The 144,179-nt window shown below is 40.8% G+C and overlaps 1 protein-coding gene across 13 annotated transcripts; it reads right to left on the bottom strand.

Annotated features, from left to right (window-relative positions):
• Positions 1–82,415: 82,415 nt before the first annotated feature.
• Positions 82,416–133,091, bottom strand: POSTN (periostin). Of its 13 annotated transcripts, XM_054015242.1 has the most exons (25): positions 132,909–133,091; positions 131,348–131,446; positions 124,294–124,358; positions 122,771–122,928; positions 121,881–122,045; positions 120,393–120,539; positions 116,997–117,138; positions 112,600–112,812; positions 112,217–112,351; positions 110,923–111,071; positions 110,192–110,328; positions 108,986–109,116; positions 105,449–105,579; positions 105,163–105,265; positions 104,271–104,338; positions 102,484–102,529; positions 101,346–101,417; positions 96,548–96,610; positions 95,027–95,104; positions 91,886–91,975; positions 90,947–91,027; positions 90,238–90,318; positions 87,642–87,728; positions 84,636–84,677; positions 82,416–83,668 (listed from the first exon to the last, which is right to left on the bottom strand). In XM_054015242.1, the coding sequence occupies exons 1-25, from the start codon at positions 133,028–133,030 to the stop codon at positions 83,631–83,633; spliced, it is 2,643 nt and encodes an 880-aa protein (XP_053871217.1). In that variant the 5' UTR covers positions 133,031–133,091; the 3' UTR covers positions 82,416–83,630. The 13 variants fall into 13 exon arrangements, with proteins under 13 accessions (XP_053871217.1, XP_053871220.1, XP_053871221.1 ...); XM_054015245.1 differs by lacking the exon at positions 87,642–87,728; XM_054015246.1 differs by lacking the exon at positions 91,886–91,975.
• Positions 133,092–144,179: the final 11,088 nt, after the last annotated feature.

Here is a 144,179-nt window from a genome sequence, read left to right as displayed (position 1 = left end):
TACAGTGTAGTAAAGTGTCTACAAATAAAAGTGCAGTTAAAATATCCATTGAATTTGAAAAATAGGCAAGCAAAAACAATAGGTAATTCTCAATATGTTTTCCGAATTAGATCCATTCTTTTGAAAGTGTAAAAACATAAAATTACCTGTTTATAAATGATGACAATTTTCTTATTACTAACCAAAACACATTCCACCAGGATGAAAAACTGATACTAATTGCTTATTTACAATTATTTTAATTTGCCCAAGGTAAGGACTTGCTTATTTATTGATTTGCCAGGATTTTTATCATAAGAAGCTTTTTTGTTGAAACTTGGCACACGAGGAAAAAATTATTCAAATAAGGTTTTGGCTAGTTTTGATATATGGGCCAAATTTTCAGCTTGTAGTCCACAGCCAGCTGTATTTTTACTTTTAGCCCCCAGTCCTGGAAACACTTATGCACATGCTTAACTTTATGCATGCAAATTGTCACACTGAAGACAATGGAATGACTTATGTACATAAAGGTAAGTAAGTTTGTGCTTGCAGGTTCACAGCATTTAGCCCCAGTTATAAAAACTTATACAGATGCCTAATTTGAAGTAGACCTATGATACACACACGAAAATCAGGCCTTACATGAGTGATGAGAGAAAAGAATTTAAATAAGTGTTTCTTTTGCATCTGTACAATTCCTAAAATTAGTATTCCAAGCCAGCTTCACTTTGAAAACTGAAATTTGGCAAATTATTTTTTTATAACAGTAGGTTTATTGATTTATTGGTGTTAAAACAATAGTTAATAGGCAGAGATACTGTGGGTAAAATAAAAATCATTGCATTGTATTCTATGAATTTCAATATTTTCTTAAGGGCTTTTCATTCAGCATTGATAGCATTTGACAGGGGATGTATTCACAGTTTCCACTGCTGCCTTTAAGCTTGCAGCAAGTTTAATAAGTCTTATATGGAAATCAGAGATGTGGCATTGCATAAATTACAATAAATTGTGTCTTTTCAAATTAGAATTTATTATTATAGTTTTCATTTTGCACTCCTTGTAGTTAATAGATCCCCATCTGTATTCTGTAGGGCCCAGTGGCTCTCCTTCCATAGAGTTGCCAGGCAGCAAACACCTCCACACTGCCACCTGTCAGCAGCTGTGAGATGCTTGTGCTCCATTACCTGCTGTGGACACAGACCACAAGAAATCCCACTTTGATGGGGTCCAACACGTAGCAGCCTCATTGCTCCTGATTGGCTCCTCAACCTATATAAATCCAAAGGGACTTTTCAGAAAGCTTCTAGACAACAGTGTGCAGCTCTTTTGTAGCTGCCTTGACTATTCATGCTCTTTGGTCTTGAATGTCTGACGGAGACCTTGTCTTGATTTGGACCTCATTTCCTGACCTGGACCCTAAAACCTGACTTGATTTCTGATTCTTGGTATTGATCCTGGCCTGGAACTTGATTATGAACTTCTCTGCTAATCTTGGCTTCAAGTTTGATCCTACTCTGACCCTTGGTCCCCACTGCCCTTGCCAGCATCCTGACAGTCACTGAAATGTCAACTAATTAATTTTAAGACATATTTATTGAACTTTATCTTAAGAAATGACTGATCCAAAGAATTTAAAATGAATTAAAACAAATGTATTGCAAAGGAATATTAGAATTAGAATATTCTGGGAGTTTCATTGTATTCTAGCCATTTGGATAAACAAGAAGAGCCATTATTTTTGTTGTTGTGTATACATGGGATGGCTGCCTTCTTGGCTGACATTCTAGGGACTGAACCTAGGACCTCCAGAGCTAAAAGCATGATCTAAGTAATAAAGGCTCTTGAGCTGCAGGCTGTAACAATTCATATTCTCTGTGGATTGGCATAGAGGGGAACCTTGAAAATGCATTCACCACTCACATACTCAAAATAGAATTTAAGGTAAAGCTGTACTAATTGTGCAGCTTTCAGTTTAGCAGAGAATGCAAAACAATAATTAAATATGACTATCTCCTTGATCCCAAGAACTATGATGGTGTGAAAATATTTAACATTATTACTAGCAAGGTAACATATAATTAAAACACATCTTAAATCAAATTCTGTCAGCTCTTAACCTCTTACCCCCATAACTGGTATTTTCCAACATTTAATGTGCGGAATATGTGGCTGCCATTGCCAAGAGTTTAATGTGTACTATCACTTAATAAAAATAGTTCTGAAATAAAATCTTTAGTAACATCACAAAGAGTTGTATCATGGCATTAGTGCAGTCTTTGTCCATTAATATCGGACTGCTGCTTTCTTCAGGATTGAGTTTTATGTACATTGGTGTATTTCCAGTTGTTAAGAACTTTCATACGTGGTAATTGAACTTTAGGGAACACACTGCATTACTCTTGTACTTGGGCAGTTGAACAGAAAGCCTTATCAAGAGTCATGAGATTGTGGATTTAATAAAGTATTTTCAATTATATATCTGGAAATATTCCATGCTGGTGATGTTTTTGCCATACTGACAATACGTAGGCTGTCTACTGCAGTTGCTCTCAACCTTTCCAGACTACTGTACCCCATTCAGGAGCCTGATTTGTCTTGCATACCCCCAAGTTACACCTCACTTAAAAACTATTTGCTTACAAAATCAGACATAAAAATACTAATGTATTTTGTACAAGCATACTATTACTGAAAAATTGCTTACTTTCTCATTTTTACCATATAATTATAAAATAAATCAATTAGAATATAAATATTGTACTTACATTTCAGTGTATAGCATATAGAGCAGTATAAACAAGTCAGTGTATGAAATTTTAGCTTGTACTGACTTCACTAGTGCTTTTTATGTAGCCTGTTGTAAAACTAGGCAAATATCTAGATGAGTTGATCTACCCCCTGGAAGACTCCTGCATACCACCAGGGGTACATGTACCCCTGGTTGAGAACCATTGGTCTAGGGAACAAATGGTTTAGAAAGAAAATCTTATCACAATACTTCATTTTCCATTTAATTGAACATTTCAGTCTTATGTAATGACAAGCAGATTACAGACTGAACTTCACACAAATTACTACTCTAATTAAATATTTGTATCCAAAGTGTAACTGCGTATGCCATCTAAACTGCCTACATCGAGACATTTGAAGTCTGTTAGGTTTCAAGAAAGGAAATCTTGCAGAATGATGTATTCTCACCGGCATATAACAAAGAGAGGAAATGTGCAAGATGACAAGAGAATCCTAAGGGACATAATAATTAAGGCACAAGTAAGATAATTCAACTGGAAAAAATACAAGACAGAAGAAACAGCCAAAAAGCATCAAAAGGGAAAGTTCAAATATCTCATGTTAAAAAACATGTACTGCTAATAGAAGAGGGAAGGAATGACCAAACTAAAATACAGTGACCCATTTAAAGCTGGCAGACAAGAGAGATGATAAATATACTAAAATTTGAACATGTGTAGAATTGGTGGAAATTTAAAGTTACAGTTGGTCAAAGCCTTTTTTCTTTTTCTTTTTTTAAACATATTTTGACAAAAAATGGCTTTTTGACAAAATAGAACAATTTAGAGGGGGGGAATTTTTCATTTTTAATTGAAAATGTAATGAAACAAAACAATTTTCTACCATTAAAAAAGTGATTTTGTTTTTCCTTTCTCTCACTTTTTTAGTGACCCCTTCTCCCCACTTTTCCAGTGGAAAAAGGTTGAAACAAATAAATAAAATTACTGGATTTTTCACACTTTCATTTTTTCACGTTTTTTCCCAATGGAAAAGGGGGAAAATATAAAAAGTGAGAGCAGATGTTACTTTCTTTACTTTTTTTAACTTATTTTAACTGTTTCACATTTTCTTCCACTGAGAAGGGAAAGTTTGACTAAATATACTGGGAGGGGGACGGGAGAGAAGAATAATTTTGCTTGGATTACCATGTCAAGGAATATGTGAGCATTGCAACGTGAGACTGGAAAAGTAGAGGTGAGCGGCTAATAGCATTTGCATTTATATTTACCGGCCTTTTTGGCAGATGGGTAGGTATGACAGATGGGTAGGTAGAACTGGTCGGAATATTTCTGGCAAAACGTATTTTCACTGAGATGAATCAGTTTCAATGGAAATTTCATCCAGAAGGTTTCTAGGGCTCTCTGGTCACTGCAGCCCAGAGACAGAGAGAAAGAGACCAGAACTGAGAATCTGACCTTTCAGAGCACAAAATGGCTATTTCATAAAAATGTTTAAAAAATTTTGGGGTTTGTTCCAATGCAGAATGAAAACAAATTTTTGAAACCTCAAATCTTCCATTCAGTTCTACACAGAGGTACTTAAGGCCCCAGTCCTGTAAACACTTAAATATGTGCTTAACTTTACTAATGTATACAGTCCCATTTGGAATTTCTACAGGCAAATGGGATTATTCACTTAAGCACATGTGTAAGTGTTTGAAGGACTGGAGCCTAAGGGCTGTAAGCACATGCTTAAGTTCTTTGCTAAATTGTGACCTGAGAGCCGGAAGTGTATTGAACATAAAGGATGAAATTAAAGTAAATAAAGCCAGGATTTCACCTAATGAAATACAAGTGTGATTCAAATGGCTCTAAAAGATGTTAGAGAGAAATATTATAGTTTTTGTTATGTTCACAGGCCTTTATAGGTTATTGGATTCCCCTGCAGTAGTTGTCAGTAAAATGCCAACATGTATGAGTAGTTCTGAGATACCACTGTTCTGTGAAGAGGGAAAACCGTGGTATCCTGACTTTTCAATGGAAACCATGTTAAATAATATAAAACAATAGCCACACTTATCTGTCATCCAAAGTGTGCTAGGGGCTGTAACAATTCAGAGAGCTAGAGCCTCAGTCCTGCTCCAGTTTTGAGTTGCTCTGGTAGTTTAGCCACCTTAACTGGCTGTCTCAGGATTCCACTGGCCTGGAGCCATTCCTGTCTGGCATCCAACTGGCATTCTCCGGCTCCTGGGCCATCATCCTCAGACCCTGCTGTGGGGGTACGTTGGAGGCATTGCAAGGGAAGAGGCATCTGGCCAGTGGTCCAAGGAGCCCTTCCTCGGACTGAAACAGTTTGATAAAGGAGCAGTTTGAAGCTGGACGGGAAGGTGGCTGTGTGAAAAATCCTTCATTTCATTCAGTCCACAGAATGAAAATGTTGAAGAAGCGTGACTGTGGCATACCAACACACCCATCATTTCCCTGGAGGTTTTTCTTTGAAAATTAAAAGGAACCAAGCAAATTCCGTTTTAAAGGATGTTATGCTTGAAAAGTCTGCTTTGAAGGAATGGATCCAGCAATTCCAGTAAGCTTACCATTAACTCTTTCCATTCTGCCTAGGTATTGCATCACAGACAGACACAGATAGTGGCCTGCAAGCCATTCATTAATTAAGAGATCCCAGCTATGGATTTATGAACGCACAAGGGATCAAATTCACCCGAAATGTGTCTTGCTTAACTGGTCATTTAAAGTGCAGTATATAGATTGTGAACTTTGGCTCCTTTTAAAGTTACTGCATTGCACATTACTCTCTTTTGTTGTAGCTTGACTTTTGTTTCACATGTTCAAATATTTTAGTCAGATGGGATACACACAAATGCTGTGCATGAAACCAAAGTCTGATTTGTTAAAATCAACAAATTCAAAACCACTGGCCTGCTTATGCCAAACATAAAACTTAATGAGCTTGCTTTGTTCTGCCGCCATAAAGCCTACATGCAAAGAAAACAGGTCAACAATTTTAAACCAATGTACCTTTTCCAGTGGCCAAAGAAAGCTAAATTATCCACAATCCTATTAGCTAATCCAACTGTGACTTATAGCTGTGGGAGCCACCAGTGACGTGAATTAGGGATCGGTTGAACCTCATGGAAATCAAGTTTTTTTTTACAGCAGCTCACAAGCTTCTTTTGAGAACTTTATTTCTCCCTGCAGCCAAAATCAACTACACAGCTGCAGCTAAGGGATTAGGCATTTATCGTAACAAGAATATTGAGTTATAATAGGAAATATTAAAAAAATAATCAAGCATTTGGGAAGGGATAGAAACCCTTATGCTTCAGGGCATAGGTCAAACTTTAATGGTTGGGAGTTAGGAGGAAAGTTTTCCCTGCAAAGTTATCCCATAACTGCCTACTTCAGAGTTTCTTGCAACTTCTCTGAAGCAGCTTTTACTTGCCACTACTGGTGACACGATACTGGCTTAGATACCAGTCTAATTCTATGCGTTGAATTCACGTTACTGACTAACTTGGCCCGTTCCCCACTGCCAAGCATAATTCCTTAATAAGAGATGTGATGTAATTTTTGTTTTGTTATTTATTCCTGGGTTCCTAAGAGCTCCATTCATAGTCCAGGACGCTGCTTTGCTAGGCACTGTACAAACACAGAACAAAATGGTGGTTCCTGCCCCAGGTTAAGTATAACCTTACAATTTAAATATAAGACAACAGGTGGAAACAGACAGGTGAGGGAATACAAGGAAACAATGAGACAATATTGCTCAGCATGGTGGGTTGTGGTCCTCATCATACCAGCAGCCTAATCATTGTCAAGTGTTTTGTAGGCATCCCACAATAGGAAAGCTTTAAGGGGTTTGAAAGAGGATAATGAGGTAGCTTTGCTAATGTTTACAGGGGTTCCTCCGAAACAGAATAGGCTACGTAAGATGGGGACACTCCCACTTCTCGTTGACGATATGTCAAGGAGAGATCCACCATCCCTAGCAAAGTGATTTTTGCAGTGCCATCTCTGAATAGTGTGGACTGCGCTGGCCACAAGGGTATGTGGTGTAGTTTATTAGTGAGACTCACGCTCCAGTGTTCACCAACAGCAGTATCTCCTCACCCACTAAATGGCAGGGGCAGATTTTAAAACTCTCCTGGTTCCATGTCACTGAGTTGATCCCCTCAGGGATGGAATCTTCTTCCATCTCCTAGTCATCCATATAGGTGACGGCTGGGGCAGAGTGACACCATCTGGCAAAATGATTAAGTTTTCCACATTTGAGGTATTTTTGTTGCTGGGCTGGACACTTCTGGAGCCCTTGATGGTGACAGGCTCGGCCACAGTTACTTCAGTGAAGACCCAGGTCAGTATCCAGCTCCTGCATCCACCAACAATTGGGGCTGTCCCTTCTGTCACCCACACAGTTACCTGAACCTCTGTCAACACCTGTACCAGAGTGGCTGCAGCTGTGGATGGTGTGAGTGATGTCTCTGAAGAAGAACCTGGAGAGGTCTGGGTCTGGGAAAGGGTCTGAGCTTCTTGGGTTGCAAGTTCAAATTGACAGCCAATCTCCTCTGGCCTGTGAGGTGTCAGAGATTCTGATTCCATCGGGAGGTGCTGCCGCAAGCATGAGGATTGAATCCGCTCCATAAACTGATCCTAAATCATCTCACTGTCTAAGGGTGCAAAATGACATGTAACTGCCAATTCCCAGAGGCTGGACACAAACTGTCAGACCAATTCCCCAGGCAGTTGTACTGGCCGCCGGAACATAAGTGTGAGCATAGCACTGGGTATGGGTAAAAGTGTGCTGCTAGTGCCTCTGCTGCCTCCGGATATGATGTGCTAGTCTCCAGAGTGGAGAAGGTCCAAAAGCATTCGGTACCTCATGTGTGGAGAAGGAGTGTGCGCCGGTGAGCTTCAGGTGTCGCTTCCAGACCAACCGCCATCAAGTACACATCAAATGGTGCAATCCAACTGGTCCACACCAAGGGTGAGTTCCTTGGTAGCAGCAGGAACATGGCAGGCGCAGTCACAGAGGCTGGGAATTGCATAGTATCTGGGGGCCCACTTAGGTCTGACATCCTCATTGTCATTGTGGCATTCTAATAACCTGAAGATCACTCAGGCTTAAATACAAAGAAGAACAAACTTTCATTCTAGGGGTTTTACTGGCACCCCGTCTCTAGTTTCTCCATGACCCATCGGGACTCTGCCTCCTTCCCTTCCGTGCTCCACTTCCTGGTTTCTTAAAGGAGCCATGCCTCATAAGTAGCTGTTCCCGAATACTTCCCTATGCAAATAATCTTTGCAGCATCATTTTGAATGCGTACAAGTAAGGCAAAATTATTGATCAAGGACAGAGAGAAGAGATGTAGTGGCAATTGAGATGATAAGAGCCTGGACAAGAGTTTTAGCTGGCAATGGCTAGTAAAGGTCATATCTTAGAGTGGTTCTTGAGACAGGATCAGCAAGATTTAGACTTAGCCTGGGTGTGAAGAGGTCTGAGTCAAAGATGATGCTCAGGTTATGGAGCTGAGTGACAGACAGGATGGTGGTGTTGTCAATAGAGATTGAGAAATTACATAGTGAGGAAGGTTTAGGGAGGAAGGAAGATGAAGAACTCTGCTTTAGCCATGTGGAACTTGAGCTGACAGATAGACATCCATAAGGAGATGTCAGACAGACAGGCTGAGATGGTAGTTTGGACAGAAGGAGGCAGAAGGTCTGGAGCAGAGAGGTAAATCTGTGAATCACCAGCATAAAGAGGTAGTTGTATTTGTGTTTGCAGATGAGATTACCCAGAGCTAAGGTGTAGAGGGAGAAGAGAATGGGGGGACGATGACAAAGCCAGAGCCCTCTGGAACCCTGACAGAAGTTGGAGAGGGGGATGAGGCGGTTCCTCTGAAGGAAAATGCTGAAAAAGGATTAGGAGCCTTTGAACCCAAAGATCAGCTTGGGCAGTATAGTTGGCAGTTAATAAGCACCCCAAAATGTAGGCTTACCGAGTGGGGTGCTTGATATGTCATATATTTATTGGGCCATACTCTGCCCTTATTTTCACCCAGGCAACCTATTGACATCCGAGGGGTCACATCGGTGTAACAGAGGACAATTTTTATCCCACCATATTGCTTACTTCATCAGAGTTATTCTCCCTCCCTCTGTCTGCTCAGTTATATACAGTCTCTTTATCTTTTCCCCCTCTTTCCTTCTCTATTCACCATTTTCACCTTATTTTTGGTGGATTTGTTCCTCTGTTCACCCTCAATTCCTGCCTGCATGAGGAGCGCTAGCATCATATTTACCACAAACATCAAACCACCACCACTGGTGTTTTCTACCAGGTCAGATTCTTTAGTTGTTCCCTAAAAGAGAAGGTTACTTCCCTGTGGTGCACTTCTCTATTCCTCTGCCTCATATAGCTTTCCCTTGGTGTTCAGAGGTCCATGCTGCAGTGAAGTCAGTTTTGATCTGAGGGCTTGTCTACACTACAAAATTAAGTTGACTTAAGTTAAGTTGACCTACAGTCACCACAGTAATTGAAGCGGTGGTTCACGTCCACACTTGCTCCTTCTGTTGGCGGTGTGCGTCCTCACCAGGAACACTTCCCTTGACTGAAATGGGGCATTGTGGGACACAGACAGCTGGGGCCAGGCAGCCCTGGGGACTCACAGCTGCTCCTCCCCCATAGTGCAGAGGTGGGGGGGCCTCAGCTGACAGTCCAAAACCCCACTGCTGCCTCCCAGTGAGGGATTGTGTGGGGGAGGAGAGTCTCAGCAGTGCCACTGCTTGGGCTCAGGCTCTCCTTCCCCACCCTCAATACCTCACCAGGAGGTGATTGGGTTTGGGCTCGCCTTCCCCCTCCCCATCCTTCACTGGGAGGCAGCAGCAGCCAACATGCAATGTAAATAATTCTGTATCTATATGGACATTGCATTGCCCTCACTATATCAACACAAGCACTACGCCTCTTGTGCAGGTTGAGTTATTCTGTCAATGTAGCGGGGGACTTACTTCAGCCGAAGCAGCATTCTTGTGTAGACACTGACATAATTAGATCAAAGTAATTTGGCGACCTAATTCTGTAGTAGACCAGCCTCAAAAACATGGAGAATAACAACAAATGGAAGAGTAAAAGTGAAAATTTGGTCTACCTCCCAATCAGCTTTCCCATCTGCAGAAGCATCTTTGAGTACAGTGGAAAAAAGAGGCATCCATGGTTTGGCTAAATTCTTGCTGAATCAACTGACGGGGTTGGGAGCCAGATTTCCTATGTTTCCATACTGTGAAAGTTGGAATATCTTTATGTTGAATACAAACCCTTAGAAAGGACTAATGGGACAAAATAGTGAGGCTGGTATAAAAAATGTAAAGTTTTTATCTCTTCTAAACATGGGTTCAAATGTGTCCCTATCTTAATGATCAGAGGGGTAGCCATGTTAGTCTGAATCTGTAAAAAGCAACAGAGGGTCCTGTGGCACCTTTAAGACTAACAGAAGTATTGGGAGCATAAGCTTTCGTGGGTAAGAACCTCACTTCTTCTTGCATCTGAAGAAGTGAGGTTCTTACCCACGAAAGCTTATGCTCCCAATACTTCTGTTAGTCTTAAAGGTGCCACAGGACCCTCTGTTGCTTCCTATCTTAATGGTGACTTGGGAACACAAGTGCATACACACAAAATACTTTATTTAGGATTACTGCAGAATGGGGAGATATGGATCTGCGTTCACATTGCACTCCCTGTCAGTACCTGGACCAAGCTGCGGAAGTTAATGATCCAACCAGCGGACCAAATTTGGTGATGGATCCTGGTCACATGCCACCAGAGGCACATTGCGCATGGGCTAAGAAAAAGACTGCAGAATGGATCCTTGGCAGATTTTCATTAGTCACTCCATCTGTAAGTGATAATTTTACAATGCTTTATGACTTCCAATGTAAATTATAGTATTTACAGAGTCGTAGGGATATAACTCATGAAAAAAACAAGTATGTATTTTGCTCCCACCACTTCTTTGGACTGAGCTGTGATTCAGAAGGGTGTGGGGAGCAGAACCGAATGCAATGTTGAGCTGTGACAGGTATTTCTGTCCAAAAGCACAGCTGGAACATCATGCTTTTCACATGTTTTCTTCAGGTTAAATATTAGTGTAATAATATGCTCTATCCTCTGAAAATCTGAAATGCATTGAAGCAAGGAAATGTCCTTTTTACTATGTCATTGCATGTCAATACAAATGTTTTCTTTTAAAATTAAAGTATTGCATTACAATCCTCAGACATTCCTTCAGTGAAGCGCCCTTCTATGAGTGTTTATTTAGCATAATGAGTCAAAGGCTCATCTTGAGGGGACTAGCCACTTTTACTGCATTGTAGCCAATACTTATTATGCATCCTACACACAATCTTTGTATCTGCTAATAAAAAGCTGAAATATAGAACATTTCTGGCTTTATATTTGGGAGAGCTGAGCTGTCCAGCAAATGTACAGCACACTGGAAAAACCAGTATTAGTTTTCAATGGATAAACAGCAGGCTGTTTCCAAAATTATAGCTTAAGCTAGCAAAATGTTTTTAAGTTTGCAGAGTGGCAACTTGCCGGCAGCCATGCTGAACTCATGCCAAATGCCAGGGTAGTTATAGGCTTTGAAACAAAGACCCCACTGAGCAGACTGCTTCTTTTCCCTTTCCATATTTGCTCTCAGTTTGAACTAACAGGAAGGTGGTCTGAAATTAGCTCTGAGACTTGACAATATGAACACATTTGAGTAATTGTCAGTAGCTTTCATTGTTTACTTAAATGGTGGATTTAACTATTTGTTCCAACAGCTGTAGAAATATACAGCTGGGTTGTCATCTTCTGTGGGGTGGAAAACTTGAGCAGGAATGTTTTGATTAGATGAAGAATATACTGCAATTGAGGATATAACTTAATAATGTTGTTTAAAAACCTCTGCAGCATGACTAATTCCAGCATCAACCTGGAATCAAACTCAGGGACTGGTCCAAACTCTGGAATCACACTCAGGGACTGAAATTACTGGGGATCTATTCATTAATGTCAGCGGCCTTTGAATCAGGCCCTTCATCTTTTTAAGAATGGGCATAAAACTTCTAGGCTACTAGTACTAAATCTTCAGATATATTACTCAGCATGTGCCCACTTTCCTTCTCCTGCATAAGGAACTCCCTCTGTTAGCTAAATATTTGCATATTTCTCAGTTGCTCCTGTATAGTAGGCGAAAGAAGACACAAGAGTTAAAGAGGGGATTCAGAGGGGGAGTTAACCTATAAAAAAATAATGTTCCCACCAGAGCAATGTGGAAAATTTTAAGAGAACATGCCATTTTCATATACAGCAGTGAGTGACATACAATTCCACACGGCTGGCACAATACGTCTCTTAGCAGCTCTCAATGGATGTGAAGAACCTCAGAACTCTAGTACAAAGCTCCATTTTTTTATAGAGTTTGATTTAAGGATACTGCAGATATAAGGGTATTTTGACTCCCAATTTGTTCTGAAAGATATGCTCTAAATAAGCCAGTCACATACATATAGAAAGCTTAAGCCTTTCTATACTCTGCTTATTTTTCATTTCTAATCTTAGTAATGATCAGAACTGTGCAAATAACAGATATTTTTCAGCTCTCTGGAACCCATTGGGTTGTAAGGTATTCTAGGGTGGGGCTCTCTCAAGTTCAAACCACTGCTCTGAATCAGGAAGAGTGAGGACTTTATTTCAGGTCTCCTAAATACCTTGGGAGTACTCTAACCATGTGGCTATCAAGGAGGTTGGAGTAGGGTAGAGGGAAAGTACCTACTCCCATTTTGTGAATGACACCTACATTCCCTTGGGAATCTAGTCAAAAACATTTTTCCCTGAAAGTATTCAGGAAATTTATGTTGAATCTGCAAATAGTTTCAGTCGACCTGAAAGTGCATTTTTTGGTGAATAAACTATTAGATCAATATTTTTTGCCCAGCTCTTATAATGACATCATATGTCTGTCACTGAGGTATAAAATGGAGATCTGTTCATGTTTAATATAGTGGTTTGCAGTGAGCAAATAACACAGTCTAGTCTCTGCAACATGAGGGGATGCTTTGAGCAGAGGGTTGGACTAGATGACCTCCTAAGGTCATCAAGGAGATCATCAACCTTAATCTTCTATGATTCTATGAAATCTCCCTGTCCTAAAAGGCTACAGGGCTTGATCCAGCAAAGTGGTTAAGCACATGAGTGGCCTCATTGAATTCCCTCCTCTTGTATCTTTTTGACATTAACCTCATCCCAGATAGTATCAAGTATTGCTGCCAAAATCTGTCTTGTCTATTGCTTCAACCATGCTGGCCTCCTCTTTGAGTCATTCCACGGGCTGCCACTGTGCTGCACAACAAATTCAAACTTCTTGTACTTGCCTTCAAGGCCCAACATCACTTAGCCCTGGCCTACATCTCAGACCTGGCTTGTTTTCATGCCTCCCACTCACTTTTCTCCGCCAGTGACACCAACCTCCATTCCCCTTTCGTCTTTCTCTTGCAGGAACCCCTCAGGAATCAGGGCCTGCAGCAGAGCTAGTCTCCGGGCAGCCGCATCAGTACAGGTGGCCTGCAGCAGCTGCCTGATTAATCATCCCACCTGCTTGGCTGCAGAGGCCAGCAGGCTGGCTCTTAAGCCAGCAACAGCAGCTAGTTGGCTTTTCAGTGCTCATACCCACCACTCTGCCAGCTCCTGCATTACCTTGGTCCTGCTGCTCCTGCCTTGCACCCAGCCTTGCCTCTGTCCTGCCCCTGACTTGAACCCCCCCACCTTGCCTGATACCCTGCTCACTCCTGTTCCTGACCTCCAGTTTGACTCTGGCTCCTGACTACGGACTCTGGCTTGACGCCCAGCTCTGGTATTCAGTTCCTGCCCTCCAGTTTCACCCTTGCTTTGGGTCCTGACTACGGATCTGACCCCGATCACTAGGTCTCCTGTCCATACTGACCATTAGGCTAAACTGCCCTCATCCGAGTCAGCTGACAACACCTTAGCACCTTCTTCCATGCTGCTCCTTATTCTTGGAATGCAATCCCTAAACCTGTTTGCCCATCTGCTTCTCCTCACTTACGACCTGATCTGATTTCCATTTTAGTCAATGGGAGACTTTCTAGTAACATCAATTAGACCTCAATCCAGCCACTAAATTCCTTCTGACAACTCACTTCTGCCAAGGAGCCTATCAGAAATGAGGGTGGAGGAGAAGTAATTAACAAAACAAAAACAAATGATGTGAAATAAGTAAGGATTAGTGCTGTGGAAAGAGGCTGAAAAATTATTGTGGAACATTTTTTTAAATTTTCTGTGAAAATTTTATCAAAATTTTGATCAGCTCCACTAAACATTATCCTCATTTTATTGGTGGGGAAACTGAGGCATGGACAGTTAGAAGTCTATATTTATTGGAGTTGATCAATTTTTCAAAAATATCAAATTTCAATATTTTTTCACAATTTTTTTTTCTTTTTTGACCTGTTCCAATGGTAGCATAATTTAAACAAATCTAGAAAATAAATATTTTGATCTCCCAATTAACAATATTAGGAACAATACTGATCCTAGTGCTACATAAGCAATTTCATCTCTGAGAATCTAACAAAGTATCTGTTTTAGATTATATAACTTAAAATGAATACTAATGATGTAATTGAAAGTTCATGAACATTTGTACAATTACTTTATTCCCTTCAGGACCTGTGGTTTAAATCTGAGAGTTCATAAAATATTTTATTAGAATAGTTTGCATTTTAAAACTATCATTTTGTTGCCAAAGGTTATTGAGTAGTTCCCAGTGTAATCTCAACGATCCATTCATAGCAGCAAATATGGTGCAGGGCAACACACACTGTTGGGAGACACAGATATATTTAGGGTTGTCTTCAGACAAAGCACCCTGCCTGATAAGCAGGTAGTGTACTGGGAAGTAAGTGCTGGGCTCAGGAAAAGATATTCAATCTCAAACTGCAGTAGTTGATGCAGAGTTGCTTTGTGATTCTTGCTGCTAGAGGAAGCAGAGAGAACCTGCTAGCCCAGTGTTTGGAGTTTTGGGTTAGAAGATCTTCACTTTATTATCGAGGTGGATGGACATTTTCCAATGAAATGATTTTCTTTCTGAAAATGCTGATGCAGTGAAAGCAAAATGTTTGCAGAAGCATGTTGATTTCAATGGATTTCCAGGTAGGATGAAAACAAAACACAAAGAGTTTCAACAATGTTGAAATGTTCCATTTCAAAGATGTCAAAAAGGAAAGTTTCATTTTTTTGCTTTGAACCAACGTCTTGCTTTGAAATTTCTTAGTTTATATTATAATTTTTGAATGCTAAAATTGGAATGAAACATTTTGATTAACCTGAAGTAGTTTGTTTCAGTAGGAAAAAAGTATAGGAAATTTGATTTTTTTTTTTAATTTGTGGAATTTCACACAAAATGAAAAATTTGGTGTGATGGTTCTCAGGACTGTAAACAAATCACCTTGTTTACCCCTCTGCTTCCAGCATGAGGGAATGTTGCCTATGCCTAGCTGGGTGTCAACTCTATACCATCAGCCTTTCAACCACATAAGCACTCTCCTCTGAGCTATGCCACCCCCTTCTTTGCCTTGCAGGTTAACAACAGGTTCACCCCAGTCTGTGAATCATTTCCCTGTGATATCCAGCTCCCGACATTGGCTACTCACAGAAATCCCAGATCCTCTGTCCCCAAAGGAGCAGTGTGCCCCAGTTTAAAATATCCACTTTAAAATATATTTTAACAATGTTTCAGACATGCAACATTGAATAGACCATAATGCCATCTTTATCTCAGCATTGTCAGCTCTGTCTGGATTGTTGGCTTCTGCTGTCATGGGACACCCTGATATGCATTGCATTGATGATGATATTTCCACTACAGGCCTAACCACAGAAGTCTAGAGTGGACCTATAAGAGGCGATATTATATACTGGTAGCCTTTAGGATATAGATAAGATTTTTAAAATATTGACAGACCATGCGACACAATTTTGATGACATTTTTCTGATTGCAACTACACTTTGAAAGCTAATAGACTTCAGAGGGAATTTTGCCATAGTAAGGAACAAAGGCTGCAAGATTTGACTCCAGCAGTTTGGAATCCTGAAAAACAAAAACTAAAGTCATCAGACTTTGAGTAGGAATTTCATACACACTTCCACAATAGATCACGTTATTAAATGGGTTTATACAGAGAATACAGGAAATGTCTGTATCCTTCCACGTGCTTTGTCTGTTTACATGCAGTATCATAGTGTTGTGACATCAAATTATACTAAAAGTAACATCCAAAAATTCAAAATCAGCAGACTTTTAGCTTGCTCTGACAAGCTGCTATCCACCACTTTGCTCTTTTACTGGATGTTTGGATTGTCAGTTAACTACAACGGAATCATTATTGCTTCCCTGGGTCTGTCAGTAAGTGACAGCCCTATTGCTTCAGATTTTTCCAGCTTGCTCCATGATGTTGAGATATGTCTCAGCTTCATAAACATGCTCTGAAGACCACCTCATACCTAATCAAAACATTTTCCATTCCAAAGTCATGCTTTTTAGGTTTTAGCGCTATCGCATGATGAATGCTTGACGGAAAGCATAGATCTAGCTCATGCTAAATAGGATGTGCTCTTTTTAAAAGGCTGAAGGTTGACTATGGCTGTACCTCTATTGGGGTGTTAAAAGAGTGAAAAAGTACAGGGCTTTCTACTCTCCCTAGTGCAATTATACATGAGGCAGCCATAATGCAACTGCTTTTGCTTCCTGAATGCAAAGAAGGTGTGTGGGGCTTCTACATATCTCAAAGGAAGAGAGGGCTGTTTGGACAGGTAAGAGGGTGTCTTGGGACCCTGCTTCCCATACCTACCATCTACTGCCAGTGGAGGGGCACTTAGGAAAATACATGCTATGTGCTTAGAAAAGAAGGTGATAGGAGCCTTAGAAATGCCTTTTCCACAGCAGTAATAGAGCTACTGCTGAACAATTAATTAGCCTCTTAGAGTTGATATGGCTACTTCCACCTTTTCATGTTCTGTATGTATATTTATCTCCTGACTATATGTTCCATTCTATGCATCTGAAGAAGTGGGCTGTAGTCCACGAAAGCTTATGCTCAAATAAATTTGTTAGTCTCTAAGGTGCCACAAGTACTCCTGTTCTTTTTGCGGATACACGTCTGCTACTCTGAAAACTTTCCACAGTGCTGCTGAGGCATTGTGTCTAGAGTTGCCAATCCTCCAGTATTGGCCTGGAGACTCCCAGAATTGGCATTGATCTCCTGGTGGGAAAAAAAAAAATCTCCCGGAATAACTTCAGTCAGAGTTGGCAACCCTAATTGTGCCTTATGCTGGCACAATAGAAATGCAGAAACTTATGCAGATGGTTCACTCATGGGTGACACAAGAAGTTCCCAACCCTTGAAGACTAAATACATTAGCCTGGGAGAGAAAGACAGAATCCAGATCCCAGGGGTGTTGGAACAATTTGTATAGCGGGGGTGCTGAGAGCCATTAAATCAAACTGTAAACTCTGTATATGATGGAAACCACTTCAAGTCAGGGGGTGCTGCTGCACCCCCAGCACACCTAGTTCCAGTATCTATGCCAGATTCCCCAGGTGGAAGCATTACTTCATTTTGAAGATAGTTGGCAGTTACAAAGAAGCGGCAAAAATCTGGTGGTGTTACAATCTCCCAACAGATTTTTTCTTACTACTCAAGTATCAGAGGGGTAGCTGTCTTAGTCTGGATCTGTAAAAAGCGACAGAGTTCTGTGGCACCTTATAGACTAACAGACGTATTGGAGCATAAGCTTTCATGGGTGAATACCCACTTTGTCAGACACATATGGGTATTCACCCACGAAAGCTTATGCTCCAATACGTCTGTTAGTCTATAAGGTGCCACAGGCCTCTTTGTCTCTTTTCTTCTTACTGCGTATTGCACTGGGAACAAATGCCCTGAAAAGCAGTGTTGGGACATGCATGTCTACCAATGCCAAGGAAGTGTAGAATTAATGTACTTTCTGCCATCAGAGGTGGCATATGTTTGGCAAAAATTCAAAAACAACCCATCCAGTAGAGTATGACAGATGCCCTGTTAGTCTGGATGGAGCTGCAGACTGCACAAAACCTGTTTATGTTTTTTCATTTGTTTTAAAGGCAAATCTTTTCCTTCCACTTCCGGTAATGAAAAGGGCAAAAAGAGATAGGTAACACAGATCAGGCAATCCTAAATTTAGTTTGCATTTGTTTCACATTTGGGTTCGTTAACACTACTTACTCAACTATTTAGTAAAAATAAGATAGGAACAATCATGAATCTCCAGTAAAACACAAAAACATCCCCTGACCTTATAAAACACTGTGGTTTTAAAGGAGGAAATATTTACATAATTGTATGCTTCAGGGTCTAATTTCTGCTGTCACTCACACTGATAAAGCCTGGAGTAACTCGTTTGAGATCACTAATTATTCTGAATTTACAGGGGTAGGTGAGAGCAAAATTCAACCCCATGTGTCTATTAAACTGTCAATACAGAGTACTTATCTGACTTTTTGGTGTTAAAATAAATGTACCGATCTGATGAACTGTAACCTAGAAGACCTGGGCTCTACTTCTGGCTCTGGTACTAGCTTGCTGGGTGACCTTGGACAAATCACTTCATATCTCTATGTTTCAGTTTCTCCACCTGTAAAATGGGAATAATGATACTGACCTCCTTTGTAAAGCACTGTGATCTACTGATGAAAAATGCTGAATAATGGCTGGATATTATTTTATTTTAAGCATGTGTATGTTCCATATCTGCTGCCTAGCAGCTGTGGCTACAAAGATAAACCCTCAGAGACACCTGAGTATGGAAGGAAAAACCAAAGATTTTGAGATGCTTGTGAACTGATATTTTAGACATGTTAGGCACAGGCCTTAGTGGATTATTGATCAACTACATACTGTATCATGGCTCTCCATTTTGAGGAAACATTTTTTGTTTGTGAATTTTGTATTTATGAAAGGTTTGGGATTAACATGTGTGAAGACTAAAGGGTTAGGTCTGTAAACTGATACTGTGCAAGAAAATGATAATACATGAATCCCCCTGCACTGCTCCACTATTGTGCCTAAGCCTTGGCTCTCTCACAACCATTCAGTCCCTCACCTGCCCACTGAGATTCCCAATGGCAAATAATGCCAGTTGTGGTGAGAGTGGTGTTTACTATACGTTTCTAATTCAGTGGTTTGTTTTAATGCAAATTGTGTGTAAAAGCACCATCTGCACATCAAATAAACTTTATTAATATCTGAACGTTCCAAGTGATGATGGGCGGATGGAATTTTTAAAAAGCTGATGGTGCCTTTACGCACATTACAATGCAGAATGCTGATCATGTTTAGTAGATTATTCCTCAGGATTATGTGCTTTACAGGAGGTTTGCTTTTTACTTTAGTGAGAACCTCAGGTCTAGAAATGAGCCAAGCCTCTGTGGATTTCTCACATACCTCACTGCAGCTTTACTTTGTTTAACATGCTACAGCGAGGCTGTAACTCACATTGTCAAAATGTGCATATAGTACTCTTGTCAGTAACTAATGAGTTTTTACAAGCTCAGCTTCTGGGCACTGAAAACAGCAAAAAAATAACAAGAGAAACATGCTCATCAGCAAATACTATCACTGGGGGGATGAAGGCCAGGTGGAAAGCATAAATATGAACAATGTTGAACAAGCTGCTTCCCTGCATGAATTGCAGGTGCTGATGGTATATCAGAGAAATGGCTGTAAAGAACCCACTGGCTGATGTTGGCACCTCTGTCTGGATTTTGTATGCTTTCCCAGAAGGGAGATTAATCTGATCGGTTTGCATTCCTTGTTTTTGCTCTTCTATGTACAATTTGTTCGTATGCTTTTAACAATGGCCTGGGAAACTGTTTCATTGTTGTGTGTTTGAAATGTTGGATTTCAGAAAGGTGTAGTAACCAGAACAAATTCCTCTTACATTAGACTTAGCCCTGTAAAATACAGTTTCAAGGTGATGTAGGCAGAGGGTTCCATGCACAGGTGATAGTCTGCAGTATATACTGCAAAATGCACATGTAATCAAATATCATTTCTTGGTTATTCTATATGCATGAGCTTAGTTTCAGCAGGTTCAGTTTCCATGTGTGATTATTCGGAGAATTAGGGCCTCAATCAAAGTCCATTTGAAAGACTCCCATTGATTTCAATGAGTTTTGGATCAGGTTCTTTGGGTTCAGTCCTGAAAAGTGACAAACGCTCTCATTCTAATCCTGTAGACATGCTTAGCTTCTGATGTCCTTAAAGGTGAGTTTCATTTTGAACATTTAAGAAGATTAGTCTCCCTGAAGACAAAGACACTAGTCACATGCTTAAAGTTGAGTTTTACTTTCTTTTGCTTGACGAATTAATGTTCAATAATCAATTTGAGTTCCTTCTGTTACCTTGGTTACTTCACATCAATTCACCTCTCTTCCTCCAGTTCCCCATCAGTTAAGTGGGACAATGATACTTATCTTCATTTGTAAAGTGCTTAGAGGCTGTGATAACTCTTGGGGCACCCAAAACTATCACCCCCACCTCCCATCACCTTGTTATTCCCTTGCCTCAAGCCTGAAAATGTTGTGTGGATATTGATCTCAAAGGCCAAAAGAGTTAAAGGTTTTATTAACACTTTCACTGTCCCACAGTAAACAGTGCTAGGTAGGTTCGGGGTTATTTTAAACAGAGGCCTTGGTTTTACTCAGTTATTTGGCAAACAGGCAAAAGCATTCCATCAAATTAACAGTTTATTGATAAAACACAAGAAATCAAAACAGGCATTTATACTGGAAGATGTGCCTGAGTGATTATGCAAAACAAACTTAGTCAAAACCTTTAAAGCTTATCTTCTTTTGGAAGCAAAATATCAGTATCTTTTTTTTCTTCCAGAATAATCTTTCTTTCATCAAAAATGAAAGAGTGGGATGAGAGATAAACTTGATCTGAACTGAACTGATCTGAACATTTTTTAAAGTCTCTGTTTAAGGAACCCAAAAAAGGAAAAAGTGGGTGTCATAATTATGTCCACCAATTAGGCCTAATTCCCATCACACCAATTTTGCTCTATTAACCTCTGGTTCCATATCTTCTGTTTTTACTAAGTATAATTTCAACAGTCCTGGAATTATATCAGCATGGCTTGTTTGGTTTAGATAAATCCAGATCCTTTGGTTCTTTTGCCCTTGTTACAACAGTTAACATTGTAAACAACTTGACATCTCTTTTATGGTTATTGTAACATCTTATCAACTGTCACATACTTTTTACATTTGAGCTCTGTGATGCGGTGTGCTCCCCACACTAGCCCTGCAAGAGCTGAATTAAGCTAGGTGGGCCCAATCAACTAATTAGGCTGCACACTGGGGGGCTTTAGGGTGCAGGCAGTTAATTAAGGACAGACTCACCTGTGCAGAAACAGGCCGGGCCTATATAAAGCCAGGTTGCTCTAGACTCTGCATCCCCCTGAAGTGGTTTTCCTGGCCCATCCCATCCCGCTTCTGCATAGTAAAGTTTTTCAAAGCTGTATTAAATAAATGTTCAGGTGTAAACTTTTGAAAGAGCAACCATAATGTTCAGAGTTACTAATATTTCAGAGTTACAAACAACCTCCATTCCTGCAGTGTTCATAACTTTGAGGTTCTACTGTAAAAGGAAAGGAGATAAGCTCACTGCAGTTGTGAGTGAATTAATGAAACTTTTTTCTTGTCCATTCAAATCTCAGCCTGAACTAAAATCTGCTCTGTGATGAATGAAAGTCCAAATTCATGGAGGGCACCTTTGGCTCAACTGAGTCTGAATTGTGAGGAAAACCAAGGAGTACGTTAGATGCTTTAAATGAACACAAGCACGTAAACCACACTGATGTATCACATGGGTGTAGCTGTGAAGATCTCTGGGCTGGATATTCAACTGGCACAGTTACATTGATATGGCAGCTGAGCATTGGGCTCACTTATATATTTGCCTAAGGCCACCCTGATCTAGAATCCAGGCCTGCAGAGTTACTAAGTAGCTGACACCTCTAGGCTGTCACTTAACAGCAGCGGTAACCAGCTTGTGCTCCACTTATCATGATCAGCTGTTGGCACAGACCAGGGGAAGTTCTGCCTCAAGGTTTTGACAGACAGCAGCCTCATGGTTTCTGATTGGCTCCCTGCCCTATATAAACCTAAGGGTTGTTCCAGTCCATGTTCAGGCAACAGTGTGGATTGTCTACAGCTGATATAAGTTCTCCTGGAGCTGACTGTGGCTTGAGCTAGACTTTGCCTCCTGATTTGGACTCTGACCATGGGTATTGGCCCTGTCCTGGAACCCAACTATGAATTTCTCTGCTATTCAGGTTTGTCTCTGCTTAGACTCTTGGCCCTGACTGCCCTTGTTGGGGTATTGACAATTAGTAATTGTCAAGAATGGCAAACCAAGGCTTAATAACAATGAAAGTTACAAAGTAATCAAAGGTCTTTTCCACAGGTTATAAGCCTTTCCATTGATTTCAATGGGCTTTGGATCAGACCTCAATGCATCTGTGTGTGATTGCTCAGTAAGGGCATTTGCAGTGTCATACACTTCTACTAAGCTGAGGTCAGAAACAGCCAGGGATTTTTCTAGACCCCCCGCCTCCCTAGGGGGGTGTACAGCCCCACTGAATTTCCCTAACACCCCCCCACCCCCAGTTACATGCAGTGTTGCCAATTTAGTTGTTGGTTGGAAATTTGAATTGAAATTTAAATATTAATACACACTTCAAAAGCATACACAGTATATGAGAAAATACTTGTACGTGAGAAAGCATAATTGGTTTGAAAAGGATGAACAAAGACTAGCTTCCTCATCCAGCTGTTATTTATGACAATGTTGGCACATTCATTTCAGCAATGTTGGCCTACCTTATAATTTAAAATTATGATTTGTAAGAAAAGTCTGAATGAGCTCTCCCCTGACAGCTAGTAATGAGCTAGGGGAGGGAGAAGGCTTTAGGACCAGACTGTATTTACATGAACACACCTACTCTGCCTAGGTATGCAGCAGACAGAGCTGTGCTGCCCAAGTGATCAATTTTAGCTGGTGTTGGGTTCCAAATCACTGAAGTATTAAATGTGAGGGTCATGAAATGTTATCTTTATTGTATGAGTAAAGGGCAGCAGAACTGTACTTAGCCTGACTGAATGAGGGGGGGTTTCCCTCAGTGCTTGATTTGTGCTAGGGCTTGCCAGGGCTAGGCTGGGCAGTTCATAGCCCTGGGACCTCTGGGTTTGTCACATCAGTTATGAAAGTATCAAACTTGCTTCAGCCCCAGCACCTCTTTCATTACAAATTAAGCACTGGTCACCCTCAACTGAACTGCACTCTCTAAGCAGAAGGTTTGGATGCCATATCCTAGTGAAGAGAGAGAGAGGGTGGGGCACAGGTGTTTTGCTTGGTGGTGTGGGCTCTGCCTAAGAGTCAGAGGCACTATTTGACCTGCCCCTCTCCCCTGTTTGGAGGGAGAGCTGATTAGGCTTCATAGAGAGTCTTTTGGTTTAAGTGACCACAAGAGCTCAAATCACTGGTAATCAGGTCTAAGTGCTTAGACCTGCGGCACGACAGCATTTTCTGTGGAAGAGACAGCCCTGCCTGCACTAGCAGTGAGGTTCCTCCACTGAGAGCTGAAATCACTGAGAGCTGGGTGGAACCTTGAGAGATGGACTCACACAGGTCAAAGTGGCAGGTGGCAGCAGAAGGTGACAGTGCAAGGCCACTGGGGTGGAGCAATAGAGTGAACGGTGGCATGGCAAACAACAATGGCCAGAACATTGGGCTATGTTTTAGTGACTTCGCTCCAGAATGCTAGATTTGTGACTGGGAAACTTATATAAATTTCCTAGTCGGCCAAGATTTTTAAAATGCATTATTTGCCAAGGTCATTATATCACATCATCGCTATCTCAAGAGGTCATTAACTTGGGGAGTTTCTGTATTAAACTTTTTGATTATTATAATTTTTTATGTAAAAATGGCCATATTGGGTCAGACAATGGTCCATCTATCCCAGGATCCTGTCTTCTGACAAAGAGTCCTGTGGCACCTTATAGACTAACAGATGTATTGGAGCATAAGCTTTCGTGGGTGAATACCCACTTTGTCAGACGAATATGGTGGGAATTTCCAGAGGCAGGTATAAATATGCAGGCAAGAATCAGTCTAGAGATAATGAGGTTAGTTAAATTAGGGAGGATGAGGCCCTCTTCTAGCAGTTTCTCCACCCTTGGTGTTCACACCTCAACTGCTACCATAGTAGCATTTAACTCCAAAAAGGGAAACTGAGGATTCCTTCAAAAATGAGGAAGCTAGTTCAACAAAAGGAAGTCACAAGACTGAAATGCCTTCAAGCTGCATGAAAACTGCTTTAAATACCATACTAGAGGCTCAGATTTAATGTATACATGAAATAAAAAAATAAGAGGATCGAAAAAGCCTCCATGGATAAAGTAAAGGCAAAAAGACTTCCTTTAAAAATTGGAAGTCAAATTCTGAGGAAAATAAAAAGGATCATAAACTCTGGCAAGTCAAGTGTAAAAGTATAAGTAGGCAGGCAAAAAAAGAATTTGGAGAACAACTAGCATAAGACAAACTAACAGCAACCATTTCTTTGAGTACATCAGAAGCAGGAAATCTGCCAAACAATCAGTGGGTTACTGGATAATCAAAATGCTGAAGGAGCACTCAAAGAAGACCAGGCTGTTGCAAAGAAGCTAAATGAATTCTTTGCATCAGTCTTCACTGAAGAGGCTGTGGGGGAGATCCCTACGCCTGAGCCATTCTTTTTAGGTGACAAATCTAAGTGTCCCAGATTGAGGTGGTTTTGGAAGAAATTGAAAAATTAAACAGTAATAAGTCACCAGATAGTATTCACCCAAGCATTCTGAAGAAACTCCAATATGAAATTGGAGAACTACTAACTGGTATGTAACCATCACTTAAATTGGTCTCTGTACCAGATGACTGGAGGATAGCTAATGTACCACCATTTTTTAAAATAAAAAGGTTCCAGAGGCGATCCTAGTAATTACAGGCCATTAAGCCTAACTTCAGTACAAGGAACATTGGTTGAAACTATAGTAAAGAACAGAATTGTCAGACACATAGGTGAACATGATATGTTGGGAAAGAATCAATATGGTTTCTGTAAAGGAAAATTATTCCTCACCAATCTATTAGAATTATTTGATGGTGTCAACAAACATGTGGAGAAGCATGATTGAGTGTATATAATGTACATGGGCTTCCAGAAAGTCTTGGACAAGATCCCTCACCAAAGGCTCTGTGCAAAGTAAGCAATTGTGGGATAAGAGGGAAGGTCCTATATGGGTCAGTAACTGACTAAAATGATAAGAAACCAAGGGTGGGAACAAATGGTCAGTTTCCATAGTGGAGAGAGGTGAATAGTGGTGTCCCCCAACATATTTTTAGATATCTGGAAAAGGGGCTAAACGATGAGGAGGCAAAGATTTTTGAATCATCATGGATAGTTCTCTGAAAAAAACTGCTCAATGTGTGGGGGCAGGGGAGAAAAGCTAACACAATGTTAGGAACTAGTAAGAAAGGGATAGATAAGAGAAAATATCATAATGCCACTATATAAATCCATAGTGTACACACACACACACACACACACACATATTAAATACTGTGTAAGCTCGGGCCACCTCATCTGAAAAAAAATTATATTAGAATTGGAAAAAGCACAGAGAAGGGAAATAAAAATGATAGGCATATGGACCAGCTTCCATATGAGGAGAGATTAAAAAGACTTACTGCTCGTTTACAAAAGAGATGACTAAAGAGGAATGTGATTGTCTTCACAAAGTTCATGGATTTTATAGACTATGTTATTTACCCCTTCATATAACACAAGAACTGGGGATAACCCGATGAAATTAATAGCTAGCAGGTTTAAAACAAACAAACGAAGTACTTCTTCGCACAACACACAGTCAGTCTGTGGAAGTCATTGCCAGGGGATGTTGTGAAGGCCAAAAGTATAACTGGTTTCAAAAAGAATTAGATAAGATCATGGAGGATAGGTTCATTAATGGCTATTAGCCAAGATGGTCAGGGATGCAACCCCATGTTCTAGGTGTCTCTAAACCTCTGACTGCTAGAAGCTGGGACTGGATGATGGGATGCATTACTCAGTAAATTCCCTGTTCTTTTCATTCCCTCTGAAGCATCTGGCATTGGCCACATCAGAAGACAGGATACAAGAGATAGATGAACCATTGGTCTGACCCAGTATGGTGTGTCTTATGCCATATAAGAACCTATTGCTTTGCATACTGGTTCTAAAGCTTCTATGTAGGGCTGCAGCAGACTATACTGCTCCATTTGGGGTAAAATGAGAGAGTCATAGAAAATCAATTTGAAAGCTTCAGGAATTCACTTTAGGGTAAAACTTACCCCCCCCCCCCCCAAAAAAAAATCATCGCATCTTGTCCTTGTCACATTGATAGAAATAATTAACATCATCCTCAAAGCTGCTTTCATGTGATTACTCACTTAGAGCCAGCTGCTGCAATCCTTATTCAGATACAATTCTCCTTGATTTACAGGATTTGGATCTTGGCAGTACTAGTAGGCTGGGTTTTTAAACACAATGGGACAGAAGTGAGTAGGACATAGTGAAAAAGGATTTTCAGTAGACCGTAGGCCTTCCCATATTTGAGTCTTTTTCTCCTGCTATCCCCAATTCAGCTGCTTGTTTTATAAGCCCAGGAGGCAGGCCTTTGTTCACGTGGACACAACAAAGGAAGAAAATGCTCTTAACCTCTAATGTAATTTTAAAGTATAATGCAATATAAATAGACCCTTAGGTCCCAGACTTTTGAGGTTATGAACACCTCCAGCAGGCACTGAGCAACCTCAATTCTGCCCCAGAAGGGACCCCGACTCAGCAAAGCATTAAATATGTGAACTGCTTTGAGTTGCAGCCAGGATGAGGCCATTGGCAGTGTGATATAATAGGCCTCTGAACTGGAAGTTGGGGGACTTTGACTCTACTACTGACTTACTTTGTGATCTTGGACAGGTCACTTCACTTCTGTTTCTCCCTTTGCCTGTCTTGTCTACTTATATTTGTAAGAACTTTGTGCAATGCCTAGCACACATGGGGCCCTGATCTCGATTGGAGCATCTAGGTGCTTGTGTTGGGGTATGTACCCTGCACAGGTAATGAGAGAGCAATTAGTGCACCTGGTGGCATCTGGTGGATGGGCTAGGCCCAACTGATGATGGAACCCAGCTGGAGGCAGAGCTGGGTGGTAAGCATAAAAAGAGAGGAAGCCCAGGTGAGAAGGAGGCTATTGGGACAGAAAGGAAGAATTCTGTGGGTCTTCTGCAGTTGCTAGAGAGTGGAGGAAAGGCCTAGAGGGAGGCAGAAGTGCAATAAGCCCAGAGATGGGCTGTGTGAAAGGGCCTGAGGGAATGTCAATAGGGGAAATCCAGCAAGGCAGCAAAGAGTCTGAGGGAACAGACTTGCAGAGTCCCTGGACCAGAACCCAGAGGAGAGGGTGGGCATAGGTTCCCCTACCAGGCTACTGGAGAAGGGCTGAGTTTGGAACTGAGACTCCAGGAGAAATCCCTGGGAGATGTTGCTCTACACAACAGCATGAGGCCAACTTTGCAGAACCTGAGAAGGGTGAAGGGTCTGTGTAGGGGTGAGCCTGGGTAGAGCAAAGAATTATGCTTATTTGATTTTAGCTTTTTGAGCTCTGTTTACCTCTGAAGGGGTGGAACTAAACGTGATTTGGCTGGAGGGCAACGTCACATGAAAAGGCAGAAGACCTGAGGTCCAGACTGCCTCTCAGCAGGGGGTTCTAGAGGAGGAGAGCCTGTTATACCACACCCAGCCACAAGAGGGTGTGCCAGTAAGTCCACTCTTCTAGAGTGCTACTGTAATAAATACAAATAAACAATGCACAGACAGATAGGAGCGAACAATATCTATTGCTTTAACGGTGAGCACGTTGCACAATTCCACTAACTGAATCTAATCAATAATCCATTAAATATGTGATTTGGTAGTAAAGTACTTGTGCATGTTTTATTACTGACATGTTGTAAACCCCTAATCTACAAAGCAAAACTCCTTTGTTAAATGAGGAAAATACCATTTTTATGAGTTTCGGGAATCACTGACAGAGGGACAGGGCAATGTAGCCTGAAGTTACCAAATAAAACCTTTCTACTCTACAAGTTAACAGCTAGTGTGTGCCTTTTATTCACACTCCAGAATAAAGGCTTATAAACAGTCTCAAAGCTCCCTGGTACGCAGGAGGAAAGCACTTATTAATATACCCCATTAAGGGGTGCAGCCTACTTCTGCCCTCATATAGTGGCCCTGGTCTGTGGGCTAGTATTGACAAGTATGGGACCATACCCGGCCTCCTCTCTACCCCACTGTATTCCACTTGGGGTGCTATGCATCCCTAGGGGAGCAGGAATGGAGCAATCCCTGTTTCCCTGAGTACAGGGACTGCAATTCTCTTGCGTGCCGTCCCCTTTCACTATGTACTCATATGAGAGTCGGGCAGAATCTAGCCCTAAAGGAGTAAGCAAATCCAGGCAGACTTTCCACCCATTGTTGTTTGCTCATATTGGTTGGTTAATCTGGTGGACCTGCTCTCTGTATACAGTGCAAGGTTTATGATAACTTAAATATCTTCATATAAAAATGACCACTGCAGAACAGATTTTCACATAACAAAAAAATCCCAGGATCCTTTGGGAAATTGGTACCTCTAAAATATAACACAGCTGTAACTTAGTTACAATTTTGAGTGATTGAATAGCTGATCTCTGTTACTTTAACAGCACTTATCTATAACTTCTAAGTAGTTTGGGAATAGCTACCTTAAACTATTCTGGAAAACTTTGGATTTTTATTTTGTGGCAGCTGTTAATATGGCACAAAGCCCTTTATTTTCTCATACGAAAAATGATTGTAGAACATTTATTATGCTCTACTTTTGAACTATTGAAGGGTCTGTTTTGCTATTGCATAATTCCATGATGATAGGTGCTTCATAAATACCTAAGAGGATTCAATTTTGTCAGCTTCATGTTATGACAGACCATACATAAATCATCAATATTCAGTAGGACTGTACAATATGGCAGTAGGGAGACAGGCCAGAAGCAGGAAGTTCCCTGGGAGAGACTGCCAGAGTGTCCTGGGAGGAGGAGCAGTGGGAACCTGCTGAGAGACTGAGTCAGACACCTGTTGAGACAGAAGCAGCAGGAGACAGTCAGGAGAAGGGCAGGAGATGAGAGCTGCCAGCATGTGTGTGTTTGGTACTTGGGAGAAGGCGGAAGGCATGAGAGCAACAAGAGGGGTGTGCGCTGGCTAGTATCCCTGAGCCGGGGTCAGAGAGCTGAAAGCCAGGAAGCAGCAGAGGGAGTTGCCTGCTGGCTTCCTACTGGAGAGCTAGAGCCAAGGGCAGGGGAGCAGCAGAGGGTCTTATCCGCTGACATCTCCAGAGCTGGACCCAGAGGAACAGTGAGAGGGCAAAGGGGAGTGTTGGACGCTCCCCTGGTGAGAATGCTTTCAGCAGAAAGACTGGGGGAATGTGGAGGGGGAGGTTCCTGCTGGGAAGAGCAGGGTTGCACTCCAGCAGGAAGGGCTGGGGTGACTCTCCCAGCTGAGGGATGGAGGAGGACTGACAGAGTCTGGGTGTGAAGGAAGATAACAGAATATGGTATGTGTTATGTCAAAGGCAGAGAGGACACATGTATTCTTTTTAAAAATGTCTACTTGCCCTGGGATGACAAACGGGCTATGCCTTGGGACTCAGGATTTGGACTATTTATGCCGTGTCTTTGATAATTGCAGCAAGAGAGCCTGAAGTGGAGCCCTTGGCTTACCTGAGGGGAAACTGAGGCAGGCACACATGTCATGCTATGGCCTGCGACATAAGTGTGCTGAAGGCAGGGCTGTCCTATGATGGTGTCACCAGTTAATCTGCATACAGTGAGAAACTACAATGGACAAAAGTTGTGCTAAGGAGCAACAGCAACTCTTCATACCCCTTCCCTGCAGGAGCCTAGTCATGGGCGTGCTAAATACATTAAAAGGCTGATTGAAGATTCCATTCTGCAGCACTACTGTATTTGAGCATAATATCTTTAGAGCCAAAGCCCTTGTAGGGACCTGATCATGGAAAATGCTCAGCTTCCATTGACCTTGGAAGGAGGGAGTTGAAGGTGTTCAGTGTCTCATGGGATAGCACCCTAAATCAATATAAAACCCTTAGCACTGCTGTTAGTAAAATGTTCTTTTTCATTTAATGGTCAGCAAAACCAAGCTATTAACTTAACTTCACAGAGTATTATTACCATGTAAGAAGTAATCTACCAGGACTTAAAGTGAGCCAGAGGGCTTTGCAGTGAAAAGTGAAAATTACCAGCTTGCTAAAACAGTTAAGAAAAATAAGACAATATTTGACAAAGTGCCCAGCTCTTTTGACTGAGCAAGCAATGTTTTAATCACAATAAACAGAAGTATCTATAAATATAATGTACTAAGAGCAAGAACATGAGTAAGCACCAGATGCAGTTGGAAACATATGAAATATGATGGAAAGTCTGGAAATGTACTAAAATAAGATATTGGAGTGTGGGAGAGGAGTAATAGGAATTGAAACTGTAAACATCCTGGAGTATATCTGTACCAGGCTGCAAGCAGGTAACAAAACCAAGACAATCAGACTTGTCATTGCTGCAGGTTTGGCTGTCACAGAGATTGTGGTACCTACACCCTTTTCTGTTATGTGCAAATTTTCTAGTAAATCCAATCATTCTGACTCATTTGTGGTCTCTTTAGTTATTTTAGGCATTCAAACCAGTCAAACATAATTAACACACACATACACATCAATTATTGATTTTTTTGACTATTAATTATTGTATTACCTTTAAGACGTCTCAGAGAACTATGTGAAGTTTACTTCCTGTGTCTTATTCCAGACTGGATGAAATGAGACAAATTGAAAACTGAAGCCATGGAAAGGTGATAGGTCACTCAACACTAGCAGTTTCAGGGGATGGAGTGCTGGCGAATGGAGTCTGTGCAGAACTGATCCGATGCTTTGAAAGAATGCATAGGTTGGGGAGTTTAAAATGGAGCTGAAAGTTTGAAGGTAAAGCCACAAGATGGTTGACACTATCACTCCTGACAACCAGTCTAGCTTGTAGGGCAGGCCTAGGTCCTCTCCAGGAAATAATCCATCACTGGAAGCTGAGGCTTCTACATGAGACAAAGCTGGATCAGAAAGCTCCGTGCTCCCTCTCCAGTAGTGTAGGTGTCGGGGGGGCTATCTAGGCTGGGCTGAGTGTAAGCAGGGCAGGCGTGAAACTACTCCTGACTTATACCGATTTAAAGGAGAGAATTATTTTAGAAACATTTAGTTAAACTATTTAATGGCAAATATGACAGCATAAAGAAATTTATGGGGAGCTTCTTTGTTTCACTTAGCCTTGTTATTAGAGGGTTTTTTCTTCATGAACATATGGTTTTGTTTAACTATGGTAAACCAGTAATTTCAAATGAAGGAAATATCTTCATAATGGAATATATTTACACATTCCCCAGCATGGAGCAGTCTAATGCTGGCTGTATCCTAGCACTGTAGAGAAGCTCTTGTTCAGTTAACTTACTGATGTGAATGGGGCCTGTAGCTGGTATTGGGCAATTTTAAATAATAAAGCCAGTGCACATGAAGTCACAAAAGATTTCCATGACACAGCTATGGACATAACCAAAACCTCACAATGCAGATAAGAATCAAGGAATAATTACTATGGGTTGTACAAGAGACAGTAATGGAGGTGGTAGGGTAGCACTATTTAGCAAGCTGCAGATGGTGACTAAGAAAAGGCAAAACTTTGAAGTATATGGAGCTCATATTAGAGCTGCAACAAATGTTCACCCTAACAATAAAAGAGGGCAAACTCCTTATGTCTAGCTTCTCTCCTCTTCCTTCACTACTCTCATTCCTGTCATAGTTGGTGTGTCACCCAACTCACTGCTTACAATTCCTTGCTGATTTCTCCAAACTCTGATTTTCCCTTTGGTCCTCTCCTCTCTTGGCAACAGCTATGATCTCTCTTCTGTGCAGACCAGCACAAATGAGAAGATCTAGGAAGTGTTCTTTCCCTTTGAGGTACAATGTTTCCTGAAGTTCTCTCCCTGGGGCAGTGAGGCTCTGCACCACCCCAGAGAACAGGCTATGGATAGATGTCCCAATCAAGTCCTATATGAACTTGTTTTGTTATGTTACAGGCAGAGTTGGTAGCTACCTAACAGTTTCCATTATAACAGTGTTTTCCGTTACATCTAACCTTGCTAAACTTTAACTGTTTCATGTGAAATTTTCCATGCTGGTGTTTGCCTGAAGTTGAATTATAATTATTATTTATTATTACTATGTTTCAGCTAAACTGCTCCAGATGATTCCGAGAACAAAGTTGGGGGAAATGCACACTCAGTCTTAAATCTAGCATTTCCTATGTTCAAGTGCTTGACTCTGCAATCTTCATAGTCTTTTAACATACTTTTTGTATGGTAACTGTAGCTATATACATTACTATTTAAAAAAAATTCCTCACGTATTCTGACTTGACCATCTTTGCAGCTGAGAATAAAGAGAGTCTTCTGAATATAACACAGGATTTGAAGTAGTGTCCTAGCTTCCCAGCTCTCTACATACTTTTAGGGTAGGTCTATACTTCCCGCCGGGTCTGGCGGTAAGCAATCAATCTTCTGGGATCGATCCCGGAAGTGCTCGCCGTCGACGCCGGTACTCCTGCTCGGTGAGAGGAGTACGCGGCATTGACGGGGGACCCTGCCTGCCGCGTCTGGACCCGCGGTAAGTTCGAACTAAGGTACTTTGACTTCAGCTATGGGATTTTAGTTTGAAGTGGGGGGGTTAGTGTGGACCAGGCCTTAGAATGACCTTAAGCATGTTGCTTCATCCACACTCTTTTCTTTGACTTCAGAGGAAACTGGATCAGGCCTATATTTCTTTATGCTTTACCTTCAGTTTTCCCCGTCTCACAGGTGTATTGTAAGTGTAATATTTGAAAAGCATTTCAAGATTCTCAGCTGTAAGGTGCTATAGAAGTGTCTGGATATGAGACCTTGATCAGTCCTGCCTCTAATATTATTGTCCCCCCTTTCCATAGGCTCAGTAGAAATAAAGAAGAAAAAATATAATGCAACTAAATAGTCTTTACAGCAGTGTATGGGTGGTGGGAGGGGAGGGGAAGAGTCCTTTGAAATGTTTTGAGTCTCTTCCCCACATGCTTTACAACCTAATCAGCAGCTAAAGCTGACAGGGAAAACAACATTTCTGTTTAGCAAAATCAAAATTTCACACTTTTCTTTCAATATGGAACAAAACTCAGATCTCTTTTTTTGTTTGGGGAGGGGGGAGCAAGAGAGGGTGACATTCACCACCCTGGATTAGCCAGTAGCCTAGTGAGTAGTGCACTCCTGTGGGAGGCTCAGGTTCAATTCCTGACCAGCTCTAGATGCAACAGGGCAATCCAGACAAAATTAGGAAACGTGAAACTTTCAAGAAAGTTATTTGATAGTGAACCAATATAATACTACACTGGAAAAGCAGCAGTGCTGGATGGGAATCTTCTGGCAGAATGGCTTTTCATCAGAAAAGGCTGACTTGTTGAAATGGACATGGTTTTTTTGCAGAAATGTTCTGGTTTCAATGAACTTCCACTGAAACATAGACAGGGTTCTGACAGAAACCTGCCTGGTTCCCTGCCAGCTTACCCTGTCAGGCTTCTGGGGAGCCTGGGATTCCAAGATCTATGTTTCTAAGGGCTTGTCTACATTACCCGCTGGATCGACAGGCAGTGATCAATCCAGCGGGGATCGATTTATTGCATCTAGTCTAGACGCAATAAATCAACTGCCGAGCATTCTCCCTTCGATTCTGGTACTCCACCGGAGCGAGAGGTGCAGGCAGAGTCGACGGGAGAGCGTCAGCCATTGACTTACCGCGGTGAAGACACTGCAGTAAGTAGATCTAAGTACATCGACTTCAGCTACTTTATTCATGTAGCTGAAGTTGCATATCTTAGTTCAATTTTTTTTCCCACTCCTCCCCCCAACCCTGCCAGTGTAGACCAGGCCTAAGGCAACCCTGCCATTCAAACTGCCCTCCCAGGGCCAGGACTTCCAGCTCTCTGACACCAAGTTGTGAGCCCTGGCTCCAGCAAGGGGTCTCCGGGTCTAGGCTTCTGACTCTGCAGTGGAGGCTGGGAGCCCCAACTTGAGATCAGGATCTTGGGGCTTCTAGGCTCCCCATTATGTGGTGGTGGGGGGGCTCCCTGGACTGCCATTGACTCCCTGGAAGCAGTCCAGGGAGCTGCAGAAGCTGGCTCCTCTGTTTCATTTTGGAAAAATCAAATAGAAACACTTCCATTTTTCTAAAATTAAATTTTTTCAGAACTTCCTTTCCATGGGAAATCTTGAAATTTCTAATGTTTGTTCCAATTTGGATTGAGAACAGGTCAGAGTTTCCCATGAAGTTTAGATCAGTTCTATTCAGTAGTCTCTGTACACTCATTCCAATATATTATGGTATGTTTCAATATAGTTATACTGACTGGATCAAGGCCTGCTAGAGGTTTTCGTCTACACCATTTTAGTGTTAACTCCTGTTTTTTATTCCCTTCATCAGTTTAGAAAGCTTGTCAATAGTTTTATTTTCATCCTTGATTGGAAAAAAACAGGTTCTTTTGAAAGAGAGAGTGTTCCTTGCTGTCTAAATTTATTTCTCAGCTTTCTACTCTGTTTTCACTCTTCCGGAACAAAAACATAAATGTAAAAAATTGATTGTTCAGAAACTTGCATGCAAGTTACCCACTGTTTGGAGTCTAATTGTCTGAGTGTTCTGGACAGCTAAGTATTCACTAATATGCATGTCAAAATACACTCTCATCCCTTTTATCTAGTAATCAGTTAAGTGCTAGTTGAAAACTGAGTTCTCTATTTTTCCCAAATGTGTGTAGATAATATAGCTGTGCATTATTTTGCAAAATGTAACATCTAGAAAGGCCAGTTGCTTAAAGTACTCTCAGAGCTGTACATTTCTCTCTCAGGATAACTTTGAGTTTCACAAACCAGTACTCTTATTTATTTTTTTTAAACATTGGGTTTGATTAGCTGCAGCTTTCTGAAATGCATTTCTCATGAGCCTTAGAGCGAATGTCCCACAAATTATTTGAAAGACTTATTTCTCTGTTCTGCAGAGGACCTTCTGAGCTTATGCTACCAAATACATAGTGTGTGTTTGTACTAAACTTGTTTACTCTTTAAATCTTGGAATGCATGTTTGGGAAAAAACATGGAAAGCAGTAATATCAAACGTACATTCTCAGAGCAGCCATACTATCTTGGTTAAAGCAATTGTCTATTGCTGAGAAAGCAGTTGTTGGAGGTACAATGTATACTGAAACTCCCCCTGGGGGGTAGAGAGGCTCTATCTTTAGCCAGCTGAAGACAAAATGGAGTGGTCTCCCAGGGGTTTAAATAGACTTTCTCTTGTGGGTGGAGACCCCCTCCTCACTCCTATGCAAAGTCCAGCTCCAAGATGGAGTTTAGGAATCACCTGGGCAAGTCACAAAGATGCATGTCCATGCATGACTCAGTTTTTACAGGTAGCATCCATTGTTTACATGCTACCTTGAATGTCCTCATGTAGACTTCCTATGTGGATTGGAGCATTCCAAGATCCATTGTCCTTTTAAGTGTTTCTTGATTAGGTACTTAATTTCAACATTCCTTTCTCCAGGAACTGACTAAATGCTCTACTAAGGTTATTTAGAAATCAAGCCAGTACATAGCCGACATTCATAACTTTGAATACAAAAATGATACATGCATACAAATAGGATTAATACATTCAGTAGATCATAACCTTTATGGAGATATGTTACATGGCATATGTAGCATAAAACACATTCTAAGCATATTTCCATAAAGCCTTATGGGAGGTACCATCACTGTGATTAAGGGTTTGCAGGACCAGCCCCTCATTAACTAATCAAAACCCATGAGTTCAGTACAATTCCTAGGTTTGGTAAAGGTTCCCACAATTAATCTCAAGTTTTGACTTTGTATGACCACAAATTAGATCTTAACTTTTACCTTCCTGACTGTGGTGCTGAGACCTAAGCTCTCAATAAAGTTAAAGGATCAAACGATTGGGTCCTAAATTAAAGACCAGTTTCAGAGACACGTGCATAAGGAAACCCAGGTCAGGGTTCAAGCATCCATTAAGCATTCAGTTAAATGCAATTGCACACTCAGATAAATAGGATTACTTAAAAAAAGGCAAATTACCGGTAAACTGAATATCAGTGTTCATCACAACTGCTTCTTGGTTCTCAGTGATTGAGTCACCTTGTTATCCCCTGCCTCTAGCATGGTAGCCTTGCTGATGGTGACAGGGTGTCAGCTCCCTAATACCACCAGGCTTTTATCTGCTCAAGCACGCTTCTCTGGGCTATGCCAGAGCTGTATTCACCTGGCAGGTTAACAATAGGCAGTCTCCAAGTCATTCTGAATTGTCCCCTTGTGATATCCAGTCCGTCACAGGCTATTCACAAAAATCCTGTATCCTCTGCCCCTAAAAGGAGCAGTGTTCCTCAGTTTATGAATTTTACTTAAATCACCAGTCCTATATAAACACAGCACTGGTAAGCACTTTAATTAAACCTGTTTTTGTTTTATTATAAGAAAGAATGGAGAGTTAAATAGAAACACTAGAGTGATGGAAACAAATGGTCACATTACAAAACAAAATCATAAAATGCAAACTGGGTCTACATTTATTAATAGTTACCTTTCCTATCTACTAAAGTAGATTCCTCCCTCCCCGCATCTCCCTAAACTCAATCTGTTGCAGAGCTGGCTGGCTTCACAGGAAACAGGATCCAACTTTTAATAAATGTTCCTGGTCCCCAAGATATCTCCCCAGTGAAATTGTCCTGTCCTAGAGTGCCTTTCCCCACCCTATGTTATACTAAAACAGTCTCTTGGGTTTTTTTATGCATAGTCAGGATTATTCTTTGTTTGTAATGTTCCTTTTTAACCTCCAAGTGGTTTGGATTGTTTACAGTTGTCTCTGATGGTTTTCCATTGAAAGTCGTGATGGAGCAAGGCTAGACAATTGAGCCTTAAATTACATTGCCGACTAACCAGGATGGAATGAACCTCTCTCCTGCCTGAATCTGTCATCACCGTGACATATCCTCTGAATAATTTTTACTCCAAGTCTGTAACCCATACTCGCAATATAATTATATTATTCTGCAAATTTTACCTGTACATGCATCTCACTAAGGTTATGAATCTTGACAAATTACAAGCTTTCTGTAGAACCTTACATGTTATGCTTTATGGATACATATCCTTCAATACATTTATTTGATATAATGAGTTTGTCAGGTCTGAGATGAGTTATTTGCAAAGAACAGGTGACCCTTTGCCAAGGAGCCTCAGTGTCACAGAGGTAATAAAGCATGATTAGGAACAAGGGTTTTTCATGCTCTGTTTTGTGCTTTATTCATTTAGGTCCAAAATTTGTCATGTGAAATCACACAATTTTAGTTTTTTTATCAAAAAGCTGGTTAAAATTTTTGTGCTTGTAAATACTGTGTTCGAACTGCCCTTGCTTACTAGCATATTGAGATTGCAACATTTATCAACTCATTTCATTAATTAAGATTATAATTCTTAAATACCAATGTCTCTGAAAGAACAAAAAGAAAACGGAATCTTTGACTATGTACTCTGTTAGCCTTTTTTTTTTTTTTTTTTTTCCCTCTGGAACAGATGATGATGATCATATGCTTTTGTGTGTAGTAGACCATGTGGGGTGAGGAAGAATTTTGCAAGATAATCAAAAGTGGATGGAAAGCTCCCGTGCTAGAAAAACACAGGAATGTTGTATATGATTGGGGTTGTGAATGATGCCCTTCCTGTTCCAAACCCCAAAATGCAGGAGGGTGTAACATTCCCATTGCTTCTGTATAGGATTAAGGAACTAGTGAAGCAATCTTGGAACCATTAGCAATTAGCTTTTTGAGAACTCATGGAGGATAAATGAGGTCCTAGAAGGGCAAAATGGTTCCTGTCTTTGAAAAAGGGAACAAAGAGGATGAGAGGAATTACAGACCAGTCAGCCTAACTTTGATATCCAGATAGATACTGGAACAAATTATTAAACAATCCATTTACAAGCACCTAGAGGATAATGGTGTTATAAGTAATAGCCAACATGAACTTGTCAAGAACAAATTATGATTAAACAACCTAATTTCCTTCTTTGACAGGGCTACTGGCCTAAGGAATGGGATATAATATATATATATATATTTAAGTCAGGTTTTTGACGTAGTCCTCCATGACATTCTCATAAGCAATTTTCATAATGACTTGGATAATGGAATGGTGTGTACACTTAATGTGCAAAAGACACCAAGGTGGGAGGAGTTGCAAGCACTTTAGAGGACAGGATTGGAATTCAAAAGTCAATAAAGACAAGTGCAAAGCACTATGTTTAGGAAAAAAATAAAATGCATAACTGGTTAGGTGGTAGTACTACTGAAAAGATCAGACGATTACAGTGTATCACAAATTGAACAAGTCAACAATGTGATGCAGCTGCAAAAAAGGCGAATATCATTTTGGGGTGTGTTAACAGGAATGATGTGTGTAAGACATGGGAGGCAACTGTCCTGCTTTACTCAGCACTGGTGAGATGTTGACAAATTGGAGAAAGTCCAGAGGACAGCAACAAAAATTATAGATTTAGAAAACCTGACCTATGAGGAAAGCTTTTTTTTTTCTTTTCTTCTTTTTTCTTTAAAGGTAGGTGTGTTTCATCTTAAGAAAAGATGAGTGAGGGAGAGCTGATAAGTCTTCAAATATGTTAAGGGCTCTTTTAAAGAAGACTGTGATAAATTGTTCTCCAAGTCCACTGAAGGTAGGACAAGAAGTAATGGGCTTAATCTGCAGCCAAGGAGGTTTAGGTTGGATATTAGCAAAAGCTTTCTAACTATAAGGCAGTTAAGCTCTGAAAGAGGCTTCCAAGGGAGGTAGTAGAATCTCTGTCAATGGAAGTTTTTAAGAACAGGTTGGACAAGCACCTTTAAGGGATGACCTGGGTTTCCTTGGCCCTGCCACCCACAGGGGCCTGGAGTTGAAGACTTCTCAAGGTCCCTTCCAGGCTTACATTTCTATGATTTTGAATGGGCTTTGAATCAGACCCTAAAGATCTGACGATGAATCTGCTGCAGATAATGGCAAAGCTTTCATTGACTTCAGTGATGCAGGATCTAGTCCTAAATGGGCAAATATGAAGGTATTTTGAAGCCATTTAGGGTGGGATTCACAATGGAGACTTGGCCACCAAACTGCCATTTTTAGGCACCTAAAGCCAACATTTAGATCTTATTAGTATTCGCATCCTCAGTCCTGCTGCCTAACACTGTAGGCCCCTAGGCTTCCACTATTGAAGTCCAAAAGGTGTTTAAATTTCAGCATCTGGGCTTGTGTGTTGCCACCTCAATCTGAGCACCGCTCAGCAGATTGTCACCTAACTCACACCAAAGCACAGCAGGGTTTACAGACTAGGCATTTCCTCACGCATCTTGTCACTGGGCCTGACCCAATAGATATATCGTGAGCACACCTACCCCCATCCCCTCAACCTTTAGTCCAGTGGATAAAGCACTCACCCAGGTTTTGGGAAATCTGGGTTTGAATCACCTCTGCCTGATGTAGGGCAGGGACTTGAGTCTCCCACCTCACTGGAGTGCCCTAACCACTGGGCTAAACAGCTATTCTCATTCTGGCCCAATGAATATTTGACTATGCATACAAAGTTAAAAAGTTCCGAGAGGGACGAGAGAGACCTGCCTCAGAATATACCTTAAACTTTAGTTATTTGGGCACAATTCTGAGAGGTGGAAGACCTAAGGTTAAGTCCGTGCTACAAATCTGCCAGAATGGGGCCTCAAACCCAGCTCCTCCATATTGAGGGAATGCTCTAAACACAGGGCTACATGTTGTTATAAGGGGAAACTTCCTCCACCTCCATTTTTCTTGAAAAAGAGCCAATCTTGGTTAGGTACCTAATTCCAGGAGAGGGTTCACAGCTATTAATTCTGAGTGTCAGAGGCCCAGGCACCTAACTTCCTTTGAAGGGCAAGACTTAAGCCACACCCATCTCCTCAGCATCTCCTATTGGCTAGCTTAGTGCCTTTTTTTAAGGCACCCAGCTCTCTCCAGGCATTGTATAGAGTCCTTGGGCACCTAACTCAGGGTTGTGAATTCCACTAGGCAGCAGAGAACCTAAAAGTTAAGAGCTGCAATGCTGAGTATTACAATGTCTAAGTCCCCCATGTGAAACCCAGTCCTTACTGAATGTGAATGTGGTTCACATGTGCCCAGATTTTACACCTGGGCTAACTATAAGCTGCTGCACAACTGTGAAAGTGATACAGTTACACATTATGAATAAAGAAGTTCATTTATTCCTTTTCTTAGGGAAAATTCAAGCTGGTCTTTAAAGAGTCTATTGCAACATCTAGCTTTTGTCCCTCTTCTGACCACTTCTGGAACTCCCCCAGCTGCATCTTATTATTTCATTGGAAATGAGGAGGGAACCCCAGGCCAATCTCCTTCTTAGATATTATTAATGAGCTGTAGCAAGACAAGTTGTAGCTATGTCAGAAAGAGGTCAGGTATTTTTGCTGACACAGTATTTAAAGAACAGTCTTAATCAGCTCTTTGTATAGAGAGAGGCTCTGGGTTTTGTAAGAATGTTAAGGGTGTAAGAAATCCCCCTTTCACATGAAGGGAGTGTTATCTGGGGGAGGCAACATAGTGACAGATGATGTGGAAAAAGCTGAAGTACTCAATGTGTGGGGTTTTTTGTGTTTGTTTGTTTGTTTTTTCCTCGATCGTCACAGACAAGGTCAGCTCCCAGACTGCTGCACTGGGCAACACAGTATGGGGAGGAGGTGAGCAGCCCTCAGTAGTGAAAGAACAGGTTAAGGACTATTTAGAAAATCTGGACGTGCACAAGTCCATGGGTCCAGATCTAATGCATCCAAGGGTGCTGAAGAAGTTGGCTGATGTGATTGCAGAGCTATTTGCCATTATTTTTGAAAACTTGTGGCAATCTGTGGAGGGCTCAGACGATTGAAAAAAGACAAATATAGTGCCCATATTTAACAAAGGGAAGAAAGAGAACCCAAGGAACTACACACCAGTCAGCTTCACTTCAGTCCCTGGCAAAATCATGGAGCAGGTACGCAAGGAATCCATTTTGAAGCACTTGTAGGAGAGGAAGGTGATCAGGAACAGTCAACATGGATCCACCAAGGGCAAGTCATGCCTGACCAACCTGATTGCCTTCTATGATAACTGGCTCTGTGGATATGGGGAAAGCAGTGGATGTGATGTATCTTGTCTTTAGCAAAGCTTTTGATATGGTCTCCCACAGTATTTTTGCCAGCAAGTTAAAAAGTATGGATTGGATGAATTGACTCTAAGGTGGATAGAAAGTTGGCTAGATTGTGGGGCTCAATGGGTAGCGATTAATGGCTCAATGTCTAGTTGGCAGCCAATATCAAGCGGAGTGTCCTAGCGGAGGTCCTGGGGCTCGTTTTGTTCAACATCTTTATTAATGATCTGGATGATGGGATTAATTGCACTCAGCTGGGCGGAGAGGGGGGAGAGGTAGATTTGCTGGAGGGCAGGGATAAGGTCCAGAGTGACTTAGACAAATTGGAGGATTGGGCCAAAAGAAATCTGACGAGGTTCAACAAGGAGAAGTGCAGAGTCCTACACTTAGGAAGGAAGAATCCCATGCACCGCTACAGGCTGGGGACCGACTGGCTAAGCAGCAGTTCTGCAGAAAAGGACCTGGGGATTACAGTGGATGAGAAGCTGGATATGAGTCAGAAATGTGCTCTCGTTGCCCAGAAGGCCAACGGCACATTGGGCTATATTAGTAGGAGCATTGCCAGCAGATCAAGGGAAGTGATTATTCCCCTCTATTCGACACTGGTGAGGCCACACCTGGAGTATTGTGTCCAGTTTTGGTTCCTCCACTACAGAAAGGATGTGGACAAATTGGAAAGAGTCCAGCAGAGGGCAACGAAAATTATTAGGGGGCTGGGCACATGACTTACAAGGAGAGGCTGAGGGAACAGGGTTTATTTAGTCTGCAGAAGAGAAGAGTGAGGTGGGATTTGATAGCAGCCTTCAACTACCTGAAGGGGGAGTTCCATAGAGGATGGAGGTAGGCTGTTCTCAGTGTTGGCAGATGACAGAACAAGAAGCAATGGTCTCAAGTTGCAGTGAGGGAGGTCTAGGTTGGATATTAGGAAACACTATTTCCCTTGTAGGGTGGTGAAGCACTGGAATGGGTTACCTAGGGAGGTGGTGGAATCTCCATCCTTAAAGGTTTTTAAGGACCACTTGACAAAGCCCTGGCTGGGATGACTTAGCTGGTTTTGACCATCCTTTGAGCAGTGATTGGACTAGATGACCTCCTGAGGTCTCTTCCAACCCTAATCTTCTATGATTCTTTTGTTTTGTTTTGTCATGTCATAAATTGTTGTACAGTAAACCGGTTATACTGCTATCTGTTTGGTTTGTATTCATGAAAAAAAAATTAAGGGATATGCAAAGTATTAATGTATTATGTCAATAGATATACATGTATCAAAGTTATAGTTAGGCCTGGCAGATTTTTTTTTTAATCTAGATGTTTAAGCATTGTTTCATTTCTATTGATGTTTTTTGGGAGGTTAGACAATTATTCAATGATAGTGTGGTTATTCAAGAAATTAAAGCTTTATAAATATTAACACAAATTGTTCGCATCACATGTCAAAATATGTAAAGTAAATATCCTTAAATCAAACTCTAAATTCTCCAGCAGCATTTCCCGATCTGTAAATTTCGGTGATCATTGATGGGAATACTTTGTCATCAGTTTGTGTGTGCATGGTGAAATCGACATTTATCAATCAAAATCAAATCCTTCCAAGCCTAGTTATAGTGCACAATACACAATAGATATGCAGAGACTCTGGTAATTGCTACACTGAACCCAGCAACGTAACGCAGTTAATTCTTCCAGCATTACAACTGAATTGAAGCCTAATAATAACTAATGAACAGTTAGGAAACCTAAGTATTCCTGAGCTAATTTAAGTGTTATCTTTATTTAAACTGAACAGTGTGGCAGCGATCTCTGTTCAGCTGGCCTTTGGCAGCTGCCTCGCTACATCATAACCCCCCAGAAAGCTGTAAGCCATACAGAGTGGCAGTAGCTCTGGTCACTTTCAGAAGACTGTGTGGGGGGGGGCGGGGAGGGGAGAGGATGTTGTTGTCTATTTATATAAAAGAAAAGAGGCCTAATTAGGGCTTTGAGTGCCCTTAAGATTTTAAAATAACCTAAAACCAGCAGCTGGCACAAACAACCAAGCAGTGCTATCCTAGCTAGCCTCTAGCAGTGCCTCACTAGATGGTGTCTTCATCCAGTTGCCTAGTGTAGAGAGTACTGTACAAGAAAGAGCACTAGTTTGGGAGGTATCCAGTTGAACTATATGACCAAACTGAAACCTATTCTCACTGCATTGCAAGAAATAGAGTGGATGTTGCAATGTTTGATTTGCACGTGGTGATCCTCAGTTTCTTTTCTCGAAACTAGAATGCTATCAATAAGGCAATTCATAAGAAGGCCCAAAGGACCAGAAAGTGAGGCAATAAATGGACTTTTCAATCACATGTGGTTATATACCGGACTGAGGTAGCTGACAACCTGGCCAAAATTGGAAGATCAGAAACTTTTGGAATGGTAACAGTTGAAGATATAATTTCCTTGATAGGGTATCGATTAGCTTCAATAAATGGTTAAAAGATTCCCTGATATTAAAGCATCTTGGAAAATCACATCCACTAGAAATGGGACCAAGATATTTCCACTCTGCAAGATGTTTGGGAGAAAGCTTTAACACTTGCATACACTCTTGAATGTAATATTGTAAGGAAAGTGTAGCTTTTCCGATGTGACAACTACAAAGTACCACGTAAGAGTCACCAGTGCATAGATGCAAACCGATGGTTTACCCAAACTTTTTTTTTTTTAATAGTTTGATAATTTGTAAGACCATTTGGCAATTGTTTTCTAATCTCTGTAATGCATTTTCACAAGTCTAGGGCAAACTTTGTAACACCAACAGCCTGGCTGTCCCTCTCAGTATGGTCCCTTCATACTACTCCAGTGCTGTAGAGAGTTTGGATCTCCCCACATGAGGATTTTCCTGGGCAATGAGAAGTCCTCAGCTAGTTGAGAGCTGGAATTGCTGGCTCTTCTACCCCCACTCTCAACAGCCCATGGCATATGTGCTGAGTCAGGGAAGGAAGAATGGTCCGACATAGCTACCACCGCTTAGTGGAGGTGGTTTAATTATATCAACGGGAGAGCTACACGAGCTACCTTACAGTGGCACAGCTGCATCAGTACAGTACAGCTGTGCCACTGTAAGGTCTCTAGTGTAGACATAGCTTTACATATTATCTTATAGCACAAGATACGGACATTACAAGTAAGATTAATGAATGCAGCAACTTAAAGCATTTTATAGAGTCTAGATGGTAAACACATTCTTACAAGTCCAGCTCCTATCTTGAAAAATACTAATATATAAGGGAACTGATCTGGTTTCCAGCTATGAATTTGTCCAGTGCTCAGCTGACATCTAAAGACTTGGCAAGAGCTGACACCTAGTTTGACAGTGTCACAGTGCAGACAAGCCTTAAGTCCCATTTTTGGCACCATTATGATCCAGGAAACTACTGCTCAACTGCCACCTAACCCTGTTGGTGCCTAAACTCACTTGGCACATAAAGGTTTGGTTCCCAGCCCCTGCCTCCCTCAGGCATGTGCACTGCAACCTCACCCTTGCTCTAGGCATCCGAGCACTGATCTCCTCTCTGAGTTCCAGAGCGAATCACAAACTGGGACAGATAAGCGTTTCGCTGCCCAAGTTACAAGCAGAGACCTGATCTGGTAGATGGACTCTAAGCACACCTATCAGATTCTGCCCCTCAGGTAAGCAAACCCAAAACAGCCCAGTGGGGAAGGGGACAATGCTCTCCCTTCCAGTCGTTAGAGTACTCACCCAGGATATGAGAGACCCCTGGTTCAAGATGCCCTATTCCTGGAGAAGAGATTTGAATAGGGATCTACCACATCTGAAGGGAGTGCCTGAATCATTGAGCTATAGAGTCTTCTAACTCTTCCTCTGGCACAAGAAATATTCAAGTAGATCATTGATTGTTTAAAGTGGAAAGACTTCAATAGGAGAGTGTGAGGGAGTCCCATTAGAATATTCCATAGCCTAGTGGTTAGGGCACTCACCTAAGAGGTGGGAGATCCCTATCAAATCCCTTCCCTCCACCCCCCGGGAGGAAGGGGGACTTGAACTGGTGGATCATCCACATCCTGTGTGAGTACCCTATCCACTAGACTAAAGGTTATGAGAGGGCCTCCTCCTCTCCACTCTGTGGAAATTTTGTTTCTCCCACTGTATCTTGCCCCGCTTCATGGATCACTAGCAGAGCTAGGCATCTCCATGTGACCAGGCTTTAGCCACCTATCTGAGGAGGTGAGGCTTAGTACACCTTCTCTGGTTGGTGTATCCCATTGGTTAGTTTAGGCACTCCTCACCTAGCCTGCTGACTTTGTGGATCGCAGTCTAAGGCACCTGTCTCTTCCCATTCATTGTATAGGGAGCCTTGGCACGTAACTCAGGCTTCATGGATTGCTTTATTGTTTCTCTGAATATTTTCGAGGTACCTAAATGTTAGGCCTTGCAATTCTGAGTGTCACAGTACCTAGGTCCCTTTGAGGATCCCACTCTAGATACCTCCTAACATAGCAAGGCCTTGAGCCTGCAACTGAGAGGGTGTGGGTGGACTGCTGGGTCCATACAGAGCCCCACTTAAGTCAGTGAGGCTCAACAATTTATCAGGTGCTATCAACTGAAGAGCACGGGCTCACATTTGTGTTTGGGTGCATACAATTAGAGCCCAAGAGCAGCGAAACTACCAGAGAGTCAGACAGCATGCAGAAGTGAATTATGTTGCAGTTGCATAAAAGGCAGCCTAACATCATTTATGTTAACTGATGCATCATTAGTTCAGAGAGATTGAGCTCCTTGAATCTATCTAGTTAGCTCAACACAGAGAAGGTTAAAGGTGACTTGATTACAGTCTATAATATCTACATGGGGAACATATATTTAAGCTTGGGCTCTTCAGTCTAGCAGAAAAATATATAACATGATCCAATGGCTGGAAGTTGAAGCTAGACAAATTCAGACTGGTAATTAAATTTTTAAGTGAGAGAAAACAATTTAGCAAGAATCATGGTGGATTCTCCATCATTGTCAATTTTTACATCAGGATAGAATGTTTTTCTAAAATATACACATTAGGAATTATTTTAAATAAGTTCTCTGGCCTGTGTCATACAAGAGGTCACACTAGATGATCACAGTGGTGCTTTCTGGCCTTGGAATCAATGAATCTAGTACAGTTCCTTGGAATTTAGAGAGTGGTACAATGCTAGTTTTGTATCTCTTTAAATGGTAAATGAACTGATTTACTGCTTTTAATACATGGGGAATACGATGCTATTTATAAAAAAAAAATTGTGAAAGTTTTGGATATTTCTTGTTGGGATGCCATTACAAAGCAATTAAATAACAAGGTCCTCAAAATGCATTCACTGGAAAATCGCTAATGAAGTTTCTTTGTAATGATTTACAAACAAAAGTGGGCTTTGGAAGAAAAACCAATATTTAAAGAAGATAAGAAATACTGATATTAAAGAATCATCGTGTTTTCCATAACTCACCCCCCGGCCACCCCTTCTAATTGATTAAAGGGTTGAAGCAGATAATACACACATACTGATTTATAAGATAGAAAGATAACATGAAGGATTAAATGGTTAATTTAAAAGCTTTGTTAGCTATATTCTAATGCAGAGGTCGGCAACATTTGGCACGCGGCTCGCCAGGGTAAGCACCCTGGCGGGCCATGCCAGTTTTATTTACCTGCTGACGTAGCAGGTTCAGCCGATCGCGGCCCCCACTGGCCACGGTTAGCTGTCCCGGACCAATGGGGGCGGTGAGAAGCCGCGGCCAGCACATCGCTCGCCCACGCCACTTCCCGCTGCCCCCATTGGCCTGGGACGGTGAACTGCAGCCAGTGGGGGCCGTGACCGGCCGAACCTGCCATGTCAGCAGGTAAATAAAACTGGCCCCGCCTGCCAGGGTGCTTACCCTGGCGAGCCGCGTGCCAAACGTTGCCGACCCCTGTTCTAATGATTATTGTTAATGGATAGTGAATAAGTACAGATGAGGTAACACATAGGCCAAGGCCTTTCAGGCATAAGTATGGTTTTGCCAGTTCTTCTTTTATCTAGAATTGCTGATCAGCTTAACATGATGCTTTTGCTGACAGAACAAAGTAACATGTTGTTGCGTTGGAAGATGTAGGTAAGAGATACACAAACATGTAATGACAAATGAATCCCCCCTTTTTTGGGAAGCCTCAGAAATAAGGTGATCTAGGAAAACCTGCCCCAGAAAACTGCAAACCCAGCAGAAAAAAAATGCAGGAAGTGGGTAAATGAAGCATGTGCATGTGAAATGACTGGGTTACCAAAAATCCAAAGATGTGTAAAGAGCCAATGCGATAAAGATTTCTTAATCAGTAAGGTAGAAATGTATAAAAGACCTAAGTGAACATAGGCCCAAACTGAAAGAGAAATGGACTAGAACCTGAAGAGTGGGACTAAGGACCAGATGAAAGGATCAAAGAAGGTGACTATTGTAGAAGGACTTCCCAGTGCTCTGGAATATGGTAACTTGGGCCCATTTACCAATTCCGTTTTGTCTGTTGTTTTGTCTGGCATAAATGTATGGCCAGACACTGTCAGTGACCATAATTCTGTCTGAAATTGTATAAATAAAAGCCTAAATTGGGTGGCCTTGTGACTCAGTTTCCTAAACTTTACGCTGACTACTCCCCTGCCTTACAAATATGGAATTAATAAATCCAGATATCTATTTAGAATTATACTTTTTCATTAAATCTGCTGATGAATTTTAATCAGCATTTTACAGACGGTTATTTCAAATACTTATCCTGCTTCCTTTGAAGTGAACTGCAAAAGGCCCTTCGTTATTGAATGGCAATGAAATATCACCAAATAATACCCACAAATGCTAGATTGTAAAGAATCTAAAAAGACATAACTGGTTCAGAAACGAGGCTGGTGCAAGCGTTTACCCTTAGGGCCCAATCCTGCACTCTCTACTCAGGCGAGGTATCATGTTAGACTACTGTAGGACTCCACATGAGTAGTTGTATGCAAATGTCTGATTAAATACCTTTTTAAATTGCATTTAGGTTTATATTAGGTTTAAATTGCATATTAGGTTTATATCACTTTCCTTGTTGCAGTGACTGCTGCTTAAAGTTGAGATGTAATAATGAGATCCATTAGCAGGCACTTTGGTTGGTTGGGGTGGCTCTTCACAAGGTGCTATGAAAACATAAACTGGCTGGCTTCACCGGAACCAGGATCCAATTTTTCATGAAACCATCCCAGCTCCCCACGATGTCGCCTCAATGAAAGCATCCAGAGTGCCTTTCCCCACCCTGTTTTATACTGAAACAGTTTTTTGTCATTATTCGGGCAGTTCTGTCTGTTGTAATGTTTTTATTTCCTAGTGGTTTTGATTGTTTGTTTGCAGTTATGTCTGATGGTTTTGCATTGAAAATCTTGGGATGGAGCAAGGCTAGACAATTGAGCCTTGCATTATACCACTGGCTAACCAGGGAGGAATGACAACTCCCATCTATATGAATGGCCCATCATTGAGACATATTATCCTCTGGTGATTAACTTTTGCTCCAAATCCATAAAGTATACTTTCCATATACATCCATTATTTCTTAAATAATACCTGTACATTCCTCTTATCATGATTATGAATCTTGACAAGTTAGGAGCTTTCTGTAGATAACTTCCATGTTAAGTGGTCGGTTTTCAGAATGGAGAGAGGTAAATAGTGGTGTCCCCCAGCAGTCTGTGCTGGGATCAGTGCTGTTCAACATATTCATAAATGAAGGGGGTATATTTGCAAATGATACAAAATTACTCAAGATAGTTAAGTCCAAACAGGACCGGCTCCAAGGTTTTTGCTGCCCCAAGCGGCAGGAAAAAAAAAAAAAAGCCGCGATCACAATTGCGATCGGCGGCAGCTCCACCACTGTGCCGCTTTCTTCTTCGGCAGTAATTCGGTGGCAGGTGCTTCCCTCCAAGAGGGACCCTCCTCCAAATTGTCACCGAACAGCTCAATGTGCCACCCCTTCCCCTTGGCTGCCCCAAGCACCTGCTTGCTGGGCTGGTGCCTGGAGCCGGACCTAAGTCCAAAGCAGACTGTGAAGAGTTACAAAGGAATCTCAGAAAATAGGGTGACTGGGCAACAAACTTGCAGATGAAATTCAAAGTTGATAAATACAAAGTAATGCACATTGGAAACATAATCCCAACTATACACACAAAATGATGGTGTCTAATTTAGCTGTTACCACTCAAGAAAGAGATCTTGGAGTTATTGTGGATAGTTCTCTGAAAACATCCACTAAATGTGCAGCAGCAGTCAAAAACACTAACAATGTTAGGAACCATTAGGAAAGGGATAGAGAAGACAGAAAATATCATAATGCCTTTATAAATCCATAGTACTCACACAATTTGAATACCATGTGCAGTTCTGGGTACCCCATCTCAAAAAAGATATATTAGAATTGGAAAAGGTACAGAGAAGGGCAACAAAAATGATTAGGGGTAATCTCTCTTCTGTATGAGGAGAGATTAAAAACACTGGGACTTTTTCATGTTGGAAAACAGGATACAAGGGGATATGATAGAGATCTATAAAATAGTGATTGGTGTGGAGAAAGTGAATAAGGAAGCATTATTTATTCCTTCACATAATACAGGAACCAGGGGTCATCCAATAAAATTAAGAGACAGCAGGTTTAAAACAAACAAAAGGAAGTACTTCTTCACACAATGCACAATCGGCCTGTGGAACTCATTGCCAGGGAATGTTGTGAAAGCTAAAACTATATCAGGGTTTAAAAAAGAATTGGATAAGTTTATGGAGAATAGGTCCATCGATGGCTATTGGCCAAGATGGTCAGGGATGCAACCCCATGCTCTGAGTATCCCTAGCCTCTGTTTGCCAGAAGCTGAGAATGGATCACAGGGGATGGATCACTTGATGATTGCCTCTCCTGTTCATTCCCTCTCAAGTATCTGGCATTGGCCACTGTTGGAAGACAGGATACTGGGCTAGATAGACCATTGGTTTCCCCCAGTATGGCTATACTTATGTTGTGTTCTTAAGTTACTGTTTATGCATAAATATCTTGCAAGGCATGTTTGGTGTAATGACTTTGCCAGGTCTGAGGTGAGAGTTGTTTGCAAAGAATAGGAGATCCTTTGCTGAGGAGCTTCTGTGTCACAAAGTGGAACTACTATTGGTCTACTGGAGTGTGTTTGCTTCTGATCAATAAGGCAACCAGTTTTATTTCAGAGCCTTTTTGATGATCATGGGAATTTTTTTTAATCTGTGATGCATTTAATTGCATTTTTACTCTGTGTTTTTGTTATATCCTGTGTATTTGTCAGATTGCATTTCAGACTGTTTGGCTTTATGGGCTAACTCTGCCACTTCTCCATGAACAGAGAGCCTTCTCTTCAGAGGAAGTAGTTCAATTCTGCTGCACATAGATTCTAATTCCATGGGTGCTCTGGGGCTGGAGTACCCAGGGGAAAATAATAGTGGGTGCTCAGCACCCACCAGCCACAGCTGATCGGCAGCTTGGGATAGGGCTGAGGGAGGGCGGAGACCAGTGAATGGTGGGCAGGCAGGGACCTTGGGGAGGGGTGGAGCAGAGGCAGGGCCTCGAGGGAGGGGTGTAGGGAAGGGTGGAGCACCCCCGGGAAAAAGTAAAAGTCAACACCTATGCTGCTGCACATTGTGAAGACAGGATTTAGGGACCTCAACTCTGGCACAAAGCCATGGTAACTGAAAATCAAAGATCTGGGAGAAAGACTCAGCTGGTGCATCTACCACAGCACAGATCTACTGGCTGGTGCATCTACCACAGCACAGATCTACTGGCTGGTCCCTGCTGTGTAGGTGGGCACTATTCCATGACTTAGTAGGAGACTTCCTTCCTGCCAGTTCTGTGGGGGATATAGCACTTGCCTCTTCATTTCTCAAAGCAGAAAACATTGATGTTTAGGGAGAATCCTAATGCTGATGCAACTTTTATAATTCACTTCACTGTGGGCCTGCCTCTTCCACCACCCAGCCTTGTCAGCCTCTTTAACAGATGTCACTATAACCCCAGACTTGTGTTTGAGAAGCTTCAGGCTCTCTGAATGATTCGCTGAGTTGTGTGAAACTGTAAATCTTTCTCTAGTGCTAAATGGAACAAGGAAACTGTTAGTATAGTGCTTGCTTGAGCTTTGCTTGACCACATCCTAGTCAATGGTAAATTATCAAACTCATTGAGGAACTGCCAAGGAGATTGGAATGGTACCAAACTTCTAGACCACAGAATTGTGAGGTACAAATTGCATACAATTCTGAGTCAACGATCATAATTTGTATAAACAGTGGCACCAGAGCTAGACTTAACCTCTAATAAAATAAACCCTAGTCTTTAAAAAAAATAAATTAAATAAAAAATAAAGCTGAAGATAGCAAATTTCTTGAAAACATAAGCAATGTCAACTTGACCATTATCTAGGGAAGAACATTTTCACTCATAAGATGAAACACATTTCACTCTTAGCCATGACTATCCTACTGTAGGCCGAAATGCTACAAAACGAAATGCACAGTAGGGTGCTGGAGAATATAAAAAAATGATCCCTCCCTAAACCTGTCTGTTTCTAGCAGTGACTTGAATTGAGCCCATAAGGCTTTGAAATGTTCAAACAAGATCCCCCCCCCCCCCGGATTTTTGGGTTGGCCCAAACAGGAAGCACCAAAGTACCATGACAGAGGCTTTATTTAGAGTTTTCCCAGCTATGGTCAGAAGCAAAAGTGCCAGAAATCCTGTAAAGAATCTTATTTGGTGAAATTTCCAGCTCAATTATGTAAACTCAAGACATTTGGATAAATATAACCAGAGATTTAGCCAAATGTTAAGAATCAAATATTTTGCCCTATGGTAGAGTGTATGGCACACTGCATGTGTACTATGCCTGTACTTTGACATCCAGGGTCAGCTTTTCAAAGAGACCACAAGCTGCCTTTGATATTTTGCTTAATTGTATGAGCAAAGGCTGGTTTTGAGGTATGAGGTTATCCCTCCAGAAATTATCTAAAATAACTTTTCTCTACATTAAAAAATGACATAATTAAGCCCCTTAACTTGGGCCCTTCCAGAGGTAGAAGTAAGTGCTGGGTCCCACTGGGAGCCTGGGAATGTTTCCTTTCACAGTGGTATAAAGTTGCCATTTCTAGCCCTACAGGATCACAAGATAATAGAGAACAGAGATGATTTTCACTTATACAAAACTGTGACTGCAGGACCAAATCTTGCCTGTCCTGCTGCTTAGCAAGTCTTCTCTTTTAGAGGAAATTCCACATTTATGGGGAGAAGAATTAAACATTTCTCAGGCTGACTGGAAAAAATGAAAATTGGCAGCAGTTTGACAATCCTCAAGAGTGAAGTATTAAAATAAGTCCCTGGGGAGATGGATTAAAGTCTGAACCAAAGGCCATATAAATCAATGGGAGTCTTTCAATTAATTTCATTGGTTTTTTAATTAGGCTCAAAGTGTACTATGATCAGTCAAACTGGGAGCCAGAGCACCTCACTATCCTTGAGGGACTGGTAGTGACAGGACACCAGAAAAACAGAGATGTGGGAGTCAGGCTGGAAGCAACTCAACCACATAGACTGAGCAGTGAATAGGGTTTAATCAAGTTCCGCTTGTTCAACTTTACCTGCATTCATTCTCATTCTTTGCAATTGCAAATGAAACACACAGGTCAGATGAACTGGTCAAACGTGCATGATCAATGTATCACATCTGCAGTTTATTAAATGGATACTACTTCTGCAGTACTCCTGGTTTATCTATGAAATTCATGGCCCTCACTGTGGCATATGAGTGCATATAAGAAAACAGACCTCTCAAGATATTATCATGAAATAGAATCAAATAGATTGGCTTTTAGCTCAATTCTAAAATGGTCATACTGTACAAATCTATAAGAAATGTGAACATGTATCTTTATTTCTCCCTATCTTTCTCCTTTGTATAACTGCATATTTATACTATTTTTCTTTATTTTTATTTTTTTGAGAATTTTTCTTTGATACAGTAATGGTGTCTTGCTATGTTTATGGAATTCTAAGGATGTGTTCATATAATAAGACAATCTACAAAAGAGAGCACCTACCAGTAGCATCTCTAGTAAGGAGTAGCAGAGGTGGGAGTTCGAAGGAGATGGTGATGGGGGTTGCGGGGAAGGGTAATGAGTGTATAGAGGAAAACGGATGTGATACCAAACTTTAAAACAATGCTGTAGGTAACAGCAACAACAATGGGACAACAATGCTGTAGGTAATTCCCATCCAGTAAATCTGTTCAACTCCCTAGTGAAATAATGAACTAAACACTAAGGGAAAATATTTTTCAGCAAAGAGAATGACAGAGCCAACAGCAGAGGTTTACGAAAAACAAGCTGTGCCAGAGAAACTTCATTTCTTACTTTGATCAAGTTACAAAATGAAAGTGATGAATGGACTGCACTGAGTCTAGTGTAATAAATTTAGACTTTAAGTGGAAATCAATTGATAATGCAGTTTGGATTGGCTACAAGCACTGTCAGATGGTCTGAGAACTTATTAAAGCACCATTAAGAAAAGGTATTGACAAAAAGCTGTGTATCGAGTTCCGAGAGCTATGCACAGGGAATTCACAGGAACCACTGTTAAACGTGGATTTATTTACATTTTTTATGAATTATCTTAACTTTGCAGATGATACTAAATGAGGAAGAATCTAAAATATACAGCTATGCCAGTAAATGACTAAAGAAGAATACTATGGGTTAGTGCATCTGGAAAAAATAGTCCAATCATATATTAAAAAATACACCTCTGTAGTACAATATAGTGGCAAAAATCCTGGCTGATTTTTGGGGCGGGGTCTGATGTGGGGTGGGGCTGCATATAAAAATGTTATGGGAAAAGGAGCTGATAATTCTCCTTTGTATGGCTAGTCCATGTAAATGGTTACATGTAGTTCTGGTTAAATTAATGCAAGAAAAATAGATTATCAACAAGTAAGGCTTGTCTGTGTGGAGACTTAGCATGTGGCAAGCCAGGATATAAGTCTACCCCACACTAGCCTGCTGTGCCCTAGGTCACTGTGTGCAGGGCCGGATTAACTTTTTGTGGGCCCAGCGCCAAACATATTTGTGGGTCCCCCTGGGGAATGAAGGGGCCAGGGGCAAGAGCACAATGGGCAGGGTACATTTGATTTAAATCATGATTTTAATCACTAGACAGGAAGATTCGATTTAATCATGTTTTTCTACATAAAAGTGCATTCTTGTTGGTTGTTATAACCTTAAAACATAGTCTTCACAACTCAGAGATAGATGTAGGTTTCATTTTTAGAAGGGACACACTATACATTTTTAAACAGTGATTTATTTTGAAAACTTTTCAGATGAGTTTTACAGCTATATCAGAAAATGAATGATTGTTTGGTTATTTCATTAACCATAACCAAAGATAATTGACGCAGATAGTTCACCTCCCAGTGACTTCATAAATATCTCCAATTCAACGGGTTAATTATTAATATTTGGAGAATTTTCTAGCCAGGATGTATTAGGAGAACATCACCAGACAGACATTTAAATTGTTTTATTTAACTAAAACAACAATGTTAAGTATTCTGGAATTTTTTCTTCAACAGCTAACATAATATTTTAACAAAAAAGCATATGTCCCTCGCTTCTCACCATCAGGGGCACATCTACCAATGTGATATATGCCATCATGTGCCAGCAATGCTCCTCTGCCATGTACACTGGCCAAACCGGACAGTTATTTGAGTCTGGAGTACACATGGAAGAAGTTAAACATTGTACTGGTTGAGCCATCATGATGTCATGATGTTGTCTCAGAAAAAAGGAAATGTGGACATTCAGTCTGGACATTTAGTGTTGTTACTGCCATGGCATTTATCCACTGCTAGAGTCTCCCCAGCCTTTTGAAAAACATTGCTTGATGCAGAAGTGGGAGGTTGTTGTTTTTTTTAATAGAACAAGACCTTCCTTACTCTAGGTTTCCCAAATGTCTAATCAAACAAACCCAAATATTCTTGCCTCGCCCCTTCCCCGAGGCCCTGCCCTTTCTCTGAGGCCCCACTCCGGACACTCCATCCCCCCTCTCTCCATCGCTCACTCTCCCACACCCTTACTCACTTTCACCAGGGCTGGGGCAGGGGGTTGGGGTATGGGAGGGTTGTGGGCTCTGGGCTGGGGCTAAGGGATTCAGAGTGTGGTAGGGGGCTCCAGGCTGAATCTGGGGCAGGGGTTTGGGGTGCAGGAGCAGGTGTGGTGTGCGGGCTCTGGGAGGGAGTTTGGGTGCAGGAGGGGCTCAGGGCTGGGGCAGGGGGTTGTGGTGCAGCAGGAAGTGTGGGGTGCAGGCTCTGGGAGGGAGTTTGGATGTGAAAGGGGGCTCAGGGCTGGGGCAGGAGATTGGGGTGCAGGGTGCAGGCTATGGCCAGACGGCGCTTACCTCGGGCGGCTCCCAGGCGGCAGTGCAGAGGAGCTAAGGCAGGCTCCCTGTCTGCCCTGGCCCTGCGTTGCTCCCAGAAGTGGCTGGCAAGTTTCTGCGTGGCCTTGGGGGGGAGTGAAAGGGGCAGCTCAGGGGGCTCTGTGTGCTGCCTAAAATATCCCAGTTTGGCTTCAGTAGCCTCTGGGAGATAGAGCCAGATTCCGGGAGACTCACGGTGAAACTGGGAGGGTTGACAGCCCTACCTGGAACCCTGTGAGTCAACTGCAGTTGTGATGTGGAGGGAGTTTAGGAAAAATGTAGGAGAAATATCTTGGTTGACAGAGGAAGTTCTACACCTATTCTGCATTTGTCTTAGATTTTCTGAGAAATTTATCAATATAGAAAATTGGCAAAATAATTATCTAATAGTTTAAAACTTGAAGCCTTTTTCTGTAGTTTTTTATTATTGTTTATTTCTGCATGCTTATAATGTCATAATATTGGTAGATAGTTACTTTGTGATTAGTTGTGGAACTTATACCAGATTTTTGTTTCATCTCTTGCATAAACTTTACTGAAAACAACATGGCTTTCGTGGTCTAACTGAAGGCAGACTATGTCCCTTTGTATAGATCTGGGATTTTATTCTCCTATCAATTACAGTGCTGTGGATCAGAAATAATTCCATTGAAATCAAGAGAGTTACACTAATGTAAACCTGGTCTGAGAAGAGAATTAGGCCTTTTTTATCATACAGTATATGGTTAAGATTATTAGGACTTGTTTTGTACAGATCCCACAGCTCAGAAAAAATGATTGAATAAGAGTAAGTATTGATGGGCAAAGGAAAGATTTTAAGAACTGAGCATCATTTAGGATTTTTCATCATCATACTGTCTTCCAATAATACTAAGGTTCAATTTCAGGCATCAAAACCCATGCAAACTCACTCACATTCTTACAGTATCCCTTTTACAAATGAGGGGCCAACACAAACATAGCTGGGAGGGGTTGCAAGTGCTTTGGAGAATAGGATTAAAATTCAAAATGATCTGGACAAACTGGAGAAATGGTCTGAAGTAAATAGAATGAAATTCAATAAGGACAAATGCAAAGTACTCCACTCAGGAAGGAACAATCAGGTGCACACATACAAAATGGGAAATGACTGCCTATGAAGGAGTACTTCAGAATGGGATCTGGAGGTCTTAGTGGATCACAAGCTAAATATGAGTCAACAGTATAACACTGTTGCAAAAAAAGCAAATATAATTCTGGGATGTATTAGCAGGAGTGTTGTAAGCAAGACACGAAAAGTAATTCTTCTGCTCTACTCCAAGCTGATTAGGCCTCAACTGGAGTATTGTGTCTAGTTCTGGGCGCCACATTTCAGGAAAGATGTGGACAAACTGGAGAAAGTCCAGAGAAGAGCAATAAAAATGATTAAAGGTCTAGAAAATGTGACCTATGAGGGAAGATTGAAAAAAATGGGTGGAGAAGAGAAGACTGAGAGGAGAAAAAATGTTCTTAACCTCTGAGGATAAGGACAAGAAACAATGGGCAGCAGGGGTGGTCTAGGTTGGACATTAGGAAATACTTCCAAACTGTCAAGGTACTTAAGCACTGGAATAAATTTCCTAGGAAGGTTGTGGAATCTCTATCACTGGCGATTTTAAAGAGCAGGTTAGACAAACACCTGTCAGGGTTGATCTAATAATACTTAGTCCTGCCATGAGTGCAGGGGACCCGACTAGATGACCTCTCAAGATCACTTCTAGTCCTATGATTCTATGCTGAGCTGGTGAATCCCAATTTGTGGAGGAGAAATGAATCTGGTCAGATCAATTGTTTATTAAAACTGATGTAGCTTCTCTTACAACATATAAACAATTCCATATTTTGGATACTTTGCAAGACAGAACAAAATCACTAATTTGAAACAAATTGTTGTAGTACAGCACATCAAAGAACAAGGCCATGGAATTCCAAAGAGGTTCCAGTTTCCACACGAAATAATTAAGGGCAAGTAAGATCATATTTTTTAATTAAATAAATGTTTGCATTGGATATTATCAGTCTTATTCAGGCTCACAGCTGGATGCATCTTTATGATTTGGAGATCCCAGCAATGTTTTTTGGGGGAAAAAAGAGATCTGTCTTTTAATCTCTGAGCCAAATTCAGAGGAGATGTAAAGGGAGATAAATTCCATGTGCATAAATCAGTGCAATTTAGTTTAACTTATGTGCCAGAGGAGTGGAAATAGGTCAAAAGTATTTAGTAGACAAGGCAATAAGAGGAGGCATAAGTTGAAGTACACGCAGGAATTTTCTATATCCTGTTACATTTTTATTGTTGTTTGTCGTGTTGGTCCCAGGATATTAGAGAGACAAGCTGGGTGAGGTAATATCTTTTATTGGACCAACTTCTGTTGGTGAGAGACAAGCTTTTGAGCTTACACAGAGCTCTTCTTCTTCAGGTCTGGAAAAGGTACTCAGAGCGTTGATTTAAATACAAGGTGGAACAGATTGTTAAGCATAAGGAAGTAACACGTTGCAAGAGACCATTCAAGGCGAAATGGGCAATGAACGTCTCTGAAGTCATAGGATATCTGTTCCACCTTGTTTTTAGCTGTGACACACTGAGTACCTTTCCCAGATCTGAAGAAGAGCTCTGTCTGAGTGTGAAAGTTTGTCTCTTTCACTGAAAGAAGTTGGTCCACTAAAAGATATTACCTCACCCACCTTGTGTCTCTATTAAATTATTAGTTATAATTTCGTTGAAGGGCTCCTGGGCCAATCCTTGACTAGTCCATGCTCTCCAATGCTCCAACTCCTTCCTCTTCCTCGGAGCCACCAGCAAAGATCTGGTGCAATGTGAAGCTCAGTGCTAAGCATGGTGTCTGTGCATCCGTAATCCATCCCCTTCTGTGTGAAGCAAGACTGCACCAGTTCTGATTCCAGGGGGTCCTTTGTGACTGCAGAGAAGGGGTCGGGATTTCCCCCTTAATCACTAAAGCCAACTCGAAGTCTTAAACCATAGTTAGTCTCTCTAGGCCTGTGTGTAGAGCTCATTTGGACTACCACAAGGTACTATATCTGGGCATGAAACCTTCAGCACTTTGGAAACTCCGACTAGTACAAAATGCTGCAGCTCATCTCTTCAGCAACACAGGTTTCTGTGAGCACATCATACCTGTCCTCTACTCTCTACACTGGCTTCCCTTAGAGTTTTGAATCAAGTTCAAAGTCTTGGTGCTTATCTTCAAAGCACTCCATAGACTCGGCCCAGGGTACCTAAAATACCATTTACATTTCTTGGATGAAGACGATGGTTAACAACTTTTTTCATCTGGCACAATAGAACTGTCAACAATAAGAGTAGATATATAACTTTCTCTGTGAGTAGTCTGAGACACTGGAATGAACTCTCCCAGGAACTAAAAACTATCTGGAGCCTTACCACTTTCCCCTTGAAATGCAAGGAGCACTTCTTTGACATTGCCTTCTCTAATAAATAACAACAGCTATATGTGTTTATAACAAACACTCTACCACAAGAAGACATTCCACTCCACACACTTCTCCCTTGGAGGATGAGAGATACTGGTCCTGTCCTAAAGCTCTTCCACCTAATCCAGCTGTAGTGATTTCAGCTTCATTTAGTGGGTAGGAAAGGCCTCAGCAGAATTCCAGCAGCTCTGTTGCTGTTTTGTGCTGCTTCAGCAAAGAGTTTTCTCTACATTGCTCCCCATTGAGGAGCTCCCCACAGTATCCTTCAACGGAGCAGCATCTTTAGTAAAGGGGAGCCAGTAACATATAGAACACCTGAGCAAAATCCTTGCTACTTTTTTTCCTCTGCCCTCTCAGTTCAATTCCACTACCCAACCAATTCTGAGTTTTGTATAGTTATGGTGACTCCCAAAGTGTCACTGGAGAAATTCTGGATGGAAAATTTATGCAAATTAAGCTCTCTCTGTAGCCTTAGGTGTGGTTTGTGCTTTGAGAAACATTAACCCCACGTTTAGTGTAAATGCCTGCCTGGTGGCCCTTGATCACCCTTTTGGGAGCATGGAAGGCAAGGAGGACCTCCACTTTGTGTTCTGCAATGCCAACAAGAATATGGATGAGAAGGTCTCAGTTTCTCCAGCATCTGTATAGAGACTATTACAGAGAGCTGTGGTAAAGTGAACAGTGAATCCTAAGTGAATATACCATACCCAGCTGGCCCAAATTTTAAGAAGTGCTTTATATGACAAACTGATTTTAATCAAATTTTTGGCTAACTGAGGTAGAAGAGAATCCTCCAAGTGACCACCCAGCTAATGAAAGAAATCAGAAGAGGAAGGAAGGTAGACAGCCAGAGAAGTTTATTGAGTCAAATCACCCAAGCCAGCTGGCACAGCACCAATGCAAACACCCAAGATACTGATCGTGAGCACTGAAAAAGAATTTACACAACAAGCGAATGCTCTGACAAATAGAGGAACTAGAGAGTAATGTCAACTCTTCCAAGACTTCAAGGCACAAAGAGCCACAGACTGTGATAATCAAGATGACAGCATTCAAAACTACTGTCCCGTGAGAATGAAAGAGTTTTTCTTCTTCAGCTATAGGTGTAGCCAGGAAGGGTACATTGCAGTGAAGTATCAAATAAAAAGAATCTCATCTTAGTGTACCAGAAGTTGAGTATCAGGTGTGGGGCGGAATCAGGAAACTAGCTAGAGGCTTGAGAAGGGAGCAACCCAGGTACCTGGAGCCTAGAGGCTCCTGCAGAAAGATTCACTAAGGCTATGTCTACACTACCACGGTAAGTCGACCTACACTACACAACTCCAGATACATGAATAACATAGCTGGAGTAGATGTACCTTAGGTCGAGTTACCACAGGGTCTACACTGCGGTGGGTCGATGGCAGAAACTCTCCTGTCGACTTACCTTACTTTTCTTGTCAGGGATCAACTGGAGAGCGATTTGTTGTCGATTTGGTGGGTCTTCACTAGACCCACTAAATCGACCGCCGGTGGATTGATCTCAGAGCATCGATCCTGGCTGTAGTGTAGACATAGCCTAAGTCGAAATCCCATCAGGACTGATAGGGCTTTGGGCAGAGGTCACTGTAAGGATTGATGGGACAGAATGTAAAGCCATACTTGACCCCAGATTCCAAGTGATAATTGTGATGCTGTAACAGATCGCCAGCTCAGGCTAGAGCAATAGGACAATTAACTGGTGTGTGTACATCAGATAAATACTAAAAGGTCATAGTGTGTTCAAGCCAGTTCACTTGTTAGAATAGAACAAAGGGAGATGTTATCACATTGTATTTACATGGATATGCTTTGGTAATTACATTTGCTTTAAATTCATGAAAACTAGTGAAATGTTAAATGAAGACAGTGCCATTATCTATAAACCTGTTGATTGCTATCTCATTACATTGTACTTAGTTAGCTCTAGATCAAATGGATGTATTAGCGTTTAGATGTAAGTTCATTTAATCTGTAAAACTACCTGATAATTAACAAAAGACTGTCTGGATGGCTGTAAATAAATGCATTATCTCTAAATTCCCCATTAAATGGGATTGGAGCCTCAGAGCTGTAAATGAAGAAACATATTAACTTCAAAGCATGGGTCTTTGCGTTTGTGACTGGATGCCCCAGGGACCCAGCTGAGGTCATTCAATTAGGGTGAAATGCAAAGAATGGGGCAAATAAAACCCCAAAGCTGGTGGATATTTCAATTCTTAGCTTTACCAAGCCAGCACTAAACAGCTTCTGTTATACCTTACTGGTCACTCAGAAGTCCAAAACACAGTTCCCTTAAAATAACCCAGCCTCGGGCCTCCACCTAGTTACCCAAGTCAGATATGATGAAGATTAATGAAAATCCTATTCACCATATAAAAGAAATTCTATCAATCCCAAGGGATAGGACACATTACCTCCCAGATTAATGAATATTCCAGATCTTACCCAAATACACGCTGACAGCCAATTCTTATTAACTACATTAACATTTATTTGAAAAGAAAAGAGAGAAAGTATAGGTTTTAAAGATCAATATACATGCAGACATGAGTTCAATTCTTGACATTCAGATTCATAGCAGAGATGGTGAGCTTTGCAGTTGCGAAGAATGCTTTTAGAATTCAGTCCCTAGGTTATAGTCCAATGTCCAATATTCTTTCAGGGTGTTCCAGTTTAGGACTGGGCTCTTAATCCTTATGGTTTAAGCTTCCTCTGTGTGAAGCCTCAAGCAGGTCTGAGATAAAAAGGATTGGGACCTAAGGATCTTTTATACAATTTCAAGTCTTCTTTGACAAGTTGGAGTCCCTCGGAACAATAGGTAATTAGGGCGATTTTGAAGTAGGTTCATCCCCATTACTTAGCTATAAGAATTAAAATAAGGCAATTGCCCGTTCCTCCACCATTCACAGATTATTATTTGCTGTACATTTCAAAAAGAGATGAATACAGCGATATCCCGTGTTTACAATTCATTTAAATGCTAGGATGTTCTTTTGATCTCTGAATTATCAGAATACAGCCTAGACAGGGACTGTTGTTTACATTGTTGACCACTACCCATATATATGTAACTATACAAAAGCACAAACATTATATCCCCATGTGTCTTTAAGGGTTGAATTTGAGACATTTATCCTGCAGGATGTTTAATCCTTTCTGGCTGTGTGTCACAGCGTTCAAAAATGGAAAATCCTCAAACTATGTCTGCATATAGTCAACAAAGCAAGAGCCCATGCTGTGCCAAGAAGACTTGACAGACTATTGTCAACTATAAGGAGGAACCCTGGGAGCAGTTCTGCATCTCTGATCTATTTGGATGCTATTGGGGGCATTCCAGATACAAAATAGAGGTCTGCAAAGCTATTTTAGGCAACGCTGACAGACTTTTGGAGAACTAGCAGAAACTACATCTCTGCTATCATTTGGACTACAAACTTAGATTCACCTGTAATGTATTTTACCTGCTTTAACTCTCTTTTTTTGTTAGCTAATAAATCTTTAGTTAATTTACTAGAGAAATTGGCTACAACATTGTCTTTGGTGAGATCAAGTATATCCACTGACCTGGGGTAAGTGACTGGCTCGTTGGGGTCAGGAGTAACCTAAAGTGTGGTGAATTTTTGTTTTAATAACCTTTCATTATAAAGTCCAGTTTGTCTGGGTGGCAAGGGACTGGAGAGCTTAAGGGTTTTGGAGAGCTTAAGGGTTTGGCTGGAGAGCTTAAGGCTGGAGAGCTTAAGGGTTTGGCTGGGTGTCAAAAAGGGCTGGAGAGCTTAAGGGGACTCTCTGTGGCTTCATGGCAAGACTAATATAGTAATCCAGGAGTCACAGGTGTTACTGGCTTGGTGAAATCTAATTATAGGATATACCATCAGATTGGGGTGTCTGCCCTGTTTTCTGACATTCTGAACTGAGATTGGCCCTCTCAGCTAGAAACCATACCAGACACCATGACAATTTTATATTTCAGTCTTTTTACCAAAAGATGCTTAAGCATGCAATACAACCATTGACTGTGTGGCCATAGTAAGGAAGAATATTCCTACTAAAGATATGTCATAGTGGACCTGGAATTTCCTGAGAAACTTGTTGGAGGTCAGATTCGTAAAATGTAAGGCCTTCTGTATAACATTAATTTCATCCCAATTACCCAGATATATTGAGGTCAATAACCTGTGTTTGACTAAAGCACATCTTCTGGAAAGGCATCCGGTTTTGATTTGAAGACATTAAGAGCTGGAGAACCTGTCACTTCCCTTGGTAGTTGTTCCAAAGATTAATCACCCTCACTATTAAAAAAAGTCTTTAATTTCTACCACTGATTTGTATTACCAAGTGTCAAGCTAGATGCTGCAGGGCAGAGATGGGGCTAGCTCTTTTAGCTAGCTGCAAGTTCAACATTCAGTATCTATTTGGAAGAAGCAGTAATATAAATGCTGATGCATGGTCCCAGCCTTCAAAAGCTCCAGAGACAGTTGTACTTTCTGCAATGGAATAAGAGCTATTTGCAGTACAAGTTGCCTAGGGTAAATGTTCCAAAACAATCTTCAAAGAGCTGTCAGAGAATCTTTGGGCTTGCCCCATGAAAGTGTTCCATTAGCTACTCTGAACTATGTTGTGTTTGGATCCATCTTCATTGTTTAGTTTAGTACTGCTGACTGGCAATGAGTCCAGTTGCAGGATAATGATATCTGTGATAGCTGGATTTTGCCCCTTATTTTTGATATCTCTCTGTGTTACTGGCAAATACAAGATAGTGGCAGGTGGAAAACACTACCTTACATAGTAGTAGAAAAAACGGGAAGTCTTCTGGTTTACAAGATCAAATCTGAGACTGGGCTAGGTCAAATAAAAACACTGTATAGAATCTCTTATTACCTATAGGAGAATTAGCAAGCACTTCTTGAAAGATGTTCTATGACTTTGGCCCTGAGCAGAAAAAGGGTGCTGGAAAGAAGCCACAACCCAAGGCTTGCACTAGGCCTCTTGAGAATAATCAACCCATTCCATGCGGATAATCATGATAGAAAGGCTGAAGAGAATGCTGCCATAGTGTATACTAGTGTGGAGACCAGATTGTGGCTGTGATCTTCGAAACCCCGTAAGAGTCCGGGTTGTTCTGTTTTAAACCCCATGGCGAAAGCATATATACATATTGCTTTCACACCCGTGCCCTCAACAAGACCATCCCAAAATAAGGCATCAGTTGCAGTAGCATTCCCAGATCTCCTTGAAGAAAGAAAGGCTTCTGACTATACCCTTCTGTTATTGGACAGTGAGGATATGCGTGTGGAAGGTATTCCTAGTCTCTTGGAACTTTCAACACTACGACAAGAGATGAAGGGCCCCTTCACCAGCACTAGACCAAAGAGCAACCTCACCTGTATCTGTGGTGACCACACTCAGTAAGTGTGACTGGGTTATAAGGCTGGTAAAAAGATTAGCTTGCAACACACTGGGGGTGGTTGGTGAGGATCTGGTACATATAGTTAATGGACTGTGGCGGGAGTAGTAAGCTTCTTTAAACCCTATGAAAAAAGGGGAGGAAAAATTGATCTGGTGTCATAATGGGAGTAGCATTTTCCAGGTATTTGAAGGATATAAACCCCCAGGAAGGGAAAAAATTGTGTAGCGTGGTCCATGACAGTAAAATCTGTAATTTTTTTTTCTTTCTTTTTCTTTCTTACTTAAATGGTAAGCTCTTTGGGGCAGGAACAGTCTTTATTACAACAGGCTTCTTGTGGTTCCCTATATTCATTCCTTCTGAGCACAGCTCAGAGTGGAGAATCCAGGCTCAAATCTATACTACTTGGAGATTTGACTATCATCTAATCATTTTGGAATGAAATTCACCTCTGTGTAGCAAACCAATGTAAAGGCTATGAAACACCTAAGTACTATTTTGTCTGAACTATACTGTGTTTAATTAAGCTGTAAGTTTCTCAGACCAGGGACAATGTTTTGTACAGCACCCTGCATGATTACAGAACTCAATACAGATTAATAGTGTGGCACAATCCTGCTTTTTCCAGCTATTGTTTCTGTGATTCTGTGATTTTTCTGTATGATCATGTTGAAGGACGAGAAATTGTTGGAGGGTGGCAGACCACAAGACTGAAACTGCTTCAGGCTGCACAATTACTTAATCTTGCTTCAGTACCAAGGATGGGCTGGATGACCTCTTGAGGTCCCTATCAGTCCTTCATTTCAATAAAACTTGCCTACAGGCCACATGTAGCTCCTGAAATACACCATTGCCCTTACGGGTTTATTTTCACTCAGTTTCTTCATGTGATCTAGTCAAACTCTGCCCATTAGAAATAAAGCACTGGAAGTTTATAGTAAAAATTAATTTGTAATTTGAATTAATTGACCTCATTTCACCTTAAAAATTTGTTTAAATAACATACTCTGCATAAAATGGTGTGTGGTTTTCATGATATGATGAGGCATTGTCTTGAGGGTTTGAAAGAATGTCCTGTTTTGTGGTTAATTTAACCAGACACCACATGATGCAGTGCAAAATCTCACAGAAGCCAGGGAAATTTTAAAAGCTATGTTCTCAGAACAGATCAGATTAAGTAATGTAAATAAGAGAGGTGAAAAATAAAATTCCATACCGCTGGCTAGTGAGTATTTTAATCGACAGCATGACAACACAATAGGCCTGTACTTGGAAGTGTCTGCGTATTAAGCAGCTCTGGCTCAGCACTTTGATCCTACTTGTTACATGCCGGGTATACTTTGGTATCCACCAACTTTGGGAAGCTGACCTCAACACCACACACACGCCCGGTCCCAAATTTTACCGAAACCGTGTGCTCTGCAATGTCCAGTCCTTTCCTGGACCATTCAGAGGAATAATATCGTTTGTTTGCTCCTCTAAAGAGACAAATGCAGTTTATCACTTTATCTGGAATAAAGTCACTTCAGTTCACACACAGCACTGGGATGGTTTAGATTATAAGTAAAACAAGTTTAATAACAAAAGGAGATAGGACTTTGAGTGAGTTCAAGGATAAAGGGTACAGTTAGAAATGGTTATAAGTGAATAAAAGGAAAAATGCTTTCCAGAGACTAAGACTTAACAAAACTGTAGTCTAGCTTCAAGGTAAGAGTTTCACCACCCTTCCCTCCAATATGGCTGACATCCACCCATCCCTTGGTCAGGATCTCTCCCCAAAGACAAAGTGCTTGGTTCCTTTGTCTTCTTAGGTGAAAGATAACTTGGAGTTCTTTGCCCCTCTCTTTTGCAGTCCAATCTACCTCTGAAATGGATTCTTCTGAAGGTTACCCACTAAAGTAAAGTTCTCTCAAGCTGTGAGGAAGGAGACATGGAATCTGGTGGTGAAGGAATTTCTATTCAGGTTTCTTCCCCCACTGGAGTTTGCTAAAATGATACGCCCCTGCAATCTCCTTCTCATGCCATGATGCTCAGTGGTTATCTCCTCCCCTTATTAACTTAATGGTTTTGTTTACCTTCTCTGTAAAACATTCCCATGTACCTTGCAGAACCACAATCCTTTGTCTAAGGTGGGGTAACTTCAGTCGTGCCTGGCAGACGCACTTTAAGAACATAAACAACTAGGAGTCCTTGTGGCAACTTAGAGACTAACAAATTTAGACCATAATTTCCAATATAGTTATAACTTAGAATTTGTCCTCCATAAATGCACCACCTGATAATATTAATTATCAGTATGTTATTAGTTTTCTTCTGATATCTTACATGACACCTTTTAGATACAGGGTATAACATTAGTGAATTGGGGTACACCGAACTGGTCGGGCCAGTTGACACTCACTGGCAGATACCAGTGAGTCCATGACTTTCTTGCATTGGGATGCTGTTAGGATCACAACCTTAACCTCAACTTTTATTGTTTCATTGTTGTTGTTTTTTTCCTCCCCTCAACTATACAGTTTCATTGTTTTCATCAATGTATAAAATACCCGTTTCTACTTCACAGATACATTCTGGGCATAAGCTAGTGTCTTTCAGTCCTCTCTTTCTTTCCATTAATAACATCTAGATTTCTTGTATGTTACTTGCCTGTAGTATACATGGTCTCACTTGATAACATGTTCCATACATGTAGACCATTATTCATCCTTTCATTTTAATAAGTTCAGAAGTAATACCTTTTTCAGCTTCTACTCCTTACAAAGTGTGCAAATGAGTGAAGCAGATATTCCTCATCTGTGTGTGTAAAGTGGACAGCAGGTACAGACCCTCCTTCTCTGATGAAAGAGTGATCTTTGATGAAATGATGAATGGCTTTTGATTACTCTGAATGAAATAGTTTTGCCTAGAAACTCTGTTTACTCTTAGTTTACTAATCCTGTACATCTTATTCTCTGGGTGCCCCTAATGCAAATCTCTTCAGATTCTGAACACTCTTTCAAACATTTTCATCCCTGCTAGTTTAAAACTGAGGTAAACCTAAGTGTGCTGGAAGCGAAATCTAAATACTGAAGATTGATTCTGACATCAGATACCTTAAAAGATGCTAATGAAAATAGCTGGCTAGTGAACACTCTGTACAACTGGCTAATGTTCATTGCATTCTTCCTTTTTTGGGTGAAGCAGAAACACCAAGGCTCAGTGAGACAACGTAGTTTCCTGATTTAGAAACTCGAAATACCTTCTGGATAAGTCAAGTGTTTTCCATGTTTGTTGAAGAGAAGGCTGAACTCTCTTTAAGGAGCCTCACACCCACTCTGGTTTCAGACTGTAATACCCTCACAGATAAGAGTTAAAACAGCAAGGGGTTTCTTTCTGGCCTGCCTGTCTGGGGCCATAGTCAGAATACAACGTACTCCGTGTGACTGCATTAGCAACTGCATTTGGGAAAGAAGTAGCCAGAAAGTGAGGAAGAAAGTATAAATGAGCGGAACACATCTTTGCCTGCTTATTTCTAATCTTTTTCACTTTAAAAGGGTTGTTCTCAGCTAGGACACCTATTATGACATATTTACAGCTGAGATAAATAGCTCATACACTTACCTCCCACAGCTCCCCAGTTCTAAACAAATATAAAATGTGCACTGAATTTAATCAGGGCATTAGCAAAAATAATGACAGAAATAATCCCCATCACCTTGTGATCATGTCACAGTTGCAGGACTACCTCTGTCCCCTCTCTGATCTCTCTAGCAATAAAAAGCCTCAGCACCAAGTCTCAGAGCTTGAGTCAGTTGACTCAGGCTCAAGGCGCTATAAAATCGCAGTGTAGACATTAGGGCTTAGGCTGGAGCCTGGACTAGGAAAAGCAGTGAGAGGGATGGGTCTCAGAGGGTGGTCTCCAACAGAGCCTGAACATCTACACTTCAATTTTATAACCCCGCAGAGTGAGCTCCAATGGCCCGCATCAATAGACCTGAGTCAGCCTTGGCTGTGCTGCAGGTCTTTTATTGTAGTGTACACATACCCTCTGAGCATGGGCCTCAGGAGTCAGGCCTCCTGCCTTTACCTCTCCTGGGGTGGAACCATGCACTTCTCCCACTCTTAGGCTCTGGGCTAAAGTGACATGTGTATCAACCCAGGTCCAACTGGGTTCAGCACCTGCAGTTCTTCCCTTTGGGAATCTGTGGCCAAAGGTGAATATAAAGATGAGACAGCCTTCTTAAACCCCCAAAAATTGTTTAAATGTAATTGTAGAAATAAAGCATGATTGAAGAGAAAACAGGATTTTAAAATAGCAAACTGTCCGTATGCATGTCAATCCTATCTAAACCCTGTAATGGTGGGCCAGGCAGGTTGAGCTTCTTCAAACACCCCAGCTGGTCCTAGGAGTCAGCCTGCACAACTTGGCAGCAACAACTGATTCGCCTGGAGTGAAAGGGTCACATTTGATCAATAGCTGAATTTCTCTTTCTTCTCAGTTCCTGGGCGTTTCGGCCTGACACCCAAAATCAGTTTGTTGAGCTCAGATGTAGGGCAAGCCATTGTCTGGTATTAAACCCGACAGTCCTCTTTTTGAGAGGTTTGTCTTCTGTCTGGTACTGGTACGTATGAGGTCATGCTGGTAGTGTGGAGTCATGCCAGCAGGGGTATGCCTGTGCTGTTCCCCAAAATACAGGAATATCTGATATTCTGGGAAAGTATGAGTGGCCACCTCACAAGTCTATCTACTCAGGGCCAGTGGTTCTTCCATTGTTCTGTATTAACCCCAATGTGTTCACTGAGGGGTGTCTTATCTTGAATCATTGTTTGCCTTCCTGCTTTTTCCCAGCAATACTGTGATTTATCCCAACATAGACATATAGTAAACAGCCCAATAACCAGATTACATATAACATTCATAAATTATTACAGAGCTGATCAACATCGGTCACACTCCTGAAATCTACTGGGGTATCATTGTCACCTTAACCTTTAAAAAACTTTCAAAATATATAGCTGATGTAATGCCAAGACCTAAAGGATGTCTGCTGTGATGAAAATAATAACTCAGAAATAAACAAAAAAAAATATAAGGGTGAATTACCTTGACCAGTTTAAAAGAATTCTAGAAGGCAGCTGTCAAAAGTTGGAGACCTGGAACAATTTTTTTCCCATCACTAATCCCAAAAATAAGTAAGATCAGTTGTGCCACCATTCCAGTGAGTAGTCCCATTCAAGTCAATTGAACAATAGTGATTTACATCCAGAGATGATCTGTCCAACTGTATACAATTACTGTTAATAATGGAACACATCCCAGATGTCCTTGTTCTTGCACTGATCCTGAAGACTGTCATGTAAGTGATGGTCATAACAACAGTCCCTGTGCTCTCCTGAATATAGTAATTGTTCCCCTGCCAGTACCTTCATGAATATAGCAACCCCAAATAGAATGGGAAGGAACATAAAGAAGCTAGGGTCATGTTCCTGTACCCCTGCACTGTCCAGTCATGGAGGACAAGAGCATGCTCAACCTTGCTAGGTTGTGGCACAGTGGCTGGTCCTTAAGAAGCACAATACCGTCTAATTAGAGCTACTTGGCTTTTCTTTCCCCCTATGGAAAATTTCAGTGACTGTGGTAGAGCTGGAAAATTTCATCTTTTTGGTGGAAAACTATAAGCTCTTATTGTCCAGGAATGTCTCGCTCTGTGTATTTGCATCTGTAGGAGGTGATCTTTGTTAAGGCCGCTTTTTATATTACAGTAATGCCTAATAATAGTATCCCAACAGGACATTTGCAGCTGCAGAATACCTCCAGTGCAGACCTGTCCTGTTTTAAATGCCTATACATTTGATATATACTAGAGAACACAAGTAATTTTGATATGCAACGCACTTAGTAATATATCTTAATCTATTTTCCAATTACATATGATTTAGCACCAGTCACAGATTTTCAGATACTCCCAGACTTAATTCTCATGAAAATTAACCATCATTTCAGTGATAGTTCAGACATGCCCTCACCTAAGATCGCAAATCAAGGTGAGCTATACAACTACCATAGAAAAGAGAATGTGTGCCTATAACGATCAAGTGTTGGGACTGAGGAATCCAAATGCTTCACCCCTCCTCTAATACCATGTATGTAAAATGTCAACTCCAATTCAAACTCTAATCTAATGAGGTTTGCTTTTTGCTGAGGAGAAGAGTGAAACAAATATCGAAGACTGGGCAGAGAGGAAAAAAGATCTTATTTTAAAAAATAGGTTTAAAATGAATCCTAGAGAAGCTGAAAAGCAAACACTACAGGTGAAATCACAGCCCCATTAAAGTCAGTGACAAAGCTCCCATTGACTTCCCTGGGACCAAGATTTCACCCAGTACTTCTGGTCACTTACTGTCTACCATCAAACATACTAACAGCTGATAAAATCTCATACCTACTAACACCTTTATTTCTCCTATATTACAATATATTGCTTAGTGACCGATCTGACACATATGGGGCTTAACTAATTAACATCTGTAAAATGCTGAGAGATTCTTGGATGAAACTGGCAGTTAAAAGTGGGTGCTGCAGTTATAAATGCATTAAAAGCGGGGGCAACTAAGCTAGTGTAATATATAATTACAGAAGTAAAAATCTCAGAACAGTTGAATAAAGGAGGAGATGTACATGTTGCCATCCTGCTGCATTTGTTATTCTTTGAATGGTAATTTTACAGCCCAGAGGTTTTTTTCTTTATAGCCAATCTGGTCAGTAGCCACAAGTGGTTAGATTGTTGCTTTAGAGCCTGCTCTGAACCAGTGTGTAGCTGCACCACTGCAAGAGGAAAAGACAAATATCTTATATGACTAGCTATGTGTTGCAATCCTCTTTGCTGTTTTTGGGTGCTGGGTAGATGGAAGCAGTCTGTCAATATTACATCTTAGGGCTTGTTTACAGGGCCCCACAGTTTCAGACTACAGGGGCATGGATTGTTGCATGCACTAGTGCACTGCACAGTGGACGCTGCTGGCGTGAACAGAAAGGTACCTACTTTGCATTATGTAGCGCTGGCTAAAGAGGACTATGTCAACAAGTACCTTAGTTCATGTTGAAAAGTACCTTACTGCAACAGGTGAGTTGCAGCGCAGCTCGCTAGTGCGCACTGCAATTCACACCCCTGTACTCTGAACTAGTCACATGTTATCATGTTTCTTAGCAGCAGGCCTAAGACCTCAATGATGGATGATCTCCATCCTTATCAAATTTCAAAACTAAACTATTAAAATTACCCCTACAAAATTAAATCTTGCTGTTCTGGACCAAGACAAGACGGGTGGAATTTGGGAGAAAGAAACATACAGTTCTCTCTCAGGCCCTGAGGCAGACTGCAGTACTAGGGTTGCTCAGCAATTCCAAATATTAGGCAGGTCTGCACACGGCACCTAACACAACCTGTATAGAGGTTGAGGAATTTGGTGTATTCATCACAGCAAATTTGACGATTACTCTCTTAGGCTTGTGTGAATCACATTTGCTATAGTTGGGCTATAATTTTAGACATTCAGGGTTAAATATTCAAAAGGTAGAGGCCAGGTACATATAAATGTTCATGAAAATGTTCAACTGTGTTTGTGCACATGATCTGCTCACACAGATGTGTAAAAGACACACACAAGATGCGTAACAAGCGATTTGTGGATGTCTTTTCCTGATTTGCGGTTAAATTGTATTAATCACATGTGCAAGCACAGATGCCCCTTTGTGAGTGGTTGCTTGGTTTTGTTTTTGGCATGTAGCTCGGGCTGCCACAAGTAACTTAAGTGCCTCAAAGATAATTGCACTAAGGATGGGCTTAGTGCTCTGGAAGGACAAATTGTTGAGCACCTCTAGCAACTTTACGTTACACAGGCTTTTCCCAGTGTAGGTGACAGGAGAATGCATTAAGAAATGCATAAATGCATCAGTGTATCTGCTCCTAAATGATGTCTTGTAAACCCAAGCTAAGGCAGTCACAGAGAGTGTGTCACTAGGTGAAATTGACAAAAATAATTTTCCTTCCAAGGTCTGGTTGTTGTGGTGGTGGTTTTGTTTTTTGTTTCTTTTTTTTTTTTTTTCTGCTCTCCACTATAATACTTCCTACTTCGAAGCATGAGGAAGGAATCTTGGTATTAAGGTCACAGAAGCAGATACACTGATAATGTAGCATTGTTTAAATAATAAAAAAAAAAAGGATCCTAATCTAGGTCAGTCAGACACAAACCAAATCAAAATCTATCAGTTCTACCGAACACCTAGATGCCACTAGTCTCCAAATATCCCTACATGCTGAAAACTGTGCAGAGGGGTGGGAACCTTGCCCTTGTATGATGATGAAGCCCAGATATGAGGATGCTTTGGGAGAATATAAGTAAGGGCATCAAGGAACTTAACAGGTCTCTCCATCCCAGTAATCCCTAAAACATCTTTCTGGCATTTCCACCTATCTGACTAGAAGGTGTGCTGTATGGATTTATGCTTGCATATACTGATGCCGTTCAGGAATTACTGGCCAGCAAAGGGAATAAAGCTATGAGGAAGTGGTCCAGGCAGAGTAGGATGGAAACACTTCACTAGACTGGCCAAAGAATCAGTAGAGGTACAATAGGGAATAATCCTGCATTGGCAGGCAGATGGACTAGATCATCTTGTAGGATTTTTCCATCTGTAACACCTCTGATGCTTTGATTCACAGCTGCAGAAATAATAAATACCCTGACTATATGTCTGTCTGTCTGCTTTCCACACCTGTGCAGAGAGACAAATGAACTCTTGCCAAGTTGTAGAATCTATTAAATTTCCTCCACATAAAAGGTGCAGCTCCCTCCTCCCTAAATTTAAAATTTCTCTGACTCATGTCACATAGTGAAGTAGGGAAAGAGATACACCCAGGGTAGTTAACAGTTTTCTGAGGGATGAGGGTAGTGGGACATTATTGTCTAATTAATGTTTTGGATTACTGTTACTGCAATAATTAAAATTCCTAAAATACTACAGAATAACTAATACTTATACTACTTCAGTATAACTGTATAAGTGTTAACTATGGCTGGGATTTTCAAAGGAGCTAAAGGGAATTAGGTATCCAACTGCTATTGAAATTCAATGGAATTTGGTTGCTTATCAGCCTATAAGGAGAAAAATATAGGGGGAGTGTTGACTGGTTCTTTTCCACCACCCAGAATGCACAAATTCACAGACAGACTCTTGAGCTAAAGAAGTATGTCATTTATTTGCTGCTTCAGTGAGTGATCAATCCAGCGAAACAGGGTACAGCATAGGGTTAAATGCAAGCATGCCCCCACATTCAGCTGCTCGTCTTAAATAAACTGTTATTCATTATATATTATATAAGCCATTTTTCTGCCTAGCACTAAGATTAGTTTGCTAACTCAGTTGTTTACTTGATCAGATTGCTGGCTCAGCTTTTTACCCGGCTATTCTCTTTTCTTACCAGATAAGCAGGCATTTTTTCACATGTCCCAACACCTAAAATATACATTCTACATATTACATTTTACAGGGAGACTTTCAAAGGCACAAATAGCAGATAGATGCTAAACTCCCATGTAAAATCAATGGGAGTTAGGACTTAACTGCCCGCTGTGCCTTTGAAAATCTCCCTCATATTCTGTAGTTTTTGTACCTTGTACCTACTTCAAATTAAAATGATTTTAAAAAATCTATGTTTTACTAAGTCTACTCAATATGGCTGCAATATCATGCTAATTCAGAGTTCATATCACGGTTGGCAAGCTGAGCTGTTAAAAAAGCTGTCAAACTTTTTAAGTAAGATAAAAGATATTGGATTAGCAATTAGAGGACTATCTGATGAGACTCAACCCAGATAAGACTGAGATAATGCTTAGAAAATAAACCCCAGAAGTAATTGTTGAATGTTTATGTGGAATGCAACTACCCACCTATTAAGCAGTATTTCTCACAGAATACGTGTGCTATCCTTTGTGATCCATTTGATTTCCACGTGAAGTTTCAGGTGTTAATTTTGATCTATAAATCCTTAAATTGTTCTGGTTGTGGCTACTTGAGAGGAGAGCTGGTTGGAAATGTTTTGACTACATGTTTTTTTGTTGCAAAATGTTCATTTGTCAAAACACAAAATGTTTCCAGGGGAAAAAAATAAGTTTTGATTAGACTTTCCTCAGGGTCCAGGATGGAAATGAGAGAGAGAGATAGCCAAGATTAGCCAATCAATCATAACTGCTGCAATATCACAACAGAGAAGAGGAAATCTCTAAAGTAGATCTGGGTGGGAAATTGTCTTTCTGTCCGACAAAAAGTTAGGGATTTAAAAAAAAAGTTCACATTCTGCACCCCGCAGAGATGAGCTATGAAATACTGGACAAAGAGCTGCTCACCATAAAAACTCAATTGAACTTCTCCAGCTTAATTCAATCCACTGTGCGATCCTAGCTGCTTTTTTGCCACCTTTGATTCAATGCTTAAGCCTTCCATTCTTCCTGCCTCCACTTCTCTCTCCACACGGGATCTCACCAATTTCTTACAAGGAAAAATTTGACAGACTATAATGTGATCTTCTGCTTCCCCTTCCCCTCCTACAACTCTCTCCTCCTTCTCCCCATCACAAATGCATAAGTTTCTCATCTCCTCTCCTCCTCTAAACCCTTCACTTGCCCCAGCTATCCATCCCATCCCATCTCTCATCCCACTCCAGTATTCTTCTCCTTAACCTCTCACTCTCCTCTGACTCTTTCCCCTCAAATTACAAACAGGCTTTAGTCTTCTCAATTTAAAAAAAAAAAACCACCATCTCCAATGACCTCCCCATCTGCCTTCTCCCTTTAAATCTAAACTCCTTGGTCACACTGTCTACAATTACTATCTGTAACTCCTCTTCTCTAATTCCATCCTAAACCCTTCCCAATCTGGCTTCTAACCTTCACAGTCCACTAAAACTACTCTCACCAAAGTCTCTAATGATCTCTTCCCCGCCAAAGTTCAGAACCAATACTCCATCCTCATCCTCCTTGACATGGTAACAGCCATTATCACGCTCTTCTCGAAATTGTCTCTTTCCTTGGCTTCCATGAGTCTGTGCTCTCCTGGTTCTCCCCCTACCCTGCTAATTGCTCCTTCTAAGTGTCCTTTGGAAGATCTTCCTCTTCCCCCTTCAACTTTCAGTGGAGATTCCACAGGTCTCTATCCTTGGTCCTCTTCTCTTCTCCTGATCTGGCACAAGGACCTTGTCTCTGGGTAAATCTCATCCACAAACAGATATCCAACAACTATCTCTTTGGACTGAAATCTTGGCCTGTCTCTCTGACATCTCCTTGTAGATGTCTAGCAGTCAATTTAAGTTCAATATGGCTAAAAGATTGATCAGCTCTTCATACCTTCCCTTCACCCCCAAGCTCTCCTCACTTTCTCCTTTCTCAAGCACGTCTCACTGTGGATAACATCAGCATCCTGCTTATCACTAAGGCACAGAGCTGTCCCTTGGATATGGCAAATTGGGGCGACTTCTGGGGTTCCCCATGCTTCTATACATTCATAAGGAGGTGGGCGGGAAGGTGAGGTGGGAGGGGTGAGGAGGTGAATGGGGAGGCGAACAGCTAGCAGCAGGCAGGTGGGGGGGTGAGGAGGAGCCCCCCTACCAGAACCTCCCCCTCACCTCAGCACCTCCTGCCCACTGGTGGGCGCCACCAATCAGCACTTCCCCCTCCCTCCCAGCGCCTACCGGCTGGCGCGGATCAAATGTTTTGCGGCATTAGGAGGTTCTGGGGGAGAGGGGAGAGGAGCGAGGGCGCAGCATGCTCGGGGAAGGGGACGCAAGAAAGCCTAAGAATTTATGGTGTTTATAGCTTATAGTGTGAGTGCAAATGCTCTTCTTTGGAGTTATACATTCTTTTGTAAAGGTTATTTTTGTTTAATGAGTCACAAATCCATAAAATCAACTCTATGGTATTTAGTGGATGCCAGATAAAGCAAACAGAAAAGAAATATTGAAGTCTTTTATAGCATTAGGAATAAACTATTTGGCTGTAAAGGAGACTGGTAGGGATTCAGTATAATGAACCAAAGAACATATCACTGGGTTTGTTTAATTAGTGTACTGAGTCCTTGGTGGTACAATCTCATCTTGATGGGCTCTCACACAGCATTTATGTCCATCTTTGCCATGAGAAATTATGCTTTTCACTCTCCATTAGAACTTGTATGTGAAACTTACCCATATATAGAGTGGAAGCACAAGGCCTATGCACAATTTAAATCTGATTTAGAGCTAAAATGCTCAAAAAGTTGACATTTCAACCAATTTTTGGTCAAATATTTAACTTTTTGCCAAAAACCTCTCAAAATCTTTTACAAATTTCATTGACATTTTTCATGTTTTTGACAATTGAAAAGTTAGTTGACATTTTGACTTTTTAAAAAATTTCAAAAGTTTGAAAAAACAGTAGAAGATTTTGAAAGTTTCCAGTGAAACTTTTTACTGTTGGTTTGTGTGGGGAGGAGAGAAAGGGTTTCTGACTAGTTCTCAACCAGTTTTCCAGACGTAGTTTATGTATAAGTGATCTATAGGTCTAGAGCTAGCCCTGTATCAAGGTGAATTTCAGCCTGTAAGAGTATGTGGGGGGTCAGGCTTATTTAAATATGCCAGTGAGGATGGGCCATACTGTACATCACAGTTCCGTGATGAGCCATTACTATCATACTAACATTTAATTTATCATTACCTATGACTATACTGCTTTATAACTTTGATTTCACTTCAACTATGTGAAAATATTGAAGTAAAATAAATAAAATGTGAGGAAGGAAGAGAGCTTATGAGTCAATGAGCTCTAGTGATTGGAGTGGAGGAATGGGGATCAAGTATTTTTTCCTTTCCATTATTGATTTGCTGTGAGATCATGGAAGTCACTTAGGCCAATCTTTACAAATGGGTATGCGTGAAATCAGTGACAAAAGGCCATGATTAGGGCTGGTCAGGTGTGTATTTGTTTCAAAGAAACTTTTATTGAAAAAGTTTTTCATGTCCAGAATGAAATCTCTAGCTGGATGGACAGATTAATGGAGTCCTCCCTGCCTTCCTCCCCTCCCCCCCCCCCCCATCCCCCCACATACACTTCAGTGGAACTATTCATGTACTTAAAGCTATGTAGGATCAGGTCCCAAGCACAGAATTTGGCCTTCAGAATGGAAAGTAGCTGGGAGAAGAATGCTCAAAAGGAGTTAGGCTCCTAACTTCCATATGGGAGTTACAAGCTGAGATAACTCCTTTCGAGCATTTAGCCCTGGAGGATTTGCAACGTTTGTTTAAATTTTATGATCGTGATTATGTACTGTTCAAATGTCCACCACAGGTGAGAAAGAGATGGGGTGGCCTAGTAGATAGAACTGGAATAGGACTTAAGTTCTACTCCTAGTTTTACCTCTTGCTTGCTGGGTGATCTAGGCAAATCACTTCATCTTTCTGTTCCTGTTTCCTCATCTGAACATAGAGATAATGATACCAGTCTCCTATGTGAAGTGCTTTGAGATCTGCTCATGATAATATATAGGTATTATTACAATATTTATTATTAAACATTTTAATCTAAATATTTTCAGTAAGTAGAAATAGAAGACATTTTGTGAATGTTTTGTATGGTGAATTTTTGCCATTTTCATCAGGTAATTTATTAGACATATTTTGTAGTAGTTCACCAGCTTTATAGCTAGTCATAGACATCATCTGGCAAATAATAGAAACATTTATGGAATAATTCATTTGCTAAATATTTTTGAGTATTTATCCAGTACTAACTGTAAACAGCTTTGAAAAAATTGCAAGCAGAATAACGTACATATTACTAATCTTAATTAAATTATGATGTTTTACATTTTTGTTGTTTGTTGTCTCGTTTTATAAAAAAAAGGTATTTTTTGAAAGGTCTCTGTATAATGTCATACTAAGAACTGCAGTAATACGTTGGCACAGTGGCAATCTTGCGAAAGTCTCTGTAATTCCCATGACACAAATAGGATTTCAATGAAATGGAATGAAAAATCCAAGAAATAATGCAAACCATATTTCTTCATAAACTGGAGGCCTAATCTCTTTAAAATAATGTTATACTGTAGAATACTTTCAAAAAAAGTCCATAGAGCATAACTTATGGAACGTTTTTGGTGAGATGTTGTGTTGGTCTTTATAAAACACCAAAATGGAAAGTTCGTAGCATAGATTTTAAGGCCAGAAGGGACCACCACATCATCCTGCACGGCTATGTCTACACTGCACGCTAGGGCTATGATTCCTCTGCTTGTGTATACACACTTGTGCTAGCTCTCTTTAAGCTAGTGAGAATATAAGTAGTATTGTACATGGGTAACAGCAGCGGAGCGGAGCTGAGCTGGGCCAAGTGCATGCCAACCAGTTTGAGGAGGGCTTGTATTCAGCACGGCTCAGCCATGCGTCCATGCTAGCTCAATGAGAGCTAGTGCAAGTATGTGTACCCGAGCAGGGGAGTCACACCCTTATCTCATAGTGTAGACATAGCCTATTAATTAAGTGACAAATACCTAGATGATCCTAGCAAGTGTCCTGTGCCCTATGCTGCAGAGAAAGCAAAAAAAAAAAAAAAAAAAAGCCCATGGACACTACCAATCTGACCTGGGGGGAAATCTCTTCCCATCCCCCCCTCTCCCAGCATGAGGGCCAGTAGACTGCCAAAGTTTACTCTTCTCAGGCCTAACCTGGGATCTAAGGGTGGGTATACTAATTGCTAACACCTTAACCATGCTAGCCTAGGCAGGAAGGGTGAGAGAAATGGTTGTCCACAGACTGAGGCTGGCACACTGATTGAACAAGACACAGAAAGCATGCTGCTGCCTCATCCTAAGATGGTGGTAACTGGGCTGAATGGAGCTCAAGGAAATATTAGGCAATGGAAATATGCAGATAGGTCTTTTTTGTTTTATGCCTTTGCTCTGTGTGCTTCGTACCATTGTTGTGATGCTGTTTTTGAGTCACTTTAATCAACTAGTTGGTTCCAGGCTCTCAGAGGTCTTGCAGGTGCCAAAATCAGATGGGCCTGTTTCATTATTATGTTGGGAAACAGGGAGGCTGCAGCCCAGAGACCCAGTCTAAGTGTGGGTAGTACCACATAGTTACACCCAAAGAGGGTAAAGGTAACCAGAGTACCCCGGAGGTCCTAAATTGCAGCTTGCCCAATAACCATGACAATTTTATATTAGCATAATGATCCACATTTTTCTTTCACTGAAAACACATCTTCCTACTGACTTAAGTGAGCCAACAATCACACTTTATATCCTAGCCTTGCAGGAGGGTGTATTTGATGATCTGTCGGGTCTGTTCCAGGACCTGATTTCAGTCCTAAGTTCCTTCTTCTTTCCACATTTTCAGCTTTGTATTTTCTTTCATGCTACTCTATATGTTCAGAAGAATATCCCACATGCTTCCCCACAATTCCTGTGTACCAATTGTCTTTCTTTTCTTTCAAATTCTTCTCTTAAAAAAACCCACGTCTTGAAGCTTTCCTACACTGATCTCAACTCTAACAACATTTTTCACACTGTGTAGGGCTGAAACTATATTTTTGCTTATTTCTGTGTTTGGGCTGACACAGAAGAAGTTTCTTCTGGCTTGATATGTCAGAGGTCACTATCCATTGACTCCTATGGCTATGTTACTATGATGACACCTGTTTCATGCACTGTTATCTGCTACAGTTTGAGGCTGGGGCATACCTGCTGAACTGTTTTGTTGATCCGTCAACAACGGCAAAGTTACCGACGGTCTGAGTGAATGGACTCATTGGTGGCTGGTGGGACATCATTTTTTCCCTTATGACTATCAGTAGAGTTCCTCCTAAATGCCAAGTCACTTTTCTCATACTCACAGATTACCTTGTTCTACAGATGACACAGTAGATGACCGAGAGCTGAGATGGGTAGAGTACTGAGCCTGACTGCCTGAGACAATGAGGTCTTCGGTAGCATTGTTTTTTTGTGTGTGTTTTAACTGGGGGGTGGGAGGGGATGGGGGTTGCACATGGATGAACTTTTTCACAAGCTATATTAGGTACAGACTTACTGTCAATCTTAAGTATTCTTGCCATTGCAACTGTTTCTCTTGCACATGTGTAGTATGAGCCTTGAAAAGAAGATTCCCCATACCTTCTCCCACAGAGTGCTGAGGTTGTGATAGCATAAATGATCTTTATCTACATTCTTTTTGTCTCTGAGGCAGTTCCTCTGTAGACCCCAGCAACATTTATAATAAGTGAAAATGTTATAGGAGATGTAGAGGGTTATAGGAAATGTGAGTTGTAGTGGCTAATGTTTTGGGCAAGTAGGTGCATGCGTGCACACACAGATCAAACAGAGTTTTATTTTTCTTAATTTAGAAGTGTTGCGAAGAAGACAATCTTGTTTTGACAGCTGGAAAAAAAATTCCATCGAAAGGGTGTATATAGTACAGTTGGGTATATACATTCTGTACTAAATTAAGCATTCAAAATGAATGGCACATTCTAGCTCCATTTAAGGAAATAAAAATGTTGATTAATGAGTCCCCCTTAATAGAATTCATACCATATATGTTGGCATATTACCTAAAGTAGAATTAAATAAAACTACATACTTTAGTGAATAGTGAAGGTATTTGCTTGAAGGCATAAAAAAAAATGAAAAAATTGTGAGACACAAAGAGATACAAAAAATAAACACTTCTCCAAAGTAAGACTATTTGTTACCATTTAAAAATTAGGTAAATTGGTGTGTGAGTCATCGAAGCAGAAAGCGGGGGGGCAGCTGTGGTCTGGCTTTGCTCCTTCTCCCCCACCCCTCTTGTGAAAAAGGTATCAGTCCCTCTTCATCAACTCCCCTATCTGGAATCTTCTGTAAGCTCCTGTCCAGATCCCCTCTTTCCCTCACAGGTCTCTCTCGGCTTTTTGGAGGCAGGCAGAAGAGCAGAGGTCTCAGAGTTGCAGGCCCTGAGCTCCTATCTTTCAAAACACATCTGACTGTGCAGATCAGTGTGACAGAGAGGCTGAACCAGCTGTACTGTGGAACATACAGTTGAGAGCTTTGGGGAAATGTGCTGATTCTGGCTATTTCTTGGGCAGCCTCCACCAGTAGAGCTCATATACAGCCCTGGCTACAGTTTAAAGCTGACCTCCTACCAAGGCATAAAGTCAGTGGAGCTATGCTGATATACAACCACTGAGGATCTGATCCCCAGTTTTAAAGGACACCCAGCCTATTAAGTCACCATATAAATTCCTAGATAAAGATACTATATTAGTCCAGTAAGACTAAATGGTCTGTCCGGTGCTGACAACATAACTACCCCTGTCACTCATTACTCAATTGACAAAGGACTGTTATGGAGTGTTTCAGGGCCTGATTCATAGCCCCTTGAATTCAGTGGGAGACTTTCTGTTGACTTCAAGGGGCTACGGATTAGATACTTACAGAGTTGTGCTGCTAAAACCCTACACATTAAGTTTAGGATAAACTCCATATGCTAAGTGGGAAAAAGAAAAAAATCTGTTTATATGAATGCGTGTGTTTATTTAAAAGTTACCCTAGGGATCGTAAGAATATTTAGAATTGCCCGATCACAAAAAGGTTTACTTACAAATAAAAAGAAGCATAATTTAGCCAGTTTTTTTTTAATGAGTATTTGTTTCAAAACAGAAGAATAATATCTAATGACTCCTCTTCAACATTGGTTCTGCAGAATTAAGGCACCTTGAAGAAATATTTTTTTTCTTTCCTCTCAAATAGTTGCATTCCAACATTTGACATTAAAATATTGCAAAAGGCAAATGACTTAAACATTTTATGAGTACAAAACTAGAGTTATAAAAATGACATAATTTACAAACAAATCCACATTAGTACCAGACATTAGCAAAGCATGTTTTGATATAAAAGCTTTCATATCAAGCACCAATTATTGTTATGCTTGTTTCCATGCAGAGGTAACAGTTTGCATGCATTTTATTTATCCCTTATGATTTAACATTTCAAGGGCTCATTCTTATTTAAAATGTTATCCCTTTAGTATCTTAAATTTTGTGTTTTCTATAGGATTCCTATAATAAGAATTATTTTTATTAATTGATGAAAATGTAGCCAGCACCATCCTACATGAATACATTTTAGTAAATTCATTTGTGATATTTTTTTAGAACATCCTTTAGCCATATTACCAGGAAATGTTTGAATATGTAATGCAGAACTAGATGATACATTTAATATATGGTATAACTGTTAATTTAAGAAGGTAATGTTGTTGTGTCATAATGACATTAAAAACATGACAAAAGTTGACATCAAAATGCATGATATTACTGAACCAAAAGTGCTAGGTTTATAGAGCTCTGCCTAGATTACCCATCATCAAGTCACCTAAACGATATATTTCTAGAAATGATCTAATTTCATGTATATTTCTCATTTATAAGAAATAATAAAATTTACATTCTGAAATGTTCCCTGCTCAGTTTGAGCCCAATCCTGTAAACACTTATTACCAGGCATAGGGTGAAATCCTGGCTCCATTGAAGTCAATGGGAGTTTTGCTATTGACTTTCGTGCGGCCAGCATTTCACCCTAAATAATGCTTACTGCCAAGAGAGGTCTCATTTACTGTAATAGACTGTTCATACTAGTGGGCACTAAGCCCAGTAGTGAATGTTTACACAATCAGACCCTTTGGGTGGGCTCATGGTTCAGTTTATACTTGATTAGCAAATGAAACATTCCTTTTGATTTTATTTTAAAACAACTTCTTTTCCTCTCAAAGATCAGGCTATTCATTTTTAGTTCTATGGACTCTATCTCACTGGAAAGCTCTAAGGACGAACTAGCCTTGTCCTTCTCCGTGGTGTTCCTAGTGGCAAAACATAATAGAAGAAAGTTATTTGCAAATATAATGGATAGTCAATAGGTCAATAAAGTATCCAAAAAAATTAATTTGTCCCAAATCCTTCCTTGCTCCTGCAAATAGCTCAATGGAAGTCAACAGATCTGGCTTTGAACTTCATAGATTACCGCTCATTTGATAATAGGGCTGCACTAAAACCCTGGATCCAAATACCCCAGGACTTTGAGAATACTTGGAATCTAAACCCCTCTCAATCCCATATCTAGTCTTAATGGGACAAATCATGAGGCCCTTACACAGTTATTATTTATTCCTTATACCAGCAAAATTCTTAATGACTTCACCGTATCAGTGCTGCAGGCCAAATGCAACCCAACTATCTTCCAGTGATGCCCATCTGCAGCTCCAGTGAAAGCTAATGAGGTTACACAAACCCAGCTGAGGACATCATTTAGAGACGATGGGCTTCCACTAGTCTAACCAAGGGTATGACTGGCTTATCTTTGCTGCTGCTGCCAAATCATGAAAAACAAAGTATCTAGCTTGACTTTCAGATGTCACATTGTGTTGCAGGCCTGGCAGTTAGCAAAGTAAAAAGCATCCTTTTCCTTGTCAAGCAACCAAGATTGATATCGAATTTGTGAAACACAATGGAGATGGAACCCCACAATGCCATTGTTATAAAGCCTGTATTCAGAGTGGAAGTACTGGTTAATACCTTTCAATATTCAACTTTTGTTTCAATAAATGAAATGTGCAACCCAGTTTATACAGAGCACATAGTCCCTAGGAGCTGTTTTCAGGCATATTAGTGTTGTAGAAAAACATTAACATTACCAACTCTTGTAAAAGAGCACAGTGAACAATGACTACCATTCTTTTTACTGGAATGTATTTTAGTCTCAGGAAAGGATTATTGTCTTAAAAATATCCTTAGAAAAAGTATAATATGAAAATGCTTGCTTTCTTGTACCTTGTGCCTTTTTGGGTGGTTTTGGTTTCCTCACTGCTGTATCTACAAAATAGAAATAGAAATTAATGGAGATATCCCATCTCCTAGAACTGGAAGGGACCTTGAAAGGTCATTGAGTCCAACCCCCTGCCTTCACTAGCAGGACCAAGTACTGATTTTGCCCCAGCTCCCCAAGTGGCCCCCTCAAGGATTGAACTCACAACCCTGGGTTTAGCAGGCCAATGCTCAAACCACTGAGCTATCCCTCCCCCCCAGGAGTGATTTATAAACAAGTATTTGAATTAGAGCTCATTCAACAGCTGATTTGAAACTCATAGCTTAAAAAATGAAGTCAACACTGTTGTAGGTATTTAATAAGCTTGGGAGTATTGATGACCTGCAACACAAAGGCTTGTACTAAGAAAAAATAATAAAACATTTTCATTTTGTTCATTCTACACATCGTAACAAAAATCATCCTTTAAAAATACTGAATTATCCTTAACATTAGGATGGATTGTGCTGCTGACAAGTTATTTTTTCCTGGAAATGGTAGCAAATTGATAACTTACTGCTCTCAGAAGCTAAACATAAGACTTGTACTGTTTTTTATAGTTCTTGAAGGTGAACCATCTCTGAGATGCTAGTTGGAAATTCCAAATAATCATGTACAGTACAGTCAGTATTGTGATGTTGCAGCACCATTGTATATACAATTCAAATTCCCAGAATTCCCTTCTTTTGAGTTGAGAGGCTTACAGGAATGATGCAAGTAATATGTTGGAGAGGCACCCTTGATTAATAGACATGTAGGTGTTTTCCAAAATATCCATTTGATCTGTGACTCTACAGGCATTTGCTAAATGTTGTGACCCACATCTGTAGATTAGTGCAAGAAAACATAAATATGAACATAAAAAATTCCAGAGGAAGAAAAACAAATCTTCTCTGACATTCTTACAGCAGATTTTGCCACTGGTATTACATGCATGGAATGCCTGTTAATGTCAACAGAGTTCTGAACATATAAGGGAGACCAAAATATTAGAGTCCAGATCCATTGATCTGAGTGGAGAATATTCCCCTTAGAATCCATCAGACAACTAAGGCTGTATTTACTAACACATGCAGTTAACTAGCCTTCCACTTTACTTTGTTTACCTCAACACTTTGATTGTGCAAGTCCTTTCAGAATCAGGTCCCTTTTTAGGAACATATCCTCCCGGCTGAGGTTGCTCAAAGTTACATCAGCTTTTAGGCTCATAGCTACCGGGCATCTCTCTCACTGATGGAAGATCAGACTTCTCTGCCTTTCCTGTCCTGCTTATCACTGAAGTTATACTCACAATGCTCCACATCTTCTTTGTGTATGATCAAACCCAGCGTTTATCATGCACCATTATGCAGTATATGTCCTATAAGTATCTATACCGGGGTGACCAAACTTACTGACCCACCGAGCTGCATACGACAATCTTCAGATATTCGAGAGCTGGGACATGCCTGACGGGGCTCCAGCCCCGCAGGGTGCGCCTGCCAGGGCTCGGGGCTGAGGGAAGGGGAGTCTTGGGACTCCAGCCCCACGGGAGGCACCTGCTGGGACTTGGGGCTCCTGGCTGGGACTTGAGGCTTCAACCCTGCTTCTGATGAAGCCATGACCCTGCTGGGCAGAAGCCCTGAGCTCCTCCAGCAAAGACTGCCAACTTTGGTAGGCGGTGAATGGGGGGAGGAGTATGGGGAGCTTTGTGAGTTACACTTTAACTGTAAAAGAGCCGCATGCAACTCACGAGCCATGGTTTGGCCACCCCTTATCTATACAGTTGTATCATGAGTCCTGTAAACACAAATACCGGGCACTTCATTTTGAACAATTAAAAAGTGACTATTTATGTAAAAACCAACCAACCAAACAAATCCTCTGGTATATTGTAAATTTATCCTCTGAATTTCTTTCACATTTGTAAAATCCATTAAGTTAACATAAGTTGAAAATACAGTTGAAACAAATTAATTTCTTGGTACTTCAGATAACATGAGAAACCTCATTCACCAGAAGCTATATTTGTATCTATGTATCCTATATCTGGAATGTGAACAGTTAAGAAATAGATAAACTTTAGCGACCAATCTTAAATGATTAGAAATGCTACTTCAAAGAGGACACACACAAATATCACAAGAAATCACTGCTTTATTTTAACTCACAGTAGGTACTGTTAGATAAGCAACTTGCAAGTAACTGCAAGTTAAACTAGAACATCTAAATTCAGCCCAGGCATAAGCCAGGAATGAATTTGGTCCCTAAGAATTTCATTGCATAGTCCAGTGATTCTCAATCTTTTTAATACTGGGATCCCACTGGATCTCAGATTCCACTGGAACCACAGGTGCTGAAACTAGGAATGCTGCCACATCCCCTTGCTTGCAGTGGTTTCCATCATACACAGGGTTTACAGTTTGGTTCAATGGCTCTCCGCACCCCACTATACAAATTGTTCCAGAACCCCTAACTAGAACCTCCTTCCCATTTAACAATATGAGAAGGGAAGAATGGTCGCAACCCACTGACACCTGTTTATGTTTCCCTCCCCACCCCACTAGGGATTGAGACCCTGCAGTTGAGAACCCCTAGCATAATGGATGAAGATTGAAACAGGAAACAAACTAAAGTTACGGAGAACTTACATATCATATTCTTCTTGTAGTGCTGCTCATAGAAAAGGCAGTAAGTTTATTATGCTCATTTTTCAGTATTCTGGCCTAGATTTTGCAGCTAGACATTTTTTTTTGCCTACTACACATGACAATTAATTTATTTAGGATGAGCCTCAAAACAAACTTTGAAATGATTTTCTGCAATGTCAGTGTACGATCAAATCCTTTAAAAAAATTGACAAAACTCTTTCTGCTAAAACTGTCGTTTCAGAGCTAAGCAACTTATGTGTACAGACACTATAAAACCCCGCCTGGGATGATCACTGCAGATGAAGATGGTCTCAGTGCTATTGCATTATTAGACAAACTAACCTTCCAGATGGACTTCCTTGATTTCTCTCTCGATAATCAGTGGCTCTCCCTCAATTACTTTAGTAACCTTGGTGTACTCAGTTCCAGCTATGATAAGCATTAAAAACAAATGAGTTAAATCTGGGATAGCATTTTTCAATATGAAGGGTGCCTGGGCTGGACACATTTCATTCTGGGGGCATACTGGTGAGCAGGATGTCATGTTATAAGCATCGTACAATCCTGCCGGTTTTCTCAGCCCTGACACTGGGGAGTCTTCTTCGCTAGGGCTGAACTGGGGTTTTGTTTCAGCAAAGACTGCCAAGTGCAGCAAGCTCTGCTGGATTATATATAAATTGATAACAGCCCATTGGAGAGTGTGTTGCTTTGCACAAAGGCAAGACATACATTTGTGACTGGACTCAGGTTTGTTCAAGTGCTTGGGGAATTCTCTTTTGTAAAACAGAAATGCTCTGATGCAGTTGGAAGGAGCAGGGAGCCATCACCACCATTATTACAGCAGCCACAATGCAGCATGTGTAGCTGCTCCTCTTGGCTAGAAGTACTGTACGGTGGTGTAAAAGACTGGTTTAAAACATGGAAAAGTGTAGAGAAGACTGAAGAAAAACAAATAATCTGCTCATTTGATCCATTACATAAAGCAAGAGGCTTTTATAAACCACCTTATGATAGCAAGGAGAAGAAAAGAATTCAAGAGACTATGTTGTGTTACCCAATTTATTACTAATACTCAATGTATCACCATTATATAAATCTGTAGAGTCATATATCTGTATAGATTAATTGGATTTAATTGCAGAGCTTGATAATTTAGGGCAACAGCTAGGTACTGAAGAGATCCAAAGTGTCAGGACACTCTAATTCACAACAGTAGAGCTTTGCAGACCCATATCGGGTAAATTCTGCATTTTTGACTTCTGCACCCCCACTGTAGACAATGGAATTTAGTCCAATGTTTCTAATTTGTCTGCTATATCTTTTGTAATTTTTCAACTTAATTTTAAAATAGCTCTAACTGAATTTAGTGCAGGTAAAAGATAAAAGATGGGTAGCCCTGGAGACTTTACTGCTAGTATGTATACACTATATTCAGCAGTAATGCAAGCTTTCCCACACTGCCCTAATCCCCCAGTGCCTTAAATCCTGACCTAGAGAAGCTTATGAGTAAAGATAATGCAGTAGTTCAGTTTCCATGACCAGTCTTTTACTTGTCTGCTGAGACTACCAGTTAAGTTACTTCAAAAGTTTTTTTTCTCTTACTTAATTGGCCTCTCAGAGTTGGTAAGACAACTCCCACCTGTTTATGCTCTCTGTATGTGTGTATATATATCTCCTCAATATTTATTCCACTCTGTATGCATCCGAAGAAGTGGGCTGTAGTCCACGAAAGCTTATGCTCTAATAAATTTGTTAGTCTCTAAGGTGCCACAAGTACTCCTGTTCTTTTTGCGGATACAGACTAACACGGCTGCTACTCTGAAACCAGTTAAGTTAACGTGGACCAATGAGGGTTAACTGTGATGGTTTTACTTTATAAAAGAGCTAAGGGCTATATCCTACAGCCTTTACTAAATCCTTACTTAGGCAAATCTCTAAGGCCCAGACTTCAAAGGTATTTAGGTGCCTAATTCCAATGGGAAGTTAGGCAACTAAATACCTTAGAGAATCTGAGCCTAGTTGAATTTGTCTGTAGCATTAGGTCCAGGGTTGTGTGTGACCTACTTCACTGACTTCCAAACTTGTCATTAATAAAAAGATGACAAGAAGAAATGGATTCAATTCATCTAAATCAGAGGTTTTACTGTATGACTCGAGAAACAGAAAAACAGCCTTTTGAGTTTATTAGTCAGGCCAATACTAAATTTCCGCAGAATACTTGAATTCTTTTTCACTGTCACCTTTGCTATTACAGGTAGTTGTTCTAATCTATGCAATAAGCAGAAGACATTCCGTATTTATAGATAAAGAATTAATTTCATATGCACAAATTTTTCTACTTTTTTTTCTACATCCACTGGTTATTTATTGCTAAAACTGTTAGAATAGAGAGGGAGAGAGAGAGAATCATTACCAGGAATGCTGTACTTGAAGAGAATTAAAGTTAATATTTTAACCCACATTACCTGTCAGTATTTAAAGAGAGATGCTAAACATGCCTTTGATTGTTAACTTGAGGGCAATGAATATTCATTTCTGGATAACAGAAAAGCATAATGGATTTGTCCTCTTGTAACACTTTCCATTTCATTAGTGTTTCTCAAAGTTAATGATTTCCTGGAAAAAAGTTTGCAGCTAATAGAATAAATCTTCATTGCTCCCGTAGGTTTGAATTAGGTAACATTTTAAAGACTAAAAAACAAACAAGCTTCTATTTGTTCATGATCGATGCGAGTATGAAAATTGGCTGTTCAAAGTTTGCCATTTTATAGTTCAGGAGGCCTTTTTTTTCTTTCTTTTTTTTTTTTTTTTGGTAGATTTATATTTAAACTAGATCAGCTAGGTCAATCTTTAAAATGTTAAGAGATCAAATTGTCTGAGAGAGGTTTCAATCACCAGAACCTGTTATGTAAAGGTTAGTTGTCATACACTCACTAACCTCCCTGCAGGAGTCTTTTGATTTCTTCATCTTCAAGTAAATGACCATCTCCTTCAATGAATTTGGTCACCTTGGTAACCTCTGAGAGGATACATGTTTATGGCATAAAGTTGATTTACATAAGACATTCAGAATTCTAAATTACATTATATTACATTAACGAACAAACTGAGTAACTACAAAATGCATTTATTATAATAAGTTCCATGCCAAACATCTGGTTATCATCATGACAGAAAAGCAATCATTTTGATCAGTTCTCAGTATACAGTATACATGAGCAGTTTCACTTAAAATGAATTTCTAATGAAGTACATGTTGAGACAGATACCAATGATGGGTCATTTGTAGTATGCCTTTCACACCTCCTTCTGGGACTTCTTTTCTTGTCTTGATGTGGAACTCGACAGGTTGAAAAATAAAGCTCTCTACTGCATTTCAAGCACATGTTTATATAGATCCAAACAAGCCTCAACTATGAGGTTCAGATTTCAAGGAACTCTACATCTCTATAATAGATCAAATCAAATCCTCAGATCTGAGCATTCCTAAACTTCGCAGTGTTTAATCTCCAGCTCTGAACTTGTGGCTTAGGCCCACCTTGTATATGTATATTTATTAAAATTATAAGATGCATAATTTTCAGAAACTAAATACCTGGGTAGATCTCATGGCGCCTACATTTTTCTTTGAGAAGAAAAATACTAACCTTCTTCAAGCAATTTCTTCAAATGTTCCTCCGTATCTCCTCTACCACCCGCAATAATTTGGGTATATTTAATTTCAGGACCTGAAACAAAGTTTAAAAGGGGCAGCATTGAAACAAAGACTACATTATTGCATTTTATTGTATTTTCTCCTATGAAACATCTAGTATGTTTTTGTCTTTAACAGAATCATCATGTTCAAATTATAATTAAAGATGACCCCAGAATGCTATATAGATCTCTTCCCCCCTACCTCCCACCCTCACAAGGTACTTACTTAGATTCCTAAGAGCCTAAGTTCCATTTTCAAAATGGGAATTAGAATCCTAATTCACGTAAGTGCTTTTGAAAATTTTACCCACCATGCCTATAATTGTTTTATTAATTAATAATTTATTATGTATTAATTTATTTTAAATGCTAGTAATACATTACTGGTTAATACAAAATTTTAAATTTAATCTTGGAGATGTTACCACCTTCCCAAATTTTGCTTTATTTGAAATACTAATAAAATTGTCCTTTCCATAGCAGCAGTGTGATTTTTTGTATCCTTTTTCCTCAGAAATCTTCTTATCTTGAAAAAGGGCCTATTTTTAAAAAAATAAAAAATAATACTAATACTTAATCATAAAAACCTACCATGGCATACATTAGTGAAATGTTTGCAAAAGGGACTCCTTTTTGAGATATAGAAACATGCTGACTTTTGATATTCTACTTTGTGTTTAAAATATTGCAGACACTTCTGTGCACATCTATGTACAACCCACAGCCAGGAGTTGGCCTTCCCTAGGAGTAGTGGGAAAGGCTTAAGAATTTTGGATGGCATTCACCTTTCTGCAGAGTGCACCACAAGAGGCAGAGTGGGACTTCAGAAATGCATAGATTGGCCTGGTGCAGAAAGGTAAATTTCAGCCAGTCCGGATAGAAAGGTTTACCTTGAATAATTCTCTCTTCTGTCACTTTTTTTTCAGTCACCTCGACAGGATGGCCATCAATTATTTTGGTGTATGTTTCAATAATAGGCTCTATAATGATATTTTAAAAATTAAAGATCTTAATAAAGTGGTGAGGAATATACTGGATATGCCATTTTGTGATCCTGCTTTCACATTGGAAAGTAAATAAACTGTCATATAGGGCACCAGACTGGGACTCAAGAGCTTTGACAATGACCTGCTTTTTTATCTACAGCAAGGCACATTACCACTCTGTGCCTATATTTCCTCTCTTCTACCTTTTATTTATCTTTTCTATTTAGATAGTAAACCCTTCAGGCAGGAACTGTTTCTTACTATGTGTTTGTACAGCACCTAGCACCATGGGATCATGATCTTGATTGGAACCCCTAGGTGCTACTTTAGTACAAATTAATAATAATAAGAAGAATGGCCCTATGGAGCTGGCCTCAGTGCTTGGATCTGGATCAGGACCTAAGCTTCCCTCAAGTCCAGGGATGGCCATATCCAAAGTTTTGGTTGAGGCCCATATTTGTTAGAAACACTTCAAGGACCTGAGGAAGTGGAGGAAATGCCAGTGTCCACATGGAAAGTGGAAATGGATGAAAGTGATCTTGAAATGATAGAGTTCATGATTCTAAAGAATGTTAGGAGGGAAAACAGCAGCATAAAGATAATGGATTTCAAGACAACAGACTTTAGCAAACTCAAGGAGATGGTAGATAAGCTTCCATGGGAAGCAAGTCTAAGGGGGAAAACAGTTTGAGAGAGTTGGCTGTTTTTCAAAGAGACATTAGTAAGGACACTAGAGCAAACTATCCCACAGCATAGGAAAGATAGGAAATATGGCAAGAGATGACCCTGGCTTAACCAGGAGATTTTCAATTATCTTAAACTTAAAAAAAGTCCTACAAAAAGTGGAAATTAGGTCTAATTTGTTTATATGCATCCTTCTGAAGGATGCATATAAACAAACACCACAAACATGTAAAGACAAAATTAGAAAAGTCAAGGCACAAAATGAGATTAAACTAGCTAGAGACATAAAGGGTAACAAGAAAACATTCTACAAATACATTAGAAGCAAGAGGAAGATCAAGGAGAGGATAGACCTATTACTCAATGATGGGGGCGTGAAACAATAACAGAAAATGGGAAGTGCTAAATGTCTTTTTTTTGTTTCAGTTTTCACCAAAAAGGTTAGTGGCAATCGGATGTCAAACATAGTGAAAATGAGGTAGGCTCTGAGGGTGAAATAGGGAAAGAACAAGTTAAAATTTACTTAGACAAGTTAGACGTCTTCAAGTTGGCATGGTCTGATGAAATACACCCTATAGTATTCAACCAACTGACTGAGGAGATATCTGAGCCATTAGTGATTATCTTCAAAAGATCATGGAAGATGGGAGAGATTCCAGAGGACAGCAAGAGGGTGAATATAGTGCCAATCTATAAAAAAGGGGAAAAAGACAACCCGGGGAATTACAGACCAGTCAGCTTAACTTTAATACCCGGAAAGATAATGGAGCAAATAATTAAGCAATCAATTTGAAAACATCTCTAGAAGATAATAAGGTGACAAGTATGTGGATATGTCAAGAACAAGTTGTGTCAAACCAACCTAATAGCTTTCTTTGACAGAGTAATAAGCCTTGTGGATAGGGAAGAAGTGGTAGATGTGGTATATCTTGACTTTAGTAAGGCTTTTGATACTGTCTCACATGACCTTCCCATAAACGAACTAGGGAAATATAGCCAAGATGGAGCTACTGTAAGGTGGGTGCATAACTGGTTGGAAAACCATTCCCAGAGAGTAGTTATCAGTGGTTCATAGTCAAGCTGGAAGGGCATATAGAGTGGGGTCCCGCAGGGATCAGTCCTGGTTCTGGTTATGTTAAATATCTTCATAAATTATAAGATAATTGCTTAGAGAGTATACTTATAAAGTTTGCAGATGATATCAAGCTGGGAAGGGTTGCAAGTGCTTTGGAGGATAAGATTAAAATTTAAAATGATCTGGACGAACTGGAGAAATGGTCTGAAGTAAATAGGATTAAATTCAATAAAGACAAATGCACAGTACTCTACTTAGGAAGGAACACATACAAAATGGGAAATTACTGCTTAGAAAGGAGTACTGTGGAAAGGGATTTGAGAATTATAGTGGATTTCAGGATAAATATGAGTCAATAGTGTAACACTGTTGCAAAAAAATGAACATCATTCTGGGATGTATTAGCAAGAATGTTGTAAGCAAGACATGAGAAGTAATTCTTCTACTCTATTCCATGCTGATAAGACCTCAGCTAGAGTATTGTATACAGTTTTGTGCACCATCAGGAAAGATGTGGACAAATTGGATTAAAGGTTAAGAAAACATGACCTATGAGGAAAGATTTAAAAAACTGAGTTTGTTTTTTGTTTGGCTGGAGAAGAGATGATTGAGGGCGACATGATAACTGTTTTCAAGTACATAAAGTTTGTTACAAGTAGGAGGGCGAAAAATTGTTCTTGTTAACCTCTGACGATAGGAGAAGAAGCAATGGGCTTTAATTGCAGCAAGGGCAGTCAGGTTGGACATTAGGAAAAACTTCCTAACTGTCTGGGTAATTAAGCACTGGAAGAAATTGCCTAGGGAGATTGTGGAATCACCATCATTGGAGGTTTTTAAGAACACCCATTAGGAGCAGTCTAATTATTACTTCTGCTTAGAGTAGAGGGGGCTGGACTAGATGACCTATTGAGGTCCTTTCCAGTCCTACGCTTCTAAGATTCACTTCTATGTCAACACATGTTCACTTTCTATCACATGTCTACCCACTGCACTTTAGAAGGCAGGACAACAGCTACCAAACACAATTAAATTGAGACAGATGGCAACCCAGCATGTAAAGTGCTGGAATCATAACATCAAATACAGTGTGTTTGAGAAGAGTTAGGAAAAATCTGTAACAAGTAGGAATGAAATGCTACTATATTTCCTGAATGAAATAATAAAAGCAAATCCGATGACTCATAAAAATCCACATGGCTTTTCATTGAAATAAAACCTGACTTGGAACTATAAATCTTCCATAAGTACTTTGACTAATAAAGTCTAGCCACTGAAAGTTTATTCACCTCCATGAATCACTTTAGTTATTGTCTCGCCTTCTCTAAACAATTTTGATTCTGGTTCCCCTTCGATTATTCTCGTGCCTGGAAAAAACATATATAATATTCAAAACAGCTAAGGTAGAAAAGGCATTAACACCCTACACATAAAAACCATAACATATAATATTCCGTTCTGATTATTTATTGTTATAATAATACATTTGTATAATGCCAGAGATTTATATGAGAAAATAAAACTAAGTGTATCCATTCATGAGAACAACTGTATAATCTTGCATTTTCTCTCTCACACCAGTTGGAGTTATAATATCCCTCAGCCTGTTATATATTGGGAATTTAAAAATTTGTTGACTAGCCTGCGTCCTGTCTGTGGCAAAATCATTTCCTCGGGATCTGCCATCCTGGGTATAAATTGGGACACATCTCTTTGACATTGTCCCCACTCCTTGGAACCCTACAGATGCTTCTCCACCAGAGCTCTGCATGGAACAAGCTCTGTGAAGATTTGGGAGGTGGACTCCTGACTCTCTTCATGGCACTGTCTCCTGCTAACCACTTAGATACCCAGTTAGTTCTGCTTCAATCAACCTTACCTCCTTTTAGGATTTCTCTGCAGCTGCCACTGTGCAGCCAATGGTAGCATATCTCAAGCAGAACCATAGTGGAGGCCAATGGAGCAGCCTGTGGGGACTTGTGCGGGTGACTATTGTCTTTGCAGCTAAGGAGTGAGGTGCCCATAGATCCTCATGCCAATCACTTAGTATTTTAAAGCCATTTTATATTGATGACAATAACTATACATTATTTAAGACAGCAAAGAACCAGGCCCCAAAGTCTGATTCACGGAGGCAGAGTTTGAGTATCTGGCTCAGACTCATCTCCAATTGTAAGGCAGCAGTTGAGTAATGCATGACTGAGTTTAAAACACAACATCAGTGCAGTTTCTTTACAGAGTATTAGGGTGTTCCCAAGAGAGAGATGTGGTTTTGCACCTCCCCTTACTCTGTTTTCGGTGATAATAGCATGATATAGTCCGTAACCTTATTAGCGGACATTTATTGTACAATTCCTCTCTTTGTAACAGATATCAGAGGAGTAGCCATGTTAGTCTGTATCCACAAAAACAACAAGGAGTCCAGTGGCACCTTAATGACTAACAAGCTTATGCCCAAATAAATCTGTTAGTTTTTAAGGTGCCACCGGACTCTTCGTTGTTTTTATAACAGTCACTTTTTTTTTTTTTTTTTTTAGTTGACCTTCCATAGAAGTTGACTCCATAAGAAGGTTTTTTTTATGATTATTAATCAGGATTAACCTGACATTGTGTTTTCATACAGGTTGGTTTATTGTCAAGTGGTTAAAACAATAAAGTCCAGACTTGCTGGACCTCCTATATGTTGCAATAGGAGGCGATGCACAGGGTCCTAGATTAGCTTTTAGCTAGTTAAATAACTAGCTAAATGAACCTCAATCTAGAGCACACTGGTGCATCACAAAACATATAGCTCTATTTATAAATCCTACCTTGAGTAACTTTTCGAATTGTTGCACCACCAACTACTTTCGTGATTTTTCTACCTGGTTTTTCTGATAAACATACATATATATTTTAGTGACCACATCAATAACAGCAATGCTCAGTTGTTGCTGCTTTAAATTTAGAGGAATTTTTTCATTTTAATTGCGGGCATATTATACAAGTACTTAATAACACAATGTAATAGAATTTAATCACACAACTCAATACAATTATTCATAAAATGATGTGGTGGTTTTTAAAACCCTGCTCCTTTTAACCTTAATCTGCTTTGTTTTTTGTCAGACTAGTGCAATAGAAATATGTGGCACACAGAGGGTTGCATAAAGCAGTACTCTTCTACTTAGTTCAGGATGGGTTATAGATTCATAGATTCATAGACTTTAATGGTCCCTTCTGACCTTATGATCAGCTAGTCTGACGTTCTGCACAATGCAGGCCACAGAATCTCACCCACCCACTCCTGTATCAAACCTGTGTCTGAGCCATTGAAGTCCTCAAATCATTGTTTAAAGACTTCAAGGTGCAGAGAATCTTCCAGCAAGTCACCCGTGCCCCATGCTGCAGAGGAAGGCCAAAAAAACCCAGGGCTTCTGTCAATCTGCCCTGGAGGAAAATTCCTTCCCGACCCCAAATATGGCAATCCGCTAAACCCTGAGCATGTGGGCAAGACTCACCAGCCAGCACCCAGGAAAGAATTCTCTGTAGTAACTTAGATCCCACCCCATCTAACATTCCATCACAAACCATTGGGTATATTTACCACTAGTAGTCAAAGACGAATTAATTGCCAAAATTAGGCTATTCCATTATACCATCCCCTCCATAAACTTATCAAGCTTAGTCTTGAAGCCAGATATATCTTTTGTCCCCACTACTCCCCTTGGAAGGCTATTCCAGAACTTCACTCCTCTGATGGTTAGAAACCTTCATCTAATTTCAAGTCTAAATTTCCTGATAGTCAGTTTATATCCATTTGTTCTTGTGTCCACACTGGTACTGATCTTAAATAATTCCTCTCCCTCCCTGGTATTTATTCCTCTGATATATTTATAGAGAGCAATCATATCTCCCCTTAGCCTTCTTTTGGTTAGGCTAAACAAGCCAAGCTCTTTGAGTCTCCTTTCATATGACAGGTTTTCCATTCCTCAGAATGGATAAGACAGAGTCTGTCTGGGCAAAAATCACATTGGGGAAGAAAGCTACTAGAGCCTCCCCTGAGATAGTGCTTGGGGTGTGCTATAGACCACCGGGATCCGATTTAGATATGTATAGACACCTTTTTAATGAAGTAAATACTAATGGGAATTGGGTGATCATGGGAGACTTCAACTTCCCAGATATAGACTGGAGGGCAAGTGCTAGTAATAATAATAGGGCTCAGATTTTCTTAGATGCGATAGCTGATGGATTCCTTCACCAAGTAGTTGAAGAACCAACAAGAGGGGATGCCATTTTAGATTTGGTTTTGGTGAGTACCTCATAGAAGAAATGGTTGTAGGGGACAACCTTGGTTCGAGTGATCATGAGCTATTCAGTTTAAACTAAATGGAAGGATAAACAAAAATAGATCTGTGACTAGAGTTTTTGATTTCAAAAGGGCTAACTTTAAAGAATTAAGGAAATTAGTTAGGGAAGTGGATTGGACTGAAGAACTTGGGGATCTAAAGGTGGAGGAAGCCTGGAATTACTTCAAGTCAAAGTTGCAGAAGCCTGCATCCCAAAGAAAGGGGAAAAAATTCATAGGCATGAGTTGTAGACCAAGCTTGATGAGCAAGCATCTCAGAGAGGTGATTAAGAAAAAGCAGAAAGCCTACAAGGAATGGAAGATGGGAGTGATCAGCAAGGAAAGCTACCTTATTGAGGTCAGAACATGTAGGGATAAAGTGAGAAAGGCCAAAAGCCATGTACAGTTGGACCTTGCAAAGGGAATTAAAACCAATAGTAAAAGGTTCTATAGCCATATAAATAAGAAGAAAACAAAGAAAGAAGAAGTGGGACCGCTAAACACTGAGGATGGAGTGAAGGTTAAGGGTTAAGGATAATCTAGGCATGGCCCAATATCTAAACAAATTCTTTGCCTCAGTCTTTAATGAGGCTAATGAGGAGCTTAGGGACAAATAGGAATGAGGATAGGGAGGTAGATATTACTACATCCGAGGTAGAAGCCAAACTCGAACAGCTTAATGGGACAAAATCAGGGGTCCCAGATAATCTTCATCCAAGAATATTAAAGGAACTGGCACATGAAATTGCAAGCCCATTAGCAAGAATTTTAATGAATCTGTAAACTCAGGGGTTGTACCATATGACTGGAGAATTGCTAACATAGTTCCTATCTTTAAGAAAGGGAAAAATCTGGGCAACTACAGGCCTGTCAGTTTGACATCTGTAGTATGCAAGGTCTTGGAAAAAATTTTGAAGGAAAAAGTAGTCAAGGACATTGAGCTCAATGGTAACTGGGACAAAATACAACATGGTTTTACAAAAGGTAGATCATGCCAAACCAACCTGATTTCCTTCTTTGAGAAGGTAACAGATTTTTTAGACAAAGGAAATGCAGTGGATCTAATTTACCTCGATTTCAGTAAGTCATTTGATACGGTTCCACCTGGGGAATTATTAGCTAAATTGGAAAAGATGGGGATCAATATGAAAATCAAAAGGTGGATAAGGAACTGGTTAACGGGGAGACTACAACAGGCTGTACTGAAAGGTGAATTGTCAGGCTGGAGGGCGGTTACTAGTGGAGTTCCTCAGGGATCGGTTTTGGGACCAACCTTATTTAATCTTTTTATTACTGACCTTGGCACAAAAAGTGGGAATGTGCTAATGAAGTCTGCGGATGACACAAAGCTGGGAGGTATTGCCAATACAGAGAAGGACTGGGCACCCTACCCTCTGAAGAGACTTTGGAAGAGTATTTATTTTCACTAAATCTTCCTCTAGCACAGTGTTTCCCAAACTTGGGATGCCACTTGTTTAGGGAAAGTCTCTGGCGGGCCGGGCCAGTTTGTTTACCTGCCGCGTCCGCAGGTCGTGGCTTCCACTGGCTGCGGTTCGCCTCTCCAGGCCAATGGGAGCTGCTGGAAGTGGCGTGGGCCGAGGGACGTACTGACCCAGTGGGAGCCGCGATCGGCCGAACCTGTGGACGTGGCAGGTAAACAAACCGGCCCAGACCACCAGGGGCTTTCCCTAAACAAGCTGTGTCCCAAGTTTGGGAAACACTGCTCTAGCACTCTGATCTGTCTATGACTGGCTGCCATAGCTAGAAAAAAATAACATTTTGGCAACTTTGGGAGATTTTTTTAATGGCAGTTGCAGGCATGTGTGTCTTTTGGGGACTGCTGCAGCTGCTGCTGGCAAGCCATGAGAGCCAAAACTGGCTTCCCCAGGAGTGAGACTCAATGGTGAGAATATGGTCGGAGTCAGAATACTGGCAAACAAAAAAGCATGCACTGAGGTATAGCCAGAGGTAGGATTACTGATTTGCCACCCAGTGATAGTTGGCTGGATGAAGTGACTAGTTAATGCTCACTATTTGTACTGTTATTTCATCTTGCTTTGGTGAATGGCTCTGACCCATGCATCAGAAAGTACCAACTCATGCCATTTCACATTGTCATTAACTGTGGAATAAGCAAGATCACAACCTTCATGTTGGGAAGAAACCCCCTCAACAACGGATAATAACCTTGATAAAAACTTTACAAGCATTTATTTAATCCCTTCTTTGCTGGGTTTGACTTCAGTAAATTCCATTCAGAACATTCCAGTGGGACATGGGGGCTTCCAAGTGATGTGCTGGGTGCCTAAGGAAGCAGCGTAACTGTGTTCTGCCTTATGTACCAAGTTCACGAGGCAGCATTTAAATGACTGAAGATTTTTTATTCTTTTATAGAATTTATCCAGTAGGGATGAGAGTCATGAGACTTTCAAGAGTACTCAGTGTTGGCTTCATTCTGCTTCCAATGAACTCAATGGGAGTTTTACCTTGGAGTTCAGTAGTAGCAGAGTTAGGTCAACATTGAATGCTTTTGAAAATCCCTTCCAAGATTTCTATCCCAATTTCTTTGGTCCCACCATCCAGAGGTGCTGACTTCCTCTCTACCCAGGGGTACACGACCGCCCCTCCACCCAGGCTCGCCCTTCCCCCAAGCCTCCGCTCCCACCATGCCTCTTCCTATCCCTGCCCCACCTCTTCCCCCAAAGCCCCACTGCCTCTTCTCACCCCTGCCCCACCTCTTTCCACCACCTCCCCGGAGTGTTCCCCATCCCCGCTCCTCCCTCCCTCCCAGCTGTTCTGTGGTGTGCAGGAGGCACTCGGAGGGAGGGGGCAGAGTTGATCAGTGGGGCCGCCAGCAGACAGGAAGTGCTGGGGGGGGGGAGGAGGGGAGCTTGGCTGTCAGTGGGTGCTAATTACCATTTTTTGTTCAATGTCCCATTTTTAAAAATGTTAACCAAAACACTATTGAAAATGTCAGTTGTTTTTTTTCATTTACTGAAAACCGAGTAACGTTTTTGGTACTTAAAATAACCCAACAAATCTTTGAAAGAAGGCACAATTTGGTTTTTTGTTTTAATTAAAATGCAAGCCATTTCCCATGACAAAAATTACTTTAGAAAACAGGCCTTTTAAGAAAGATCTTTTTGTTCAGAAAAGTTTGGCCACTTCTAGTTGTTATCTCTGCTTTTCAAGCAACATGTGGAAACCTGGATTTGTTCTGTTCCAAAATTAATCCTATTACATCAATGTATTTCAAGCTGAAAAGGAGCCAGTTTTACCCTCTTTTCTGGTGATGGGCTGGAGGCTGCCTTCAATCACTTTAATATTTGGCTTCACTTTAAATTTAGATGCTGAAAGTACAGAAAGTGGAATATGAAGCACAGTTACATAAAAGCATCCAAACAAAGTTGTTTCTTTCTTATGATCTCTTTATAGGATGGCTCTTTCAGACTTGGTGTGGCTATAAGGAATCAGGTAAAATCAGTGTGAAGTACTGTATGCAAAAAAGGACTTTTTTAGAGATCCAGAGTAAGAACCTAGATTAAGCTGTGACATTATACACGTTATGCACAGAAGGAAACTATTCAACAGAAAAATCAACTAAATATATTAATAGGTTTTATTGTTTGTATAGCACCAATAGTGTTCTAGGCTTGGGGATTATAGTGTTGGACTAGACAAATATGCCATTTACCTTTGTTTGTATCTCCTGAAAATGTCAGCTCCATGGCAACAGAAGATAAACAATGGAAAGCAGAGACTCCTACAATTCTCTAACATTTTTTTAAAAATTGGAATTTTATATTTTTTTTCAGGAGACAGCACGGGTGATAGGGAGACAAAAAACAAACAGCATCGACTCATGTCATTCTGAGAACTGAATCTGAACGTCAGCTTATCAGTTCCGAATTCTCTTAAGCCCAATGCAGTGTTCTCTAGATCTAGCTAGAGTCTTAGGCTCCAGTCCTGCAAAGACGTAGGCATGTGCCAAAGTCTAACATGCATAAGCCCTTGCGGCACCAGAGCCTTGGGCTATGGCTACACTAGAGAGCTCACAGGTCAATGCTGTCTCCAGCCACTTTGAAGCAATATGGCTCTGCACTGCCCCTAACACTGGGCTATGGCTGAAAGCTAAACGAGGACTTTTTTCCCACCACTGTAGCCCGAGGAATTTAAACGGCTTCCTTCCACGATGTTCCCCATCACAGATGTGAAATATGAAAATACTGCATTGGGTATCATGATAAAGACAAATCTGTGTCTTCGTAGTACCCTTCATCCATACGCCATGAGAATGGCCTAATTTCATAGCGATGACTTTCTTTTTAATTGAAAAATGCTTTTCAAGCTGCAATGGCAACAGTTTTTAAAAGCAATATCACCAAATGTATCTGGAAATATTCCAAATTAACTTACTGAAAAATGTCAGGGGGATCTCTTGGAAGCGGCTGCCACGAATAAACTATAAATAAAGAACAAATCCAGCAAACGTATAAGGACTTTTACAATAAAAACTTACTTTTTAATGCATTAAATACTGTATGTACCAGATCCAAAGCCCACTGAGATCATGGGCAAGATCCACATTGAATTTCCTTAGGCATTGGATCAGACCCTATGCCACAGTAGTATTGGAGACATGAGGGTGTGCAAGGCTGTAGCCCCTGGTTGTACAGACCATGAGGGGTGTTGGCAGAGGACACTCAAGAGTGATAATTGCTACACCCTCTAAAAATTCTACAGCTTAGTGCACCATAATGGTCTGCCCATTTCTGCCCACCTCTGTGGAAGGGCCAAACCTCTGAGCTCCCTTCTAGCGGTGCCTCGACCATGCCTCCTTTTGCCCCCCGATTCATGCTGGGGCTGGTGTGTGTGGTGGCAGAGGCGATGGGTTTCTCCCAGCGAGGCAGATTAAGATTTACTGGGGCCCTGGGCACAAAGAACATCTGGTCCCCCCACACCCTGGGGGCCCCGGGGTGCCAGAACTGGGCAGGCCAGGTGTGCTGTGGCCCCTCCATACTTTTAAAAATGGGAGGGGCATGCCTGCCCACTTTTTAATATGGGTGTAGTGGCTTTGAGCAGGCACAAGGTGGCGGTAGTTTTGGAGGGTAGCAGGGGGGCGTTGCCCCTCCCCAAACAGCAGCCTTGGGCCAGAGGTGACAGGAGGAGCATTGCCGCACGTGGGTGATGCCTCGGGCACAAAGCCCAGGCAGCAGAAGGGGCAGCCTGTCACCGGGAGCAGGAGGGACCCAGCAGGGGCAGCCTGGCAGCGGGAACTGGGCTCAGGCACTGAGCGAGCCTGGGCAGAATGTGGCGGCTGCTGAGGCCAGGCCAGTAGCAATGGGCGCTGTGCCAGAAGAGCCCTCCCTGCCCGGCTCCTCACTGCCTGTGACCTTCCCGGGGCCTCCCACAGTGCCTCTCAGCCAGGAGCGGGCCTCCTCTCCTGCAGAGTGTGTCTGCAGGTCCCAGGGAGAGGGCAGGATGCCCGACCAGAGCCCCCGTCCCTGGTGGGGTGCCCTGGGGATGGGAACACGGGTCAGGGGCTGCTCATGGGCACCCTGGCCCCTGTCTAGGGCAGGCGGAGGGTCCGGGGCTCCCCATGGCGGCCCTGGCTCCCTGGGAGTCTTTTACCATGGCCCAGCTTTGGCTTCTGTCCTGGCCAGTGGGTGGGGTTCTGGGGGAAAAAGGAGAAGAGGGGGCGGGGCCACAGTTCCAGTGTAGGAGCCCCCCCACACTTCTACCCAGGTTCTGGAGCTCCTGGGGGGGCCCCATCTTGGCCAGGGCCCCTGGGCATGAGCCCCATAGGCCCAGGCATAATCCACTATTGCAGAGAGGGAAATCCTCATTTTAGAGCCATCTGGCTTTAGAACTGGTTTATGCTGCTGGAGGGGTGGAATATAACCACAACAGGAATCTGAATCTGGTCCAGAGTGTGTCAGAGACTTCAGTGTGTTCAAATGTACTGTAACCAAAGATACTTGGCAGGATATTTGTTTAATCTGGTATTTACGAGTTTCATTTGACAGTGAATATAATGGCTCATGGGATGACTCTATGGAAAGTAGATCCTTGTTCTAGAACAAACAGGGCTCTATCAGTCAGATTAAATGTTGTTCATTGAAGAAATACTGGTGGAGGGAACTCTTCTGTTTGCATATATATGGCTAAAAGCATAAACAATCAAACCTTTATTTAAAAAGTACCTTAATTTGAATGTATTTAATCATCTTATTAAGGATGGTGAGCAACTGATCATTTCCAACAGGTACATCTGCAAAAAGGAATGCAAATATTTTGGGAAAAGGAAACCGTTGTAAAGATCTTCCGTTGATCGCTGCCAAGGACTGCACTGTTCTGAACTGAAGGCATTTCTTGAGGTTCATAATAAGCGTTCAGATTTGAATTTATAATTAAATGACACAATCTGAAGTCCAGTAATGAATAAAAATGTCAATTTTAAATATGTCAATTTTAATAATGGTAAAGGCAGCTTGCTATTAGTAAGACTAAAAACCCTGTGAAGAAACAGTATTCCTGTACATCTGACATCTTTAACTGTAATTATTTCCTTCTCTCATTGTTCTTAGCAATCTGAAGGGATTTTGATTACCATGGACATGGAATCCAAATCTCTCTCCTATTGGGTACATAGTCTGTGTCATCTTGTATCCTACTATAAGCCTCAGCAGTGTTTAATTTGTGCCAGGGCTTGCCAAAGCTGAGCCCCGGTACTGCTAAGCTTGGCAGTTCATAGCCCCCACACATCTGGACTTGCGGCATCAGTTTTGAATGTAAAAAAACTTGCTTGAACCCCAGCACCTAATTGCCTGAGCCCTGGCACCTCTTTCATTACAAATTAAGCGCTGAGCCTCAGGTATTCTCACAATTAAGAAACTACCACAGCACCAGGCAAGGGTTGTCCAAAAACCGATTCTTATTTGCTTTTCTGCATTGTGTAATTATAAAAGTAGTGATTTTTTTTAAAAGACACAAAAACAGAGTACTGCTAACTCTTTGCATATGCTTAGACATGTCTGAGAAGAGGTAGATAGAGGTTTTCTATATATTTACTCCCTGCATTAAGCCAATACTCACCTACTGGATACAAGAGTTGATCTATAACATGAATAACACCATTAGTTGCCATGAGATCAGATTCTTTTGATTTCAGCTCATTCACCAGAAGTGTGTCATTTACCTAACAAACAACGAAAAGAGAACTCAAGATACTGAACATGTACGTTTCCAAAAAAGTTTAGTCTTACTACGGTGGTTTATTACTGTTCAAGTACACATCTTTCTGTAATATATACTATTTAATATATGGACCTGAGATGCCAATTCCCTATTAGAGGGAGTATCATGTTTTTTTAGTACTTACTGTTTTCAAGTGCAGTTTGCTTCCTTGGATAGTTTTGAGAATGTTTGTCACACCAGGTTCAAAACCACTTCCAATGTAAATTCCTTTTGTCAGGTGATAAAGAAGAATAGTCCTGAGAGCGTTTTTGTCCCCTATAAAAATAGCCATTAATTGGTACTGGTTAGTTCATTTGTAAAGATACCAAGGACTCATGGAATGATGCTTGAATAAGATCACTGCTTAGACAGACACACGGCCTGACATATTCAAAAGCACATACCATTCTTCCCCTAGGAAGAGGATGAGCGAGAGCATGAACCAGATGTGACCAAATGTTAGTCACATTGCTTAATGAGAAGGCACTAAGAAAAAATACAGTGATGAGGGTGTATTAGAACCTATATAGAATACAACAGAAAAGTGTTCAGCATTTTGCTCCTATTCACTTGCTTTGAAAAATCACAGCTATAAATTCTCCAGTCCTTAAATACTTGTCTGATCTCCTCTTACTTAAATCCCATAAAAAAGCATCTACCAGACAACAGTGTAATGGTGTCCCAAGCCCACTATGGCTAGAATGAGATCATATTGAACAGTCTGCAGTATATTAAACAAATTCAGAAAGCTAAGCCATTTAAAAAATCCAATGGGATCCAGGCTTTATATGAATTCTCAGAGTGAAAATAATGGCAGAAAATAGGAGAAGTAAATGCTGGGTGAAAAGTTAAGTAGTGAATTAAAGAGAGTGACAATGGACTTAGATTGTTATATGCAGTGTTGCTGTAGCAATGTTGATCCCAGGATATTAGAGAGACAAGGTAGTTGAGTTAATATATTTTATTGGGCCAACTTCTGTTGGTGAGAGAGACAAGCTTTTGAGCTTAGGCCTGGTCTACTGTAGGAAATTAGGTTGGTATAACTATATTACTCAGGAGTGTGAAAAATCCACACCCCTGAGCAGTGCAATTAAATCAACCTAAATCCTGGGAAAATTCTCCCTTCCACGTAGCTGCTGCCTCCTGGGGAGGTGGATTAACTAAACTAAGAGGCGATCCACTCCCATCAATAGGTAGCATCTTCACTGAAGTGCTAAAGTGGAGAAGCTGCACTGTTGCAGCATTTTAAGAGTAGACAAGCCCTTACACAGAGCTCTTCTTCAGATCTGGGAAGTGTACTCAGAATGTGACAGCTAAACTCAAGGTAGAACGGATTGTTTAGTGTAAGTAGTTAACACAGAAAAATGATAAAAAACAAAACCAGCATCTCACCTTTGGGGTAGGCAATGCGTAGGATGGGTATGTGGGGTCAAGTGCCCCCCCCCAGATTTCTGTTTGGCCTGCGGGGAGCTGAAGGGGTGGGACCAGCTGCTTCTCATGAGCTAGGTTGCTCCTCTGTGCAGTGTGGCGGATGCCTGAGAGAGAGTCTGGATGTGGCAGTGGCCCACCCAGCGGCGTGCGAGCGGCAGCAGCGGAGGTGAGCTAGGGCAGCCGGGGCACATTTGTAGGGGAGGCATTCTGGCGCCGGCCATGCCGCCCCTAAAAATGTGCCGCCCCAAGCCCCAGCTTGTTTTGCTGGAGCCTAGAGCCGGTCCTGCCTCCCATGCCCAGCTGCCAGGGATGGGGGGAGGTGGGGCTCTGGCTCGCTCTGCTGCTGTCCCCGGCAGCCAGGCCGGGGCGGAGAACAGAGAGGGTGGAGTGGGGCAGACCACCACCCCAGTCAGGCTCGCTCTCAGGCAGCCGCTGCGCTGCACAGAGTCGCCAACCCAGAAAGGCCATTTTCAGCCAGTGTGAGAAGCAGCTCCCTCCCACCCCCCACCTGGGCCCAGCTGCCAGCAGGGAGAATAGCCAAATGTATGGGGGAGGGGAGGCGCAGTGGGAGAAGGACAGCGCCTCCCCCCTGCAGGTAAGTCTGGTGGGGCAGAGAGAGCGCAGCAGCCCCAGGCTGGGCACAGGGCGGGGAGGTCGCTGGGCAGAGGAGAGACGTGGGGTGGTCATGTGTCCTTCCCTTTAGATTGTGCCGCCCCAGTATCGAGAGGCACGAGTCGTCTATGCCTTGGATCAACACTTTTCACGAAGTGATCACTGTATATCTGACATTTAAGTCCTCATCCTCAAAGGAAACCTGCACAACACCTTCAAAAGATGAGCCCGGGAGCTTAAATTCATAACATTGCTGGATTCCAATGGACTGAATTGAGACACTGGATTTAAGGCTTATTACAACAATCTATAAGGCACGTAACCTCCCTCCTACCCACCAGCTTTTTTTCCCTTCCTCCCTATGACTGGAGAGGTGTTAATCGGCCACTTAACCTTGAATGGTCCCTTGCAAGATGTGTTATGCTTATGCTTATGCTAAACAATCTGTGTAGCCAGAAAGCTCCTCTCTCTCACCAACAGAAGTGGGTCCAATAAAAAGATATTACTTCACCCACTTTATCTCTCTAATGAATTTAGAGCGACATGACAAAGTAGATTTGTTCCTGTGGAATAGTTCAGCCTTTGAGGCAAATAATAATAAGTTATGGTGTAGCTCTTAACTGAAGCAATTGGATGAGTAAGTGACAGAATGATTGGAGATGTAGGATGGGGTGTAATTGATTGACACAGCTTTACACTATGGCTCTGATCTTTATTCTTTTCACTCATTAAAGATCCTCTAGAACTTTCCATAGGATATGAGATATTAACCCTGGTATCATTGCTGAATTCCAGTATGTAAAGTGAGGGGACTGGACCCGTTTCTGGCCTTTGCCCAGGGAGGTACAAAGTGGTCAAAGTCTTTGTACCCTGCCACAATGCACCCGACTGCAGTAGTGTTTGAAGTGAGCAGTGTACATCCCTTGTGGGGTTTAAAAAAGCTACTTTAAGTGCCATGAGAGCCATGTTTGAAAGTTGTTATATAAATGCAAAGTATTGTGGTATAAGTAGCAAAAGTAGCAAGGATCCAGTGAAGATATACTTTTCTAATAGCAGGGTGAGGGCAGAGATGGCTGTGGTGGAGGCAGGGGAAGAGAAAGGAAAGAAAAGGAGGGATGCCAGTTTATAAGCTCTGATCCCATTGCCTGGGGGCAGGGCCGGCTCTGGCTTTTTTGCCGCCCCATGCAAAAAAGCCTCCCGCCGCCCCACTCCGGCGGGGAGCGCGGCAGGGGAGGGCGGTGAGCCCGGCCGCGGGTCCGCTCTCCCCGACTGGCCGGAGCGCCGGGAGGAGGGCGGAGAGCCCGGCCGTGGGCCTGCTCTCCCTGGCCAGCCGGAGCGCCGGGGGGAGGGTTGCCCCGCTCTTCCCGGCTGGCGGGTGCGCCGCCCCTCTCCAGGTGCCACCCCAAGAACAGGCTTGGTAGGCTGGTGCCTGGAGACGGCCCTGCCTGGGGGTACACAGAGTTCCTTGCAGGGACAGGGTCTTTGGTGGATCCTAGGAGTATGAAGCACGCAGATTTCAGGCACATTAAACATTTAGGGCGAAATCCTGCCCCACTGAAGTCATTGGGATCTTTCCCATAGACTTCAGTGGGATTTCACCCCTAGTTAATTACATTTCTAATATTCTTGTGCTACTTACTTCTCAGTATTTCCTTTTCCTCATCCGTCAAGCCTTTAAAGGCCTCATTAGTTGGGACAAACAAAGTCCATTCTCCAGGTTGTGATAGAACATCATCTAAATCGGCTTCTTTCACCAGATTAAGGAATATGCTAATCAGGAAAAAAAGCACACATTAAGTTATGGTCCAGTTCCTAAAGACTTGTTTACACAAGGAATTTTGAAGGCAACATCAGCACACAAAAGTTTGCTTAATTAGTTCCTGTCACTTCTAAGCCTCTGTGTAGTATCTTACTCTGCAATTATTCCCAATGATTTCAAGGACGAGGGAGAATGAAGGAGGTTGTGAGTCATTGAATGTGTCAAGAGCAATGGCTAGACTGAAGAGGAAGGGAGTAGAGGAAGAGGAGGATGTTGGTGACCTTGATACAAGTAATATTCATGGAGTGGAGCAGTCAGAAATGAGATTAGAATCCAGTGGAGAAGTAGAAGGAGAGGAAGACTGTATGCTCCCGGGGCAGTAGATAAAAGGGAAGAGGGAGATAATAGTAAGATAAGTGAATTCAAGGGAGTAGTACTTCATTAAATGGGATACTAGAGTATGTACTCAGGCTACCCTGTGTACAGGCAAGTTGTGTACAGGGATTAGGGTTTGAGAAAAATTAAGGTCCCAGGCTGTAGCCACACTTACTCATGAGAAGTAGTCCTATTGAAAACACTCTAGACACATCCTCTCTGCTCCCCTACTGTCCCAGCCCCTGTGAATATCTTGCCAGTAGCTGAGCATGCGTGGCCATGTAAAGCTATTACCACTGTACCATTCTGGTTTTATAAAATATACCTGCATGGAAAATGGAGAAAGAAATCCATTTCCCCCCCTAGCATTTTTTGTCAAAATTTAATTTTTCAGAGCAGCTCTACTCTATATTGATCGAGGACTGGTCTAGACTACAAAGTTAGATCAGTTTAACTACATTGCTCAGGGCTGTGAAAAATATCATGTGCTGAAAGATGTAATTAAGCTGACCTAAGCCCCGGTATAGAAACCACTAGGTCAATGGAAGAATTCTTTCATTGACCTAACTACCACCTCTCACAGAGGTGGATTGACTACAGTGACCAAAGAACCCATCACTATAGTATGTGCTGTGCCGCTATAGCATTTCTTGTGTAGACATAACCACAGTCCATAGAGAGATTTCTATGCTATGAAAACCTTTTGCTTACGTAAAGCGCTTATCATTCTTCAACACTTCACGCAGTGACTTTTCGGCTGGTTTGATGATCTGTCTGAAAATGTGAATAACACCATTCCTTCCCTCTTTGCTTCCTCTTACCATGCATGAATTTTCAATACATACAGCCTGATATAAAAGAAAAAACAAGACAAACCACCCGACATTATAGTCACAGCGTCCATGCCACAGCCATGGCAACATTAGTGAAGCATATTTTTTGTAATCAGCCTGAAACATGAACTCCTCTGTAGCCTCTACAATTTAAAAATAGAATTTCTCCAACTTCTCATTGGCAAGTTATTTGTTCCTCCTTTTTCAAATAAAATGTGCAAAAGGAAGCAAACGATGTGGTAAATGAATACGTAAATAGTTTGAAACTTGATTACTTGTGTCACTTGAAAAAATTGTTAGTTGTTCAGAAACTAGAAATTTTTATTATTAATCTCAAGCCAAATTGTGAAGCCATCTTCTAGTTTTCCACTCATTCATCTATTTCAGCCAAAGTTTAATTTAATTTAATTGCATAATATGTCAAAATCAAAGACCTCTCTACTGTACCGTGGTGTGGTAACTGTTGGTAATTTTGACTTTCAATGGTGAGTTCTCTTATAACACCAATAGTATTGTCTTCTCGAGTGAGCTCCATCCTTCTCCAGCTTCAGGTTTTGGATAGATTTTATTAGTCACTGCCCCAGGATTTGGAAATCCTCATTCACTTACTGTGCGGTATACAAAGATTCTGAGTCGTTTTCCTCCCAAGGTCTCCACCTTCTGTCCATTGTAGAGCTCACTGAGTCCAATTTTCACTTTCAAAATGTGGTTTTGCATGATCAGTTTAAGAAGGCGTTGGTCCATCCTCAAAGTGTCATCTACCAAATCATTTAGACAATAATGTATAAATGATTCCTTCATTCAGGTACGGTTCACTGCACACACTATGTTTGAGTATCATGAAAATACTTGTTCTTTTTGCATTGTTTACATTTTAGATCAATCATTTTAGACTTAATAAAATTGGGAAACGATTCACCGAAATGAAATTAACTCCTTTTTATGATTACAAATGATCTGTAAACAGGCTTCTAATTCTTTAGTAGATATTTGGCAGATGCTTTATGTATAGGCATGTTTTAACTTCTAGATAACTTGTAAAATATTTGTTGTAACTATTGCTTTGAGTATTCACCATTTGTAATTCGCTCTGTGTTGTGACATCTAAGTCATATGGAGCTGTTTCTTATCTCTGATTGGATGACTACCAAATCCACAAAGAGCTTTCAGAAGGGCCATGTGACCACTCCTAGTGCAAATACTAATTCAAATGTGTATTGACACATACATATGTGACACTTTCTCTTTGCTCAAACATCATGGTAAATAAAAATGTGCTTGTGTGAAACTACTTGGACAGTAAATAAAGGGGGTTCTGACGACAACTCAAGTGAATTTAAGGGGATTTATTGTAATATATTATTACACTATTCATCCAGCTCTCCTGCTAAGCATTAGGGTACATTTTGCATCTTATTTTAACTCTACTTTTCCCATCAAATAAAGAGGTTCTCAATATACTGAATAAAATAAATTGTGTAGGCTTAAGTAAGACTCAAGTGGCACATATTTCAGAGTAGCAGCCGTGTTAGTCTGTATCCGCAAAAAGAACAGGAGTACTTGTGGCACCTTAGAGACTAACAAATTTATTAGAGCATAAGCTTTCGTGGACTACAGCATCTGAAGAAGTGGGCTGTAGTCCACGAAAGCTTATGCTCTAATAAATTTGTTAGTCTCTAAAGTGGCACATAGGTCTTCTGCGGTCTCTCTGCATAGTGGTAAATTTTACCCACTGTGCCTATTGAAAAGGACAAAGAATCTCTTATTCTCAGTTGTGCCAATTCTTTGCAGTCTTAAAACATAGACTGGGGGAAAAAGTTTGTTTTAGAAAACGATGATGGCAGAAAAGATGCTTTTGACACTATGTCAGAAAGAGGGAATATTCCCCTCCAAGGCTACCTACCTGAGAAAGCAACATTCAGAGGAGCCAGCAGAGTGTATTGTCCCTCTGGCCTTAGAGAAGAAACCAATCCCAGCTGTGCCAAAAGGTCTATGAAGGTGGTCTGCTGGTCATTTGCAAGCTCAATAACTTGCTTGGCTGCAATTGATAAAGGAAAAGATAATTAATTTTAGCCTGTTAATTAGTTTTCTTGATTCAGCCACTGCCCTCCCTACAAATTACAATTCAATAGAAGAGGGTTTAGAGGGTTTGGATAAGGTACAGAGGAGGTGTGCACACAGGTCCTCTCAATAAACAGGCTTGTATAGATTCTCAGGTGGAGAATGTCTTGTAGTCAACATTTCTTATCTCTGTGATACATACATGAAACTATGTCAGTTACTCACCAGAGTTAGGAATCAGCACATGGTCAATAAGGTGGATAACACCGTTGCTTGTCACAATGTCTTTGCGGTTTATCATCTTGACTCCATTTATAGTCAGGCTTTCACCATCACAACCTACTTCAATTGTACTCCCTTCCAAGGTCTCATAGACTGCTCCACCCATGATGGCTTCAGAGCATTGAAGAGTGTTTAAAATATGGAACTTCATGAGAGCTATGGAGAAAAGAAGAGACAGGTCCATGTATCGGCACTTGATTGTAACAGGATTGCTTAAAACAATTTAATGCATTGACTGAATTAGTGTTGTTACAATATAACTTTGAATAACTATCTTTATTTCCCATAATTTTTCATACCAAGTTTGAAAAATACAAAATATAATATTCTCTTAATGGCTGTACAGATAACTCTTTTTTCTGGTCACTGAAAATAGGGTTATTTGTACAAGAACTCATAAGTGCAGACTGCTATCGCACATTATGGTTAAGAATTTTTTTTAGTGATTCCCATGATATCATCCTAGTCTGTTAATTAGATCTCCAGAGGATATAGTTTAATGGTCAGGGGTAAAATTAGGTTGCTGGTGGAACTCAACATATTTTGTATTGGGTATTCAGAACCAAGCCTCAGATTTTATTATTAGTGTTCATTATTTGGTTCTAGTAGCTCCCACGGGGTTTTTTGTTTCTCCTTTTTTCCTTTTTTTTTCTTTTTTATAATGGGAAAAAGCGCACCTCCAAGAACTATCCTCCTGCTAGTGATCCAGTGAGAGGATTTTCTAGCTAGTGGCCTTACCCCTTCAGATACACCAGTGTCATTAGTTGTCAGTCACTAAACATCTGCAACCAGTCTGTGGAGAGGCTGGTAATAGACACAGATGTTTACTCTTCCCTGTAAAATGAAGGGAGTGTGAAATGTGGTTACTTGCTGGCAGTGGGGAGAATCTGTTAGACATGTGGAGCTGAGGATAACCTGGGTGGTCTGAACTTTGTGGAGGAATTTAAAGAAGGTGTTACAGGACTGTCTTCTGCTTCCAGTTCTTTACTTTTTGCAGATACTGAAAACACTGTGGGCCATATTCTGTCCATGGGCAACCCTGCTGCCTTCATTGTATGATGAAGGACAGAATTCAGCTCACAGGTGTGTAGCCCCAGCAGAGCTTTCTCTTCCTTTTTGTTGTCAAATATATAAGAGGGGGTTCTGGTACATATTGGAGAAGTGAGATTCAGAGTCCAGTCTTCTGGGTGTGGTGCCCAGAAGACATAATGAAATTCTTATAGGTGAACTCAAAAGCAATTTTAAAAAAATCACATTTTACTTTTTTATGATGCATAAAGAAGTTCTATGAGATTTCAAAAAATTCTCTTTTCTTGGTTATTTTTTTACATTCCAAGTATCAGCCCAGATTCCCTCCCTCCAGCATTTGCCACTTTATGCCATTCAGAGGATGGCAAGTTGCCTGATCTGGCCCTAATGAGAATTCTCCTGGAGTAGGGGAGCTTGCAGATTGTTTAAAGTGACACAGAGTATTCCTAATGCCTCACCCTCAGCAGAGTGTACAAACGCTGTTGGGGTCATAACAAGGGTCAACTGGAGCTCTGCCGATTAATAACTGGCATTTGTTCCCTTAAGGACCATAGCTAGCTAGCACAAGATAGAGCAATCCTTAGGCTACTATAAATTATGTGGGTCCAGGACCAGAACAAATCTGCCCTGATCCACTCAGTATGCAGCGGCAGTCAAAAAAGTTAAGAGAATGTTGGGAATCATTAGGAAAGGGATAGATAATAAGACAGAAAATATCATATTGTGCTTTAAAAATCCATGGTACATCCACATCTTGAATACTGCGTGCAGATGTGGTCACTCCATCTCAAAAAAGATATATTGGAATAGGAAAAGGTTCAGAAAAGGGCAACAAAAATGATTAGGGGTATGGAACAGCTTCCACAGGAGGAGAGATTAATAAGCCTGGGACTTTTCAGCTTGGAAAAGAAACAACTAAGGGGGGATATGATAGAGGTCTATAAAATCATGACTGGTGTGGAGAAAGTAAATAAGGAAGTGTTATTTACTCCTTCTCATAACACAAGAACTAGGGGTCACCAAATGAAATTAATAGGCAGCGGTTTAAAACAAACAAAAGAAAATATTTCTTCACACAACGCACAGTCAGTCTGTGGAACTCTTTGCCAGAGGATGTTGTGAAGTACAAGACTATAAGAGGGTTCAAAAAAGAACTAGATAAATTCATGGAGGTAGATCCATCCATGGCTATTAGCCAGAATGGGCAGGGATGGTGTCCCTAGCTTCTGTTTGCCAGAAGCAGGGAATGGGTGACAGGGGATGGATCACTTGATGATTACCTGTTCTGTTCATTCCCTCTGAAGCACCTGGAATTGGCCACTGTCAGAAGACAGGATACTGGGCTAGATGGACCCCGTATGGCCATTCTCATGTTCTTATGTTCTGAGAATCAGGTGACTGTTACAGTCCCCAGACTGCCTCCCTCATCCTCATCAGGTCCTGAGTTCTTTCTTTTTTGCTGGAGGACTTCTTGGAGAATTGGATAAATAAACTAACTTACTGCTTTAATATCTTACTCCTCACAAACAGTTGGGAGAAAACCTGTGTTTTTGAAAGATTACACACACTTCAATAAATTGTTAGGAAACATCCCATAGATTCCAATCCTCCCAGGAATGCTCCAGAAGAAAAGACGAAATCAAAACTTGATATGTCTAAATTCCCCTCCCCCCACTTTTGTTTTGTTTTGTTTGTTTTTTAGTTTGGGAAGAAAACTTTGAACCATCTTTAATCTTTGTAAAGGAGAACTTACCAAAAGGCATAAAAGTGCCCTTTGCAGTTCACCTTTAAAATGCCTCAAATATGCAGCACAGTGCATGCGGAAACTGCAGTCTCAGTCTTTACAACATAGTTTCCATAGATTTCTTTCAGACATCCTGCTCATAATGCTTATTCTGAATCCCTTGGCTTTTTTATTTTATTTTTTTATTATTATTATTATTATTATTTTGGAAATTTAAAGCACGACAGAAACTGACTCCTACAGTACAGTATATAGCAATTGCCCTTTCTTAATGAGAAGGACAGATGTTAGCTGTAACTTACAACTATAATAACTCTAATGGGACTTCCTTTTCCTTTCTGTGGAAAGTACATTTTATGAGCTATGCATGCATTTAACCAATGTTGATTGCATTAGATGCATAGTCTTTCTTTTGACAGCTTGGTTGTTAAAGGATTCTTATCCCCAAGTATCAGACCACTGCAGATAAATGTGCTGGAAAGTGATGTAATAGCCATACAATCTGCTTAAGGACTGGGGTTCAGTGACTGGTAACATCTTTTTAAAGGATTAAAATTAGATTGTCTTGAAACCATAGTTGCACAGACAAACTGAAGACAATCTTCCTTCTTGACCTTCACTTACACACCACAGACATAAGTAGGACAAGAAAATTGGCATCTGCCCCATTATTTAAAATGCATTGTACAGCCATCATTAAATGATTCTTCTTCATTAATAAATGGTGGGTCAGATCCTCCACTGGTGTAAGTCAATTTAGCTACACCACTTTACACCACCTGTCGATCTGGCCCAGCACATTCTGCTCTGTTTTCCAATTGATGCCTGTCAGTAAAGGGCCTGCAGACATAGCTTCCATAAACTTCAATGGCAATTCTGCCTGCATGAGATAGGAATATCCAGTTTAAAGCATGTAGGGCAAACATTTTAAAAGCGCCTCTGTGACTCAGCTAGGTCTCCATGAAAGTCCATGGGAAGTAGGTTTCTAGAATCACTTAGGTGCATTGGAAAATTTTACCCATAAACAACATGTTGGATCCCTGTGGGATTGGGAACCAGTGTACATTTTTGTGGAAGTAAAATCAAATTGTCTTGAGTACCCTTTTCAAATGAACTGAAGGGTATTTTATTGGTAATTATTATTATTTTTAACACAGCACATACATGTGCATAGCATTTCACAAACCAAATTGTCTGTGCTTTTTATTTCTTTGTGTTACAGTAGTACCCAACAGGCTGAATTAGGATTGCAGCCCCACTGTGCTCTGTAAAAAAATAAGACAATCCCTTGAAAAGTTTACACAGTAGAATTTGGCCCATAGAATACATATACTCTTACTATGAAAGAGCTATAGCTGAGATGGCGTTTGAGGCAAAAGCCCAGATCCAGATGCCCTGGATTATAAAGCTGAGGTCCATTTCCATTAAATAAATACAAACAGCTATAATTTTCTGATCACTCTTTTGAGAGATGTGTATGGTTTTATAAACCCTTTATTGCTAATTCCTGTTGTGACTATGTTTAATATATTTTCACATTTTCCCATATACAAAATCACTGATGTACCTTCAGAGGCCACCTTGTCGCCCATGATCCTTTCCAAGACTCCCCGTGGAAGTTTCTCAAAAGCTTCATTAGTAGGAGCAAAGAGTGTGTAATGGCCGGGCTTTCCAAGTGTGTCCAATACACCAGATGTAATGGCAGCAGCCTAGAAAAGAAATGTATTGCTTACTGAGAACATTGTTAAAATATATTGAACTTATGGGTGCAGAAAAGCAAAACCCTTAATTTTGAAACCTCAGAGGGTCAAATCCTGCACTTGAATGCTCACATTCGTCTCTCATTGAGAACAGTGGAAGTTGTTGTATATGAATCTGTAGGTAGAATTTGGCACATAGTTTCCATGCAACTGATACCATATTATGATTTAGCACTTTAGGATTTGTATCCAGATAAGTTTGTGGTATGTTGAAATGAATTATAATATTCTTCAGAGAAAAGACTGTTTACATAAGTAAAATTGCAGAAACAAAATGTAAAAAACTAAATACTCTAGGGAAACATCTTGGCTCAGTCTTCTGAGTTTCTTTGATATTTTAGCAGATATTAAGAAAGAGCTCAATTCTGATACAATTTATAATGATTCAAATGTAGCATAACTCTGTTGATTTCAGTTGAGATAGATTGGAGTTACTCCAGTCCAAATCAGAATGTAGTTCTGAATGTAGTTCATTAGATTCATCCACCACACAAAAACACTCAATAGTAAATTTAAATAAAGCTGAATAAGTGAAATTCTATATACAAACCTTTAGGTTAAATGAATACAAAGAATCCTGAAAAAGTTTAGTGCCTTGAAGAACATATGCACATAGGTTTTGCCATAGCAGATGAAACCAACGGTCTATCTAATCCACTGTTTTACCTTTGGAATAGAAGCCAAGACCTGATACTTCTGAAGAAGGTAAAAAATCTTTCATAATACAGCTAGTGAATTATGTGTTGTTGTACAGTACATCGTTTCCTAACCCTTCCTAAGGCATAAGAATGCATTTAGCCATGTTTACATGGTTTAATTCCTTCAATTTTGTTCAGATTGGCTAATGGACATTAATGATGAAAGGTATCTAATCACAGTAGATATGAACTAGGATTGAAATAGCTAACCTCAATAGGGGTTCATCTTTACTTCCTGGAAACTAGGTATGTGGGAATCAGTCTGAATGAAATATGAACTAACTCAATTCCTGTCCTAAAAGTGTAATCAAGCCAACCCTTTTCTGATTAAAGAAAAAAGTTTTCTTAATTTGCTTATTTTAAGTTCTCCCCCTGCCCAAATGCTTGTCTATGCTCAGATAAATAGGTATACTGAAAAAAATATATTGAGAGGCTGTTTTATAGGTAGCTTTGGTCCAGTTGATACTAGAAAGAATTAGGAGTCTTTCAAGAAAGCATAAGATTTTCACACCATTTGTTCAGATACAAAGGTTTGGCTACATCCAGACAAGTGCAGATAAACACCAGGGTGAAATCCTTGCTGTATTGAAGTTGACAGGGGCTGTGCCGTCAGACTTCAGTGGGTTTGGGATTTACTCCAAAACTTTTGGAGGCATAGCTGAATTGAGCCGCTAACATTTTTGATGTTTGATTTGCCCTGTTGAAAACCTGCCCTAAGCTGGAACTCAGACCAATGGGATTATCATGTTTTGAGTTCATAGAATCATAGAAGATTAGGATTGGAAGAGACCTCAAAGGGTCATCTAGTCCAATTCCCTGCTCAAAGAAGGACCAACCCCAACTAAATCATCCCAGCCAGGGCTTTGTCAAGTCGAACCTTAAAAACTCCAAGGATGGAGATTCCACCACCTCCCTAGGCAACCCATTCCAGGGCTTCACCACCCTCCTAGTGAAATATTTTTCTTAATATCCAATCTAGACCTCCCCCACTGCAACTTGAGACCATTGCTCCTTGTTCTGTCATCGGCCACCACTAAGAACAGCCTAGCTCCATCCTCATTGGAACCCCCCTTCAGGTAGTTGAAGTCTGCTATCAAATCCCGCCTCACTCTTCTTTTCTGCAGACTAAATAAGCTCATTCATACAGAACCTACTAATTCCAGTGTCACAATATAAAACATTGAAATAAGTTATCTAGAACTGGAAGGGACCTTGAAAGGTCATTGAGTCCAGCCCCCTGCCTTCACTAGCAGGACTAAGTACTGATTTTTGCCCTAGATCCCTAAATGGCCCCCTCAAGCATTGAGCTCACAACCCTGGGTTTAGCAGGCCAGTGCTCAAACCACTGAGCTATCCCTCCCCCCTAGTTTGAACATTGGCCTGCTAAACCCAGGGTTGTAAGTTCAAGCCTTGAGGGGGCTATTTAAGGATCTGGGGCATAAGTCTGTCTGGGGATTGGTCCTGCTTTGAGAGGGGGTTGGACTAGATGACCTCCTGAGGTCCCTTTCAACCCTGACATTCTATGATTAACTTCTATGATTAACTAGATTAATATAGTTATTTACAGAACAGTGTAAGTGTACTTGAGGTATGTTGCTGAACAGATGGGAACATCTCTAAGCCAATTTATTTAAAAAACTATCTTTAATATTAAGATGTCTGGGTTTATATAAGAATTATAGTTACCTCTTGTCATGAATGTCTCCCCTTTGTCATTTGAGCATAACAGCACAATTATATTTTGACATTGTATATGACTCCACCGACCAGGAAATAAGAAAAGCAGCCCCATGTAATGGTTGACTTCACACACCTTCCATAGTTTTTCTCACCTCCTCATGCTACAAAGAGGGAGTCTGCTGGGCCCTCTCTGTTCTCCGCTGCTTCTAACTTTTCTCTTTCTTCCATAGAAGGAAGAAAAGATGAGAGAAATCAGAGGAAAGGAAGGCAAATGAGAGAGTCTTTCAGTTCTGGAAGAGAGTGAGGGAGAGCCTTGGAAAGATTCCATAATATCCTGGTGCCCCAGCCCAAGCCAGCGAGTAAATATCCTTCTCACCACTCTCTAACCAACTTTCTGAAACCAACTGGATCACTTAAGCTTCCATGATGATATCTCTATTACTTCCATTACTTTTAATTATTTTCCCCATTTTGGATCTAATTCTGATCAGACAGGACCAGATTCTGTGATCTGTACTCACACTGAGTGATACCTTACTCTCTGAACAGCCCCAGGGCTCAAGGAGTAAAGATTACTCACTGCGAATAAGGGTGCCAGAATCTGGCCTAGTGATGTCAATTACATGACTATCACAAAAGCAGGACTGGGAACTTATGTAAAAATATATAGATCTTGTATCATTTGGTGGACTGATCCTTGATTTGGTTCATTTCACTCCCCTGACAATGTGTTAATAATCTTTTCTTACACCTAAGACTACAGAAAAAGAAAGGAAAATTACAAGGCCAAAGAAACTTGTTAGCATTTTATTTTCCCCTACTCACTCTAAGAGATGAGACATCATCCTCAGCTTCAAGGAACTCTTGAATGGTATTTCCAACAGGGGTCAGGACACGGTCAATGACATGAACGACACCATTTGTAGCAATCTGGTTGCCATGGATGATTCTGGCACAGTTAACAGTAACAACCTATGTTTAAAGAATTGAACAGTAGAATATTAAGCATCCTATCTCTTTTAATTTATTTTTAAGGAGGACATCCACCTAGCCATAGATGCCAACTCTGTGGGTGTTCTGGGGCTCAAGCACCCACTGAAAAAAAATTGGGGGTGCTCAGCACTTGCAGGGCTGGATTAATCTTCTGTAGGCCCCAGTATCCAGACCATGAACCCACCCACTGCTCTGCCCAAGCTCTGCCTGAGGCCCTGCCCCCACTTCAGGACCGTCCAGAGGGGTGGGCAAGTGGGGCAATTTGCCCCAGGCCCTGCAGGGGCCCCCATGAGAATATAGTATTCTATAGTATTGCAACTTTTTTTTATGGAAGGGGTGCCCAAAATTGCTTTGCCCCAGGCCCCCTGAATCCTGTGGGTGGCCCTGCCCCACTTGGCCTCTTTGCCCCAAGGCCCTGCCCCCGCTACATCTTGAGGCCCTGCCCCTACTCAGCCTTCTTCCCCCTCATGCCCCATCCCTGCTTGGCCTCTTCCCCCTAAGGGCCAGCCCATGTTCTGCCCCAAGGTTCCACCCCCACCCAGCCTCTTTCCCCCGACGACCCGCCCACCACTCGCAAAGGGGGAGGGGGCGAGAGGAGCACAAACTGGCAAAAACAAAAGTCAGTGCCTGTGCACCTAGATTTACCAATAGATCAACTTGTGCAGGTCATCTTGATTTCCAACCATATTACAATTGTTTAGCATTCCATTTCCCTGAATGGTTAAAATGGTTCTTGCTTTTGGTTTACACTAATTTCAGTGCCAACCTAACATGTAGTTTCTATGAATTTAAGAAAATAAATACTAGTGACTTTACTTTGGGAATCCTGGTTTATAAAAATTAAATCCCATGTAGGAAGATAATATAAGCGTTTCTTCTACGACTAAATATTTCTGTCACATGCTGCAATTGGAATAAAAATCTAATTGAAATGTATTTAGTAATATATGAAAAAAGTGTGTAATAAATCTAACTTCTGATATTTAGAAGGATAATAATCTGTCCTATCCACAAAAGGATACCTCTTCAGAGGAAAGTTCATTCCGTGTTTTTACAACTTTTTTAAAACAAAAATTAGCTCTTGTTACCCAGTCCTTTCTTAGCAATTAGCCTTCAGTCTATGAAAGAGTCCTTTAATGGATAGATTTATTCTGTATTCCTAGCATTTGTAAGGTAAGATGTATAACTGACATGCTAAGTGATAATCTTGTTATGACTTTATCGATTCTTCATTAGATAAATAAAAAAAAAATGCACAGAGTTAATGAAAGTGACCACTCTGAAATACAGTATAAAAGAAGCTTATAGAAATAAACTTACCCCATTAGGATAATGATTAATAAGCAGTTGCTGATCATTGTACATGGATACAAGAGTCAGGCCATTCTTAAGATCCTTTGTCAACAGACGCTTGTTTACCATATGGTTGTGGAGGGCATTGTACAGTTCAATATTTACATTGTCAATTAAATTACTATGAATTTCCTGAGGAAGAAGATTCAGTTAGACATTTTCTGGACAATCTTAATCAGCTAGTTATACAGATTTCTTTGCCACAAAATACGCTTTCAACATATTTTTGAATGTATATTTCATTTGACTAGGTAAATTACTTCAGTTACATACCTTCCTGGTATGCAGCTGGCTAGAGGATTCTCTAGACTGATTAAGTATCAAAGACAGCAGGCCTCATTACATAAGCAAGGCATTCAAGCTTTTTTTTGGTTCTGTACTGGATTTGATTAACATTGTAGTTCTAGGGAAAGTACCCTACAGTCATGCACAATAATGTCAGTCACCCTCCCTTATTGGAATTACTTCAGTTTTCAAAACTATTCCCAAAGCTACACTGACAAGACTAATGATGATAATTGTATTTATAAAGCATCCAATCACACAAGTACTTAGGGTGCTGAGAAACAATCATAAAAACAATTTCTCTTTGACGGTGCTCAAACAGATATCCTTTGCAGGTGTTCATTGTTTCTAGATTTTTTTTAAAAAATGTAGAAATACCTGTGTTCCTTAAGCATAGTTTAGTTTAGAATAATATAATAATTGAGTTTCAATATTTATCTCTGATATATAAAAAAATCATCATTGTTTCTAATATGGTTTAAAACACAGCTACTGTAGATACAAAAAAAAAAAGCACTCATAACATTAATGTGTGTGTGTGTATATATAGAGATATACAGATATATAGTTACTCGATCCAACAGCTCCCAAGCATCATTGCTTGGTGAAAAGAATGTGAATGATCCCCGTCCTTCAATCTCTTCTCTCAGCTTTGACATATCAGAATACTGTTGAGTAGAGGTTGCTCCCACAATGCCCAGGGTACCATAAACATGATCAATAGGAGCAACTAAAATACACAAGACAAGAGTACTGTAAATTCTTTGACAAGTCAGTCTCTCAAAATCATTATCTATTACCACTGTTTTAACTGGAGGAGAGAATCATCTTAATAAAACCCTTTTAACTAAACATTGCTTTTAAAATTCCATAATTTGGGTTCAAATTAAGTAGAATTTGCCATATATGCCAAATCATCATTGCAGACAGTGCCCAGAAAAAATAACTCAACAAATATCCAGAGGGGAGGAATTCTCCACCCCAAGTTGTGGAGAGGTGAAGGTCTGAAACTTTTGTTTAGAAAAAATTTAAATGGCATTCTGATTTTATTTTTTCTAAACAAAATCCCCAAGCTGCCTGGAGCCCAAGCTGCCCATCTGATAGGTTACTGAGAAGCCTAGAAGTCCTGAAAACTCTGGCTTGAGTTAAGGCTCCCAGGGCATCCAGGATCCTGGCAGCCCATGTGACAGGTGAGCTGGCAGAAAACCCTTTGAAAATCTGCTTGGTTTCTATAGGAAAATTGGACAAAATTGAAAAGTTCCTGCAAAAGTTTTCATTTTGACACCAGCATTTTCCCATGAAAAGATGTTCCACTGGAAATTGTATGACCAGCCAGTTCTACTGAGTAGTACTTGGTACCTTCTTATGCACCTCTAATACCCATCCCTCCCCACTCTGGTGCCATCTCACCTCCAATACCTGGTTTTGCACCATCCTTCCCCCTACCCAATGGTGCTTAGTCCACTGCAAGCAACTGTGTAAGTGACACAGAAGGGAACTCTACACTGCACAAGAATCATAGAATATCAGGATTGGAAAGGACCTCAGGAGATCATCTAGTATAATCCCCTGCTCAAAGTAGGACCAATCCCCAACTAAATCCCCAAATGGCCTCCTCAAGTATTGAACTCACAACCCTGGGTTTAGCAGGCTAATGCTCAAACCACTGAACTGTTCCTCCTCCTCATGTATGACTCCTGTACAATTCCCCCAAATCCTGTCCCCTTACACAGTGGACCTGTGATATTTCTGCTGCCAGGGAACCTATCACATCAGCAGGACCAAGACTTGCCAGGATTATCCATAGTGGGCAGATTCATATTTTAAGGGTTTTGGCTTAAATTTTCAAAACTGGCCTCTAATTATGGATGCCTCAGTGTTCGGTGTCCAATGTCAAACACTGTGGGGATGATTTCCAGTGGTGCTGCCCACACTCAGGGACATCAAGTGAAGTTGTGGATCCTCAATCATCCCCTCTGAGAAACAAGCTCTAGATGTCTCAGATTGGGCACCCAAAATTACAGACCACTTCTGAAAAATCTTCTGTGTTAGAATGGGTCCCATATGTAAAGATCATGCTCATCTAAGACTGTACCTGCCGGACAACCTCTCATTCCATCCAACTTCATGTAGCCAGGGCAACATTCATACAAGACAGTTCTGCAGGGTATAAATAAAACTAGATTAAATAAAGTACAAACGAAATGACACCATTTACAGTTAATTATCTTAGTTTTACTTTTTTACAAATTATCTACTTCTATTCAGTTTCCTTGGCTAGAGTTACCTAATCATCTTTTTTTTTTTTAACATTCAGCAGCCTATTTTCTGTTGGTATCAAATCAGACCCTGTTAACTGGCTGCACTGTACTGTGTTCTGTAGCTACATAGCATTTTAAATACACAACACATCCACAGTCATGAAGGTTGACAAGGAGCTTGGAATGGATGTGGGAGAGGAAGTGGAGCTAGTGAAGGGACTCATAAAGGGGAATGATGTGTTTGCAGTAGTAGGTGAAGAAAATGAATCTGATGGTGACATTTTGGCTAGGAGAGAAGGGATTGGAAAACCAAAGAGAAGATCACAGGAGGGATGAACAGAATCAAGGTTGGGAGGGATGGGGAGGATTATCAAAGCACGGACAAGCTTTTGACAGTGTGAATGTAAAGAAAAAAAGCGCCAAGCTTTGGCAATAGTCTACATGTGAAGAGTAAATTGATGGTAATTAGAGTCATGAAAGCAAATCAGACCACCCAGGGATAATGTGAAGGAATGAAGGCAGGGGGTTAGGAATAGGCCCTGTGGGATGCTGACAGAAAGTGGGAGGAGGTGGAGCCACTGAGGACAACACTGAAAGAGAAATGCAAGAGGTAAAAAGGAAAACTGTTCAAGAACAGTGTTGTAAAAGCCAATAAAGGAGAGAATCAATAAAGACTGACTGGTTATGTTGAAAGCAGGGGAAAAATCAAGGAATATGGAGAAGACAAGGGAAAGGTCATTGGTAACTTTAGTGAGAAGCAGTCTCATTTAGGGTGACCAGATAGCAAGCGTAAAAAATTGGGACAGAGGGTGGGAGGTAATAGGTGCCTATATAAGAAAAAGCTCCCAAAATCGGGACAGTCCCTATAAAATCGGGACATCTGGTCACCCTAGTCTCATTAGTTAGAGTACAGAGGGTGAAAGCCAGATTGTAACAAATGAAGGAAAGAGCTAGGAGAGAGGAAGTGAGAGCTTAGCCATGAAGGGGAGGATGGAGTTGAGCTGGAAATTGGTTAGTGCCTGCTGTATAGTTGTTCAAGGAAATCACCTCACCTTTGAATGTATAAACCGTATTCAGTAGCAGGTTGGTGCTATGTAATGTTGCATTCAGCATTATGGATTGCTTTTTATTGTACCTTATTGATTTGAAGGAAGTAACAGCCTTAAAATAGACATTTTTAACCAAATTCAGCCCCGCTGTAAATTAGCACAATTCTACTGAAGTCAATGGAGTTATGGCAAGGATGAATGTGGTTGCTAGAGGATAAAGAAACCCAGGAAATTATATGGACTTACTGAAACGTGAAAAGTAACATAAATCTCTAAACTCTTTCTTCTGCAGTTATTGCTTTTCAAAGTAATTACTGCAGACTGAATTACTAGAAAAACATGCAATCAGAGCTTTACATGATTTTTTTAATGCATGTGGCTCAAGGATCTCAGTTTTGAAGCTGGAAGCTCCCTAGAGGCAGCTGTGTGGGATCTTGTAGGTTTTTGTAACAAGTTAGAGCTGACATGCATCTGACAAAGTGGGTATTCACCCACGAAAGCTTATGCTCCAATGCGTCTGTTAGTCTATAAGGTACCACAGGACTCTTTGTCGCTTTTTACAGACCCAGACTAACACGGCTACCCCTCTGATAGCTGACAAAGTATTAGCAACAAATACATTAAACTAAATGGCTTGCTCAAATTACTTGAAAGTTGGAATTTTCAGAACTCTGGGATAAAAATCTATTTGAAGATGAAATAAAATCTTAAATCTTAAAAATAAAAAAACCTAAAAATGAAAGCAGACTGGAATAAAAACAACATTACAAAGCATGAGTTTAAAATGAGACTCTGAGCTACATAATTTATTGCAAAGTGATAGCTGGTAAAGAACAAAGTGCTTTCCATTATAGAGAATTTGCTTTGCCATGTTAGATTTGTTTGTGCTATGAATGTAGGTTGTTTGACTCCCTATTTTCTCTTTTTAATCTGATTTTAAAATGAATCTATTTATTTTTCAGCTGGCGAAACCTTACACAAGACAATTCTAACTGAGCTTCAAAAAAGTTTTGTTCAACAGTCTGTAATATACTTCTCTGTGGATGATGACAATTCACTTTACGCCCATCCCCCAGAACTTTACATTGTGGGCTTCATATTCCACCAGGTAGGTGAGCATGCAAACCTGGCATGGGTAGGACTAGATTTAGTTTGGAGAAAGTTTGTGCCTTCCCTGAGCAAGCAGCAATAGTGAAACCCGCTCTATCACAGAGGATGCAACAATTGTCCTGCTTCCTCCCACCCTGTGCACCCAAAGATTCACTTTTGGAGTGATTCCTGGCCCTTTCACAAGGCACACAAGTGTGGGGAGAGGGCTCCTTGCACCATTCCTCTCATGCCTCTTGCTCACCCATGCTAGAGTCAGACAAAACCTGGCTCTTGAGGAATCTCTGCCACAAACCAGCAATTAGCATCTGCCATCCAGGGAATTGCTTTGTTATAAGAATATATACTTCTTTCAGAGAGAAAATATTCCAAAAGGAAACAGGAAAATATCTTGTGTGTTTTGACATCTCACTTAGGTTTTGATAACAGGAAAAGGGGGACTAAGCACCAATCAGACACTGCATGTTTACTTTTCTTCACCATATTCAGCAGAAAAAAGACTGACTCTGATATGAGTACAATTTATGTGAGGCAGAAAACTGGCTATAGAGCACAATGGACAAAGGAAATGCTTCTCTGGCCAAGAGCTACAATGCTGATACCTTTGGGTAATCATATTACTTTTAACATACAGCATGCTTCCTCTGAGGACTGCTAGTAATTAAAGTCTGGCCAGTTCTTCCTTTTAGTATCCAAAGCCATATGTTCTCTCATGGTTGATTGCAACTAGAAAGCTGATGTATCAAGTGTATGTGAAGTGTGGGTAGATGTGATGGAGTGCGGGTTGTCAATAAGCCCGATGCTGAGGTAGGTGGAATGTGCAGCTTCTATTGAAATCAATGTAAGATGCAGTTGCTCGGCACCTTTCAGGTTGAAGGACAATTTAGAGGAAAAAAAGACCACAGTCCCCCATCCGTCCCCCCCATAGAGAGATATTGTATAAAATCCAAAGCAAAGTTGCCTTTACACTAATATCCAAAAAACTTTCAACTACGTACTTCTGCAAATTCAGCATATGGTGTGATGTTACTGAAGAGAAGTGACTCTTCAGATAATGATGTAATGCTGCGTTCCTAAGTAAAGAAAACCAGCTCTATGCCACTCCCACCTCATTCCCCACGGATACAGGGCATTCCCAAGGAAAGAGGGGGCATGGCCAGGGCATCTCTATGGATAGTCAAGCATCCTCTTGGGGCTGTTGATGGCTGACATAGCTCAGAGTGGCCCTGAGGCTTGTTTGCAAATTATCTGTCTTGTTAGCAGGCCATAATATACTATTAAAACGACAAACACCTTTATGATCCAATAGGGCCCCTGTTTCTACAGAGCCCTCAGGTCAGTAGTTCAGTTGGGGAATTTGTAAATACAGTTGGAAATGGGAAATGATAGAATGTAGATCCTTTTGGTATCTTTTGTACATTTTCTGGATCAGAATATACAATTTGAAGGGAGTTACCATAGAACTGTTATAATTATAAGAAATAACATAGTTTTTTAAAATGAGAAGGAAGCAAATCAATCTGTTTAGGAATGGTGGTAGTTCTGTTATTGATGTTGTTCAAAATCTCCTGTTAATAATTACATTACTTTCGGCACCGTCTAAATTATACCAGATGTTCTACTGTTACCACACAAAAAGTACCAGTATGCCTATCATTTAATCCAAATCCAATCCAAAGTTTTCCTCAAATCTACTCTTTCTAGTATTTGCACAACCCAAAAAGTGCCAAAGCAGAACTCAGAATGTATGCGATACTGTTGTGTAACCTCATTGTCAATGAGTCCAAACTACACTTAAGGAATCTTATTTTGAGTACTGTAAAATCTCTTCATGGACTCAAAATATTTCTTCTGTCATGTCATGATGTCTCCGGCCACAAAAAAATAACTCATGCTACCACTGTGGCCAGCTGAATAATGATTCTCTATGTCATCTTAAAGCACTCAGCAGTCTTTCACTTAGAGGGTATTGGCAAGACATGACCTAAATGAAGCAGTTAGTCTGCAGAAGCAGCTAACATTCCAAAATCAGCTTTGAAAATGTCCAAAGAAGTTCAGTCTAAAGCATTTTCAGGAAGCATCCTTCTCCCTAATGTGTCACTAGTGAAAGAAAGTGCTGTGCTAAGAGGACAGTGGTAAGGCAGGCTTTACATAAATGGTGAATAAATATCTTGGACAATTTACACCACGTGCTCTGAAGAAAATGGATGTCAGTATTGCATTGAAACATCATCAGGAGGAAAAGGAAAGACTGGAAGGGAGAAAGACCACAAAACCAACTAAAGTGCCTGGGAAACCCAGGCTAGATGTTGGAAGGATGATCAAATGCAACTTCTATAGCACCAATCTGAGTCCTGGAAATTAAACTACATTGTCTCCACAGACTCTCCCAATCTTATGCATATCTGAGCTGATCAAATTGCATAAAGGGGAGACAGATCCTGACTCAGCTGCAGAAATAAAAAACCTTGCGAAAACAGTCTAACTCAAAATGGGAGGGTTAGAATTCTAGATGCTAAATTATATTCCAGAGAAGCTTCTGGAGATTCAAAGAGGTATCTGTACCTATTCTGGTGAGAATGTCATTGTATCATTCGTGATAATGTTAATATAATACAGCTGTTAATCCGTGGCTCTTGGAGGAAATATGAAGTTTATAATAACAGAAAGCCCAGGGTGAAATCCTAGCCCCATTAAAGTAAAGGGGAGTTTTTCCTTGAACTTCAGTGGGGCCCAGATTTTAGCCCTGATATCTCAACTGACCTTAGAGTTCAGAATTATTGGAATATTTGCATCACCAGACTAGATGTTGTAAACTTTGCTTGATTAGTGTATCAAAAACATAACTGGCCCCATAATTCTATGCTATGCTGACACACTGATGAAAATATTTTCTGATAAAGAAAAAAACTGGAGGCCATATCCTCCTCCTCCATCTTTTCCCACTCTTTTTTCGTTAGGGGCCATTCCAGTGTTGTGTCACAAGATGGGATGTCTGTCAGGAATCTCAAGAAATGCAAAACAGTCTCATGAACTTCTAACACTGACCAGCACCAGTAGCAACCACAGTACAGGGTTGCTTCAGGTCTTTGCTGAGCTACTGTGAATTCACAAATCTAATTTGTAACAGTGTGAAGAACATTTGTGTAGGCATTTATATCATGCACGTCACCATGATATCTAAGCTTCTGATGGGTTACACTTCTCTTAATGCATGCACAATGCCCAGCAGCAACAATGTAGGTTGTGAATACTTACTGAAGTCCAAATAAATCAATTAATGGGTGTTTGAGGCTTTGAGGGCTTACTTAGGAATTCTGGTTTAAGCTGAAAGCAAAGGCTAAAAATGAATTCTAATGTTTAATTGGTTTTGAAAATAGCCATGAAGTAAAGGAAAGTGACAATGTTCCTTTAAATGGCTTGGAAAATGTCAGTCACTTCCTGTTCTGGGTGTTTGCTATCGTTATTTTTTTTAATACAATGGCTAAAATTTTCAACAGCATCTAAATGACTTACTGCATGAATCTCATTTTTAAAAGTATTTTAGGCATTTAGAAGACCATGTCCCATGGACTTTCAATAAGATGTAGATGCCTAAGTGCCCAAATCACTTTTGAAAATGGAACTTAGGTGCCTAAGTCATAGAATATCAGGGTTGGAAGGGACCTCAGGAGGTCCTCTAGTCCAACCCTTTGCTCAAAGCAGGACTAATCCCCAGATTGATTTTTGCCCCAGAATCCCTAAATGGCACCCTCAAGGATTGAGCTCACAATGCTGGGTTTAGTAGACCAACGCTCAAACCACTGAGCTATCCCTCCCTTGCTGAGGCACATTTGAAATTTTTATCTTAGATCTGCCTGACCAAGATTAATAGTCTAACATATTTAATTATTTTTGCCATAGTTGCTGAATAAATTATCCAACCAATAGTAGTTCAGCAGCTAAAGAAAAGGTGGAATGTTGTAAAAATACTAATTGGATAGTTTAGTGGCTCTATAGTGGCAGAATGTGGCAGAATAGCTTTTTCTAAGGATACTAATTTAACCAGCTGTACTAGTCACTCATGGCAGCAGCACCAAGAAAAGTGGTGCAGGAAAAGTTCTGCATTGGCTTTTAGGTGGTTGGGTGAGTATGCCCCAAAGATAGTGAATGGCCACAAGTGGAGGCATTAATGACTCTGATGCTATGGCCCTGAAGTGAAATTTGTCATCACCATCATGGGATAATGAAACAACTCATTTCATCTTGAAATGATGAGGTCACAATTACAATAAACGTAAAGAAACACATTTCTCTAAGGTACTAAAAAGACACCAAAATCACTTAGACTTAGTAAACAACAGACAAAATAACTTCCCCAAATCCTTAGGAATATTCTATTCTTGTTCCATGTACATAGATAAAGGTGTGGTTTGGGCACAGGACTGAAGCCACGAAATACTGAATTCTGTCCCCAACTTGGATAGTTGCTCCCTTTGTATCACTGGACAAGTCACTTCAACCCTCTGTCTCAGTTCTATCATCTTTAAATGTGTGTTGTGAGGATTATTTGGAAAGCACTTGGAATTTAAGTGCTTTGCACTGTGTTGTCATTTTCCAAATTGCCATTGCTAGCAATGGGAGATCTGCATTTGAAGCAAGTATGTAATATAGCTCTAAAGAAGAAGAGTTCTGTAATAATAGTATAACATTTCTGTAAATATTGGATAGTCAGGAAACAAATAGCACTTACGCTTTCTTCCCACAGATAGCTCCCTGATACCAGTTTCTGCAGGTGCTGAAATATTTCTTTTTGGTGCCCATAACTTGCTGAAGAGCACAGACATTTGGACTGGAGAAAAAAAACCACAAAGTCGTTGTACATATTTGAAAAAGTGTGATTAAAAATAGTTTTGAATACAGTATTCAATGGACAAGAGCCAGAAATGAACATCTGGTCCTGATTCCCAGAGCAGGTGTGATTTCAGTCAACCACTGTCCAAGCTCCTGACACCGCCCTATTGAGTTCTTTGGAAAGACCACACTCCCTAGAAGCAAGAGGTGATTCCCCCGTCTGCCAGCCCAGCACTGTATCTCTAGTGAACAGTCACTGCCAGCTGTGCCTAATCAAGCTTTATTATGCATTGCATTTTTTTTCCTGAAGTGAATTACCATCCGCTAGGGACTGAACAGTGACTATTGCCGAGCTCTTTTCATCAAAGTTCGTCTTGTGCACAGCTGTGTGGCTGTATGTCATGGGGAGGGGGAAGGGCAGAAAGCTGACTTTCTCTTTATCCAGGAAGGAACCCCCTCTTCAGTAACTCAATCAGCTATTTGGATTGCCACTGTCTGGAATGTCAAGAGCACCTAAGTAAACAGCCTAGTAATTACACAGGACCAAAGGGTAAACTGCTGTATAAAAAAAGTCAGAAAATTCAAATAAGGAAAACTTTGTAATGTTGTTGTGTGCAAAAGAGAAATTTCCTCAAAAGCAAATTTCCATTTTGTCTCTAATTTATATATTACAGTAATTTTTCTGTCGGAGTGTTAGAACATAACACTTTTCAAAAGAGGAACCCATTAAACTCTTATTTTACAAAGCCCCGTTCATCTTGTAAGCAGGGGGGCAAAAATCCTTTTGATTATTTAAAAAAAAAAAAAAAAAACCCACAGAGCTAAACTATCTTTTACTAATAAACCTTAAAACAGATATGTTTAGACTCCTTAATATTTACTCTGAGACAATTTGTTAAAATAAATAACTTCTAATCACTGCATTTCAGTGTCTTACTGTGCAATATTATTATAAAGCTTAAGTGGGAAGTGAACTTTTGAAAAGTACTCTAATTGTGCATTTACAAATTACCAGAGAACTGGGTAGAGTTCATACTTCTCACTACGAGAAAAAAAAAAGTACATGTTGTGGAATATACACTAATGCTGGTAAAATATTTAATGGGCCATGTTAAACATGTCTGATCACACATTATATCTGTTGTAAACTATAATTACTTTCAATGATACTGAAACACATGTATTTTACTTAGCTTCAGATATAATTTTTAGCTTTCAAACAGTTCATAAAGTTTAACAATATTTAATCTTATTTTGTATGGTTTTTCTACAAAAAATAATTTGGAAATATATTTCATACCATTTGCATTTTAGAAATAATATATTTGACTCACATTCAGTAAGAATTTACAGTGCACAAATCTCATTTTAATATTAGGGCTAATCTTGAGCTCCGTGTAGGGGAGAGAACTTTAAAACACTCCTTTTAGAGTATTATAAAAGAGAAAACACGTACTTACCCCTGCTCACGTGCCCTGATTCGACTATGGGACAAAATCTTGTCATAATGAGCAGAAGAGTCTGCTGGATCAAAAGCAGACAACAAAAAAATGGAAAAGGTGGATAAAAAAAGGATCTTCATCCTTAATCCCCTGTTCCTCCTGCCTAATCTAAGGAGAGAACTGGCAAAAAGTTTTGGAGAGCTCACAGTTTATATACATGCTACAGGGTTGTGGGAGGGAACATTATATCAACCTGAGACCCTTCCAGGAATAGCAACTTCAAACTGCCAGCTTCAATTAGTTGAATTAATACCATTCATCAAACATGCAAAGCATGTGTCATCCCCCTCTCCCACCATTGTGACTAATTTTCTTTATTTTATAAAGAGCAGATGTTTATCATTTTGTTCAGTTGACACTTAAAACAGCAGAGTAGTTAAAAGAATTTTAGAGCATGATTTATGATTTGATATTTAGAATACAGAAGCATCTAGCTGCCCCAGACGGGATCAGAGTTGCATTGTGTTAGGTGTGGCACAAACACAGAGGGAGACACTGTCTCTGCCTCACAGAGCTATTCCTCGCTTTTTTTACTGTGTTTTGTGTGTTCACTATTGTAACCTGAGTTCAGTCATCTTATTAGTGAAACTGATTAATGTCACTATCAATACTTGTCAATAACACTAACGTGAGATAGTGTTTGTGTGATCAGAAAAAGTGATATTAATACACTTATTAATTAGTAATATAATTTAATGATAGCTTAACTAGTGAATTAATTTAATAATAATAATACTTAGTATTTACATTGAGTATTGTACAGACATTAATTAAGGCCTGGTCTACACTTAAAACTTAGGCTGATATAGCTACAGTGCTCAGGGTGTGAAAAATCCACACACACCCCGCGGGGAGTGCCATTGCCATGCCGACCCACCCCCCCTAGTGCAGATACAGTGAGGAAATGGAAGAATACTTCCATCATCCTAGCTGCTGTTGCTCGGGGAGATGGACTTCCTACTGTGACAGAAATACGCACCTTGCATCACTGTAGTCTGCATCTACACTATTGGGTTACAGTAGTACAGTTACGGCCCCATATCTATGGTGCTATAGCATCCATAGTGTAAATATGGCCTTAGTAGTCCTCACAAGCCTCCTATGAGGCAGGTGGGGCAGGCCACACCAATCTATTAGGATTCTTTGAGGGTGCTAGTAAGCATGTGGACAAGGGTGATCTAGCTGAGATAGTGTACTTGGACTTTCTGAAAGCTTTTGACACGATCCCTCACCAAAGGTTCTTAAGCAAAGTAGGCAGTTATGGAATAAGAGGAGAGGTCCTCTTATGGATCAGTAAGCAGGGCCGCCAAGAGCGGGTTTGGGCCCCCCAGCAAGGGCGGACCGGCTAAACAGGGCTGACGGGGATGGGAGGGAGGGGAAGCCGGGGAAGCCAGGCCCCGGTAATTTGTACCGGCTTCCCCCCCTTTCGTCGGCCCTGTCAGTAAGTGGTTAAAAGACAGGAAACAAAGGTAGGAATAAATCGCCAGTTTTCACAATGGAGAAAGGTAAATAGCAGGGTGTCTCAGGGATCTGTACTGGGACCAGTGCTGTTCAATATATTCATAAATGATCTGGAAAAAGGGGTTAAACACTGAGGTAGCAAAGTTTCCAGATCATACAAAGTTACTTACGATAGTTAAGTCCAAAGGTGACTGTGATGAGTTACAAAGAGATCACACAAAACGGAGTGACTGGGCAACAAAATGGCAGAGGAAATTCAGTGTTGATAAATGCAAAGTAATGCGCATTGGATAATAAGACAGAAAAATATCATAATGCCACTATATGATTCCTTGAATACTGCATGCAGTTCTGGCTGCCCCATCACAAAAAAGAAGTATTACAATTGGACAAAGTACAGATAAGGGCAACAAAAATAATTAGAGGTATGAAACAGCTTTCATATTATGAGAGATTATTAAGAATGGGATTGTTCAGTTTAGAAAAGAGATGACTTGGGGGTGGGGAGAGGTATGACAGAGGTCTATGAAATCGTGAATGGTGTGCAGAAAGTGAATAGAGAAGTGTTACTTACCCCTTAACATAACACAAGAACCAGGGGGTCATTCAATGAAATTATTGGGCATCAGATTTAAGAATTAGGTAAGTTAATGGAAGATAAGTTAATAGATCTATCAACGGTTATTACTCAAGATGGTTATGGACACAATGCCATGCACTGGGTATCCCAGAAGCTGGGACTCAATGACAGGAGATAGATCACTCAATAATTGCCCTGTTCTGTTCATTCCCTCTGAAACACTGTTGGAAGACAGGATTTTGGGCTAGATGGACAATTGGTCTTACTCAGTATGCCATTTTTATCTTCATAAGTGTCAATTTTATTTGATAAATGAAGGAACTGAGGCAGAGCAGTGAAGTGACATGATTGAGGGCACATTCTGAGTCAGTGTCAGAGGATTGGACTGGAATACAGAAGTTCCTGACCCAGCTCAGTGCAAATTTCTTCATTTCAACACAGAAATGTTTTTTGAATATTTTAAACAAATATATGCCTACAGTTTTAATTTATAATCCAATGATATTTTTCTGTCTTATTATCTATCCCTTTTCTAATGTTCCTAACATTCTGTTTTTTGACTGTTACTGCACATTGAGAGATGTTTTCAGAGAGCTATCCATGATGAGTGTTAACAGCTAATTTAGACCCCATCATTTTGTATGTATAGCTGGCATTACATTTATGAAAATGGGAAAAATGTTAACCCTAAGTTTAAAAGACCTACCATACTGCAGTTAAAGTGAAATAAAAAATGGTAATTATCACATTTTGAAATTAAACAAACAGGTGTGTATATATGTGGTGCAGGAGAGTGCAGTGCTCATGAAAAATGTTGGATTGACATTCTTGGGACTGAAGCTCTCTGTTTCACTACAGAACAGGTACAGCTTGGGCAGAGACAGTGGGACTTTCCCCAGACATAAGTACAAGGAGGGACCATATCTAAGGAGGAGAAGATAGTTCAGGATTATAATAATACATTGAACCAATATAGCACTTTATGTCTTCAAAGGACCAGATTCTGGATGACACCATGCAGGCACATAAAGTGCAGGGAGAAAATATAGAGAGCCCTTCTCTATTGCAGACAAAATTCCAATGCTTGTCCTACCTGCAGGTGTCATAGTACTATCAGTATCCCTAGTCCCTCCAAAGGGGAAGAGTGAAGGCCATGTACTCACCTCTTCCATACCAGCTGGTGGCCCAGGGACAGTGATGGGGCAAGTATATGGTACAACTCTAAAATAGAAAGTATAGGAACTTCTTGGCATGCTCCCTCTAGTGCCTTGGAAACCTTCTAACACCCTCTCGTCTCTGCAGACAGCTTGCCTCTGGGAAAAGTCACAGTTGCGAGGCCTCTCCATTGCAATCCACAACTCTGGCTGTGCCTACCAGAGCCACTATATATAAAACCTTAATTAATTAACCTCTGTAGGTAAATAATATTCATGTTCCCACCTGTCAGGGATGGTCTAGATCATACTTAATCCTGCCTCAGTGAAGGGAATGGACTATCAAGGTCCCTTCAAGTCCTACAATTCTATGGTTTTACAGATGGGCAAACTGTGAGATACGAAGGTTAAGTGACTTGCCAACGGTCATAAGATAACTATGCAGTAGAGCCAGAATTAGAATTCAGGAGTTCCTGGCTCTTCTGTGCCCATTCTGCCTTGGTTTTCTAGACTTCCAAAAAGGTTACCAATTAGTGCCACATATGACGTTCATGGATTTTGTGACTCAGAACTAAAGTGAGTTTATCACTGTAGTAAAGCTAATTTACCACAGAACAGCCATAAAGTGCCAATGCCTTTTGTTCATTATTGAATTGGGCTGGATTTGCACTTAGAATTTGGTTTTTAACTTCTTATGCATTGCCTGTTCCACAGTGGGCTGTACTTTTAAACTAGAGTAGGTATCATGATCACACAAATGTGTACCTTTCGAGTCTCATTTAAAATAAAAATGAACCCAAACCCTTAAATATTAAGGTCAACGGAAATGAGATTCAACCTTGATTTAAAAGACATGCAGATTTAATGAGTTCAAGGACGCTAAGGACGTCAGGCAAATCTAGTTTCATCCCTGCAGCAAGCTCGTCGGAGTTGCTCTCCAGCTTCCCCTCCCATTTGGTAGACGTCATTTTCTCCTTGTTCCCTCTCCTGTGCTTATACTGTGACAACTTCAGTGGGGCTCACTAAGCATGAGCTGGAAGTCAATGCTGCAACAAGCAACATTGAGTTTCATTCACATAGAGGAACATCCTCCAGGTTTGGAGGAGGAGCATGCTGGATAGAGCAACTATTTTCAGGCTCTTCTTAACCTCTGGCTAGACAGATTCTCTCCCCCGACTCCTTCCCATAGAACCCCAGCTGAATGGACTTTGTATGGCTGGCTTTCTACCAGCTTGCAGGGAAAGTATTGGGCCTTGACTCATAGGCAGAAATCCCTTTCTAACATCTATTGCTTGTTTGCAGTTCTCACTGATGCTAATGGGAGCTGCACAAATGTACCAATGGGAGTGCAGATCCCATATTAAGCATTAAATCACAGCAATCCCAAAACTTTTTTTGACACCATTCATATGTAAAGAGTAAAGATGAGTGTTAAGCAACTCTCATTTCCATTTCAAATGCATCCAAAGAGAATTTAAAATGAATATTACATGCCTCACTTTTAATATATAGCTGCTTTAATATCAGAGGGGGCTCCCAGAGGTGGTAAAACAGCATAGCAAATGCTGGTGAAAAATATAAATATTAACTGAGTCAGATTAATCAGTCCCATTTAGAAGAAAATCAACCTTAATTTTTAGCATCCCTAGTGACATGTAATTATAATGTTCATTTGCTGGATAAGTAATATAGACAACGGTTATATTAAAAATAAAGAAATACAGATGCAAAGTTTTGGGAGAAAAACTTACACTCCTGTAAAAATCTCAATAATGCAGGTCAGCCTTCTGTTCATCTCTTCATGGGAGTCAAGTGTGGAATACGGAATTTCATATATCGTGCGGCTGCAGGAGTTTCCACACACGCTGTTCAAGGAAGCTGTTGACATGGTGACCGACACAGATTTAGCCATGTCTAATAAAGGTTTTGTGCAATCCTGGAAAGATTTATACCTACACTTAACGGTAAGCACATGAATAATCCCATGGCAGAGTGTTTGTTTGTTTGTTTTAGATAGTCACTCTTTCCTGACAAAGTTTACCTCAGGCAACATTAGGAGGACAGTTAGGAACATTACAGAAATAGTATGGTTGCGATTGACATGTGTACGTGTGTGCAGGATTGAGGCCTTTGTGAGCCAAATGAAAACATAATTGAAAGGAATGAATATCTTTGACGTCCAACCCTCATATTCCTATAATGTTCATAAGCCATTGGCCTAATATTGCCTGCATTAAGCATTGTCGGGAAAGTGTGACTACAAATACACATGGTCTCCAAGGGTAGGTCTGCATTGCAGTTAAATACCAGCAGCTGGCCCGTGTCAGCTGACTCGGGCTCACAGCGCTCAGGGCTAAGGGGCTGTTTAATTGCTGCATAGAAATTTGGGCTTGGACTGGAGCCTGAGTTTTAGGACTCTGCCTGCTTGCTGGGTCCCAGATCCTGGGCTACTGCTTGAGCCCGAACATCCTGGACACTGTGAGCCTGACGCAGCTGACATGGGTCTGCTGCAGGTTTTTAATTGCAGTGCAGATGTACCCCAAGGGTTGTTGTGGATTCACCATCCCTGGTCATTTTGAAGTCAAGATGAGATGTTTTTGTCTACAGGATATGCTCTAGTTCAAACAGAAATTAATTAAGGGAGTTCTATGAACTGTGTTAAACAGGAGGTCCAACTAGATGATCACAATGGTCCCTTCTGGCCTTATTATCTATGACTCTATGACTAAAGAAATTCTGTAAATCCTGGAAATTGTCATTTTATAATTAATCAAACTGACAGAAATTGTGCAATTATTCGCAAACATACATTAAAAAAACATAAATTGCCATGAATCTAGAAAAGAAAAAAGGAAATAGGCTTCGTGAATCAAATTCCAGGTGAATAATTGTGCCCTATAAAATACAGAGAATTATATGATTAAAATAAATAACCCTACCCACACCCTCGAGCCCATATACATACCATTAGGTATCACAAAAAATGAGATGTATGGCACACCAAAGTACTAAAGGAAACAATTATATGTTCAGTTTGTAATTTATAAACCAAACTACTATGCTGGTTAACCAATCCTGGGTTTATTCATCTGTAAGTATTAGCATTATATTTATTTTAATCTATTATTTAATTTTTTAACAATGTTATTGCCTGATCCCTTTGTTTATTTTGCCTGGCCTTATTACTTTCTGGAATATTGTACTTCCCAAGGTATATGGTGCTGAAAATCTAATTAAAAGTACATTAAAAATACTTTAAAAATAATTAAGGGATGAAATTCCTTTGTTTTAGTGATGATTGCAAAGATTACATCCTACAGTAAGAGAAAAGTATCAGAACAAATACAGGGATAGATTACAAAATTCATTCTTTTAACAAAATGTAGAGATTGGTTTCTGTCTTTAAAGTCATTTGAACAGTGTCAAGCTAAAAATTTTAATGCATCTGTAGTAATTCTGACTAGTGCTACTTGTATTTCTCTGGAGACCTCTAGTGGAGAAAACCCAGTAATATTTATTTTCCCCTAAACACTTTGAATGTTCATGCTAAATAATTTGTTGACTGAATAAAAAGTGTTTAACTGAAAACAATGAGTTTCATTATTTCTTCAAAGGTTTAATTTTATTCCCTGACACGAAAATTCTTGAATTCCAATATTTAAGAGTTTGGCTAAGCAAACATTTAGGGCATGTCTACAAGCCTCTCAGCCCTTGTCAACCTTGAGGGGCTCACGTTAGCACTCTAAAAATAGCTGTATAGACAGTGCTTTGAAGTTGCAGCTCAGTCTGGAGCTCAGGCTCTGAAGCCCACCCCACCTCCCTAGGTCTCAGAGCCTGAGCTGCAGCCACAGCTAGCATGGGTATGTCTCCTGGAGATGTCCCCTAAGGGGCTCTAAGAAGAAGCCACCAAAAAGAGAATATCTGTGCAGAGTGGGTGTTGAACATGTCCAGCTTTACACAGTCATGATTTGCACCTACTTTATATTCACATTCTACAGTTGAAAATGACTACACGAGGCAGTGGAGAATCAGGCCGAGAGAGCTGTACTGCCATGAGAAGGGAGATCCATGAGAGTAATGCAGAGGCACCCAGAAAGGCCCAGACCCAGGAATGGAGCCTGGCTTCCACAGAAAGTCTAAGGCTCCCCTCGGTTTCGAGGATTCAAAAAGGGACTGGACATTTACATGGATAACACAAATATCCAGAGTCATGACAATAAATACTAAAGAAAAAATAAGCAAGAGTGCGGAGAGGGATATGAACCCTCATGCTTCAAGATTAAGACAATCTCTAACAACTGGGGGTTAGAGGGATGGTTTCTCTGAGGACAGGTTGTCCCGTAACTCACCACCGCAGGATTTCTTGCACCCTCCTTTGAAGGATCTGGCAAAAGCTACTGATGGCAACTTTGTTACCATCAGCCAACTATCTCCCTCCCATATCTGAACTAGTTAATATAAATACAATTAAACCCATAGTTCTTGGCACCGTGTTTAGATCCAAATATGTTTAATACATTTTGATGCATTGCCACAGTTGGCTGGTCCCTAAAGGGGAGTTGGGGCCCAGCCACACCTGTGACTAATCAGCTGACTCACAGGGATCAGCTGACAGCTGAGCTGGATGATATCCTGATCCTCATCAAAGCCAGCAAGTACCTTAGGCCTGGGGGGGAGAGAGAATCGATCTAAGATACGCAACTTCAGCTACGAGAATAGCGTAGCTGAAGTCGACGTATCTTAGATCGAATTAAAATTACTTACTTTGCGTCCTCGCGGTGCTGGATCAACAGCCGCGGCTCCCCCGTCGACTTTGCTTCCATCTCTCACACTGCTGGAGTTCAGCAGTCAATGGGAGAGTGATCGGGGATCAATTTATTGTGTCTACACTACATGCGATAAATCGATCCCCGATAGATCGATCGCTACCCGCCGATCCGGCAGGTAGTGTAGACGTACCCTAAATTAGACAGAGAAGCAAACAAATATCTGTCCCTGTGTCAGGAACAAGATCCCAGTTGATGCATGAGCCTCAGGCAGATGGCCTGCAAAGTATAATCCTGCAGGTGTAGATGGGCCGTTGCAGAAGACTCTGGGTTGGGGAAAAAGATGTGATGGATATGTTGAACTTACGTTATTTTGAAGAAATAAAACAGAAGCCCTGAAGCCTGGAATTCTGAAGAGGTTCTTGTGTGCAGGGGCCACTGAGTTAGCCCACCAGTGTAAGTGCATGTAACTCTTTGAGTTACTCTACTTATTTCACAAACCACATGAGGAATATCAGCTGAAAGAAAGAGGAAGTTTTCAGTGAGCAGAACATTACCCAAACTGGAATTTGGCAAGGACTCCAGAGTTAATATTCTGACACTTGCAAAGGTCCCATAAAATCTTTAATAACAATAAATTGTAAGGATGCTGTTTTCCACCAGCACAGCACCCGTTAGCACAAGCCTGGTTTACTGGTTCAGTAATAATTCATTGAGAAAAACACCACCTACTAAATTACCAACACGTCTTTCAACAACACTGGGGTTTTTCATAGGTCTCCCATCCTGACATTGCTTAGTTTATGATTTCTGGTAAGATCACTACTCAAGGAAATATTGCTACAGGCTTTGATGCCGGGAGTGGGGGGTGAAGGTTAGAATCATAGATGTTAGAGATGGAGACAACTTGTCATGTTATGTCAACGCAGGATTGTTCTCTGCAATACGTGTTCCAGTGAGCAATGGGGCCTCCACTTCTTCCCTAAGGCATTTATTTCACAGCCTAATGGATCTGGCCCTCAAGATGCTTTCCTGGCATTCTGCCTACATTTTCCTGTTTATTAATTTAATTCCATTAATCCTAGCTATACCACACCTGTACAAAGCAACTTAATATCCTTCCATCTTAGTCTACACGTGTTCAGATATTTGCAGACTGCTCTCAGAAATCTCATTAGCTGTCTTCTAGCCAAGCTGCACAAATATAGATCTTATAACCATTCCTCACTACTCAACTGCCTCAGCCCCCTATTTGTTTATTTTGCTCTCCTCTGAACTTCCTCAGATTCGTCAATATCTTTCTAGCAATGGAATGCCCAGACATGAAAACAACATTGCGTTGTTGTCTGAGGAGCCACTGTTGATTTCAATGGGAGCTAATCATATGAAGTGGCTGCATAATCAGCTCCATAGACTATTGGTCTGCTCTGCCACAATGCAATGTCATTGCTTTTACAGCCTATTTTATATCTGTGTTCCTGTTTATTTTTTTCTTCTATGTAGACTCTGTCCTAAGAATGAAGGTATATATTGTCCCCAAATGTGAAATAGTTGTGGGTGAGGACAAAATCACAAAGTGCAGCCACCAGGTTAGCTGTGACATTATCAGGGATACTGTTCCTGATAGCTTGTAGTCCATCTTTGTGTGGAATATTGGTGTAGAGGGCTTCTACGTCCATAGTGGCCAGGATGGTGTTTTCTGGAAGATCACCGATGGATTGTAGTTTCCTCAGGAAGTCAGTGGTGTCTCGAAGATAGCTGGGAGTGCTGGTAGCGTAGGGTCTTAGGACAGAGTCTACATAACCAGACAAGCCTGATGTTAGGGTGCCAATGCCTGAGATGATGGGGCGTCCAGGATATCCAGGTTTATGGATCTTGGGTAGCAAATAGAATACCCCTGGTCGGGGTTCTAGGCATGTGTCTGTAAGAATGTCACAGCTAACCTGGTGGCTGAACTTTGTGATTTTGTCCTCACCCACAACTATTTCACATTTGGGGACAATATATACCTTCAAGTCAGCGGCACTGCTATGGGTACCCGCATGGCCCCACAATATGCCAACATTTTTATGGCTGACTTAGAACAACGCTTCCTTAGCTCTCGTCCCCTAACGCCCCTACTCTACTTGCGCTACATTGATGACATCTTCATCATCTGGACCCATGGAAAAGAAGCCCTTGAGGAATTTCACCATGATTTCAATAATTTCCATCCCACCATCAACCTCAGCCTAGATCAATCCACACAAGCGGTCCATTTCCTGGACACTACTGTGCTAATAAGCGATGGTCACATCAATACCACCCTATACCGGAAACCTACTGACCGCTACACTTACCTACATGCCTCCAGCTTCCATCCAGGACACACCACACGATCCATTGTCTACAGCCAAGCTCTAAGATATAACCGCATTTGCTCCAATCCCTCGGATAGAGACAAGCACCTACAAGATCTCTATCAAGCATTCTTAAAACTACAATACCCACCTGCTGAAGTGAAAAAACAGATTGACAGAGCCAGACAAGTACCCAGAAGTCACCTCCTACAAGACAGGCCCAACAAAGAAAATAACAGAACACCACTAGCTGTCAGCTTCAGCCCCCAACTAAAACCTCTCCAGCGCATCATCAGAGATCTACAACCTATCCTGAAAGATGATCCTTTACTCTCACAGATCTTGGGAGACAGACCTGTCCTCGCTTACAGACAACCCCCCAACCTAAAGCAAATACTCACCAGCAACCACACATCACTGAACAAAACCACTAACCCAGGAACCTATCCTTGTAACAAACCCCGATGCCAACTCTGTCCACATATCTATTCAAGTGACATCATCATAGGACCTAATCACATCAGCCATACCATCAGGGGCTCGTTCACCTGCACATCTACCAATGTGATATATGCCATCATGTGCCAACAATGCCCCTCTGCCATGTAGACTCATAGACTCATAGACATTAAGGTCAGAAGGGACCATTATGATCATCTGGTCTGACCCCCTGCATGCTGCAGGCCGCAAGACCCTTCCCTGGACTCTACCGTTGAAGTCCCCAATCCTGTGTTTTAGTGACTTCAATCGGCTGAGACCCTCCTGCTAGTGATCCCTGCCCCATGCTGCGGAGGAAGGCGAAAAACCTCCAGAGGCTCAGCCAATCTACCCTGGAGGAAAATTCCTTCCCGACCCCAAATATGGCGATCAGTAATACCCCGAGCATATAGGCAAGAGTCTCTAGCCTGACCCTTGTTGGCCATTATGTA

This window comes from Malaclemys terrapin, chromosome 1, assembly GCF_027887155.1.
Source record: "Malaclemys terrapin pileata isolate rMalTer1 chromosome 1, rMalTer1.hap1, whole genome shotgun sequence".
NCBI lineage: Eukaryota > Metazoa > Chordata > Testudines > Emydidae > Malaclemys > Malaclemys terrapin.
Note: the sequence above shows the minus strand (reverse complement) of the source record. Positions and strands in the feature narration are given on the sequence as shown.

Coding starts and splice junctions, on each gene's coding strand:
- POSTN (XM_054015242.1), bottom strand. CDS start 133,030: ATGAAGATCCTTTTTTTATCCACCTTTTCCATTTTTTTGTTGTCTGCT. Junction 124,359..131,347: donor GCTATCTGTGGGAAGAAAGC/GTAAGTGCTATT, acceptor TATACCCTGCAG/AACTGTCTTGTATGAATGTT. Junction 117,139..120,392: donor ATGATGTCTCATCTCTTAGA/GTGAGTAGGGGA, acceptor TTTCTTTTCTAG/GCTGCTGCCATTACATCTGG.